General features: G+C 37.9%; 1 protein-coding gene and 2 long non-coding RNA genes across 6 annotated transcripts; all 3 read right to left on the bottom strand.

Annotated features, from left to right (window-relative positions):
* Positions 1–15321: 15321 nt before the first annotated feature.
* On the bottom strand, positions 15322–91057 carry LOC113842357 (uncharacterized). Its single transcript, XR_011804119.1, has 4 exons — positions 90879–91057; positions 89486–89565; positions 20880–21073; positions 15322–18408 (listed from the first exon to the last, which is right to left on the bottom strand). It is a non-coding gene; the product is annotated as an uncharacterized lncRNA (long non-coding RNA).
* Positions 91058–95167: 4110 nt separating this feature from the next.
* On the bottom strand, positions 95168–125855 carry LOC106016461 (uncharacterized). 4 transcript variants are annotated; one of them, XR_002401166.4, is made up of 7 exons: positions 125759–125855; positions 120185–120901; positions 111542–111663; positions 110277–110364; positions 104700–104816; positions 98992–99191; positions 95168–95801 (listed from the first exon to the last, which is right to left on the bottom strand). It is a non-coding gene; the product is annotated as an uncharacterized lncRNA (long non-coding RNA). The 4 variants fall into 4 exon arrangements; XR_001189192.5 differs by lacking the exon at positions 95168–95801 and having other exon boundaries at positions 97320–99191; XR_002401167.4 differs by lacking the exon at positions 95168–95801 and having other exon boundaries at positions 97320–99191; positions 120770–120901.
* A 3874-nt stretch (positions 125856–129729) lies between these two features.
* LOC140001444 (inositol 1,4,5-trisphosphate receptor-interacting protein-like 1) lies at positions 129730–131366 on the bottom strand. Its single transcript, XM_072033058.1, has one exon. The coding sequence runs from the start codon at positions 131274–131276 to the stop codon at positions 130245–130247; it is 1032 nt and encodes a 343-aa protein (XP_071889159.1). The 5' UTR covers positions 131277–131366; the 3' UTR covers positions 129730–130244.
* Positions 131367–135814: the final 4448 nt, after the last annotated feature.

The raw sequence follows: 135814 nt of genomic DNA, 5'->3' as shown, positions 1-135814 counted from the left end.
CACCCAAACTCTTGGAGAGAGTCCGTTCCGTCAGGGAGCTTCATCCTATATATTGACACCAATAAACAGCCTATGTGAACAAATGCTCTGACCGTGTCTGCGCAGCACTTTGGGGGGGAACGTGGGCACAGGGTGCTGAGTGCACCGCTGTCACAGAACTGCAAATTGTTTTCCTGAAGTGACTGGCTGAGGTTGGAAGGGACCTCTGGAGGTCACTTGTTCCATCCCCCCCGTTTCAAGTAGGGCCTCATAAAGCAGGCTGCCTAGGACCACGTGCAGATGGCCTCTGACCATTTTCAAGGACACCACACCCCCTCTGGAAAACCCGTGCCATTGCTCAATAACCCTCACAGTAATATACCGGGTTCCTTACACTGAGATACAGTATCTCAGTGTTTCTGTTTGTATCCATTGCTTCTTGTCCTGTCACTGCACACACTGAAAATAGGTTGGCTCTGTTGTCTTCGTACCTTCTCTTCGGGTTCTTTTCTGCAAAAGTGCTTTCCAGCTGGTCAGCCCCCAACCCATACTGGTGCCTGGGTTGTTCCTCCGGAGATGCAGGACTTTGCATTTTCCCTTCTTGAACTTCCTGAGTTTCACTGTATTGTCCGGATGGTCACATGGAAAGAGTTGCAATTAATCGCTCAATGTACAGTTGGAGGTCAGTAATGAGTGATGCTCCTCACGAGGGACAACATTGGGACCAGCACTGTTTAACATCTGTGTCAATGCTAGGGACAGTTAAATTGAGTGCACCCTCAGCAAGTTTACCGATGACACCAAGCTGTATGGTGAGGTTGACACACAGGAGGGAAGGGATGCCATCCAGAGGGACCTGGACAGGCCTGAGAGGAGGGCCTGTGCAAACCTCATGAGGTTCAGTAAGGCCAAGCGCAAGATCCTGCACCTGGGTTGGGGCAATCCCAAGCCCAGATACGATCTGGGCAGAGAACAGCTTGAGAGCAGCCCTGCAGAAAGGATCTAGGGCTGTTTGTTGATGAGAAGCTCAACATGAGCCAGCACTGTGTGTTTGCAACCCAGAAAGCCAGCTGTTTCCTGTGCTGCATCAAAAGAAGCATGGCCAGTAGGTCAATGCAGGTGATTCTCCCTCTCTGCTCTGCTCTTGTGAGACCCCACCTGCCGTTCAGCTCTGGAGCCCCAGCACAAGAAGGACGTGGACCTGTTGGAGCAGGTTCAAAGGAGGGCCACAAGGATGATTAGAGGGCTAGAGCACCTCTCCTATGGGGAGAGGCTGAGGGAGTTGGGGTTGTTCGGCCTGGTGAAGAGAAGGCTCCAGGTAGACCTTATAGCAGCTTTCCAGTACCTAAAGGGGGCCTATAGAAAAGCTGGGGAGGGAGTCTTTGTCAGGGAGGGTAGCGACAGGATAAGGAGTAATGGCTGTGAACTACAGGAAAGGAGGTTTAGATTAGATATAAGGAAGAAATTCTTCACTCAGAGGGTGGTGAGGCACTGGCACAGGTTGCCCAGAGAAGCTGTGGATGCCCCATCCCTGGAGATGTTCATGGCCAGGCTGGACTGGGTCTCAGGCAACTTGGTCTGGTGGGAGGTGTCCCTGCCCATGGCAGGGGATTAGAACTGAACGATGCTTAAGGTCACTTCCAACCCAAAACATTCAGTGATTCTATGATTCTGTGATTCTGTTTTCAGCAAACTGTAGATATTAGGAATATTCATGTAATCTTAGTGATTTCTCTATCTTTGGGAACAAGTAATATGAACAGAGCTAGAATGCCACAGAATGTGAGAAAACGGAAAACTACTTTGGTGTGGTAGATGTACCTGCAAAACAAACCCCACCAGTGCACAAACCACCATCTAAATGCTATGAACCATGTATTACAGCTCTTCTGTTGATGTTCTGAAAGTAATTATGATCGTGAGCTGTCAGAAAGATTCACTGCACCAATTACATTCATCACCAACTGACAACCTACCTAGGCAAACCCTTTTAAAATCTGAGCCTCCTACAACACTAATGAGCATTAAAGAATAAAATATATAGCTCCCATGAGTTGGAGGCACAGCATCATAGCTTAACACTGCTATAAACAGTAAATCTTTATATATGCCTATTGGCGGTGATATGCCACAAATGTCAGCACAGACCCTTGTTTTCTGACATCATCAGTAATGCTCCTCTTTGTTACACTTATAACGGGCAACTGAAAATCAACAGTACCACCATAAAGAAAAATGTTTTTTTAATGCAGAAACTGAAATTTCCTCTTAGCGTTGGATCAAGCAGGGTGGCACAGAAAGACCTGCATATGACTTTCAAAAATTGAGAGCTCCCCTGAAGATTTCTAGGTCTCTCCCTAAAGACTTTGCTGTTAGCTTCCAGCAAAAGATTTTATTTTTATTTCTTAATGCAGTGCTGGCCATGGAACGGTGCCACTGTCTCTGTCATATTCTATGCGGCAATGTAGCCATTTGTCACAATGTCATATGCGCTACAGGATCTCATTGAGGTGTCATGCCCTCAAAACCCATTCCTGCTGCTAAGAATGAGACACAATAAAACAGGAGTGTGTGCTACTAAAGAAAGAAATTGTTTTGTTTGTCAGGAATGTTGAGAGCAGTAACTTCACTCAGAGGACTACTCTCAGATTATTTTAGCACAGCTGTCACACGCACAGATAAACCCAGAGAAATACACTTTTCAGGATCATTATTTGTACAGCATTTCAAAACAATTTATCTTGACCTAATGCTTTCACAAATACATGATACTTGGAACTCCTGGGTGCGTCAACAGGCCGCTACAAATACGAAGCCTAGATAAATGTAGCAATCAGCTGTGTACTGCTACATGTGGAATACCATTTCATTAAAATAAGGCAAAGCAACAACCAGAGCATCGCTAAGTAGAGATCTCTAAAAACATGCTAGAAGAAGAATAGGAAAACTGTTTCAAAGGTGAAAATCATTTCAGACCACCTTTACCAAAAGGAAGCTGATCTACAGTAAAAAGGTGCACAAATACCTGTGTGAAAGAGTCATAAGCAGTGTACTCAGAAGCAGATGTTGTTGCAGCCTCCCTGCCCATGCTCTCTGGGACAGTTCCAGAGGGGTCTGCACTGCCCAAAGGGAGATGCAGCAAGCAGAGCCATCTTCACTTGCATTGTTAAGGTAGAAAACCTTTAGGTGGTGGGAAAGCCTTCTAGCGTTTATGGGAGAACACCCTCATATACATGTATGCACCCTGAATCTATAAATACATATCCCATAGCTATCTGCATAGTCTGTCCCATATCCACTACCCTCATATAAAGTTCATATGCTCTTGGATCATCTGCACAAAGCACTGAAATAGGAGTCAAAGCACAAATATGAATAATGTGTAGGACATATACTGGAGAAGTACTTCTGCCTCTGGAATGTGATGTTTGGAAAGGTTCTTGGCAGGAACTTCATTACAAAATAACACCTTTGATTGCTGAGTAGGGAAGAGAGGTAGGAGAAAGAAAAATCAGTACCTACCAAGAGTAGAGGAGGAGAATTTGGGCTTCCAGTTCAAGAGTCTCATATGAAGAGCCAGGCAATGAAACATCCAGCTTGTCCACACAACTGCAGGCTTCCCATCACCACAGATGCATCATCTTCACAAAAGGGAGTGAAATAGATAAGAATACAGAACTAGTCTCGTAAGCAGTAAGGTAACAACCTGCAGGACACAACTATAGCCCTTTGTGGCTGGCAACCCTTGGTAGCTGAGAGGTGAGGTCTATTAGTCCTTCTGATAGCCCATGTGGCAGACAGGTCTTCTCTGCCTGGCTCAGGCAGAACTAGAGAAATGGACCTTGCTCATCTTGCTGCTCCTGTTGCAATGTCTTTTACGACTTGCTTCAACTTATAATCCCTTCGAGGAAGGAAGGTAGGCAGAGGGTAGTCAGTACCTGTGTGGAGAAACACCAAAACAAAGGCCACAGGACTCACCTTAGAAGCACTGGCTATGCAAGAAACACCTGAACTTAACTGGAGATTGGCATGAATCAAAACCTCATCTAAGTGTCATGCCCCTTGTGCTAGTAGATAGAGCATGCTGCTGTAGTAAGATATGGCACTGGGTGCCCATCTTCAGGAACTGAAGCACAGAAACAAAGCAAATCTACACGGTTACTGTATGAGAGCAGAGGAGCGCACAGCATGCTAAATTGGACAAGCATGACCAGCTCTGCAATGAATGACAGTTTTCCCCATTTTCTGCACAAAGAGAGGGAACCAGGATACTTTGTTTCTTGCTATTCCTTTGTTATAGGTACAGGCAACAGAAGACCTGATGCGTTCAGCATGTATAGAAATGCTTAACTCCATAGGGATAATCTAGGAAGATGTAACATAAACCACAAAAAAAAAAAAAAGTCACAGCAACGAAAAAAAAAAACAACAAACAGAACAGGAGCATGCCAGGCAAGGTTTGCACTAAGAAAAATTCTGGTCTTGTTCAAGTACTTCTGCCCTCTAAAGGCTGCCCCAAACTTGCTTGCATCAGCAAGGACAGCAGCAGCACCACAGGACGCTAATTATGATCAGCCCTTTGCAGGCTATAAATGCCACCACAATTCCCCAAGCACAGAGTAGGCTTCCCAGTGGTGGTTGTGCAGACACTCTTCAACACCACCACAGGGTGATCAGAAGAAACAGCAAAGTGTAGTGTCACAAACCACCACAACAATGGCTGGAATGAACTTGCCAGTTCTCAATTTCTTTTACCAATCTGCAGATGGCAAGATAATCTTCCAGTGAGGAGTTTGCAAGCACTTGAGAAGTTACTGAAGTTAGCACATACTGCAAAGTAGATAACATGTATCTTTTGATTAGCTTTGTGCCATAGCTTAGTTATACACCTATATACAAAACGCATTCAAGAAGTGATGAAAACAAGTTACATGGAGCCTAGAAAAAGTATTTCTTTTCAAAGGTTCAACATTTTCTGAGCTTTAATTTAATTAAATGCCTTCCTGCACTTCTCCTGTTAAAAAAACTCACATTTTCTGCTGTTGACTCCATTCATTCATGTGTATCAGAAGAATAAAAAGTCCATATTCATCAGGCAGGTTGAAGTCCAAATACAGCTCTTTATTCACCTTGCACAAAAAATGCAAGTTATGTATCTCTATTCAATAAATACTGGATAACATTTTTCATAAGTCTTTAGACCATTGTAATTATACAGTCCACCTCCTGCATAACCTAGCTTTTCACAGATGTACTACTGAAGTGATGCTTGTAATAAGTTTTACCTACCATTCGCCCTGCTGAAATCTCTTAATTAAGACTTTCAGACACACACAATAATCCTACCTTTACTGTTCCTGTAGGACTATGCATATGCATGAATGATCTTTGCAGCTGGAATGTTAACGCTGCTGAGGGTAATATTCCATATATGAAACAGTAGCCATATGCCCACACATCATACCCTGCCCTTTTTACATAAATATAATCCAAATCTACATTCTGGGATATGCAGTGTTTCAGGAAAGATAGCCTGAGAAAGGAAGGTTCACTGGGCAAAAGTATGTCTTTAAGCCTGGGGGGGGGGGGGGGGGGGAGGAAAAAAGTAGAAATAATAGTTCGGATGCTAGCTTCTAAAAATAAAATACAGTTATCAGAGCTTCCTGGCTATTTGACACCTTCTTTTCTCTGCAGTAATAAATACATGGAAGAAGGCTTCTATTTTGATAGCCCCTGTGAAAAACCCTCCACCTCCTTCAATACAAGATAATTTTTTTTTTAAGTACCTTTTAAGATCATTGCAGTTATTCAATCTTCCTTTCTGCATAACACAGGAAAACGTATTTTCTGGCTGAGAAGCATGAGACCTTTTAGAAAGCTATCCAACCCTAGTAATATTGTAGGATATAGGCTCCTTCTGCAGTCCATCAGACAAAACAGACACCTCAGATATGAGGCACCTATGCACACGCTGACAGGGACCAAGATTTGTCTTGACATCTTACCTAGTACAGCCTTCACTGAACAAGTGAAAGGTCTCCGTTTGATGCCCTGACTGCCCTAGGGGTAGGCAGCTCTCACTCACATCCTAGCAATGTCCTTTAAGCAGCTGCTATTCCCAAGGTGCAGAGATGCTCCCAGTCTCCTCTGGGTTTGCTTCCATATGGACAACACGGGTGTTCAGTCAGAAAGAGAAAAGTCAACAGCGGTGATTACTACTGCCTTCCATTTCCTCTCTGCTAACCACAAACTGGGACCTAGTTCTCTCCCCTTCCAACACAACACTTTGAGGACCTCCTGAATTGCTGACCTGGAGTTTAAATCTCATCCTTGTTACCTGTCTTGAGAGAGAAACTGCCCACAATGGTGCAACATCACTGCAGAGCTCAAATAACGCTCCCTAACAGGGATGGGATTTGTGCCCTTCCATGCTTGCTATTTACCATAATTCTTGTACACCGAAATGTAATTACATTAATGGCAGTGTAGCAGCAGTAAATCATGAACTTAATTAGAAATGGAAATTGCAAGGTAATATTTGACAGAAACTTTCCATTGATGGTGGACTTGGCTGGCCTAAGGTACCATTTGCAACATGACCAAAGGAGCTGCATTTTGTCGTGTGACTTCTAGTTGTAAACAGCAAGCGTGTAAACACTTCCCAAATTATGGGTCCTGGAAATGCTGTGACCTGTTCGCTACCCTATCCTGACTACATCAGGATTCTTACTCACACGAGAGGTATAACTGGTATTTCTGAGGGAGGGAGGATGGTGGTTTGTTTGTTTGTTTATTTTGTTTCCCTCAAGTGTATCAAGTTCAGCAACTAATTTGTGTTAGAAGGTGAAGCATACAAGGCAACTGTCTTGTGGCTGTCACAGGTCTTTATGGCAGCTCAAATAAACTAAAGCATTTTAACGTAAAAGCAAAAAATTCAGGTTTATCATTGTACTTTTTTGATAATAAGTATCAAATCTACTCACAAAAGAGTTACTATGGAAAAAAGGTACCTCAAACCCCAGACTTTGAAAATTGTTAATTTTCTGCTAAACATTCGGACAGAACATTTTCGAGCAACTGTAATAACCTTTCAGTAAACATCGTTATACAGAAGCAATAAAAATCTTTGTGTTATCCCAGATTTAGATCATGATAACTGAAAATAGCATTTGGCCAGAATCTGTCCAAAAGACAAAGTAAACTGTGCTCAAATTCTACTCCTTGTTGTAGAGATTCTATGAGATCTTTCTTCAAAAGAAAAGGGGTACTGACAACAACAAAATGAGTTAAACTGGTTGGTATATTTAAAATCCCTCAGTTGTGATGCTTAACAGAAAAGGAAAAAGACCAATATATCCCTCAATTGTAACAAACAAAAAAAAACGCTTTCAAATTATTCACATAGGTATTTCACAAGCTAAGCACACTGCAAATTGATGCTAATAAACAGAATAAGAATTATTTTTAAGGAATAGATCTTACTATGCTTTCTACCTTCCTTGTGTTTCTAATACGTGTAGGTATGTCAGAAACAGATTCAGGAACCCCAGGCGTGTATACATGAAGATGACAAATTCTTCATTCTGGTATTGAAATCAACTCAATATGCGAGAGCTGATATACCGAGAAAGTATTTGCGGACATAAACCAGCTTAATATCTGAAGCCATGCATCTCTGGCAAATACTGACAGAAGTTTCTTGTCAGAATATGCCACCTGTTAAAACAGAGTAGCTCCCCACCTCAAGTGCTTTTAAAAGGCTGCTTAATCACCTCAACCATTTGTATTTCAAATTAGTACTTTCATGTAATGGTTATGGTAGCTAATTGATTGAACATTAGTTCCATTTTACGTTACGTCTGATGAGTTATTGATTGCCCTTTGCTTGCATGACACTTAGGACTTTCCTGGTGAAGCACATAAAAGAATAAATACCCCAACCCTGCTGCATCAGTAACACATCCTAGCAGGGCTGTTGTAGGCTTCCATATAAAAGAACCCTAACATTGCAGTGCATTGATCTAACAGTGTGTGCTGCATTTCAATGTTGTAAACAGTTCCTGTATTTTCTTTTTCTTCCTCTCACAGCTCCGGTCTTTGAAAGAAGAAAGCCCAAAACTCAAAGAATTGACCCCTTCTCCTTTTGGGGCATTTAGAGCTAGAAACTTGCTGCCATTCTAGCTATGGTTACTGATCTCAGGGAAGTACACAGATCGAATCGGAGTTTTTCAAAAGCATAAGAATTTTCCATAAGACTACATGGTAGCCTCTAAATCCTCTTACCGAGCTATTGTGCTTCAGCTCAATGGATAGTTTAAAGGCTTTATAAAGTACCTTTTCTTTTCAATAATTTATTTTCCTAGCTGTCATTTCAGTTTTGCCAAATGAAGGTCAGCACGCATTGCGGGGACCACTAAAAAACACTAGATTAAGATGTTTGTATTGGTTAAACAAGTGGAAGAAGACTCTCTGAAACGGTCTGTTCTGAGGATTCTTAATCAAGCAGAACAGATGTTTATTATATAATTAGGGAACGCTTTGCCATCAGTATGAACAAATCATGAAATCAAATTGCTCCATAATACTTTCCATTATTTCACAGACACTTGCTGTGAAGAATTGGGGGTAAGCAAAAAAGCCAGATACTCTGTTATTCTCCAGCCCAAGGCGCTATTTGATTACCCAGCAGGGAAAACCACACTGCCTGTTAGCATAAAGACAGAAGAGCTAGTGCCTGCTTCATCTGCCAGTCTAGTACAGAGGACTTGTGGAGAAGTGAGGGATGTGAAAGGTGTGGCACAGTCCTGCTACATCACGCCCATCTCTTAGGAATACAAGGTGAGAAGGTAACTTACCACTCAGAGCTTTTCGAGCAGGTTTGAGCTGATGACCTCTCTGGTCTAGTACCACCAACGAATTCCAGATAAATTTTGATACAGATATTCATACAGAGGCATGATATCCTACTGTAGGCATCAAGAAACGTTCATCCACGCAGAGTTTTAACAGTCAGGCCTGTCCCCTGAGCACCTCTAAGCAGGAAAGCTGATCTATGTCAGTAAGCAGAATGCTGCTAGGGCAGGGACCTCTACCCCAGCAAATACCCATCCATGCTATTAAGTTACTGGTACCTGGTGGCCCAGTGCAGCAAAGCTTCTTCCCAGCAGAGCTCAGGCATGGTTCAGATGTTAGCACACAGAAGTGGCTATTCCCTCTAGGCAGCTCGGAAGTGGCCCCTCTGTTTGAGGAAGAGAGCATTTATCTTTTTGGACATAACAGCAGTTGTGCCACTCTGCGTTTTATCAGTAGTTTTGATGCATACATTTCTGCTTCCCAAATTCTGAAATAGGTATTCCAACTCGGAAAATCTTTAGAGAGAAAAGACACTGCAATATGAAAAAATTAAGGCAAAGAGAAGACAGTTGATCTCCAGCTGATCTCTGGCTTGTAGCTACCAATGGTAATTTGGGGCTGGAATAGCTTTGTACATTGCAAAATCCACACTGTTTATGTCTGTGATTCACACTGTATTCCTGCTAAACCTCATAGATATGACACGATAACATGACCAGTCTGTTCCTCTTCTTATTTTCGTACTCAGCAGAGTTTGCTTACACATGACAACAGCTACAATCAAAGCACTACAATAGTGAACAAACAACTAAAAATCTATGCAAATAATGTTTTACATTTAATTAGGCTAACCCCAGCAACTAATATCTTTAGTATTATTCAGCATTTTCAATATGTAATATCCAAATAAGGATTCTCAGCATGTTAGCTTCTGCCAAAAATTCCTAATACAAGGTCAAATCATATGGTGACTATGAACTGTCACAACTGGAGACTGATCAACGTATCAGTAAAATCAATATTATATTCATTTTCAGTTCACCATATGGTTATTGTTTTCCTGCAACACAATACTGCCTTCACTGAATGTGAATCACAGTCCAATGGCCTTACAGCCACAAACCCTGGCATGGAGAAGGAATGAACAATAAAGGGTAAGAAACCTAATATAATTCGAGCTTTGGTGTAGTCAGACTTGGGGTCTTTGAAAATATTTATTCTTCTACTTGGCACTTGAGTGAATTTCTCTGATATCCTTTTACACTCCCATGAAATTATACTTCCCCCTCTCCAAATCTAGTCTCTGTGTAACCTACAGTAGCACATACATCTTTCTGATATTATTTATTTCTTTAACTTCATTTTTTGTTTATACTCAGGCTGGTCCAGTTTATTTCTCTGGGAGAAATGGAGAGACTCCCCTAGGTACTACAGCATAGCCTGTCCATAAAGAAAGGGAAGGAAAAAATACTTTTATTGCAGGCGGCAGAACAAATGTTGAGAACTAAGGCTGAGAAGGGAATGACCAGGGCCGTTAATTTTTGGGGGAATCTGAGGCAGATATATGCTGCTTTGACAAACACTGGTGCTGTGGAAAAGGAACTGATACTGGATAGCCGAGAAAGGGATTTAGAGAATTGCACCACAGTTCCATGCCGTGTGAGGAGGGTCAAGAAGGAATGTTAATCAACAAAGAGCTCCCTCACTTGCAAGTTCTCAGGTCTGCAACCGAACCTCCTGGCAGCCATCAGAAGTGCCATTTCTTGCTCAGGTTCCTTGAGGGAGCTCTGAGGAGAAAGGCTGTAAAAGCAACAAACAAAACCCTTTGTAGCAGTAAGTGTAAACCACTTTCTACCTACTTTGCCTTCCATTCAGCGAGCCTCTTAACAAGGAGGTTCCTAGCTCTGTGCTCAACTCCTGTGCTGCAGACTTTCCCTGTTTCCCAGCCCTCCCACTATACAAAATTCTTTTGAACACAGATCAATCTTGACTGTACTCAGTGTATTCAGTTAAATGCCAGATGGTAAGGCAGGGTATCTGGCCTTATAAATAAATCATTTCCATTGGATCTCTGAGATTATGGCCACAGTCCCTTTCTGCAATTGCTGCCTTTGGAAATTGGGATGCAGAATGCAAGTCAATAAGGTCACATTCATCACACAGCATTTGGAACGCAGCTATATGATGTTAGGTATCTCTCAACAGCTACTTTGACCAGGACATTATTAAACAAAGTATTCTGAAACGTTTTTCCCTGCCCCCAACCCTACTACATAAAAGCTTCTGTTTATAGAAATACCTCAAAAATACCTCATTGCTCTTCCTCTAAAATCCTCTCACCTTGGTCAAAGCTGTTAAACTTAGCAACAGCATTTCTTTGCCTTGGAGATATGCATCTGTCCCAGAGCTCTGCCACCCAACCTCTACTATCTTTGCATTTCTTTTGATAACAAGCCTTCCAAAAAAACCTCACAGTTCAATAGCCAAAGCTGAAGGCAGCCTAATAGTCACCAAGACTGCACAGCAGCCAAGTGTCAGCATGCTGGGTTCTGCCCTCCAGATCAGGAATGCTGCCTGTGAAGCCAGAGGTCTGCAGGTACAGAAAAAGGAAGCAGGGAAACCTGCACCCACTGACTGCGCTGCCACTAACTACATGAATGCAGGTCTAATACTGAGGAAGAAAACATCCCGATTCTGAAGTGAACAGTCATTGCCATTTCCTGAGCTGAAATAAACAACTGGTTTTACAGACTCTTTTCAAGTTAACACCTTCCCATTGAAATATTTTATTTGAGGACTGTATCTCACCATTCTTACCTGCAAGGTGGTGAACAAGCATCTCCAGAGGACTGCTACCGCCACTGTGATGGATGACACACACCAAAAAGCAAAAAAGACAGAGAGCCTGCAGACTTTTTCAAGATAAAACAGACATGAAGTCGTATACCCCATGGATAGGTGGCATATGACTGGTCAACTCAGGAACAGAATTCAGGTCACTTGAACCCCTGGCGCTGAAAAAAGCTTCTGCCTTCAGCTTTTAATTGCCTTTCTGAAAATGTGCAATGATAAATTGTATTTTAGAAAAACAAAGCAGCCTCTTGGACTGGGGAAAAACAACAACAAAAAAGCCATGCCCCATTTACTTTTGAAGAAAAAGGGTGGTGAGGATTTTTGGTTTCATCTGAGTTGATATTACAGCAAGCATAAAAGCTCAGCAGTAATTGCACAGTTTTTTGTATTCTCTGTGTGCACTGTGCATGGATTCTTTTTTATTTTATTTCATATATAATTTATAACCTGCTGCATAGAATCTACTGAGTTAATGCATATGTTTAACACAAATAAAAGGGGAAGTTTTAGTTAAAAGAAAAGCTATTTCCCCCTCAGTTGCATAGGTGCTATCCAGTGCACGGCTGGTCACTTTTTCCAGCAAGCTAGCATTTGCTTTCCTACCACAAATCTCATCCACAGGGGGGGAAAACAGAGTATACCATTATACATTATATATATACATATCCTTTCTTTTCTTTATTTTGTGATTCAAAATCTACCCTACTGGGACTCTGAAGATATATTAGAAATAGAATTCATTTTGTTTCACTGTACTGCTAGCATCCCTTGTAATAAATAAATACATTACCACAAACTGAAAAAAGAATTAAAATTAAAGACTTATGCATAGGTCACCTTTCCCAGTACATGCTGGATTTGATTGCCATTACAGCTTTTCATAAAGCCACTCCTGTAGCTGGTGCAATGACTTGCAGCAAAGAAATTAATTTAGGGACATATTCTTTCAAGCCATTTATACGACCTACAGGGAGGTACCACAGCACCTTTGAGTTACTAACAGATTTTCCTCCACCCAGCTGCGGGTGGCTGAGCTCCTGCCACGTAGCTGCCAGATGGCTGAGGATCAGCAGACCGCCGATCTTGCCCATGGAGACGCAGGAGCTAGGAAGCTGCCGAGTAGGCCCCCAAACACTGCCCCTCTGCATACAAATTGGGGACTTTTCACACTCCAGAGCGTGAAACAGCCAGACTAGACTTTGTGGGTAACTTGACAGGTTGCAACACGTAGGTGACCTTCAGATTTGGTTCCAGCTGGGGCATATTTAAGGCACCAGCAAGGGAAGTCCAAGAGGTAGACTGTGAGAAAAAACATTGGGATTTGATCAGAGAACACTGCAGTAAGAAAGCATATGCATAGATAATGATAATATCTTACCTAAGAGGCATTCTTCCATGCAAGAACAAACATGCTAAGAAGTTGGAGACACTAGAATATGGTGAGTTTTCCATCTGTGGGACTGGTCAAATCATTTTTCCAAGGTTTCACAGGAAGAAGGTAGCAAAATTAAGAACGTAGGCCAAGTTGCTCTACCCTCCTGGCTAGAAAGCCATCTTTTCTTTCCTAAGTGCCAGCTGATTTACTCACAGAGTAACACTTTACTTTATGGGTAAGTCCTTCTGAAGTTCAAGTGAGTACAGACATTAGACTCTGGCTCTTAAATAGTGTCTGTAATATATTTAGTCCACAGCGCGTCTCATCTTCCAAGATACCATCACAACATTATTATTACAGTGTTTCACATAATTCCCTTTTTTGTATGCATTATCCCTCTGGGAAACCTTATTTTGCCAGCCCACTGATAGCAGCCAGAAGTCTTTAACAAAGCTCCATTTTCAAAAACGTCAGTGATAATGAAAAAATAAAATGAGGAGTGACCAGTCATTCCTTTGGGGTTATTACACACATTATTCCATTTCTTCTAGCTCCAGTTCCTTGTCTAGGCAAGAAAGGATATGTAACATCCACCACGGATTTACTCATCTCTGCTATGTCATCATTACTTTGACAACAACACGTTATCACTATCACTCTGAGCCACAGGATAGCACAGCGCTAAACAGCTTAAGGACTTGGGAGGAAATAAAGTCAGGGTGTAAGCTTTGCTAAGGAGAGAAAAAAAAACAGGAGAAGCAACAACTTACTGATTCTGAAATTTCTTGGCTTGGGACAAAACTGTCATTAAAAAGAACAAAAATTGCTAGACCACATCCTAATGTGACTCCAACAATACCCTGCTTTTTACTACCTGAAATTCCAGCCAACCTTAGATTCCACAATACATAGTATCAAAGCTAGCAGCAAATGGCAAAGGATGAGCCTTTAACATGCAAGGACCATTCCCACAACCTGACACCAGAACACCAAACACAAGCATTACGGTGACCTTGTCCAACACTTCTGTTCAAGTGATTCCTGCATTATGTCTCCTTTAACAGGTGAGAAGGGGATAACCTGGATTCATATGCAGAAACTGAACTGTATTACACCTTTGAATCCATTCTATTCTTTTATACATTTCTGTGCTGTATTTCTGTGGAGGTATTTCTAAGGGTTGTTTACCTTGTTTCAGGTTTTGCCCCCAGGCTCTGGTGCAATCTCCAGCAGACACAGGCATATAAACCTTACCTCAAACAGGAGCATATCCTCAGCTGGGGAAGCTGGATCGAGGAGCTGCAGTGTGTGAATGTGACCATGGCAGTCTGGAACCTGCGGCCTGTGTTACTCCTGCTGGAAAGAGACACCCCACTAGACCTCAGAGAGGTTGGGAAACAGAAAGGAAACACTTCCTGAGGATTCAGAGAGCACTGCATGGACTTCAGTGGCATTCATAATTACCTTACCATTATTCCCAGACTGAGCAGAAACCTTACGAAGAGTATCTGCTGCCAGGACGCAGTGGGTAGGGGAAGAAAATGTATTAATAAGCCTGTTTACTTCTGTTCCATCTCACCTTCCATCCTCTCTTTGGAAAGTTCTGCCTTTATAATTTTAGTTTAGTTTATCGACTCAGTAAGATTTTAGTTTATTATTGACTCAATATTTTCCCTGTCTCAGGGACCCATCACCCACCTTCAGATGGATTCCTTTAAACAGTAGACAGAAACAGTACCAACACTGACAGGAAGAAAAAGAAAAAAAAAGAGTCCTAGTAAGTGTAACGGTGTAGTTCAGAATTGCTTCAAAGGTAAACTACGATTAAAAAAAATGGTAAACATTTCACAGGTCCAAAACTCAGAGCAAATACACATTGCAGGCCTGGTCTCACACTAAGGGACATGCTGAAACACACTAAAAACTCTTCATACTTATCCTTTCACTGGAAAATTGGGTTTGAGGGATGATCAGGGAACACTGGGATGAGACCTTAGGCACCAGGAGGTACCCAAGATACACAATAGATCCAGGTGCACTCACAATCCTGGGAGTCCCTGTTTAACTCCAGATAGAGTTAATGCTGTTACAGACAACAATCATCTTATCAGAGAGCACAGATTATCACGTCTACAGAGAAGCAGTGAGTATAAAATTTCCTCCTAGCGCTATTATCAAAGCATCCAAAATCTTTGTAGATCTCTAAGAAAGTAAAAATTTCACACTATCGAGGTGAGGACATGTACACTTTATTTAAAAGAATAATAATAAAAACCACAAACACTAACAAAAACAGCTATCTTTGGTTCCACAGGAACTTATCAGCATCCATTACCACGTATCTCAACTGGGTAAGCTCTATCTACTGGACTATGTAAGCATGAATTCAACAGAAAAAAAAAGAACGGCTTAGCGCTTAGGTAATAAAATGCTTTCCACGTCTGTATTTTTCATGTGAAAATACAGGCATCTGAAAATATAAACAGCTGTACACAAAAAAAAACACACAAAGAGCTTGTTGAATGTAGTTTAAGAACCACACACTCTCAATGAATAACACAGAGATTGGGCCCAGGGGGAACAAGGACGTAAGAAAATGGTTGTTACCCTGATTCCCTGGTACCTGGCTTGGCTAGCTGGACTTGCATTATAAGTTCTTTCATTAGCAGAAGTACTTACATGGAGATTTGGTTAAAAAATAATTTTTTCTGCTTCATGAAAATTTTGTCATGATGTGAAATTCTCAAATATCACAATATTGCAAATTTTAGAAGTTGGAGTCTAAACAATATTTTGATTAATGCATTCTGAAATATTTATTATGAGTTTAAATTGTTCATACTAAGAATACAGTTATTAAACAAAAAAACATATTGCTATGTGAAAATTAAAGACTTTTATAAATAAACTATTGAAACAGACTAATTTATTAGTCAAGCTGGTTTTAGTTCCATTGCTTTTCTGACATTAACTGAAACCATTTTCCAATCTGTCTTCTACAAAGGTTCTCTTTTGGTATTTTCTCCTGGTTGTTACTACTGCACAACTGCATGGGTAGCTGTAGGAAACTGCCCAACTTTGCACCACAAAAACAGGGGGAGACTGCTTTTATTCAAGGAAGAATAATTAGCTGGACATATAATAAGCAGGACTTGGTTACTCTCTACCACCACTGGTATGGTATTAATGTAGACAGATGGTACTATATTGATACACTCGGCATGCAAAAAAACTTCTGGTAACTGGCAATACTGGGAAATTTACACAGTGCTTGCCTACACCCAGATATTCCATCTCAGGCTAAAGAAAACAAAAACAAAAACAAAAACAAAACAACCCTATTTCCCAATCTGTCTGCCTTTGTCATACAACCCCGTGCCACCACTGCTTCTGTTGCCCTGATTGCAAGAGAGACTGTGAGCACCCTAAACTAGGGCTCATTCCTCATGGCAAAGTGACATCCCCTTACATGCCCTGAATAGTTTCCTGCAGCTCTGCTGATCCTTTTCTAGACAGGCATCCAGTTCTTAGTAGAGCATCACAAAACCCTGTGTCTTCATGAATCTTTACCTTTCCGAAAGAAGTGCACCAGTACAAATTAATCTCCAAACACCTTATTTCAACAACAGTATGAGTAGAAGAAATTTGAAGGAAAAAATCTTTAGCAGAAAAGCATTCCCATGGTTATATGCCAAATAAGTGATACATAAATTGGAAAGAGGAAAATGTCAGAAATACAACTAAAATAGAACACAAATTAGAGAAGCTACAAAGTCGAAGAATATACAGTATTTACATACTTCACAAAGGGAACAGTAATCGCCATTCTGTGACAAAGAATAGAGAAAATAATGTGAGCTGTAAGGACTTAGAACATAAAAGGAAAATACCTTGAAATCACCTGTGTTCTCTTTCCTTCTCTATCATATAAAAATTATGTTGCCTTTTCTGTCCCCCTCCCATCTGAAGAGTTATTTTAAAATAAGATTTTTAAATTTTATTATCAATATCATTCTATAAAAAGAAAGAGCGAGAGAAATCCCACTTTTTCAGGTTTGTCTCTTCAATTGCAGTGTGGAATAGAATTGCTGAAACTACCAAGCTTCCCATTACTTCTAATCACAGTACCAACAACGCTACTACTACCCTGAAACCTCAAATCACCAAGCTTTTTCCATTCAATTTTTGTGCTTTGGAAGTTCTGGGAAGCATCAAGAATTACAATCAAAGCATTCAGTGTAAATAATTATCAGACATACTTAATTTTCTTGTTTTTAACTTCCTGAAAGAAACTTCTAGAATACTCTCGCAGATTTTCCTTTCAAATACTATTCACAAGGCAACCTCAATCCAGTAGAAAATCTCCACCAAACAACTCTTTAAATGTCAAACAACAGTTTTAATGTTGTATGACTAAAACATTTTAATTTTCTTAATGTCAGAGTTCTTCCATGGAAGAGATTTAGATCCAGCTATCTGATATCTACCTTGGATGCTCAGGAAACTCTCTCGAGTAAGCAAGAGAAGTTGCCAGTAGATCAGGTAATCAAGGGAAGAATCTACTAGAACCCACACAAATCAGTTCCCAGTGCTTGGTTTCTGCCTAATATGATAGAAGGAAGAGGAAGAACCACTTGAGTGAAGAGCTAGGAAAGGTTACTCGGCCAAGATTGAAATGCTGCCCCTTCAAACTGTGTGTGCTCTATGTGGTAGCAGGGTGAAAAACCCTTAGGTATTTATTTTTTTTTCCCCTATATTAAGTTTATATTAATTCACAGTACTCATTGAATTGGAAGATAATAAAGACCAACCATATGAACAAGTAAGACAAAGACACTTGAAAAACAATGGATACACTTTATATAACAACTATCTGGTACCACATTTGAGTGAATGAATTACCTTTTGACATCTCTTCACTGTAATCAAATAACGATAAAATATATGTAAAATACAGAGGACATCTTACATGGATATAAGAAAATAAGGTTTACACAGATAGTTAAGTCACACAATAATAGCTTGAACTTCAGAATATATCTTGTAGAAGCACACTTACTTCTCGTAGAAGCACACACTTACTTTACTTTTAAATGAAAAAAAGAAAAAAAAAATATTTCACCTGTTTGTTGTAGTAAGGGACACATTCTCTCCCACTATAACCAAGAAAAATTCTGAAGTCAATTCTTCTAAAGTGACTGAAAGTCTATCTTAACAGACACCACTGCATCACTGAAGCGCTTCCTGTATGACCACAGAATCACTCCAAACCAGCCATCAGCAGGTTTCCCGGACACGGTAAATGCTGGAAGTAACACTGTTTCTGTTTGACCTGAAATAATGACATTCTGCAAATAAAGGAAAACGTCAGGTTAGGTTTGAGTACCAAGGGTGAAATGCTACTTCCATTACAGTTGTCTTTGCTGTTATATACCGGTCAGACAGTACTGTGTGAATTTACGGGATATACAAAAATGCTTTCTGTGTTTGATATTCATAACAACTCCTGTCATGATATTGTCTTCCACTGCTGATATGCTTTAAATTGCATTACCAAACAGAGTATCTTGAATGTTTTCTTTTCTTCTTTTCCTCCTCACTTTTTGGGTCTCAGGTATGCTTGTACTAACACCTACCCCACAGTCACAAGACATAATGGCTTGAATTGTCCTTCTTGTAAAGCTATAAACTCACACAGCAGCTAGTTTTCGGCACTTACATTTATTCATTTTTTAGAATAACCGTTTGTGAGAGAATTAGGCAGACATTTTGCTGTGTGCAGTTACAAAGCTCTGTGCAGTCTGATTCAAATTCTTTCTGCTCTCCACTGTATCTGCTTAGTACTAGGTTTTGTCCTCAAGTTTCCTGTGATACAACGCAGACATAAACAATACATAACATAACATAAACAATGACACTAAATTCCACTACTTTCCCAGATAGCAACTGCTTAACTAACTACTCTTTGGGTCAGTTTTACTCCTCTGTTAGGTGATCTTAGGAATAATAGGGAGACAAGGCATGAGTTACCGAAACACATATTACCAGCAGAGCAGCACCAACTGAACAACTCAAAAAAATAAATCTGGTCCTAAAAAGACTCATAACACACTTGAAATCAAACTTTATCCTGAGTTGCCAAGGACACAGCTTCCAGTGTGCCCACAGAAGAACTTTTGGGGAAAGCCTCAGTGCTGAGCTGGATATAACATCCTTAATCTGATGGGTAACCACTTTTGTTTCTGTATTTACATTTAACACAACATCCTGTAATTCTGTATTTCATGTAAACAGATTACATACTCTCTACATTGGTAGGAACTTTTAATTAGACACTTGGCATATACTGTAAATATATACAGAAAGTATATACATATTCTTATTACCTGCTAGGACACAATGACTACTTTTTAAACCACTTAGAGTATGCCCACTGTTCCCACATGGGAATTATTCCTATCCACAATTCTTTAAAGAAATGACACAAAAAGTTCTCTGAAGTAAAAAGCACTATTTCTCTTATACTTAAAAAATGGGGACATACACTAAATGCATTTCTCAAGTGTAATGCAATTACGATTGCAAAGTCTCCTTAAAATCAACATAATTCATGACTTTATCACCAGGTTCAAGTCAATAAACTGAACATTTGGCAACTGCACCAGGCAATACAGAGGACACTAGTAAGAGTGAAAGTATTAGAAGCACTAGGGCCAAAGGAAGCTTGCTACACTGCACAAGTTTTGAAGTTACTGCAGCACCTATGTAGTTGGAGTTTCTGTCACCAGCCCAGAGCAAAGCATAATTACTTTGTCTGCTTAACATAAATGAGTTACAGGACAACCACAGCAACTTATTTTGACTTCATGTGTCAGCCTAAACTCCCTTTTTACTGGAAATTTGGACCTTCCTTGTGGCTTGTCTGGGAAAATAAAATCTTCAACTGTCTTTTTGTATTATGTACACATTATTAGGTTTGCCCATACTCATGTGTGAACTGAAAATTTTATTTGCTTAGCACCACAAGGTTAAATCTCCATTGTTTTCTTGGGAATGCATAAGCCCTCCTGGAAAGCATAAATTGCCTCTGTTCTGCAATACGACCAGTTGATGGACTGACAACAAGGCAAGCATGAACCTCAGGCTCTGAGGCAGTTAGTAACTAGTGGAGTACAATGAAGAACAGCTTGTTAAACCATCTCTCAGCTTGTTAAACCATCTCTCAGCTGTAACTGGGAATATTTACCTTCTGCCAGTGCTGAAAGTGACTTACATTTCATTTCACACTGAGACGCACTAGGGTTACTGATCAGCAGTTACATCAGTGAGGTACTAGGAAGCTGCCTCTTCACAGCCTTTCATCTGCTAGCTGCTGCCTCCTAGCCAAGATGCTGTTATTGGCCTTGTGAAAGCCCCCTTGAGAGCGTGGTATTTCACAGATTAGTTTTGGTAAACCTCAGTGAAGTTTAACTTTCCACTGGAATGGAGAGCAGAGCACCCACCCACTCACAAAGTCTCATCTGACAGACTGATATGATCAAACGTTTTGATATCAAGCAGTACCTCAAGAAGAGTAAGTTCTTTTATAGACACACTAACTGAAGCATGCTTTATGCTAGAGGAAAGGCTTAGGAGCAGAACTGCCATGGGCTCTGTGGACGTGCACACAGCTCACCTCACACCAACACTCAGGCAACCAACTGCTGACTCCTGGATGCTCACAGTACACGGTTTTTCACTTGTTGCCATTCTGCCAGTAATCAGTCTCTCTCTGCTTAGCACAACCTTGCTGAGAGTACTCTTCAGCTTTAATACGTACCATAAAGCTCAGAGAACCAGCTGAGCATGGCGAAAATGTGTGCAAACACTCAACCAGGTAACTGAGATAGGTGTTCTCCTTTCCGGCACAAGGAAACATTGAGAGCACAGAGAGCAGTAACAGCTACCTTCCCTAGCTGTAGCTCTTCACATAAACTGAGCAGTATGTCTTCTGTGGTAGCTCATTTCTTGCCTCTGCAAAACAATGTCCACTGGTCAGCAAAAATTCCTTACTGAACTCACCCGCCCCATGAGTTTCACAGCTGAGGTGCCTGAGAACAAGACTGAACCCTACAGTAGGGAACCTTTTTAGCCCTCCCACGATTTTCTCTGCTTGGGCGAGTTCCAGGTCTGTGCCATCTGCCTCACATTTCTTCCACAAGGCTGCTGATGACTGTGAAGCATGAGGAGGAGGCAAACAAACAAAGAGAACATACCCACCACCAACAAATCCTCTGCAGCATGAGTCCTGTCAGTCACAGGCAATTCTTTATTACCTTTCTGAGAGGCTACCTGGCCTAATTCAAACCAAGTTACCTCACCCACAGATACCCTGACAGCAGTCACTGCAGCCTGTTAGGTCTGGTGTTTTAATACCTGCCTATCTCTAGCTAATAATGCTTGCTGGCAAGTTTTAATTTCATTAGAGATATCACTGTAGTACATGCTAAATGAACACCACCAAAAAGTAGCAAGAGAGTGCAAGAAGTCATTAAATTATTACTCCCAAAGTCTCATGATGATTATTGTTAATAGGGCAATCAAATCCTGCTGTATTGTTCCCTAACTACATGCCTGCTTAGTGGGTGGCATACATTTCCATTAAATAAAGACTTATGGTTAGAAGAAGAATGTAATCAACATTAATGACCTGAAGAGTAATTGAAAATACAGTCCCAGTCACCACCCCACCCAGCTATTAAAAAGGACAATCATTAAAAAAACTTCTAAACTAATTCCATTTTGTCTCTCTGCATGTTTGTAGAATATCATTCACATTTTCCCCGCGCTGTTATCTCTTCTTCCATTCAAATTAATTTAATGTCATTATAATAAAATACATTGTACATGAAAATAAAATGTTGGCTTTGACTACTTCTGATAACAAGTACTGCAAGGAAGAACATTACACTTGCAACATACATTCATTACAAGTCACCATTTGTGCTAACTCAATCACTTTGGGTGAAACATTTAACCACGGTGCACAATTCACACCCTGCATACACCAGTTTCACCAATTCTGTTAATTAGGCAAAAAATGCAGTTTATGTTTAAACAAAAAATCTGAGGCAAACAACCACAGTTGTTTCTCTCAAACTCACAAATTACAACATTCCCTTCTGCGATTACACATTTTTGTTTCTTCTTTTTGCTGCTTCTTTTACAAGAGCTCTGTATAAGTGAGTTGTTTCTATGCAATCATAAAACACACATACATACAAAACAAAACGGAAAAAAGCTGAACACAATTGAGGGGTCATTTTAATTTCCCCATGAGACAAATGACTAGAGCCTCATGTGTTCCCTCAGTTCAGTCTATCAGCGGTTTGAAAGATCAACAATTCTGAAATACTTCAAGGCTGGGGACCAACACAGCAAGTATTTAAAACACCCAGTAATTTCTCCACATAATGACATCTGAGAAATAGTGTCAATCCACTAATCAACTACTCCTTCTGCATTTCTTTTTCACTATGGGAAAACATTGTTTTTTCAGGGAAGAGCTTCAGCACAGTTGCCTTCTTCTGCTGACTCTTATCTGTAAGCAGGCAGATGTTCCTGAATTAATGTGAGTCATTGACCATTTATTCTTTAGTACCGAATTAAATACATTTTGTAGCATTAAGCAAAAGTATTAAGTGGAACATATAAAACAGTTTAATGATTTTTGTGAAACTGGAAAATAAAAAGATTTCCATAATTATGCATTTTTCAAATTGACTTTGTTTGTTTTAATGTAGATGGCATTAGTATCAATTCTTCAAAAACTTCTCCTTTACGTAAGTCTACTAGCACTTCAAGGGAGTATTGGAGTTAAGAATGAAACATACATAATATAGTCAAACCTCATTCACTTGATTTAAGAAATATACATACCGACCTACCCAATAATCCTAATGATGATCCAGAACAACTTGAACTCAAAACATTAACCTTGCAAAAAAAGGACCTAGTCTCGTTCCAATTAAATCAATGCCTTTTTTTTTTTTTTTCTCCAGTGGTTAAGGATAAAGAATTAAAGTGAAGCGGTACTTGAGGATAAATAGATGTGAAGGAAAAGACACCTGGAAAATACTATTTTATTCTGAACTTACCAACTTTGCTCCACTTTTGGAAGAATGTGCTGCGTTGTTTTTTTTTTGTTTGTTTGTTTGTCTTTTCCCTTTAACCTATCTTAACTTAAAATATGCAAATTTAGAAGTGGCATTCATGCAGTGAAAAATGTGAAAATTGCTCTTAGTTATACAGTATACCTGTCCTGTATCAAATATGTTGGTATGTTATTCCATGCATTTTTTAAAAGAGGAAACGATTGCCAAAGCCACTGAAAGATGCTGATGGCACAATACAGCCTACATTCAAGATTACGAAAAGTATAAACACAATGATGGTAAGGTAATTTTGTAAAAGTTACATATTGAATAAAAATCCTTTTTGCTATCTTGACTGCACTCAAGAATGGCACTGCTGTGAAATATTCCTACATCGTTCAGAAATCTGGCATCGCATCTAACCCTTCATCAGCCTTTCTCTGCAGTTGTACTTTTCTGCTGTTCTTTGTGGCTAATGGGACTGAGTATTTGCTCTTTTTTATTATAATCCAGGCAATTCTGAGCAGTGGATTCATTGTTCAGGCTCCTGTCCAGGGCTAGGCTATTTACAGAAGAATAAAAAAAAGAAAAAAGAAAAAAAAAAGAGTTCCCACACAGCTCCCCTGCTGTGATCCCTAAAGGAAACTGTCACAGGATAAGTGATGAATATATCAGTATCTCTTCTTTGCTATGTGAGTGAGTGTTATCAATGGAATTTGCTTTCCAGCATCTGGAAGCACAAGGAACAGGTTAGTGTATGTGTATATCTAGAGAAGGGTACCATGAGTGGCATCAAAGCAAGAAGAGATACAGATTTATAGAATCTACTCGATTTCAAAGGAGTCATCCATATGTGCACTCGTATATGTACAACAGCAAAAATTGTGTTTATGAAAGTGGAAAAGTCAGTCAAACAACTACCATGGCCTAGCTAATGCTAAGTCAACTCAGACACTGGCTTACCTTACAATAAGATGTGTGCATAGCTGTAGCCTTAAAACATCTCTCTATCCATTACATCCACTGGCTGGGCATCACAGCAGCAGGATTGGACTGAAAGCTGGTGTTGGCTGCCTGCTTCATACCAGAAGTGCCACCCTACCCACATAAAGCCCAACGCTGCTGTCTACCACTAACACAGACCTGGCAAAACCACGCAAATTGAGATCCAACACCTGCCCCACACACCATGACACACAACAAAGAAGTTGTCTTAGCTGCTGTGAAGGGACAGATCGAGCCTTGAGTACAATTAGCAGGTTTCCTCTAGAAGTCACTGAAGTCCTCTGCGCACGGAATCCAACAAAGACATTTTAATAGCACACTTTGAAGTGTGAGTGCACTTCACAGGCCTGTTTTATTTGATCATACACTTGCTTTTATGATTCGGATCAAGCATATACAGCAGGCTTAATATTTGCCATGCTGTCTCTGGGGAGCCCATCACATAAGCACATAACAGAGTTTTTTAGTCTTCAGTCATCAGCAGCAGAACTTGCAATTGCTAGAGATGGTAAGAATATATCACTGAAAACCTGAGAGTTTTTCAAAAAAGTAAATTATTTCTGAACACTTACTGCTTTTCAAAAGTACTCAGTGGAAATATGACAAGAAGATATATATACCTATAGCTTGCTTATTTTTTCTCTAAAAATAATCCTCAATACCTGCGTCTTTCATTTTTCTCACCCCAACTTCTGGCTGGTCAGCTGTGCCATGCACACCATGGATCCCTGCACCCCACCCTGGTTAAAAGCCTTCTGTTTTAAAAGCTCCAATTTGAAATAAAATATTTGAAAACATTACTATCATTATTAAACAATGAAAAGTGATGCATCATTTCCCCCTGTGCTTGTCAGGGAATGATGAAGTTGAAAAGATACTTGTAGGAACCTAATGAAAGTTTAAATTAGCACTTCTTTGTTGTTGTTACTAATATGATCTGACCTGCTGTACCAAAGGCCCATACAAAATATATATGATACCTATACAACATATAACTATTTCTGAGATAGCCAAGGGTACTCAGATTCTGTGGTAAGCCATTTTTCCTCATCTAATATTACATACTGAATAAAAATAATAGAAAGTCTGACAGAATTTTCTTTCCAAACGTCTAACTGGATTTCAGACATAGTAATCATAATTATGTACTTATATCAACAGAAGAAATGCATACACAACCCTTAACTGCCACATATTCTATTTTATTATATCCTCTGTACATGCTCATCAAAAATATCCATTTCTTTCCCTTCTCACTATTATAGTTCATCTTATTATTTCTCTTTTAATTCTCTTGCATGTGTCAATTTATGAGACCAATCATGAGTGCTGACAGTATGTAAATTAGATCCAGAAGAATATAAGAAGAGATTTCTCATTTCTCTGTGAGATTTAACAGGGATAAGGAAGAGAGTGAAAAGATCCTTCTGGGTATCTGCAGAACTCAGATAACTTTTATTACGGTTAAAACAGTTTAACCTCTTAATACCAGATGTGTTTTATTGCTCACACAGCTGTTCCAACAGATTGTTTTCCTGAACCAAAGAGGAAAGTAGGTAAGATTCAGATATTTTAAGTGAAATTCCATTTTAATTATTTCTTAATTAAGAGGACATTGTTCAATTAAACAAAATTACACTGTGAAAAAAATGGGATCAACTGGCTAAAGAGATCAAGACACGACACTAAAATGGATTTTAGAAGGATATGCCAATAAATAGAGTGCATTGAAAGAGCTGTAAAGAGGACAAGACAGAAGACACTTTTTCTCAGGTAGAAAAGTAGTCATTTTGGTTTACTGCTGTTCTGATATTAACTCTAAATGGCAGTTCTGCTGTTAGCCAAGTAATGTACTTTCACTGAGTTGGAGCACACTGCCCGTTATCCAACTCGTCCGTCACAATTTTGCTTTGCAAGATGATGACAACACAAAAAAGGAACAACAGAAAACACACAAAAACCTTCGTCTATGATTCCAGATCAGTCAAATCAGTTTTTGTGAGCTTACTGAATTTTTACCTTTTTTAAATTTTATTTTCTCATTAAAACTATGTGCAAGCTTATGAAAATAGCACAAGAATGTTGATTATTGTTTTTTATTTAGTCAAGTGAGAAATACTTGAATTTTGCAATGAAGTCCATGGTTCTGACTGATTTTCACACACAAAAAAAGTTATGCAAAGTTTCTTAGAACCTTACACTGGAAAGCAAACTTCTTTGAACCAAAGCTCTTAATTACTCCTGCATCTCTGGGAAGACAAATAAACAGTGAAGTGAAATCACCCAGCATTTGGGAAAGCGATCGAAGTGCCATTGATCTCATTGAGATTTAGCATTGTCTCAGTCCACCTTATGGAGATCTACTGAGGGAATCAGTTGCTTCTGAGGACTTAATATCCTGACTAGATATATATATATATATTTACCTCAAATTAGCTCTAGTCTTGTCTTGTTGACTGAACGCCCGCTAGTGGCCAGTGAATGCTCTTGGAGTACACCATCCAATTTATTTTCATCCGACAAATGTGGTCTGCCTACTCCAATAACATGGGGAAATCATTTTGAGAGGTTCACTGCTAACACACATTTCTGATCTGAACTAACGTGCCAAAGAAGACATTTTCTGCGTATCTTAGTTGGTACTTAAAAAAGAACGTTAACTATGCTTTGTTGATCCTACTCATAAAATGTAATGGCTTACATTCCAGGCTGTATATATGGATGCAAATATGGGCCACGGATACTTGCTCACAATCAAACATACACAAAAAAAAAAAAAAAAAAAAAAAAAAAAACACCACGAAACTGAACGATTCGGCAGAAAAGACAGCTGGTCCCATGAGGAAGGAGACTCAAATTACTGAGTACATTGAAATAATCAAAATTAAGTCATGGAGTTAAATAAGAGGCTTGTGCCTCTGAGGGGAGCAGGAGAGGTTAGCTGTTAATTGTGAAAAGGGAAAACCATTTGGCAGTTGCTTTTGAAAATGAAGTTCAGTGAATTTTACTGTACAGGGACTGGTTCATTGCTAGTTACCCCCTGTGGACAGAACCATGGGATTCAATTCATGAGACTTCTCACCAAGTGTTCCTGCAGCTACAGTCACCATACTGTGAAACCCAATGTAGAAAATGCAACTATTCTGATAAAAAATGCAAAGACTGGTCCAGAAAGTTAATTATTTTGCCACTGTATTCATGCAATTAAATTAAGGACACATATTGTTTAATGCGCAGGAAGGACTCGGAAAGGGAATTAGTGCAGTATAGTGAATAAATAGAATTGTGAAATGATTTCTACAGCTCTAACAACAAAGCCTCAGTGGAAAGATAGGATTGCAGAGCCCCTTCCATAACAAATGAGCATTTCAAAACCTGGCTCTAATCCTGCGTTGTGGGTGGTGTCCAGTACAGTGATATTCTGCTCAGTGGAAAGCAGAAAGGAAAAAAAAAAAAAAATATTTTTCTGCAGCTTTAATTCTTCCTCCTCCATCCCTTCTTTTCACAGTGCATTGCAAATGTTAACTACAACTTTACACAGATTACTGCAGGCAGGTCATTTCAAACCTGTTGTGCCTGGACCACAAGCCCACAGGGCTCCTTTTTGCTCGCAAACATGAGGTTGCCAGTGTTGGGGGACAGTGGGATGGGTGTGCAACCTGCTCACAGCAGCGGGCGAGTGCAAAGGAATAGAGAATAAGGCAGGGAGAGGCCTAAAACACTGCCAGAGTTACTGGGACAACACCAGTTAAACACAGTGCTCCCTCCGCCTGGTACTCCAAGGGAAGGGTGTTAGTTCTTTATTGCACTGCGCAAACCAACACCACTCAAACACCTATTTCTGTCTCATGTGTAGGAGAAATGTATTCTGTATCCTATGGTATACTCTCCCTTCATTCTACATCGTTGGTGACAACAAAACAAAAGCGAATCTCCTACATGTTTCAATTCTAATGTCTCGCTTTTTACTGTTTTTAGATTGCTTGCATGCACCTACTGTCCTTACGTACAGGGGCTCAGAGACTTAAAAAGAAAATGCTGCACGTGAAAATCATCTAAGAACATTTTCTTTAGACTATAACTCTTCCTAAGTCTTCGAAGGACCCTTCAATTCAAGCTTCAGGGAATGTATTTCAGGATAAGTGGATACCAAGGAGTGGAAAGAAGCGTACACTGGGGTTTGCACGAGGTCTTGAGCATCCTATGTGAAATTAACCACATTATACAGCTACACATTTTGCTGAGGTGGTCTATGCACTCAAGGCGAGAAATATTTATGTATTTACGTACCGTAGATGCCAACGTTGGTGTCCCAGTGAGCGTTCAAGGTGCAGGGACCCGGGCGGTGGCCGGGGTCTGGGGGCCGCTGCATGCGGCGTGCTGGGGCTGCCCCATGCCGGCCCCACCGCAGGGCACGGCCGGGCCCCGCAGCCTCGCCTCGGGGGCAGCCTGGGGAAGGGAGGGCAAACACCGCACGACAGGGGGCGGTGAGGGGAGCGCTGCGAGGAACAGCCCTGCACGGACAGCCAGGGGAGAGGAGGAGGAGGAAGGGCAGGAGCTGCTCCAGGCAGCGGAGCAGAGGTTGCTCTGCAGCCCCTGGAGTGGCCACGGCGGAGGAGGGGGAAAGAGCAGGAAAAAGGAGCGGCGGGGAGGAGCCGCCATCCCCCGTGTGGGCTGAAGGGGCTCTCAGCAGCCGTCTCTGAGGAGACAGCAGCTCTCCCTGCCCTTTTTGAGAAGGTTTTTATGTGCTTACCCAGCGAAGGTAGAAGCTGGGCAGGGCCTCTGAGCCTGATGTGCAGCCGTGCAAAAACGAGCACATCATGTACACAACAATTAGGAAACAAAATAAAAGGTAGCTGGACGTGCATTTGAACGCATCGCAAAGCAACAAGCAGCAAACAAACGAGGTTCCTAAAATACATGCCAAAAGGCCTTTCCAAAAGCAGAGGTAACTAGTTGGCAGAACACATTATGCATTGCATCACATTATCAGTGTGTTATGAAGTCTAAAAATTGCAGTTAATTAATATGGCATTCAAAAAATAAAATAAAAATAAAAAAGCTTCCTGGTTTTATTTCCTTCTTCTTAAAAGATAAAGTTCACACGTGAAAGACGTACATTAACTTTAAATATAGGCAAACCATTTATGGCAGAGATAACAGCTTTAAAAGGCCAGTATGGACTAAATTGCTTTTCAGTGAGAAGAAGCTGTACAGTGAACTGGAAAATCCATGAGCTTTTAACACAAGTTTTTACCATTTGATTTGAGAAAATTTCATCTATTTATGGCACCCTGGGCCTCTACGTGACGGAGCAGAATGCAGCTGCTTCAGCTTTTCCCGCTACTATTATCAGAGTACTGACACAAGGAATTTTGACCTTTTATCCTCCTTCCAGGTAGGGTAAATAACATGCCTAAATAATGTTTTCATTTCAGGCGGAATAGTACATCATTACTCATGTGGATATATATTTTGCAGAACCTGGTGAATAAGATAGCACCATGAAAACACCGTTATGCTGCCTTGTTTCTCTGCCAGAATTAGTGCTTCTTGATGTGTCTGGGAATGTTTACAAAACCAAAGCATCATATTCTAAAGGCTTGCAATAAATCAACGGACCATAATAGTTTTCAACCAGAACATTTAATTATTTAGGCATAGGCGATTCATTCAGTGGGTTTTAAACGATGTTCTAGTGGGTAGAGAACAGATTATGATTGTGAGTGCAGTTAAATGATGCCAGTCTGTCACAAGTTCCTGTGTTACTGCAGACAAGTCATTTAGGATTATATTTTCAAAAGTTCTTTGGCACCCAAAGATGCAGTTAAGCACACAGGAGATTTTTTCTGCAACTATTGGAACAGTAACAATGAAGTCCCATGGATTTTAACAGATGCTGCAGAAAACTCTATTGGCAACCTTTTTGTCAATAAAAGTTCAAGTGTCTTAGAAAATAAAGCTCTTCAACTATGAACATGTAGAATCTATTTTTTTCAGTGATTTTGCAGCACAATCGCACAGCATAATGGTCAGTCAGTGTGTCAGAGCCCCACAATGAAGTTTCTGAGTGGTTTTACTTTGAAGTTAGAAAAAAAAAAGTAACTGTTTTCTCATCCAACCTACATTTTATTTTATATTGATTAATTACTAGGTCACAAAAGTCTCCACATTCTATAAACAATATAATATTATACCTCAGAAACAATATAGAAAAAAAAAAAGTTATAGTAAAGCAATACCCTCTAGCTCTTGTCTAATTTCATAATTATATAAAGTTGCAAGAGTCATCTGTCCTGTGGGGCCACGCACAGTGGGAGCAACTATTTCTACAGCTGGTAGCTTGTCTGAATTCTCCTGAAAACAATAATTAATTTAGGAAAGAGGAAAGAAAGAACAGATTTTGATTTTAGTATCCCTCTCTTCTTTACTTTACACATTTTTCACAGCAGCCCCACCATTCAGACCAAGACTGTTTTGATCTTCCTGTGGAGTGGAGGAATGGAAAAAAAGAGACTGACAGTGATCATTTGGTCAAGACTCAAGTTTCAGCAAATGCGGCATTTCCCAAAGCCCGATCCTCGCATTCTCCAGAGCAGCCCACATGTTCTCTGCTTTCCTCTTGGGGTCTACAGAACATGGATGGGTAGACCGATGCTTTGCTCTTCACTCCCACATCTATGACAGTAGCTGCTACCTTTTTTGACAATCCTATTGCCTTTTGGAGGGCTAAAAGTTAAACTCACACTCCTTAGGATTTTGAATAAAATAATTGCTTTGCCCAGCAGCAGTTAGGGCCTGCCACCACCCAGCTCCATACACAGTAGAACCACAAGAAGGGCTTGGTGCATAGCTAATAAGATCTCTCCCTGTGTCTTCTGAAGCTTTCCTTACACTAATGGAAATTTGGCTACTTAATTTAAGAAAACTTTTTGAGGTTTTTGTCTTTCAGCTGGGACAAATTGTGAACTCGGATCTGATTACTGAAGTGTAACTGCTATTTTTGACTGACGGAGAAACAGCTAAATTATCATTTTAGGAGTTTATCTCAGCTGCAGCATTATAAATTTGAAAATGTTATGGCTTTTCTTTTAGCTTAGTATGATAAAAATGTGAATATCTCCACGTATTAAATGTTATCTTCTACAGAGCGTTATTGCTTAATATTTCATCATACTTCATAAATTAAAGCAGAAATGTTAAAGTTAACTTCTTTTTTCCTGAAACAAAGCTACCAGTGGACTTTATTAATATACAGTTTCTGTACTCTGCTGGGGCTATGTTTTCCTTTTATCAGAGTAATATGTTCTGCTTATGCTTTTGCAGCCACATAGATTTATACATTTTGTATTTTAAGATAATATATGGAACTTAATATTGTTATGCAAAATGTGTGCTTAAAGTAAAGCATAGCACTCTTATTCCAGACTCCAAGAGTAAAATGCACTGAATTTGCATAACATTTAGCAAAGTTAAATTTAGGAGTATCTCTGCATAGCATAGGTGTATGTAGGGAAAAAAAAAAAAAAAAAAACCACAAACATTCATCTCCAAGCCTCATTTTAAGTTTAAGTAGGTCAGAAACCAGGAAATAAAATTATCCACCAAGTTACTCTGCACAGGTCTAATAGTAAGCTGTGCCCGGGTATTCATGCTGCTGGAACAGAAGTCTTAAAGTGATTTGGCAGAAAATGCATGTAAAAATGTGTGCTGCATAAAGAACATTAAAAAATGTTAGCATCTCACATGGCAAGTGTTTTCCTTTCCATGCCGGCAACAGATACCACGTTTGCTGGGCTACTTACAGAGACCCCAGCACACTCTGGGCACTGTACAGAGTTTTTGCTACATTGTAGATTTGCATTTGTAGCAAAGACTATGGTGAATGTACACAGGAAAAAAAAAGTAAGTAGCAAGCCCCAAAAACATAGAGTGAGTCTCTGTAAATACACTATGAGCTTTTTTCTTTTGTGCTCATCTTCCCTCATGTAGCTTTGCATAATTCTGGCCCTATTAAGTAGATGCACTTCTCTCTGCAAATTGTCTTGCTACATTGCCAGCAGTGCCATCCAAGTTGAGGCCCGTTCATCTGTTTCCATTATTTCTTTTCCATCACTTCTGTAATTATTATCTATGAAAGAACAGGCCAGACATAAACATCAGTGATATTATCAGTAAGGATCTTGTGAATATCTTTGCAGAAGGAGTGAGAAGTGAAAAGATTGATAGCTACTAACTTGTCTTTATCCTGGAGCTGCCCAAAAATTTATACCCATGTATCTTTCCCTATGAAAAACAATGAAATTCATTTTTTCTTTATCTTAATTTTTAGAAACGTGTCAAAAAAATTGTTTGCTTAAATACATAAAAGTCCCCGATACTTACTGTAAAGAAAAAAATTCCCAATTGCTTGAAATACCTAAAGACTTTTAATCTCTTGTCCAATCTCTTTAAGTCAGCAAGTGCCTTTGTAAATTAGTATAATCAGATATGCAGGCTACACTGCTGAAACAAGCTTCAGGCCAAAAAGAAAACATAAAAACTGAGAAGTAGAGAATACACTGGACACAAGTGAAATTCCTGTAAATTCAGCAAGTATTTCAAGCACTTTTGGGAGGGGAGGGCAAAACAAGAAGAACAAATTAAGTAACTAACAGATACAAGGAAGAGTAAGGAAAGTGTGAATGACAAAAACCAAAAACTTCCACTAGGTTCCATTCAGCAGTCATTTACTGCTACAGGTTTACAGCCTAACACCTTCACGGATCAGGTTTTGTCAAGCTCAAAGCAACATGCAGATACTATTCAGCCACCACATCATCACGCAGGAGAATCTGTGCTTTGTTTCACTGAAACAGTTTCCTTGGTTGTGGATGGAATATGTATGCCTTTAGACATCCATACCATTAGGAATTCTTTATGGCATCATACAGTCAGGCTGTCCTAGTGCAGGCTTTCCAGGTTCATATTAAAGTAGGAAACCATATTGTATCTGTATTGGAATCCCCTGGGACTAAGGGGGATAACATGATAGGTGCGATACTATGTTCAAATTTTTGATGTTATCCATCATCCTTTGTTTTCAGCTCACTTACAGCAGCAAAGCTACCGAGTACTGTGTTTTGTGAATAAATATGTATGTTACTGTTTCAGTCTGACAAGGCAGGTTTTGTCAGTACCTTTCAGGACTGTAGAAATGTGTGAATTAAGGTTTTTGTATCACTGTAACAAAGCCAATGTGTATACCTGTACATCAGAGTTCCAGTGAACATTTATGAGCATCTTCAAATTCAAATCTTATAGAATTTTATTTACATATACCAGACAGATAGTTAACCTGCAATGAAAAACACAGTGGTAGTTGCAAAGAATATAATAAATTCAGGTGCCCTACTCCTACATTGCAGGTGGATTTTTTGGTGTTTTTGTTTGTATGTTTGTTTTTGTTGTTGTTTTGTTGTTGTTTTGTTTCCTGGAATTATATATTAAAACAATAAAAAAAAAAAAAATCAATGCATTGTTAAAACAAATGCACACAGCTGTACCTTCCTGATTATCATTAACATCAACAAAGTTCAAAAATTTACCACAACGTGTCCAGATAACACAATGAAACTGTGAGAACACATGCAAAATTGCATACCAAAATAAATTAAAAAGTAATTGATAGGCTACCTTGCCTGAATTTACAAATTCTTCTTCAGGTAATCAGGTCTTTGAGTTTGAGACATTGTCTTAACTGCAGTCTTTATCGTGATGGATCCTACTGCCTCTTTTATTGTTTTTCTTTCTCATTAATCATGGCTGAACCTAGATGTAATCCTTTCTTGGTAGTCTCTTTGACGTAATGGGTCAAATACGTGGTGTTAACTACATTCATCATTTGTTTCTTCAGAAATCACTTAGAAGTGCTAAAAGCCTCTTAAAAAAATCATTTTACTAAGGAAGCTAAAACAATCCACAGTTACAACCTTTTGCTGAGGATTTTATATAGCTTCAGTTACCTGTTACATCCTGTTTGATCTCTATTTCAGGATCACAGGTTTTTTGAGTGACATAATCAGCCTATTTTCACTGATGTAAATGATACTCGTCTCTGATTTGAAGTCAGAGGAGTGTTTTTCAGATCTGTTTCAAATCTGAGCCATATCAAGTTTCTCAATGTTACACTGACTTCATAAAAACTTATTAAAATTATTCTGCCTATAACTTGTCTCAGGAGGATAAAAGTAGTTTCAAGTAAGCAAACATTATTGAAGAAATACCAAAATCTAACAATGTTTTGTGGTCTTCTTGGAGGATGTAAACATGTAAAAAGCCCTAAACCTGTAGGTTTGGCTTGTTCTTTTCCCAGTAGTGAAAATTTCCCACAAAACAAAAGAAAACAAAAACAACACAGACATTCAAAGAAAGCCAGCTATATTCTAGCTCACTATTCCCCTTTCCATAGACAGGTTCTGGCAGAATAGAGTTTATGCTCTTATGAGATCTTCATAATTACTTGACCACTCTGAGATACATGGATACTGATGGCTGGCTGAATCTGCTGCTCTCTCTTCACAATAAGAGTCAACGACAACCATCATGCCCTACTTTTTACTGTCACTCAGCTGCTTATTTCCAGCTCCAGCTGGCTGGATAAATGCCACTTGACCATGGGATAAGTGCTCCCAGGAGAATTCATGTTTACCAATAGAGCAGAAGGAGCACCTATTTTTACTGCTCCACCCACCCTTTTCTTCTACTGTTCAACTCATAGTAGCAGCTAGTATACAACAAAAAGTCAGATTTAGCTACTTTGAACTCATGCCTTTCCAGCAGAAGCCTGGGCTGCTAGTTTGTATTACAATGAGCACCTCCACCAGCCTGTACTACTCATCCAAGAGTAGAGGAGAGTAAGGTATGCTGCTCTGAACTTGAGCCTCTGTTGTTTCCTCCTTTACTGTCAATCCCAATGCTTGCACAGGGGAAACAATGATTCTAAGGAGAAAGGTGTAAGGAAGAGCCACTTCTACAGAAAGTGCACACGACATGCCAAACCTCGTCATCTCTTGGTCAAGCCAAGTAGTCAGCACACATTGGTCCAGCAAGCTGTAAGGAACGAGTGTGCCCTTGAGCGCGCTTGCTTGGCAAAAATCCCTGGTCAGGCTCAGTCAGAATGGGGAGTCAATTGCCATTGCATCTCAGGAGTGATACTTCCTCTGGAGGAAAACCAAAACACACCAAAATAAAACACAAACAAACAAAAAAACTTTAAGTTGAAGACCTTGAAAATGTGTATTTCAGACAATGATATGAAAAGCTTTGGGCAGTTTTTGTTTTGCCTGATCAGCTTCACCTCATTCTAATGAAAACGTGGAACATTGTTGTGGGTTTAATTATAAGGGAAAGCTAGAAAATGAATGATTCAGTTTTAGATACAGTTTTTTTTTTTTTTTTTTTTTTTTTTTTTACATCCAGCTAGTATTTTCAAAATAAATAAATAAAAATTAAAAAATCACAAAATCTTGTATGTAGTTCATGATGCATATTCATGGTTGTAAAATACTCAATATTTGAGCCCCTAAGTACTCATTAGTGCTTATTAAGCCAGTCTGCTTTCGCAAAGGCCCAAAATGTAAACTTTCATTCCCTAACTTATTATTTTCAATTTACAGTGCCATTAGTTATGCAATTTGGCATGTCTTCATTTATTATTTGATGGGTTAGCACCTGCCTGTATTTGTTTTTTTAAGCCAACATTAGCAAAGTGACATAGAGAATAAACACTATGGGAACAGTCGTGGTTTACCAGCACAATGTAGAAGTAAAAACTGTGTTTTGTTTTGTTTTTAACTTTTTTTTTTTTTTTCAGTAAAATTAAATTTAGTCTGTTCAGTGCAAAATATTGTTCTTTAACATTTTTTTCTAAAGTTTTACTGCAATCTGGTTTTGTTTATTTAACTGGATTTTAGCCAAAGATTCTATTAGAGGATTTATTCTTCCTGTCTCAAATACAGATGTACCTTCTGAATTGTGACTATACCTCACCTTTCTGCATGGTTGCTGCTATGGAAAAGATTCTCAAGAGATGGCATAATACTAGTGCAGACTGCTCGGTTAGAGAAAAACAGTCCTATGTTATCACAAACTTGTAAAAATATTCCTCACAGATGAGCAGATTGCTTATGTAAGGACAGTCTGTATTATTAGCCTTGAAAGTACTTTGAAGCCTAGCTAATCTTAGCTAAAAACAAAGATTTTGCAGTAGGTAAAATTACTAATGCAATGCATATCATAAAAGCTTGAATGACAGACAGAGGATGGATTATTTTCACAGTTTTGTCTATTTTTATCTAAATGAGTGAAGTAAAAAGAAAAGATTGATCAAGTCAGGGAAAAAAAAAGGGAAAACATGAAATTATATAACAATAAATAATTACTTTTAAACCTTGGCACACTGGAAAGGACACTTTATTATTTCAAAGCTAAACTTTCTTTGTTTGCAATGTATCATTTTAGGAATACTTTGCTACACAGAAAGAGAAAAAACAAAGCTCACTTATTCCCCCCCCCCCCCTTCCTCTCTAATTTGATACTTAAATACAGTGGTACAAATTTAAAGGAATAACTTGAATTGTTAGACTGCAGGACACTTTACTGTAATTTTGAACTCAATGCGGTGGTATAATTTGAGTCCAGTTTTGATAAGGTCTGTCAGGAGAAAGGAGACAAGTGGGAGACAGAATTGGAAATATGAAAGCTTTCAAATAGCGAGCTTTTTAACTAGGCTGTTTCTACTGTTTGTTTCAGTAAATGTTACTGTTTAGGGATTTGCAACCACCTCCTGTTATCTTCCATTTTAAAAAGGATGAAAGGTAAGTGTGGTCCCAGGCATGGACGACAGCACCTCCAAGGTGACCTCCATTTGTATCTACCACAAGCACTCTCGTGTGCTCCCTATGCCCAACACTCATCTGGTTTGAACTGCAGTGTTATGGTACCATATGCTAATATGGTAACTTTGTGTTGAAAACAGCATAATGGAAAAATGAACTTGCTAAATTCATGCTTGATTACTGCACAGTTTAGACTGTGATTGGGAGGCATTGCAATTTTAATTCTACTACACTACAGATGAGCATTAATAATATACTTATGTAATTGGATGTGTTCCCTTAATCAGAGCCAGGAAAATGGATAGTTCAGTAAATCAGTTTTGGTGTTAGATCTTTTAGAATTGAATATTTCTACATGTTATTATAGAACTACCCTGACTTAAGAGGCATTAAAATACAAATGAAAACACCAGCCACTTAAAATTTCACTCACTAGGAACCAGATTCTGGCTCCAGATTCAGGTTCAGTGAATTTTGAACAATCAATTCCTGTCCCATGAGTAAAACCATTAAAAAATAAATATCTCTGCTGTATCCATTGCCCTGGGTAAAAGCTAAGGCAGTCACCAAAACAGTCCCTGTGTCACTGCAACTCAGATCCCATGCACGAATAGGGCACCTCAATGACCTGGCAAAACCTAAGCTATTAGAGGGTGAATAGTCCAGAGTCCCAAGGTTACCCTGATAAAGCTGTTTGCTTGGATGCTGGCAGGAAGAATAAACAGAGGAACAAACTGCTTCTCTCCATCCACTGACACCCGGTACAGTTGTCCAGACGTGGTATGAGACAGTGTGTTCATGCGGCAGCTAGAATTGAGCTGTTATGAAGAGGTTTCCTTAGCCACACAGTAATGCTTGCTCTGTAACTTTTTTTTTCCCCCACTGCTGAGTCCTTTTCTCAAATAGAATAAAATTGGGCTGCATCATAAAGCTTTTCCAGCTACTTTTGTGATCCACAGCACAGTACTTTCCTAGGATGACACTGTATCTTTTTTTAATATTTTTTTTAACCAAGCATTATCAAACAGGTAGTACCTCCTTAAGCCTAGACAATGTAGGCAAAGCTTAATATCTACTTACAAATGCTCTATAGGTAAAACTGATTCATTTTCAAAATAATATTTAAATACACTTTTAATTCAAATGTGTATGAAATTTCTTGTGTGTGCCAGCTAGATTTCAACTGACCATTAAGAACATAATTATTGTGAATTACTCATAGCATGCAAAGGTGTGTTTTTAATAATCTTTCACATTTCACTATAAATAAGTTTTTAAACAAAAGAAAACACACACACACAGTATTTAATGAGGACAGAGTATTTTTCTATTTAGCCTGCATTTTAAATGTGCAAAAGAGATATTCTTGCCCCCTCTCCCCCCCAGCTACAACTGAAATAATGACAAGACAAAAAAATGTAAGTGATATAACATTACCTTTGTCGTTCACAATGCCTATCCTGCTTTTCAGTCACAGAGTTTTGACACCCAGTGAAAATGTTATTGTGCACTGAAGCACTTTGCAGTGGTTACACTTAAAATACATTTTAAAAGTGAACGCGCTTCACCTGGAGACTAGACTCGCTATCGATTCCCTCAGTGGCTTTCTAACCAAAGCTTGGAAATGAAGTAATTATCTACTGTGTGTGGAAATGAACTGCAAACCACCATGGTTCACCAGCTACCCAAATTACTATAGCTCCCTATATCTCCAGCAACAGAACTTCCATCCAGCGTATTTTGTTTTATTTCAGTGTTCATTTTAACAAGATTAAGGTTGGTTGCCGTAACACCTATCTCAGGTGTTATTGATTGCGAATCTGACTTCCCTCCTCTGGAATTGAGGATTACTGTAGGCATTGCTGAGCTTGAACGTGCCTCTGCCTTACCCCAAGCCACAAGCATTCATTGTGCCAACTGGAACGAAACAAAGTGCCCCATCTGCTCAGCAATGTGGCTTGCTGCGAACACGCTGTCCCCGTGCTCGGATCCCTGCAATCGCTACCCACTGGCAGCAGAGTTCAAGTCATGGTCTCTGCTTTGCTGCTGCAGGCTCTAAAGGGAGCTGGGTGGGATTGCTCTGCTAAAAGGTAGCATATGCATATACTCACTAAAGCTGTATTCTTAAAGGGAAAAACTTCAGGCATTCATGGCGGACCAACGTTTTTTTGGTGCTTTTCTGTTCATTCTCCAATTTCTTTCCCAGCCTGAAATCACTAATGCAGAATAGAGCAGCAGAGTTCAGACACTAATATACGAGACAAATTTCTGTTAAATTTCTGCTCAGAGCTTTAAAGTGATGATGGCTAGTGGAAACTGCCTAGTGGAGTGCCCTGAAGTCTTCTGCCGATCTTCTAAACATGCTGGGTCTTTTCTTCTTAGAAATACCAGTTTTGCAGACAACTGATTTCTTAGGATCTCTGTTCATTTGCAATCATGATGCTGTTTTATTTAGTTTTCCAATAGGGGGAAAAAAAACAACCACTGCAAATCTTGTAATTTATACTAATGTCAGAAAAGAATGAGGTCCTCTGGATACGGGGAATTAAAAGCTCGGCTCCCATATGAGCTATTCCTGATTAGCACTGAATGCAGCCTGATTATGAAGAATTTTTGCATTGCCACTCCATACAAATTTGTAACTACTGCTTTTTGGAGGCACCTTTCCTTTTCTCTACACTGAAGTACAAAATAATTGCATTGGCAAAATCCAACAGGAAAAAAAATACTAGTTAGACTTTCTTATAGCTATAGCTATGTAAGAATACAGAAGTAACATAAATTGTATTAGGTAGGTAAAACTAGCATGATACACATGCACAATTATAATAAAAATAAATTATTTTCTATGAGACACTTTAATATTAAGGAAAAATATGATGTGGCATTAAAATATTTATAGAAGAATATCGTAGTCACTTGTCTTCTAAACACTCTTAAAATATTAACATTTTTGCTGTGTTGGACTCCTAACAATGCGAAATGCCTAAGAACTTCTTAATTATTAGCATAAATCTATGGCTGGATTGGGATTTAGTCTTACTAAGTTAAAGCATTATTATTGCTGAAATGTTAATAGTTTGAGTTAAGGAAAGACAGCCTCAGCTGCTTACATATGATTATGTGGTTTGCATAAGTAAAATATGATAATTATGCTTAATTATAAAAAAATCTAGAAGCTTATTTCTCTGTTAAGTTAGGATCCAGACCAAAGTTTAATTAATTCACAGACTGTCTTCTTCACAATTTCTAAGAGGCTTGTTGTAAGACTGCTAGGAATCATGAAATAAGACAAAACGTTATCCTCATTATTTTAATTTAAACTGTGAAGAAGTTCTTGAAAATATGACCAAATGGCCTTATGAACCAATGGGCTGTCTTTAGGGGGAGCATTTGCTCCTTTTATCTGAAAAGTAGGGCCTGCCACTGGGTCATGGGGCCTCTTTTTCCAGTACTCTGTCTTCCTATGGTGGGAGGAGAGTTCTTGCCCCTGACCAGCCCAGTGATGTGGCCTCACACCATGGTGAGGGCCAGGTTTCCTCTGCTGTAGCCCCAGCCATTTCTGGAGGGGTAATTGTTCTCTCTCTTTCCTAAGGGAGAAGCTTTTCACTATTTTCAACTCAACTTTGCAGAACTATACTTGCCTAAGCAATTAATAACAGCAACAATAGGCCAAAAAAAATAAAAAAAAAATCAATAAAAATGAAAGAAAATGAAAATATTATTGTAGAGGAAACAGGATGTTGAACACAGTGTTCAGACAAAGTTCAAGCAGCTCTCATTTTAAAAGTGCAGTGCTATTAAAGAGCTAGTGAGGCAAATCATCTTGTAAAAATCCTATAAAATTTAATACCCCAAACAGGGAAGGACCCCATTGAAAATCAGTGGATGAGCAATGCAAGAAAAAATAATGTGATTGTAAAGCATATCAGATTCAAAAGGGTTTAGTGAAAAAAAAAAAAAAGAAAAAGGAGCGAACTTCACAAAAGCTGAACTATGGTTACTTAAAGAAAATGTGTTGGCACCAGTGTATTCCCAAACCAGCTCAAATAATAACTGTTTTTGTGCGATAAAGTGAGAATACTTAAGAAGAAAATGTGTGCACACACACAAAATCCCACTCTGCGTCTCTGGGTAGCTCACAGTATTCCCCTAAGTTTCTGTTCTACGTATGTCCTGTGTAGATGTAGCCCTGATCCTTCACCTTTCTGCAGCAAAACAAATTCATTACTGTTTAGTATTGCTTTGAGCTGTTCAGCCACCTATTGAGTCGATTCCTGCTGTTCCAGCTATGCAAGAACAGATTGTCTTTAATATGCAGTTTTCAGAGGAGCTGACTGGCCATAAACCGAATGGGTACAATGACCACTAATGTCGGTACAAAGCTTCCCTCTCTCAATTCCCAAGAAAAGATGGACCACCAAAACAGCCAGAGCTGGCAAATTGATAATTAAAAAAAAAAAAAAAAGCATGAAGAATGTACTAGAAATTTGACAAGGAATATTTTGAATAATTTATCTGATGAGTACCATTTGACTGTCTACTGAGCTCTTCAGGTAATGAGGAAAGCCATTTCAGTCCCGTTACTGGAAACGTTCACAGATGTCATTGGCAAGTATAAGACACCCTGTTGTAAAGGGTTGCATTTTCAAATTTAGGTCAGACTTCTAAATTCACAGTTAGGTTCTTAAACCACAGCAGCCTTATTTCCAGATATCCTTAGCAGCTTTAGTGTCCACTGAAACTCTCAGTTGTGACTAAGTGTGCAGTGTCTGCAAGCTGAATGCAGCTCAGCTGATTTTCACTTTGGCAGTCTCATTTAACTTAGAAGTCCAAGGCACATAGTGCAGTTCCTGTGTCCCCTGAATCATTTATTCTTCTTCTATTTACCTGTGGCTTCCCACATCCAAACTGCCTTGCCATCCAGACTGCCCAGTCCCTGGCACGACTTCTGGCATCAGCTGAGCTTTCACAGACAGTGGGAGAGAAATCTGAGCCATGCCACCCAAACACTCCCCGCTGCTCCCCATGTCCCACCTTACAGAGAGCACAGCCAGGCACGCTGTGATCACTTGCGCTGCCATGCAGCTATCTCGCACTTCCCAGTGTTCAGAAGAGGCCTCAGCCCGTTCTCCTTCCAGGATGCCTTCACATCGCAAGCAGCAATGAACTTACAGGAGAAGTCGCTACCAGCATCTTAGAACTGGCATTGTTGACACAGGGTATGAACTGTTTCAGCTTGCTGGTGTCTCCAGATCCAACAATGTAGGCACAGCTAGATACATCCAGTTTTGCTCCTTTCATCAGCGTTAGTTTGTAAGCTTGCATATCCACATCCACACACACCCTGTAGCAATGCCTGCATCTCCCACCGAGCCGCTCTTCCTTGGCCATCATAATCCAGCGGGGGGAGCAATAAAAGAGGAGGCAGCAGTGATGAGTTTAACACAGCCCACATCTGATTCTTGAGACCGAAAGGCACAGCTGAAGGAAAATTTCTTCAGCCTTCCCACAGTTCAGCCAGATGTGAGAGATCCCTCTGAGGTGCAGAAATGTGTGACGGGACTGCTGAGGTGTGACAGTGACATGAGATGTGTCGCGTTTGCCACCTGGAGACCCTAGCAGGCTCAGCGGCATCTAATTAGCTCCCAGCTGGGAGCACCTTACCAAACACCCCTACTGCCGGCTGGGAATTAACCTCCTTCAGACCAGGCCATTTTCTGGATCAGCGGATCCTCCTTCTAGGTTTATTACTTATGTTGGGCTGGCAAAGTTTCGTATCTCCTGCAGAATGCAGTATAATACCTGTACATACTTTTCACCCTCAGAAAACAGAAGTATTTCACAAGGGTACTTGCAAGGTGCACCTGCTAAAAGTGATTCTTAACACATTTGCCACAGGACAACAGCATTAGATGCTTACAGGCTGAATGAGGAACAGAATTGCATGTTCTCTCTCTCAAACTCTAACTTTCAGGCTATAAAAAAGGGAAACCAAATTCAAATCCTGCTTGATTCATTATGTGTTGTAGTCTGATATTAATTACAAGCACAATGAGAAGAGCAGGCAACCATGAACTTGGCTGTAGTGGTAAAAGCTGGGTTAAAATACATGTTTAGCGACCAAAGGCTATAAATTGTCTCATTTGTTCACTAAATGGATGTGGCCACTCAGATGGTTGAATAATGAAAATAAAATTACACAACCATTAATCCAATCCCCAGCAAGCCTTGAGCTCAGCTCATCTGTTCCTTACCATGTGCTACTCCGTTATATGGTTAGCACGTGTGATGCTGGGTACTCATGGCAGATGTTGCTAACAGATAATGCTTCGAGTTAGATACTCATGGCTAAGATTGGCACAAGAACTTGTGGAAGTCAAGATAGATGCCAGAATCACAGAGCAGTAAGTCTAATGATGTTAATAACCATCTACAGGCAGTCATTTACAGCCTTTTTTTTGGTCTTTTTTTTTTTTTTTTTTTTTTTCAACCTCAAATGCAGTTGCTTGCTCCAAGCCTTTGCTAATATTTGCTGTAGGTTCACCACCTGGATGTCTCAGCAACCCTCCACTAGGACTATGAAGCAAGTAGGGAAGTAGGAGGCTGCAAAATTTTAATTCTTAGGCTCAGTGCACTGTGGCAGTCCAGGCCCCTGGTGCTTCCAGCACTCCTGAGCTGGAAACAGCAGCTTCGGCAGCTCTGCTCCCTCACAAAGAAGGTTCCAAAAGCATTTGTTTTTCCCTGCCAAGAGAAAACCGAATGACCTTCAAAGGAGCCAGAGCCTCTCCAGAGTGGAATATCTATGTCCACCAGCAGAGATGAGCTGCTCTGCTTCATCATGAATTAAGTACATTTTTTTTCAGTGCTTTGCAAAATGCCTTGCATTCACACAAAGTCTTACTGAGTTCAGTATAAAGATATCCAGAAAAAGCTGAAGATTATATTCATATTCTATTTCATGCCTACTTTGACTTACCTCAGCATGTTTAGTATGCAGAGTCAATTACTCTGTAGTCCAAACCTTTGTTCAAATCTAGTATTCCATTAACTAAAGCTGACAATAATAAACAGCCATATTTGCACAGTGAAGGCAGGTATTGCTGTTGTGAGTACTTTTGGGGGGCGTGTGGGTCACGTAGGAAACGTTTCCCCCTGAGTTACAATGACAACATCAATTGAAATAAAAATAATAACGAACCAAAAAGCTTTTAAACTAAAATAGTAAATTCTGTTAGAAACGCAAGGTATATGTCTGCTTAATAGCATGGAATAAGAGGACCCACTAAAGAGAATATATACTACTGTCAAAGAAAGTTTATTTCTCAAGCCCACGTTGCAAATAATGGACATCAGCAGCTTGGAGAATACTCAATAGTGTCCTTTAAAACCTTCAAGAAGAAGAAATGGTGGAAGTCAAGCTTGAAGCCCAGCCTGGCAAACAAGTTTTGACTTACCTCATTGCATGACATTAATTAATTGAATCTCATGCCACTGAGAAACATCTAAAATAGATGAGCTAAAGTGAAGAAAAAAGCCTACAGCTTTTATTGAAATTGTAATCTTCATGACTCTGTACACATTAGAAATTAGACTTTCAATGAAGCATTATACATAGGCAGGCTAGATATCAGCTGGGTGTAAATACCCTAAAGGACTTGAAAATTTCTTCCTTTCTCTCCCTTAAAAACAATAACTCTATGTTTGCTGGAAATGAAGGCCGTACCTCTCAATTCTTTCTCTCTGCTTGAAGCAGTGAGAGGCATCTGTGTAGTATTTCTGTATTTTCCTGCAGGAGCTCAGACACTACAAAGTAGAAATAACCACATTCTCTAGACCCAGCTCATTCCCTTCATCTTGTTACCCACTCTCACCCTGACACATCCTTTACATTGTGAGAGGTCCTAAAGAAGATACCTTCACAGTCAAAAAAAGCGACATGCTCTAAGGCTGTTCTCTGGAAGAAGTCTGTGACCCCATTAATGCCTATTTGCACAGGATACATGGCGTAAAGGAGTGTTAATGTACTTCAGAATTTGCCTCCTTCAGTTTTTGTCTGTATGACGACTATTTTGTTCTTAAGACTTAACTTAGAAATAACTTAGAAAGTTATTTCTCTTTGTAGCAAGTTTGAACAATTATAACTTTTTTATTATTTCTGAAAGATTTTTTTTTTCCCTGAGTTTTAAATGAAATGCACAGATAACAGAACTCTACCAGAGTGCTAAGGGAGTTTGCTGGACAGCAACCAGTTTCCTGAGGATTTAGCTGAACAGCTCCTGAGAAGACAGATCAACTGTTCCTGAGACTTTAGTATTTCATGGCCCTGGGGAAAACCATCAGGTGGACTGCTCCTGAACTAGTGACAGAGGGCTCCCAAAGTCCACATTTCCATTTTCTTTTACATAGAATTAAAAAGTTAGATTTTTTTATACCAAATGAAGAAATCAAAACCATAAATGTTGAAATTATCTGCAAAATTAAATTATCTTTTTTTTTTTTTTTTAGTCCCCTACTTTCAGTTCTAGTCTGTTCCCTTTTCATTTATTATCTACATAGTGGAAATGAAAGTATTTTTTTCAAGAAAAATAAATAAATTCTTAAGGTACTTCATAGCTCTTTAACAGTCATTTTTATTTCTATCCTCAGAGAATGATTGTCAGGAAAAAAATATGGGAATAGAATAATAGGATTCTTTACAGATACTTCTGTATGCAAATAAACAGAGTAACACCAGCCATTTCTCTAAATGGATTCTGCCATCAGCATTCACCTGCAGATAGACACTCCCCTGGGATTTCGGTAATGCAATGTACAACATGGATGACTGGGTTTGTCGACAGTAGTCATTTCTCTCTGAAGCTTATCATCATGCAGTGCAGTATCTTGAAAGGCAGAAACCAAGGTGAGCAGAGAAGCTCCCTACAGATATATGGTGGGGAGTTTTTACACAGTAAATCACTAAGAGGGAGGTAAACAGAAGATATATGATTATTGGAAATTACATCCTAGGAAGTGACATCCTATCAATTTCTCGGTCAGGGTGTTACAGTAGTCTGGAGCCACATATTCCACCTCACATATGTTGTAGCTTGAATCTTTTGTGAGTTATTATGAGAAGTGGAAATAGCAAGGTGCAAGCAGGAGCCTCCAAGCTTCCCCCTCCCATCTAACATTTGGAAATGCAGTGAGCCCTAACCATGGCATGAGAGAAGCAGAGGAAGGGCTCTGCAAATCCCATATGCCATCAGCATTGCAACAGAAAAGGGTGATCAGTTTAGAGTCAGGTGATATGAGTTCTGGCCATTGCTTTCCCTTGACACATTGCGTGACTCAGCATAATAAACCCCCTTTCCTTGATTTTTCTTTTGGTACCATGGAGACATTAACCATTCTATTTCTTCTTTGAAAAGCAGAAGTGGGAGCAGGAACTGCCTAGAAAGTATGCAAGTGCAAAGTAATACAGTTGATTATTTCTATAAGGGCACTACCTGTAACTTCTAAGTCCTATCATGCTGTATTATGAAGAAATATAAAGAAAATAAAACAGATCTCACAAAGCTCTTTTGAAACAAAATCCCTATGCAAAGGACGCAAAAGTACCACAAAGTAGTTGGGACATTGCATCTTTCCAAACTAGCTAACCCTGGTGAATGCTGTTGGTGCACCCTGAATACCATCAGATGTCCTTCTCCTACTTCATGAAACCAGCTGAGTATCAGCAATACATGGCAGAAATCAGTGCATGAATTGAAAAGAGCTGACTCATGAATGTAGTAGAAGAGCAGAAAACAGAGATTTCCCTGGAAATTGAATTAACTTCTGTGAATTTAGAAGAATTTCTAGCCAGCCTGCGGACTCTGATCATGGGGGCAGGTTGGGTGGCAGATGATCACCTTGCTGTCCCCTTGCAAAAAAGAAAAAAAAAAATTAAAATGTGGGATGAATGAGAAAAAAATAGCACCTGCAAAATGCAAGAGGAAAAAATTGTGTTTTTCTATCACCTTTACTTTTCTAGTAGACCTTTTCCTGTCCTAACAAATGATTGTGACTTGATGTTATTGATGCTACTCAGTTTCATCATCTCTACCAGAAAGACATAGCAATGTATGTAGCCATGAAGTATTAGTCTTAATCTCTTAAAAGTTCCAGTTTACTTCAGGACTTCTCTTCAGCAACAAAAATGTTTTTCTTATGACTTCCCATATAATTTTGCATCTACTTCAAATATATGAGCCTATGTCATATGATATGAGTCACGCATTTAAGGCATGAACTGGGCTAAAAATACCTAAACTAAATACAATACAGTATCTAAAATTCTACTAGGAATTTATTCAGTGATAATTCTCCTTAATGACAAGACTCATCAGCAGCAGCATCAGGTGCTTGAGTAGAGGTAAGCTTATACTGCTCAGCGGGTCTACTTTTAAGCTCTCTTCAGATGCATCTAAAATAGTTGCTTACACTTGACTTCCTTCAGCTGGCTTCCAGTAGCAATCCAACCTTACTCTAGGAGCAATATAAAACTTCCAGGTAAGCCCTGGAAGCTACCACTGTTTGTCTTCTAACCTACCCTCTTCTGAAGTGGGTTTATAACCAAGCTGCCCATGCTGCATATTTGGCAAAAATAATTCAGTCACCAACATCATCCAGAAATTCTTATATCTTTCTTTAAAATGCTGTGTTTTTTTTTTGTTTGTTTGTTTGTTTTTTTTTTTTTTACAATGGATCCTTTAAGAAAGGAGCAATTTCTATGACTTCCTGGAGGACTTTAGCTTACTGAGACTTTTCAAAGGGACACAAAATTAAGGACAGGCAAAACAGATGCCATCTGTCACAACTGATTTTGGCACATTGTGGTCTTATATTTTCTTTCTTCAAAAGATCACTCTTAATTAGTTGAGTTCAATTATCCAGTTTCCTGCTCAGCCCACCACAGAACAGATTTGGTGCAGCTGATGACGTAGGTGGGAGGACAAATTGAACTATCAGCACAGAAGAAATGACCAGAGAAAGAATATAGGAACTACTGCTACCAATTTTTTTTGGTTAAAGTCAAGGAGACTTTAACCAGGGAGAATGTGTCACTCAGAACAATAAACCTACTTGCTGGGGATCATTGGAAAAAACTTCTAAGGCACTTATTTGACACTTTTCTGACTTATAGCACAGAGTGACCTGCAGGACAACTCATGCTAATTCTATAATTACTCATGGAAGGGCTGCATGGGCCTCATTTAGGCCACATCTACCTGCTCCACCAGGGCCTCCTCCATGGGCTGCAGTATGGAGATCTGCTCCATGTGGGACCCATGGGCTGCAGGGGGACAGCCTGCTCCACCAGGGGCTTCACCGCAGGCTGTAGGGCAACTGCTGCTGCCTGCCTGGAGCACCTCCTGCAGTGACCTTGGGGACTGCAGGGCTGGTCCTCTGTCCCAGCTGCTGTTATGCAGCAGATTTTTCCCTCCTTAAATCTGCTCTCCCAGAGGCCCAACCAGCGTCACTCCCTGGCTCAACTCTGGCCAGTAGCAGGTCCCTTTTGGAGCTGGCTGGAGCTGGCTCTGATCTGACATGGGGCAGCTGCTGGGCTCTGCTCACAGAGGCCTCCCCTGCAGTCTCTCCATTACCAAAACCTTGCCATGTAAACCCAATACACAGACTTTTTGGACCTAGTTAAGAGGCAAAACCTAAAGGCATATTGGTTTCAATTAGAAGTTGTAGGGATACTGCTAGTTTTGCCTTGTTAGACTGATAGGTTCTGAGTAGGTTACTGGACTAGCTGGTCTTTTTATGGGGTCAATGTCAGGATTTGATCTTTTCTAAGTTATTGGATCACTTTCATCATCCCACTCTGATCTGAGAACAAACTCTGTGAAGTTAGTAGAACAGAGCTTTAGGCTTCCACAGATAACAAGGGTTTATTGGAGCAGCATCTTTAGCTTGCTGGACTTATTTTAGATCGAAGATCTGTTGAGCTCATGTAGAAAGGTGCTGTGCTCTGTAGCAGCTTTATCTTGATTGCCTGCTGCCATGTCAAAGCCCTCATGACATCACTGATGCAGCCCCTCTGTCACACTGAGCCACAGTGTTGTGATGGGCTTTGGAAGGTCCTGGCTCAACTCCTCTTGATCTCATCGAGCTCAGAGTGATGTCCTTACTACAAAGCACTAAGGAAAATGAAGTGTTGGCTGAATACCAAGCAAAGAGGACATCTCTACTTTGATAAATGCCTTTCCATTCAGAGGGTAAACAGTAGGAGCAATGCTCTTTGAATAGTACATCTACAGAAAATAAGACATAGTGCATCTACAGAAAATAAGACAAGATGGAAGGAGGCTTTAGTGATACTTCAAGCATTTGCTGCCTTACTACCAATAAAAATCAGCAGTAGAACTGCCTGGTTTTCAGACAGATTTTGAACATGGAGGATGATTATATGACTAATAACACTGAAATGGAGCTAATAATAGTGGATGTGAACCAAATAAATAGAGTCTTAAATTTCTGGGTCAGGTCAGGCATGCAAACTTGAAAGACTGAAAACAAAAGTTGATATTTTTGTCTGCCAACGTGACAATGGATGATGTTACAAGAAAAGGTGGTTTTATTCATTCTTTAGAAGAAGCAAATAACTTCCTTTCACACAGCATTAAGAAGTCAGTGGTTAAACTGATTTCACCAAATGGGAAATGTGTCCCACTCACAGGCAGCATAATGTGCATTATTATGGCTTTTTCAGTTCTCCTGAATAGCAGCAGGTAGCTATTTTAATTCTCATTCCATAATGTTCAGGGCTTTTCAAAATTTCCAATACATATAATAAGCATCCCAAAGAGGATTGCACTATTACTCTGGTTTCTCAGACATTATTCTAGGCATCTCTTCTTTTGGCCATGTTTTGAGGTGAAATATCTACCATTACATCTGCTTGACTCTTGATAAAAAATTTCATTTTCAAATGTTGTGAAGCTGTTCTACTGCATTTCCTTATTTTCACTAGTTATTTCCCTTCTAGCTAATGGGGTGAAGAGACACCAGGCTCACCTTATAAAAAGCTTCTGCTACTTATGCAGCTCTTCTGTTTTTAGTTAAGTGTTTTCTCCCTCCCTGCATCTGCATGTGGAGATCTGAAAAAAACAGGAGACTAGAGAAACCCTAAGCCTCTAACTTATCCATTTGATAAGGCCCTATGCTATCTCAAAGGAGCAAGCATTAGTACTACAGCTTCTCGATTCTGCTTTCTTTTCCACGTTCCTTACATTTAGTACACCAGAAGTGATTATGATACATGGGAAGAAAACAGATTTGACAACAGCCTTCAGAATAAATAGCTGTTTGTTTATTGTTGTTGTTTTTTCCCAGAGGAAAAAATCAAAATGTTGAGGTACATTTTCCAGTTTAAAATTTCTAAGCATGACTAACATCCCAGTTACTAACTTCCTTCCTTGCTAAGCTGCAAAGAAAAATGTATACTGGCATTTTATCTATAGTCTGTATGCAAGCTGGAGAAAATTCCTGTTTCAATCACTGAAAAAAAAAAAATGACCAGAAGAAAAAGCATTGCACATTCCAGAAATTTGACCTGTTTTTTCATCCACATACACTGCTAACAGAAGGAAAAATACTTTCAAATACCTATATAACTTTCAAGACATTTTAAGTGTATGTGAAAGAACAGCACATAAAAAGTAGAAGCTTACCAAAACGTAAAATGAATTAGGATATTATTATTCTATGATTCTTTCAACTTCTCTCTAGTTCATGAATGAGGAAGGGTTTGGTTTTCTCTCCCATGGCTTGGTTAGACCTCTCATGGCTCTAACTTTAACTAGAAAAGAAAAGAAATGTTTAGAGGACAGATTGCTGACAAAAAGAGAGATGTTGAATTACAGGAGCATCAAAACCAAAGTCAAAACCTTGAAAAGATCACTTGATCATCATTTCTTGCTAGTGCAGTTGATGCCAAGCCTAAAGTGTTTAAAATTACTGACTTGGCACTCCATGCTTACAGCCTGATTCCAAGTCAAAAACATTCATAAGGACAAACTCATCATCTTTATTTTCCAGGGTCTATATCAAACACTTCAATGAGGTCATTGGATGATTATATCTCCTATTTGCAGGACCAAAGCTGTGAACAGGTTAGCATCCTAAGCTGAAAGGGTGATGTCAAAGAAAAAACATAAATAAATAATTTTCTAAGCAGTCAGCACATCAAGCCTGCTTGGCTATTGCCACAGCAAAGGCTCTGTTACACAAATATATACCTAGAGCATACCTAGCTTGCTGAATTTATGCCCAGGTACAGGCATGCATAAGGTTATCGAATTAATATTTTAAGCTTTCTGAGTTGATGCCAACTCTCACCCACCCACCTGAAGAAAAGACTTAATTTCTGTTAACTTTGTTGCCCTGAGTAATAAAGAAGAAAGAAAACCTTGCTGAACAGTTAAATAACTTCATGTTCCTTTAGTCTTTAAAAGGCTTGATCATTCCAGTCCAACGTGAATGAGGTAGCACTTATATGGTCTGACCACACTTCACAGAGTAGAATGGGAGAAACAAACAAAGACTGTCTGTGCTGTTAAAAATAATAATCATGTATTTATAAGGCCTCAGAGAAAGAAGGATATTCAGGTCATTAGCTCTGTAATCTGAATGCTTCACATTGCTTTGCAGAAATAGTGTGAGAGAATCAAATGGGAGTTCCACTAGCCAGCCATGTCCTTGCTGCAGACACCTATAATATCCCTGCACCGAGCACCTTCTTCCAGCACACGCTGTGTTTATGGAAGAGAAAAGCAAGCATACCTCCCCCAGGAACTCTGAAAGATGTGCATGTAGGAGAGATGAAGTAGAAAACAACTCAGAACAAAAAATAATAGCTAATGTTGTCCTTGGGAGTCCTAACCACCATACCTAAATTTATGACCCCCAGATCCTCAGGCACAAACACAATGGAAAAGTGACCCTACAGAGACAGGCTGGATGCGTAGAAGTCCTTCAAGATGCTCTAGTATACACACACATCAACACCAACTGGGTAGTAGATTACGTCCAACTCAGCAGAATCTTGGGTCTCACACGACCACATCATTTGCTTAAAAATAAAATGTACTCCTGCACCAAAGCCTGAGGCCTTTTCTCTGTTCATTCAGTAATCCCTCCTTGAATACTTAGGTGTCCCTCACAGGAACCAGTGTTATCTCAGGTAGGCTTGTCTCAAATTCAGATGTTTGTCATCAGGATCTCCTGGGTTCCCCCACAACTGAGGATTCTGCGCATCATCCTCTCCTTATTCTGCAACAGGGATGTGCATTTCCCTTTTGGGCAGCTACTGCTACCAGCCACTTCATGCTTCAGCAGTTGCTGTAAAACCAATATTTTCTCTACCAGCTGACACCCCTGGCAGAGAGTCTAAGCCCAAAGGATCATTCTCTGCTGATGACAGAGGGACAGATCCAGAAGCCAAAATTCTTGAATCAGTTCCTTGCAGCTGCACTTCTAAACTTCTGTGCTGCTGACTTTAATTGATCAGAGTTACCAAGAAAGGTAGGAGATAAAAAAAAAAAATCCTATTAATCTATATAGGAACACACAGTTGTCAGTAAGCAATGCCAGAAACAATCTGACCTTGATTATCTCCAGGCAACCTACCTTACAATTTTGTAGCTAAGTAAACAAGAGAAAATGTTTGAATCATTTTTGAGTGTTTTCATGAATAAAAGCAGTTATTTCAGTTACTAAAATTCAATTTTATATTTTATTACTAGTTGTGGAAAACATTACATATATACATGAAAGCATCTACAAAATCCTGCTTGGACTGCATATTTGGCAGAACAGTTTTTTGAACTCTCATCATGGCCTCACCACAGGGGGGGCTGTCCCACGCTACCTGAACAAGAAGGGCAGAGCAAGTCCGGGACAGCAGCCGGGCTCAGCCATGAGTCCAGATCTCCAGGCAAACCCACAGTGATGAGGTAGATCAAGCCAGGATGTCAGTCTGCTCAGTCAGTCAGGATCCGGATCAAAAGAGTCAACATGCAGCTGCAACGTCACTCGGGCAGAGACCAGGGCCCAGAGCCTCAGGTTAAACACAGCTCCTGAGCGATGGGGCTGAAGGCCACCAACGTGTCTCAAGGCTGCTCTGGTGAAGCCGTCCCGAGCAGAGGCAGCAGACCCCTGTGGGAGGAGGTGCACTCATAGCCCTGATGGGAGGAAGGCAGCTCCTCACATCAGTTAGCTACCTGCTGCTTAGCAGTCTTCTGCTGAGTGCTTTACCCAGGGCATGGCACTAGCAGGAGGATGTGGGGCAATGAAGCTGGCCAGAGAGCTGCATGGGCAAGAGGTGATGTGTCAACGGGTGCTAAAGTCTTATCTGCTTCATGTGCCAGTGTCCTCTGCATGTCCTCCTGGCCCTCACTGCTAGTATTCAGGGTTGCGAACAATGTCTGAATGGATCATACTGCCCTTTACAAACAAGAAAACTTTTTTTTTTTCTAACCCAAAAGCAGATGGACTTTCAGATGTGCTGAAATGTTCTGTATCTTCACTGCATCCCTCCCACTGAGAGAGACTCCTGCGTGTGGATGGGGATGCATAGGACAAATAGCCCCACAGGAGGAAGGAGGGAGCCTGGCCAGAGGACAGGTCCAAGGGAGCAGGGGTATTATCACCTCAGGCAGGATCTCTCAGGACCATGACATCAAATGGCTGTGGCCTGCAAACAAATTCATGAAGTCTCACAGTAGCAGGGCAGTGCTGAAGTCAGTGTAATATTAACCAACCTCTGCAATTATTTCCTGGGAAATTAACGATGAGGTTTCAGTCGTCACTGCCTTCTATTTACAGCCTCTATTTGAGAAGGATTTGCTGCATTTACAGAGGTGGTGGCAAGATGATAAAGTCTAATAGGCTTTTTCCATCTCTCAGACTTCTTTGATCCTTAAGCACACACAAGATACAAACTTGAGTCAGATCCCCCAAGTATTTAGTGTCGCATTTCTTTTTCTTCCAAATGGACATAAGAGGCTGCTCAGAGAGCTATAAGGATTTAAATTGATTTCGTATTCTCCTTTCCATGTCTCTTGGGGATGCAATGATAAACAAAGAAGAGACACTGTGAATTCTTGTGTTTGCAGTAGGGTAAATAATTAAAACTGTTCAGTGTATAAGGGGAGTTCTCAAGGTTGCTGCTGATAACAATAGAAGCTGGTAATTAGTAGTATTACTTTGTTTTGTGGCACAACTGAATATGACTTACTTGTGGCTTTTTAAGTATTTAATATTCTTTCAGACTTGTTAGAATGTTTTTGTTTTGGTTTTGTCTATGTTTTTTATATAGGAAGTTACAGAAGATACATGAAAGAGGCTTGGAAGGAAAAGAAGAGAAGCTGCAGTGATTAAGGAAGCAGCGTATAGAGAGCAAACCAAAAATATAAAAACCTCAGAAGCCCACAATGGAGTAAGAGACAAGGGGAAGGAAGGAAGGAAGGAAGGAAGGAAGGAAGGAAGGAAGGAAGGAAGGAAGGAAGGAAGGAAGGAAGGAAGGAAGGAAGGAAGGAAGGAAGGAAGGAAGGAAGGAAAGAAAGAAAAAAAAAGAATGAATCCTGAGATAAGTAAGCTATATCAAAGCTCAAAAAGCCACACTGTGAGAACAAAAAGATGCTTGTATGAAAAGGTATATATATATAGCAAATAGCTGTTTCCCTAGCTGTGTCATCTCGCTGCCCAGGTTCCTTTCCTACACACCTCAGGTTACTGTGAGTAACCCTGTTACTGTAGCAGAACAAGTGACGCATAGGTAAAACAAACAAACAAAAAACTAGAAATAGGAGCTAATGAGAACAATTACACAAACCATGAAGGCTACGTGACCAGTTACATCTCCCACGAAAGAACTGGGACTGTGTGGCTAGCAACTGTCACACAGATTCATAATTTGGCTAGTGAAGCCTCACTGTGGGAAGCCTGTCTGTACAATACATGGAAGCCCTAGAAATCTTTCCTCTTCCATTTTGTAGGCAAAAGGTGACAACATGTAGTCTACAGTATGCAGACCTTTTGCTTTAGAAGTGCTTCATGCAGGTAGTGAAGCAAATAAGCAATGGCATAATATGTGCGGTTGAGTTTCTTAGCTAAGAGGTTTGAAATTTAAAAATTTAAAAATTTCCCTTCTCTGGAAACCATAAGCTACAACTTCTTTAGAATTTCTTACATTTTGTATTCATATTCAAAATTGGAGGTTAATAACTAAGTCACTCTTTATTTCCCACAAAACTAGGTTCAGGCCTCTGTAAAGGTAATTTTCTTCCACTTGGCTTTATGTTTCTGGTGGATTACACGGGAGATTTTTTGGAGAGACCACACAAGTGGTGACATGCAACAATACAGATCTAACAAGTGGTAGTGGGTGGAAATATGCTTTCTGCTTTAGGGAACTTTGAAGTGATCACTGAAGTTGCATTGAATTTGGTTCACAGCATGTTAACCACAATGAAAGAGCACACTTGTACACAATACACTGCAAGGTCGAAGGAGCGTATCTCCACCTCAGTCTGAGAGGCCAGGTTCAAAAAGCTGACATCCACCTTTCTCACCCTCTCTCATGGAGAGCAGTTGACCTAGAGCACCATTGAAAACTAGACTGTTGCAAACCACTTAGCAGAAAAAAAAAAACACAACAGTGGGAGTGAATAGGGACTCCTGAGACACTGGAGTATAAAAGCATCTTTACCTAATTGGGGAGGAAGTTATTCTCTGGTTGTATTGCCACTGCCGCCATATTTTTCTTCATATTAAGCCTGCTTCCATGTCTGAAATGTCATTCTGGGAACAGCTGCCAGATGTTGTTTGGATGAAGGTGACAGAAAGTGTTATAATGCTAGATGAGGCTGGCATATGTGCATCACCTATAATGAAGTTCTACCTGCAAGAGATATGATAATTTACAGAGAGTGATGAGCTTTCGCTGAAGAGGAGAAGCTATGGCCAGCACTGGATAAATGGCATGAAATTCTGTATCCCACTGAGGGCTCACTGTGAGCATGTCTGTAAGAGCAAATTCACAAGTAATGATATAAACATATGCTAAAAATATTAAGAAGTGATCACCTTGTGAAAATTTAATTGTGTTTGGTCCAGAGCATAGAAACTATTTAACTCTGGTCATAAAAAAAAAGACTGAATGGATGCTTCATAGTCTTTCCAATGACATATATTTCAAAAGAGAATCATTTTAAGTTTAGTTGGCTTTTTTTTTCCACAACTCGTCATATCAATAATTTCTTTTTTTTTTTTCTGCATTCCTTTCCCTGCCCTTCTTTTTTTTTTTTTTGTTTGTTTTTTTTTTTTTGTTTGTTTTCCCCTCTGTTCTTCCCTTTATTTTGCTTTTAAATTTGTTATATAAAAGAAAAACAGAAAATCATGCATTGTATACTTCAGAAACAAAAAAATATTTGTTGGCACTATTCGCGATAGGAATCACCATTACGCCTCTCAGTTTTACTGTTATCTGTACACCACTACGTATTTTACTACATACATATAACTACATATAAAAATACATGGCAAGTGTATGTTCACATACCTACACTTAGAGGTGCACACACACATAGATTTGTAGTGAGAGCACATATCACATCATTGTGCACTATACCTGAGGTGTAAAGAGTCCCAGAAGACATTTAAATTACAAATACTCCTATTTTAAGTCCCCAGAGTAATTTCACTTTAAGTGAGATTAAGATCCAGTGTAAGTATTATGAATGGGACTATTATTCAAGTTACATGACAGTTCCCATTACAAAGCCCTGGTTTTGGTGGCTTATCATTTTCTGAACTTTAATCTTTCAGGCTGATGCGTTCCCCACCGACAGGATGGGGCTGGAGGCTATATGGTTCAGAAGGATGGTCCTGCTGCCAGAAATACCACCTGCCTCCCAAAATAACACTTCATGGTACCTCTCCACAGCATGTTCTTGCTCCCTGCCACCACCTTCAGCAGCTACTCCAGCAGCCCTGGGCTCAGTCTCTCCTTGCTGCCAGGACATGAAAGGGCGAGTGTGGTGAGGAGGCTGGAAGGAGGGTTGTCCCCACTCCAGGTGACAACACTGCTGCCAGCCTCTTTATTTGCTCCCTCCTCCCACATTTCCAGTCCCAGTGGGAGGCCAGAGGAGGAGCAGTCCTGAACTTCCTTGCTGCTCCTCGGTTAGTTAAGAGGATGCGCACACATGTCTATTCCGGCCAATTCCAAGCAGGTCACTAGTGAGAAATACGATGCAATGTGATGCAACTCACGCTAAACCAATTTGTATTTCTCATTTTCTGGATGCCAGCTCTGGGACCTGAGGATCTCATTTGCAGAATTGCTGAGTATTCACAGTGTCAGCTGCCATCAAGGGAACCCGCACAGGTAACTAAATACTGACTGGCCAAAAAAAGCCTGAAAAGACAAGTCAGTCTTGTCTCTGCAAGAAACCAAAACTGAGAGATACTTTTCACCAACACAAACCCACAAAACTAAATGGTACAGGCTTCCAGATGAACAACACAGCAAGATAAATGAAGGTATTGGCAGTTCTACCTGCAATTTACAGTAAATAAACATGGCCACATACAGAACAAATAAATGGAAAAAAAAAAAATACTAATCACTTGGTCAATAAAAGCATCATCCATTCTGTACGCTGCATGGGATAGGAACATTCCAGACAAAAATACAGTGGATCACATAATTAGAGGCTTCTGACTAACAGATATGAATGGGCAACTTGAGTAATGTCTTCCTTAATTTCTCCATACTTGACTTGTATTATACCAGCCTTGGTATAACACAAATAACTTGTGTCTCTGTAGTTTCCAAAGGGAAAATCAAGCAATTGAACCAATGCAGACCAAACCAACAATAATTCTGCATTGTACACAGGGGCAGACAAGACCAAGATATTTCTATCTGTGCTTGAGTTAATGAGAAATTATAGACCTGTCTTTTTCAACACTACACTGAACAAGAAATGCCTTTTTTTTTTTTTCTTCCACACTACACATCCCTAAATCAGCACTTAGATTACACTTTTGAAGTTTTGCTGCTTGACGTTAAACATGTTCATTCACAGGAAGCACAGAAACAAAATAAATAAGAGCTGCAGATCATCAGTTCCTCAGTATCCCTGTTAACATCACAGTACCTTGGGACATGTAAAAGGTACTGCAGGCTAAACATTAAGAGGTGCCAGGAGTTTGGGGTAACCATGTTGGTGGCACGTATTCATAAAACAAGATTTCTTGAGAAACTTTACTCTTCAGTGAAACAGAGAGGAAAGTATTCCACATACATCTGCTTACTCAGCAGAGTAGTGGACATGTTGCATGTTGTGAGCCTAATACAACTTCTTCAATTACAAAGCCCCATAATATCTGAGGAGTGAGCTTGGCATGCTACACTACTGATTTGAATGCAGATATGCAGGCTTTAGAAACTACAGCTAGCAGAAAATAGAATCCACAAAATGGGAAAAGACAAAAAGAATTAGAATATCCTACATTTTTGAGTAATGTACATGTCATTTTTTTTTTCCACCAACTATGGTACCATCATATAAGAACAGTTCACATGTACGAAAATGTGATATTACTGACTCCTCGCTAGTCGTACAAAACTCTTTGAGTGTTGTTACCTACTTGCTGCTTTTCTGACATTTCTTTGTGCAAGTGTCGAAGTTTCTTTCCCAGTTTATTACGTTTTTCCCCCGTTCTTTGAAATAACTAGGGAAGTAACCATTGGTATTAGCTCATCTTTATTCTAAGCTATGCAAACTTTTCCATGCATTAAACAAAGCAAAGAATAGTATCTTAAGCTCAAAATCTCTGGCAGCGATGTGCTACTAGCTGTGTTAGGGCAGGAGTCCCTAAATAGGACACCAGTCCATGTCATCCTTTGCACTCACATATAACAAAATAGGACCATGAACATCTACCCTACTTAAGTAGCTCCCTTTCCCTCTCTCCTACCATGGTTCTTAAGCAATTTAGGGCCAGCCATCCCTTCCAATGTCTCCATGAAATGCTCAGCTTCTCAAACCGAGGTTCTTTCCTCTCACTTACCCCAGACACAGCCCAATGCCCCTGGACAAGGAGATTTTTGCTCGCTTAATCCCATTCTGGGTGCAGGTTTCAAACTGGCTGGGTTCCTGCTGTGCTCAAAGCAGTTCCCCTCTGTTGTAGCAGCTCCCCAGATCTGCCTGAGAGCTGGGTCTTAGAGCAACTGGAAGTTCACCAGCAAGGTATCAGCAGTGATGACTGGCAATTCTTAGCTCCAAGGCAAATACAGGTCTCTTGCCTGGGTGTAAACATCTAAAACCATTTAAGATAACACGTTTTGCCCCTAGTAGGTGTCCATGGGACTAGCATACAGTAGACTGAAGTGGAAGGCAGGAGGCATCCCAGGGCATCTAAACTGGTATTGTATTAGCAGCCTGCATGTAGCTGACTAAATAGTGTAGTCTTAACCAAGTTTCCAGCATTGACTGGAGATTTCTGTTCACCAATATTTGGATCTCCCATTTTGAGACACACTTGGATGATGGCTATCAGAGGACAACTTGCCAGAAATAAATATAAAGAAAATTTCTTGTCAGAAATAAATACCTGATGCTAAAATTCTGTAGAAGACATTGATTATTTATTTATCTATGTTCAGGAAGCCTTAGGTATTGTTTGGAACTAATATTGTACTTCATATGATCAGTTCTGAAATTAGCACAGTCACCTACATCTGGACTACATTCAACAACACACAAACACATACATATATATGCATGTATGTGAATATATAATAGACATATGTATATAAATACATATAAGTTTATATATAAATATACACACACACACATATATATATATATAAAGTAAAAAACAAACCACCTCTCTCTATACATATATAAATAAAATCAGCCATAAGGAAGAGCTTCAACAGTTCAGAGAAGAGAGAAAGCTTCTAAACTATTTTGGGCTAACCAGTAAGTGAAACAGATAAATGTGTTAACTACTTCCCTAGATGGAGTCTCAGGGGATGTTGAGAGGAAACATATGCCAATAATTGTAAAGAGGGACTGCTGCTCACTTTTAATTGCAAAACATATCAGTAGTTGTTGTTGGTGGTGTTTGTTTGTTTTTAATACTGTTTCAAAAGTAATGCTTTAAGAATATAAAATGCAAATAACTGAGCACTGCAATAAGAATAACTATTGTAAATATAAATAGGCTATACCTTTGAGCGTTGACATAAAATTTATTTTAGAAAGTTCAGAAACCATAGTTTGGATAACTGTATCATTATTTCACAATTCATCAGCCACTGCCTGTAATTACATGTCAGTTTAAGAGTTAATTATCTGCTGATCCTCTTCTTTCCTCTACTCTCTGTCCTTCATACTTTCTATATTAAATTCCCTAATGAGAGACTAAAATAAATATATTTTTTCCCTGTGGTAATTTCTAGGCAAATTCTTGCTGTTCTAACTTTTAACTCTTGATTGCTGGGCATGGCTAATATTATTTAAAAACAAACAAACAAACAAACAAACATGTTTTTAACCATTTAATTCACTACAGACCATATGAATGTGAAAATATTTATAATCACATTTGTAAAAGAATTTCATAGCCAAAAGTCACACAACTCCCTGGTCTGATTAGTCATAACATTTTTTGTCTTTTTTTTTTTTTTTTTTTTTTTTATCAATGTACTTCATAGGTTATCTTGTGGAGAAAAATTAACTTATCTTTCTTCTTTCATGTTTGGTGTCCATAATGTAAACAAATGTTCCATCCTATTTTATGTAGTCATCTTCTTACCATAAGTACTGAAAGATTTTTCCCTTTTCATTGCACTGTGTATATGTATATCATATCCTTAAATAATACAGACATGTTTTCAGAAAATAATGTAGAAGTTCTCTCAAGAGTCCTCAAATGCAACGATTACATGGATATTTACCTTGCATCACCTTGCATCTATTTCTTTCTATATTAAATATGTTCCAATATGCCCCTTTTGGATGACAGGATATGTTCATTTTCTGTGGTTATCCTAGTAGCATCCAATATTGTTACACTGCTTCCTATGATTATGTCTGTTCTGCTTTATTAAATTTTGCATAACTGTTGGAAAATTACAAGCACATTTGAAAGTAAATTAGGAGTATGAAAAAAAAAAAAGTCTTAAAAATGGGTAAACACTGCATCAGTTTCATCACTGAAACAGCCTGCAATATCAGCTCAACCATTATGAGACTCTTCAGTGTGTCTATAGGATACTAACATTTTAAAATCCTTAGGTACATGAAAAGGTTAGATCCCAAAGACACCATCTATGAGACACAATGGACAGAAATAAGACTTTATTAATTTTACTCTTCATAGGACAAGAACTTTTTCTCACTCACTTGCATTAGGATTCAGGTTACTGTTTTAAAATTAGGTAAATTCAAGACAAATTCATTTAGTTGAAAACTCCCTCGGCAGCAACTTTTGATCATCCATGCATCAGAAGCACTTGTGATCAAATTTAGCTTCCACAACATTACTGCTATATATCAAACCACAAACACCTGAGATGTTTTTAGCTTACTATAAGAATGATGTAATATAGATCAGAACAAATAAGGGATTTTTTTTTCTTTTAAGGTTTCTACATTACTTTGAAAATCTGTACTTATTTTCTCCCTTTGTGTTCTCCAGCGTAGGTGGAGTTGGAAGTAAATATGCCTGTAATTCGCACCATATTCCAGGATTCCAGAATACAGTACAGAATTGAAGAACTCTGGCACATAACAGCAAAAGTTTTTACAAAACAAGTGTTTTGCACAATCATTTATGCCTAATTCTGCATACTTTCAGTATCAAGAAGACCATGACTTTTGAGAATTTCTGTTGTTCTTCCATAGGTCATCCCACAAAACATTTTGTTGGATCTAAAATGCTGATTTAGTTTTATTTGCTTTTGGGATTATGAGTCTATTGGTTAAGCTTCAATTATTTAATTCAGCTTTTCTTCATAATCAGGGGAGCTAAAAAGCTTCTAACAGAAGATACCCAATCTAACCATGTTCCTCCAACAGCTGAAGAAAAATGCCAATTTAAAGTGCCAGCTATCAGAAGATTGATAGTACCATAGCAATGGTCCCATGTAAACCACTGCAAGAAACATATCACATCTGTAGTATAATTAAATACCATGAGCTCATCAGCTATATGAGTAATTATAAGAATCTCTCAGCATCCAGATTGATTTATCTAGATCTCATATTTCCAGATGCTGTTCATGAACAGCCTATCTGAAGACTGAAGATATCATTACCTGCTATTTTGCTAAAATGAAGCTCTTACATACTGTGCATCTGCCAACAGACCTTGTCTCTGGGTTACCTGGGGTTTGAGTGTGGTCTGGAACAAAATGCTCACTGTTTCCAACAATCTCCATGTAATTGGCTAGCTCCCCTCTGAGACTATAGCTCTGGCTTCTACTGAAATATTTATAAGGTAGCACAACAGAAGTGGAATGCGGTCTATACTTTCCTTGAACTTCAAAGATTTTATTTTTGTCTCGTTATTATTATAAACAGTTAGGCTTGTGGAGTACCAATTAGGTATGTGTCTGCTCTAGAATATATTGTGCCATGAAAACGAATCCACAGGGAATTCAGTTTTTATTAATGAAACCAACTGGATAAACTTTTTTTTTTTCTTCCTCTTAGTAAGTCCCTTGACCAAAAATTGAATTCTTTAATAAGACACATTTTTCTCTTTCAACTTTAATCACTGGTCTTCAGCATTGTTTCTACACTTATATTGGGCTTGTCCTCAAACCTCACATGAACTGAGAAGTCATCCATGTTCTTCCATTTTCTACAAACCTATCAAAGTCTTGCTTGTTACTTGATTGTGCAACAATTTACTAGAGTTTGAATTCCAAATACACCATTATCCTGTTATGTTACCATGGAAAAATTTGTTCATACCTCTACTACACCCATTTTCCTGCCAATCCTTGCTGCTTAGGCAGTAGACTCTCTGTGCCAAAGGGCAGTGCGTTACTGACCATAGATTGTACAACATACAATATCAAACCTAAGTAGAGATCAGAGCACTATTCTCACAAAAACAAGTGCTGGAAACTGCAAAAGCCTGCATATGAAATGCAGTATTGCTCTTCATTCCAAGTGCATTTGCTGTGCTAAACTACGTGCCTGCACATTTTCAGCTATGGTTTAGGAACCAATTTTGATCTAGTTTCATTCTAGCTTCATTCACTGCCTGGCACTCTGTCAAGAATTTCTATATTTGGGCCCACTTTAAAATCATAATAGGAAATCCGAGTCTTTAAAAGGGCTATTTCCAAGACAGTAGTAAAGAAGATTGTTGGCAAAGGCCCATTAATGACAGAAGTATTTAACATTCTCCTTTCTTTTGGTCTTTTAAGGGACTGGGAATTTCCCTGAAATCAGTCTCAGATTTAACACGCACCTTGCAAGAGATCAATCAGCTCAAGCATGTTTTTCGATGTTCCCTTCTGATGCAGGTTCCAAGTGGTGGACTTGTACATTCCTTGACTAGACCATGCCACTTTTTGCTGCAGCATACACAGTCCTAAGGTTAGAGTTTCAGTCTTCTGCTGCTTTTTTTTTCATATACAGTTAACAAGAAGCGAGCAGTAAAAAGGAGAAAATAAAGAACAAGATGAATTTGAATAGCCATCTGTAGTAGGTTAAATTAATAAAAATAAATAAATGAAACTGCATGTTAAAACACTTCCTGGGAAAATCTCAAACCAAGATAGAATACAGCAAAGTGCAGATTTTTCACTTCAGTGCAAAACAGAGGAAAGATGGAGAACCTGCGTAAGAAAACATGTAACAAAATGTATATGATGATAACAGCAATAGCAATGACATAATAGAAGAAATTAGGAAAGTAACTGGAAGAAGAGTGGGATTTGTTTTACTTTTTCTGAAAAATTATAATTTTTATTCAACTCATAGCATTCTGGAATTATTTCAGATTCATACTATTTGAACAATGTAGGTCAATTTTTAAGGAAAAAAAAATACCATTTTAAATCAAAAAGTCAAAGTTTCATTTTACAAATGTCAAAATGAAATGGTTTGGCATTTCTGAAATGGAACATTTCATTTTTGAAAGGTCAAAATGATATGTTTTGACATTTTTTAAATTCTTCCCCTCTTTGTTCTTACCAGAACTATTAACCAAATTCAACCTTGATTAGTTTCATGCTCATTGAAGCTCAGATTTCTATCAGAAATGCTAGGCATAAAATAAATTTTGCCCAGCACTTTTACAACAAAGAAAACAATACAATCTCTAAAGCTATGTGTAACTGCTTCCACGATGATACCCTCTTCTCCCTCCTGCTCAGACTTGGCCTCCAGCATCCAAGTATCTACCCACATACTTTCACAGCTGTGAGGCTTGGCTTTTCCCTACTGCATGCCTTAAATTAGAAACAGTAACACAGTCAAAGACAGAATGTCTCAATTAAACCAGAAGCTGGACAGAGAATTAACTGCCCTAACGGACAGTCCTCAACATTTTTTATAGTGCATGTACATTGCCCAGGTGTTACAATTACAGTCACTATAAAAATGCTTATAGATGAATAAATGCACCCTCTGAATCTAATGCAGAGTAATCTGCCCATTGCCCTTAGCAATAACATGTCAGCACTTCTCTTCCATGTCTCATGGGCAGCCCAAGCCAAACACAGTAGTGTTAGTTTAGTATCTTATGAATAAATAAATCATATTAAGCACTGCAACCAGGATTGAGGTCGAAACAGAGAATAAGAATAACTAAGAGAAGTTATAATGTCTGCTTGTTGGCTTGCTAGAAGGTATGTGTAACAGATTTATAGATCACCTGAGCACCACTCTGCCAGAGCAACAAGGGGCAGGTGGAGGACAAGAGCAATGCTGCTGTGGTGAGTGCGAATGAACAGCACTGGAATTACAGCAACATCCTACTGAAAGATCTGTCCATGTGATCAGCGGTTCTTCCATTAATGTCCCCAGAAAGAACGAGAGGGAATAATTCCTTTCACATGCGTTAAGGACAAATCCAAGGAGATCAGGAAGAAGAGAAGTAAAAGGAAGCTGTGACTATTATTTTTCAACCAGACTGGGTAAACCACCTGAGGAATGGTGCAATTTATATCTTTCTATCTGGGCTCTGTCTGAATGAATATTTTTCCTCAAGGCACTTCCTGAAATTCCTCTCTTACAAGTAGGTGCTCACCATCCCAAACAGCCTGAGTAGAAAATCAGCAACATAAGCTCTAGGCATCTAGGCATCCTCAGGAGTTTCTTTTTTTTTTTTTTTCCCTTTAAAAAAAAAAAAAAAAAAAAAAAAAGAAAAAAAGAATTTAAGAGCTTTTGGCAGAAAGTTTTCTCCAGAACACCTCAGCAAATAAACAGGCTGCAAACAAAAGGCCCAACCCAAATATATTTCATAATTCCACTCTTACTGGATCTTCTTGAATGTACATGTGTCTGTACAGAAATTTTCTCTTTTGGTGCAACCCCTGCCTGGCCTATCCTTACACTCCTGATAAGAGTATCCAGCTGTTCTTCACATACTCAAAAAACCCTCAGTGTTTGTGTCCTCCTCATGCCCTCAAAACTGGCTGCTCATCAGTGTGTGCACTGAGTTAGCTCTCCTGCACACTGTCTCCAGGATCCTTCTTAGACTGATGACTTTGAAGCTCTTAAGATGAGGTATGCAATTTGTTGTGTGTAATGTTATCTGCTGACAAAATCAAATAGAATGTTATTAAAGTTTGAAAGGCTTTATCTATTTTTCATAAGCATTTTAATAGGCACTGAATTCACTTCTGCCTCCCATATGCTCCATAGACAAACTGATCTCAAACTGGACGTTGTATACATGGACTTGTATTACAGCATTTATCTCAGAGCTGGTAGAATGTAGAAAAAAGTGTCTAGCGCTAGTGCAACAGTTAGGCTTCAGAGGTTACTAAAGGACTGCAGTCTGAAGCAATTTTATTTTTCTTTCAGAATTGTGGTTTGGTTTGGTTTTGGTACTGTAATGCTGGATTTTGAACCATAACTGCACTTGTTCTTGCTATTCACATAGCCACTTTCAAGTTTTTCCATCTCTCCATTTTCTGTCTGAGAACATCACTCTCAACAGAAACGTGAATAAACAAGTTCCAGCATTAGCATTGATGGGCCATGGAGCCTGTGTTGATGTCCAGTGTCCTCTTTCCCAGCTTCATATTACATTCATATATACAAAAACATGTCATAATGTATCACATTGAAAAATACTACAGTTGGTGATTTGCAAAATTACAATAAACCTTTACCTACTGAAACATTCCTTTGACCTTCTCCTGGCAAAACCAAAACACTTTAGACTTGGTAGCTCAGTCAATTTTATATATAAAATATAAGTTGTATCCTCATAATTTATCTATGTATGTATGGAAATATATTAGAATTTAAGAAAAATGATTGTTTTCATTCAAATACAAGTTTTTAACCAGTCATTCTCACTAATAGTATATAAAGCTGGATCTTAGTAAACAAAGAGTATCCTGATTGTCAATTGTTTTAGACAATGTTGGGCTCTTTGTACTTCTAGATAAAATGATTCCAGGGACAGATCCAAGGACAAGCAATCTGTAGCAACCTATACCTTATATTCACAAAGAACAGAGACTGCATCTTTAGGTACCTATTGGCCACATCTATACTGTATAATACTGTATATAATTTGGCTTTGGATCTACAGTGGTGATGTGCCAAGAATGCAACAATTGGTTTGGTTTCCATTCAAGTCTGAAATAACACGAGGCATGCTAGATTCACCAGTATAGCATTTTTATGACATGAAGATATAAGCAAAGATGTTCCTAAGGGCCAGGATCTATGCATACTCCTAGAGGACTATGTGAAAGGAAGGGAGACAAACCTGATGCAGTCTCACTAGTACTGTTTTGGGGATGGGGAGCAATCCTTGTGAACAGTTCCCAGAAGTACACCTGGGCTTTCTTTTACAATGGCTTATTGGGACACTCAAAAAAAGAGGCAGGGAGCTGGCTGACCATGATGATGAAAATCAGTGGTGATGACCAAAAAAAAAAAAAAAAAATAGTGAACATCCTCGACAGCCTTCATTTTATTTAGCAGTGTAGCTGTACCTGTAGACATCAGCCCTGTTGCCCTGTTGTGTGTGCAACATATACATTTCACACAAGTTGGACTGCACTAATTTCATGTATCACAAAAACGAAAGGACACTGGGAAAAAAAGGAAAAAGGAAAAATACACAGCAATCAAAATGATGACGTAGTAAGGCAGAAAGTTTCCTCTCAGAACTAGAGCCATCATTGCTTTCCTTAAGTATATACTCTTACTCCTAAATCCTCAGTGTAAGGTAACACATCTGGTTTAGCGGCTCATCGTAGTAATTTTTGGCAACAACTTGTGTTCCTTCCACCACCATTTCTTTCCCTTCAAAGGACTCAAGTTCACTTTTTTTTTTGTCCCACATCTTTAAGTAAAGATCTACTACATATTATGTAAATGAACGACAGAAAAAAATGCATACGTCTTTCTTTGGATAGTACTTTTCATGCTACAATATTTACTGTAAACTAAACAAAAATGAAACAATAATAAAAAAGTTTTAAGAAAAGCACAAACCATTCACAGTTGTAATGTTTCCACTTCAGATTGCCAACTTCACCTAAATTTATTTGTATTGCCTAGGTTCTTAAGCATAAAAAAAATAAATAAATTACTATTTCAGACAGGTATCTGTTGTAAAAGAACAAAACAGGTACAAATCTGAAGCAACTGCCTTTACGTAAAGGAATAGAAGTCTTTGTCCATTCCTCTCATGAAAAAGAAGGCACAATGTGCATGCATGGTACATTTACTAAATGCAGACTGCAAGGACCCTGCAGGAGCAAGGCATTGCAACCTTGCAGGAGTGAGGCAGCGCAGTCACAGGGCTGCCACCCTGGGAATCCCACCCATTCACATGGGAATCCCACCATGCAAGACAGAGCAACCAAGACAGAGCACCTCCCATTCCTTGGGACAGTGTCAGAATTTGCAGTGCACATATCACTGTCCTCCAGTTTTGTTGGCACTGCCACAGAAGAGAAGCCCTGGACCACATGGGATATTCTTCTGTCATTTTTTTTTTTTTTCCCCAATTAATTGGTCCTGTCTTTCCAGGTCTGGTAGAGCTTTCTTTGCTTATGCCTGGGACCCTATTTGTACTGACAAAGAGCAGGCAAGAAAATCCATGCTTTCTTCTCCGTGTATGTTTGAGGCGCCCTGTGATTTCATCAGAATTCCTGCAAAATTATATGTCTATAAAGCTCACACAGTTGAGTTATGTGAAGATGATAAACTTTCTTTTCTTTATTTATGAAAAAAATCAAAGTTGACTTCAGTGGAAACTGTGAAATATCAAAACAAGCACAGCTTCCTCCTACTCAATGGGTGGTTAGGAAGGATTACACTACCAAACAGAAGATAACAGTAGAAAATGGACCTGAAAGAAATCACAAACACTACAGCCCTGTTTCAATTGAAATTTAAGATTGTGAATAAGTTTTCTGTTTGATAAAGACATTAAACACCGCTAAAAATGAAATATTTTGTTTTCCTGAAATGTAAAGTATTCAAACCTCATACTGAAAATCATCTCTACTTTTTGGGAAGCATTTAAAAAGCAGGTTTCACCCAGAACTTATAGGACCACTTTTTATATGTGGAACAAGAGAAGTATGCTCATGCTGACACTTTCATTAGATATATAAGTTAATTGCTCTGAGATTCAGTACCAGACATAATCCTGAGTTATAACAGCACATCATAAGCTCTTCAATTCCTCAACTAACTTGAGCAGATCAGCACAGGTAAGAAAAAAGGTATTATGATGTTCACATCAAGAAGTCTTCAATTGCCAGTGAAAGAAAAGACAAATCCTAAGCAAGAAAATCGTAACTGAATTTCAGCTTGGTCTTGATTGAAAACATTAGCATGCCAGTTATATCAACATTTAACTTATTTGGAAGCCAAAATAATTTAAAGATATAAAAATTTATAGATATTATGGGTCAGAGAAACAACTAAAATATTAGTATAAGTATTTAAGCTTACCAAAGAAAAAGTAGAAAAGAATACAGGAAAATAAGCACTTGCTTCTCTTAAAATTTGTATCATCCAATAGCAACTTTTACAGGATGAAAAAGATAAGGTATTAATGGCATGATAACGTCAATCAGTGACAGAAAGTAAATGTAAGTCACAGAGGAGTTTCATTAGAAGATAGGTCTTCATTTTCTTGCTCCTACTCACCTGCTGGAAATAAAAAATTCAACAGGCCACATGAAGGGGCTCTGCATTTGGTACCCCTGGAGAGGATTGTACCAGTAACTAGTGATGGGCTCTAATTAGTCAGGAGACACTGGTGAAATGGAGTCTGAGTCATTATAAGATAGCAACAAGGTTGAATTTTTATAAGGAGACAAAAAAGACTTTATTATTATTATTTTTTTTTAATCTAGCTGTTAGAAATCCCAGTTTGCTATCTAAGGGTAAAATTAATAGCCTGAAACATCTTGGGAAAATTTCTATCAAGAATAATAAACGTATGGAAAGGATATATATCTGTCCATATACGCGCTGAATGTATAATTGCTCTAAATAAATGAAGTTTAGGTTTAATCTTATGATTTTAATTCATTGATAATACAATTTTTCAAACAGTGTTTACCTACATGGGTGCATTTATCAGATATGCACACATATGCACAAAGCACGCAATTTCATTACATACAATACGAAATAAGAACCAGTGTGGGAAGCTCAGTGCTGGCTTTGTTGCATGCTGAGCACTTTAGTGCAGATGTGTGTAGGACAAATTCCACTGGAGAGAGTCTTTTATCATTAGCTGATCCCTGGGTCTCCTGGAGATTGTACTTCATTGACCGGTAGTGTCTTGCCTTGTTCCACTGAGAAGTACAATCTGGTGTTTTTTCCTTTTTTTTTTTTTTTTTTTTTTTCCCCTCTCTCCAGACAGAAGTCAACTATGTGAGTTAATAACTGGTTTTAAAGGCCTCAAAGGACATGTGTGTGTGAAAAGTTGGTCATGGAGGAGCAGGAAGAAAAGAATGAATCAGCACTGCAAAGAATAGCTTTCTGAAGTTGTACCCCATAGGCCTGCATACTTGGGAGTAAAATTTTGGTCCCACTGATGTCAAGTATAATTTCATCACTGATTTTACTCTTGTATAATTAAGAAGATTGTAAGGGGGATGATTAAAATTAAAAAAAAAAAGTAAAATAAAACAAAGAATTTTTAAAAACAAGGAGAAAAAAGAAAAAGAGGACAAGTCAGTCAGCTAAAGTCACAAAAGTGAGGAAGGGCACATCATGGGGTTAACATTACAAACTGTTTAGCAATTCAGAAGAACGCATGTAGATTCTGATTAAATAATTCAGTCTCAGCATCACCTCCTCTTCAAGCTAGCTAATTCTTTTTCAACAGGAAAAAAAAAAAAAGTTACAGACTGAGATGTCTGGCCTGTTCTTGCTCATATACCATACTTGATTTTCACAACTCATTTATAACAGAAAATTAAGACTAACATCTGGGAGAACAAGAACATTCTTCAGATTTTTTTTTTCCCCTATATGATTTCAGCTTCTTTACTGCAGCTCTCCTTAAGGGGCTATTTGCTTTGTTTGTTTTAAGATTTACTAAAAGCTAGTTTGCAACTTTAATTATGCAAGAGGCTCATTAAAGACAAGACCACAGTTTCTTCTCTCCCTGGAAACACTTGGATCATAGCATGAAGGAATAAACCACCCTGAATTTCCCCTTCTTCCCAGATCATTCATGGAGGGGAGGTAAGGAACACCAAAGGATCTGTCTCCTTCTTAAGCACTGCAGCTTCCACAACGGTCTGGTTTCTGGATGTTAGAATATGAAACATCTGAAGCACACCACCAGCCAGGAAGAAATACAAAAGCAGCTGTGCTTCAGGGAATATGTGTCAAATGCCATCACCCAGATATGCGCCCAAAAGGCTGCAATTTAGGCGCAGGCATGGCACCGGGTCTACAGCAGGTCTGGCAGGCATAAGAGCCCATTTTCCCTTAGCCCTTGAGGGAGGAATGCTTCCTAGTTTGTGCCACCTCTGCACATCTTACACCTAGATTAGGAGCAAATGGGTGCCCTTGAACCCTAACACAGCATATTGCTACAGAGTAAGCAGTTTGTGTGTGAATGAGGGCTGTATTCAGCATCAGAATGCTGCAGTGCTGGTTTTCCTGCTATGGAGAAGCTTCTTAAAGGCAATTTTTATCTGTTTATTTTTGTATCAGATAGTAAAATTAATTAGCTTTATTAAAGAGCAAGCAATCTGATACTCAAGAAAACACAGCAGAGTAGCAGGATTCCAAAAATACGCCTGCCACCTGGTATTGCCGGTTACATGTGCTTCCTTACAAAACATAGCTGCAGCTGTAAATGTAATTTGTGTCTATAGGCAGAATTGATGCAACACTTTTCTCTGTTTATCTAAAGTATTTGCAGTTCTTGACTCATTAATTAACACATTGATTGGAATATATGCAAACGGGGCTAAGACTTGGTTTATTTGAACCTTTTTGATTTGAGATAGCTTTCCTCATCTGCTACCTATCCAGATGTCTACCGTGCTTCCACAAGAAGCGATTTTATTATCTGCTTTCTAGAGAAGAACCTCCTGTGCACTTTCATATTTGCTGAATACTGTAGACCAAGTACCAAGTCTAGGTTTAGAATGGATAAAACCTCAACATTAAACAACTGGTTTGGACAAAGAGCATCACAAATGTGATTGCCCAGACAAACAGTCTAGCAATAGAATGAGAAGACTATTTCTGGACTATTATGATGGACTATTATTGGATGCATGACTGGGTTGGTGATTAAAAATGTATAGTATACTATATCTGACCACTCCTCTCCTTTTATACGATTTTTTGTCAATCACAACCACAAAGAAACAGCTCTAACATTCTGACCAGTTCACTCTCAGGTCATGTTTACCAGGTGTGCTCTGAATGTTTCAACTCATTACTAATTAATATTCAGTTAACTGGATGATAAGTTCTCCTCAAACTGCTCAAGATGTTCATGTTTCCTGTTCTAGACATGAAAGACAACAATTGGTCACATTAAAATGTGCACATCTATTACTCATTATTGCAAAACATGTCTCAAAATCCAAGCATAGCTGTATCTTTCAATTTTTTACATATATATATATATATATATACACACACACACAAAATCTGCTAAGCATGATTAGGAAAGAAGGAATAAGTGTTGAAGTAAGGACCTCATGTTCATTTGTGCAAATGTAGCTCTATCACAGGGCATCGCACTCCAGCCCATTCACACTATTTGCTTATTCATTATTATTCCAATGGTGAGGAAAACACAAAGGCAAGACATTTCAGCAAACTGCAGCCCTGTATATCCACATAGGGAACCTAGCTAACAAGCAACAGCTGAAGGCCTTCCACTGGAGGAAAAAAAAAAAAAAAAAAAGAAAAAGGTAAGGTGAGCTGGTAGCAGTGCCAAACCACAAGCTCATATTAATTCAGTCCTTCACCTCTCTGATGCCAATAGCCTTGAGCTAACTTTGATGTGGCCTCTGCCTAGGCTGTGTGAGAGAGAAGCATGCTTTGGATTATGACTCAAACAAAACTGGTATACATTCAAACAGGACTCAAATACCACTGCAAAACTGTTTGTTGAACATTCGAAGTTGTCTTCTGCACCTTTTTTAATAGGAAATTATGCTAGAAAAGTATCCTTTTACCTCATTTAGGCAGAAACACGTAACAGGTAACACCACCTTTGATTGTAATAAGACTAGTTAGATACAGTCAAACACGCTCTGAAACAAACTAGTCTATGATCCCAAAATAATAATAGTAGTTTTGAGTTTCAAATTAGTCTGTATTTGCCTGAAACAAGAACTCTATTAGTTGGATAATAACGCTGAAGTATATTGTTATATAACTCATAGCACTACTCCAGTCTTTTACCTCTTTTCTCCATCTGTTTTATCACTCTTTTTGAAAGTTACTTATATATCAGGGATGTGTTCTACTCCGTCACCTTGGCAACAAGAGTTATTCCCTTATGGAACATATTGTATTTTCGTATTTTGTATAATAATAACAATGCTTAGCTGTTATTATCTGAAAGCAGCAAGTGAAGTGGAGCTTTTGTGCCAGAATGTTTCAGGTCATTATCAAAACCAGATGATAATCTCAAAGACTAGTACCTCTCTTATAAAAAATAAATAAATAAAGTTTATTCTTAATTTTGTTTTCTTTGGAAAGATATTTAAACTATTTAAATATAAACTTGGAATCAAATCCAAAACAGGAAATAAATGCCTAGCACCAGACTTAAATGGCACTTAGGTGCTGAAATCCAAAACTGTAATCTCACATCCCACTCATCCCTCCTCAGCTAGAAGTTATTAAAGGCTACAAAGTGCTTAATTTCTTAAGTTTGAAGTTGGTCCCAGTATGCAATTTTTTTATTATTTTTTTTTAATGCTGAGCCAGATCAGAAGCCAGCTGCTCATGTGTGCAGCTCTCACCAGCTGGCTGGGCTGCCTGCCCCTGTTCAGCCACCAGTGGGGCTGCCCTTGTGGCCTCCTGGTCCTCGCTCAGGCCAGCGTGCTGCCTTAAAGCTCGCCCCCCGCCGAGCACCCTTCCCTCCTGCCTGACCCTTTCCAGAGGAGAGAGCTTGGCTCTCTGTAATTGCTGGGTGCATGAAAGGGCAGATGAGCAGTCACAGCAGACCAGGAACGAAGCTGGAATGCAGCCCAACGCTTGGCTGTGCGGTAGCTTCTGGAGCGGCCGTCTTCCAGCTGCTCGTTGCCATCTCACCCTTCAGCTATTAGTTACTGCTCTGCAGTGGAGACCTGTGAGCCGACTGTGGGGGCACTCACAGTTCACTGCACAGTCAGAGAGGTCATTTTAAATTACTCCTGATGTTATGGTTTCCCAAAACCCTGTCTGCCAAGGCTTTCCTGCTGAGCCGGTTGCCTTCTGGCTGCGTGTGTAGCACCAGGGCTACGCAGGATCCTGCTCTGAGATTCCTGCCAGGATGCACACAGTGTGCATGCAGCAGGATTTTGGAACTCCAGAAATGAGCTGCCTGAAGTTAGCTATCACAGTGCTCAGTATCACTGTGTTTAAAATTACTGAGTATTTATCCAACTTTGAGATGGAAAAATAACATTTTAAGAGTGCCCAGGAATATGTCACCATTGCTGAGACAAAAAAAAAAAAAAAAAACAAACAAAAAAACCTTAAAATTTAAGTAAAGATTAAGATTTATTTAAAATATGGGGAATCTAAACCTAATTTGGAAAAAAAAAGTTCAAAACATTACCTAGGCAGACCACAGAGCTAAGGACTCTTGCTGTTAAGTGGAAAAGAAAAGAAGCAAGAGACTTGTAGACACCTAGACCCTTAGTTCTTTGCCTCATTGAAGAGGAGATTTTGCCATTAGCAAAAGAATTAGGCTCCTATCTTTTGTGACAAGATTTACAGCTATTCTACCAGTTATGCTGGTAACCGGCTCCTGTTCTTCAGGCTGATTTTGAAGGAGGTCAGGGAGTCCCACCTCCTGCTTGACATCCTGAGAGTGCTGCATCTAATAAGACTGTAACAGGCATGCAACGGTAGAGAAGATAGAAAGAAAGAAAAACGCGAACATCAAAATAAAGGGAAAAATAAAAAAAGGGAAAGACTGTAAAAACTTCCTATTCCCCTAATGCCCATCCTTTCTCTCATGTCTTTTACCAAATCATTTTATTGCATGAAGAATTAATAATTGATTAAATAAATATTTTTTTTTAACAAAAATAAGCTCCTGTGCTTGAAACAAGTTACCAAACTAATGCTAAATGCACTTAAAATAGAGTTAACACTCAATGTAACAAGATCATAGAGATTATAAAGCTGCTTCATTTTATTCATATTACAAAACTGCCACATATAATTTGGTAATTTTAGCTGTCTTTGATCATCAGAGGATGAAGATTTATCTATCATAAAGGCTAATTACTGTTATCGTCTTCCATAGACAGTGGTCTCTATAGGCCTTGCTTGTACTTTTTGATGGAAAGAAGAGGGCCAGCCTTTGATGATTTCAGACCTGTCTCATCAAAGAGCCAGTGGGGCACTACCCTTAATGTATTCACTTCTGAAGAGACGGTAGGAGCACCGCCATCTGCTTTGCACCACAAAAATCCACCAAGAAAGCTTTGTTATGATGAAGACATCTTATCCTTCACGGGAGATATTGACGCAGACTCACAAGCATTTCAGAAAAAAAAAATAATAGAAAGGAGCAAGAAAAGGAAGTTATGAATATTGCAATTACCCCATCTTATCAGAACCTGTCTCTCACTGACTTCATGACCTCTGTGCAAGTAATTAGCATGCTCTGTGACTCTGCCATTAGCAACATTCTCAGCTTGGGAGCCTAATGCTATTAGCGTGCTGCTTAAAGGAGAAAAAAAGGGGCGGGGGGAGGGTGGAGGGAAGGAAAAAATATGGAAAGTACAGAGCATTTAACTGCAAAAATAAAACAAGCAGTTTCTCTCATTAAATATAGCCAGAATTCAGGACATCATTGATTGATTTTAAACCTTGCAGATGAAAAGAAATGAGTGAACAAACAAGCTGAACTAAGCTGTTATAAACAAAACATTCAAATACTCTGAAAAAAAGTAGTTTCTCAAACCTAAATTACCTCTAATTCCTAAAGAAATTAAGTAACTCATTTCATCTTGTTTGGGTTATTTAATTATCTGATAGAAATAAAAAAGCAGGGAGCAAGGCTGAATCAAAGAAAAGAAAGATTGGCTTTTTGTCTCACAGTGAGACATACAGCTAAGTTGTTAACAATAAAATGCTATAAGCCATATGTTTCATGTGGTTTTCTTTTAAGCTTGAAATTAGAATGTGCTAATTAGAGTGTGGGCCACATATAAAAATACAGCACTCCATTGCAATTGTGCCTGTATGAGGACTACATTGTTGATGAGTAGAAGACTGGTGCTATAATTATCTTACAATCCAAGGAGTAATTCACCTTAGTAATTTTTGAATATGTCAAGAGCCTGGTTCACAAATCACTTAATTGCTTTTTATGCACTCTTTGTGCTGCAATTTACTGTATATGAGAAAAGTGACTTGTGTACCAATATCATATAATTTGCCTCATATTCTCCAACCTTCCAAATCATAGCATGGTAACTAACAACACATGATTTCAGCTTCATTTCCCAGGACTCTAAAGACCCAAGGAGATATGAAGTTGACAATGTCTCCAGCTGGGAGTAAATAGCATGTTTACAAAAAAGGGACCCACAAAAAACTTCTCAGAAATCCAGTAGGTAAAATAGTCTTGTCACTTCGAAGATTATTCCCCCAAACTGCATTTTACTTCATTCATTATAAGAGCAGAACCTCTGTCTACCCTTCAGAAAAAAAAAAGTAAAAAAAATGCAGGGAAGCTGAGATGTGAAGTGAACAAGGAAGAGAAAATTCAATAAATACAAAGTACTTTCTAATGTGCTTATTTGCTTGCTCCCTGAAACAAGAAGATGATGCTCATTATAGCATATGTATCACAGTCTCTTCTAGTCAGACAGATGCCATCACATGAGACATACTGGCCAACTGATCTAACTGGGAACTTTGCACCAGAATATTGATGAAAAAATGAGGTTTGTGTGAAGGAGGGTACATTTTAGGAAAAAAAAAGGCAATTTTTAGGAATTGGCATTGTTCCAAATCGAGTAGATCTTAGATTATTTTTCTTTATGAATCCTAAGGTAAACGTTTCCTAGTTCTGCTTGATGTGTAACCTATAAGCTACAAAAGATGCTGTAGTGCTTTGTGGGCATTGATGCAAAGAGAACAAAATTGTTAGCAAATACCACATCTGCGGCAGAGGTTTGCAGTCATTTTGCATTGATAACACTGTAATCTTCAGGCTAATATAAAATCCAGCCTCTGACCCAGGTCATTTCTCAGCTTTTTATTTTTTTTTCATAACATCAAATACAAGATCTTGTCTTCATTAACAAAATTTACTTTGAACAGAACTTCCTCAAATATAATTTCTAATGCAGAATTTACAATTTTATTCTAGACTATATTTGGCTTCATATTCATACACTTGTCTTCTTTTTCACAGCTGTTCCCCACACTGTAGAAAAAAATCCTAGCACTATATCTTTCTCTCCCTTCAAATTCTGTATGTGTTCTGGAACCTACAATTAGACCAAAAAATAAAAAATCTTGTCCATCTGTTTATTCATTAATCTACATGGACTAACAGAACATATTTTGTAGATGTTCTCTATTAATATTTTAGCAATTTAATACTGTCAATGATGGAACGATCCACTAAAATGTAAATAGAGCACAAATCTATATTTGATACAAAATCTGTTCCAATCAATTCATTTTTGGAGAAAGCCTGAGTTTACAGAAGCTTTCTGTCTGCAGACACTAACTACCTGGGCTTAAATGGAATGAGTACCATTTTCAAGAAGATTCATCTCCAACTGTGAGATGAAGAAGTTCATGCCATGACAGGTGATGAACTGGCTGAACAGTAGGGCTCAAAGACTCATGGTTAATGTAGCTACACCTGGCTGGCAACCTGTCACTAGTAGTGCTCACCAGGGTTCAATTTTACGGCCAGTCTTCTTCAACGTTTTTATTAACAATCTGGTTGCAAGAGTTGAATGCATCCTTGGGAAGTTTGCTAATGATATTACACTGGGTGAGGTGCTGTTGACTCCCTGGAGGGACAAGAGGCCTTGTGGAGTGATCTAGATACAGTGGACAATCACCAATGGCGTTAAGTTCAACAAGAGCAAATTTATTTACCATGAGGGTGGTCAAACACTGAAACAGGCTTTCTAGAGAGGTGGTTCATGTCCCATGCCTGTCAGTGTTCAAGAGACATTTGGATAATGCCCATAACTAAATGCTTTAACCTCTTCTTAGTCCTGAAGTGTCAAACAGCGGTACTCAATTATTATTATTATTATTATTATTATTATTATTATTTTTAGGTCCAATGTTATTTTTCTCAACAATTCTATAAATATGTAGGCATCCCCAACCTAGGGAAACAACACTAACAAATACACTAAGATTCAAGATGGGCAAATAATCCTTATTGGCCATCCTTTGGATATCCTTTGATGTCCTCTTGTTGCTAATGCTTAGTAGAGTAGGGTTAGCACCATGTTATTATGCCCTCAACAGTTATTTGCTATATGGGGCCTTCACTACATGGGAACTCCATATATTGGAAGAGTTTTTTTCAGTCCCATTAAACAGATACAGTATATTAAAACTGCACTGTAAGCTTGCTATTGAAACTTCATCTGATCAATGCAGTCCATTAACCATAATTTGTAAGTCAACTAGCAAGCATATATATTTCACCTGTACACAATGGCAAATCTATCTTTTTAACATATTACAGGATATCTTCTAGTTATTTTTTCTGCTCATTTCTTCATACCCAGTCTCATCCTTGCCAGTATATCTAACTACTGTTTTTGTTGCTTAATGATACACCTACCTTCCAAATTAAGAACAAACTATAGGATGCTGTTTGGTGACACTCAAATATCCTTGTTTGTGGGACTCCTATCAATTTGACTATTTTTTCTTTGATTTTCCTGTTTTGCAGATAAAATGGATTTAATTGGAGAAGGATTATAATTATTTTTTTAAATCAGTTACTAGAAGTCTGTCCAGACTTCCTTGATCCTGTCTGTCTTCTATTTACCTTACACATCATACTTATATTTTCTTAAACAAAAACACAAATATCATCAGCCACACAGATATTCTTTCAACTTTTTGGGGGGAACACCAACACATTATTTCAATGAGATGTGATTATACTCTTTAAGATTACATACTTACATACAATACTGCTTCTGGTTGTACATTTCTCCCAACACTTCTTTTATTCATTCCGTGTTAAATTACTCATCATATACCTATGCTTTATTTTCATAGCTTTGCTTTTCCTACTGAGCAAAAGTTTCTTCTTTCTAGCCCTGTTTCTCTTCAGTGAGGTAGGATTTAAATACTTTTTGTACAAATATATTATTCAGAATCCACAGATGGACATGTTGCAAGAAGTGACGTGTCCATACACGTCAAACAGCAACAGAGAAAATGTGTGTGTGTGGGGGGGTACTGTGGAGAAGAATGCCACTAAAAGGACAATGACTGAATAAGGGGTCTCCTTTTGTTTAAGGAGACAAGGTGACATCAGCTAGATAGCTGAGAAGACAACCTGTCTACAAGGAGGATAATCCTTAGATCACTTAATACTGCAGAAAATATAGTTAGCATTTTCTTTTGCAGAACATCACAAAGACAACTGGCTTTGACAGCTACAGTTCAGGTATGACTCAATACCTGGCAAGATTAGCAGCTACAATTATGCTTGGTATCTCTAGTACAAGCCTTCAAGGTCTTTTTTGGTTGTGCCTTAAAAATAATTAATTTTCTCACTTTAGATCCATTATATCCTATAAGCAGTGTTCCTATACTGATATTACCTTCACATATACTTTTCATCCACTCAGAAGAATGGTCACTCATTCTTTACAAGCATTATCTGTAAACTTGCAGGACTATTACACGTTAGAACAAGTGCAGATTTTGTATTTTGCTACGGGATAATATACATCATTACATAATATACATCAGTCACCATTACCCTTCTTGGTTTGAACAGTCAAATAATAAAATTCATCTTCTCTGGAGGAAAAGAGCTGATAGAATTACGGATTTCTTTAATTCAGTGTCATTCAAGAATAAAAATGCATTGAAGGGCCTAATTCCATTAATTAATAAGGTTCAGAGTGCAGGAAATGTTTTATCTGCTCACAGTTCTGAATATCTTTTCAATGGCTTTCTTAGTTTCTGCCCTCCCCTTCCTCCCCCCCTCCAGCTGCACTCTGACAGTACTTTGCTTTAGCTGTTTGCTTGGTTTTCTGGGTTTGCTTACTCAAAAGCAGAGAAAAAAAAAAAAAAAAAGGAAATAATAAAAAAGGAAATCACTCCCTCTCTTCTACACCCACTTAGGTGCAACTCTTAATCAAATGAAATCCAATTCATGCACACAATGCTGAAATATGATCCTACAAAACACTTTGGGCTGTATCCCTCAGCCACACTTGGCCAAGGTGTCATCAGTCCCTGGTAGTTACTGTAACAGACCAAACAGATCAGTTGCCAGCTCTCTACAGTTGTGATCCTGATTCTGAAGGCAGACATTAAATGGAACAACTTGACTGAGATGATACGCTTACAAAGCTCCTACTTCATCTCTAAGTACCATATTATGACTAATAGTCCTGCGCCTCATCATCTTAGCAAAGAATAGGAAGCAGGGCAATGAAACATTAAGCAACGCATATTCAGTATCAGTGCCATACAAGGGCCAAAACTATGTTATTTCAACACAGTTCTGCAGATGACAGTGTGAAGTGCTAACCTTTTGTATATGCAGCTTAATATTTTCATCTCCAGCATGTTTTGTTTTTTTGTTTTTTTTTGGTGAGAGGAAAGGTGAATTTTGTCACTCTGTGTTTAATATTGATCTTTATGGTTTTTTTGTGTGTGTTTTTTTTTCCCCCCCCCTCAAGAAAATTCCACTGTTTATTTAGTGCTGGTTAGCACATAACCTTATTCTTTGAAATGCTAATTGTTAAGACAAAGTTTACTGAGCCTGCTGAATAATGAGATATCATTATCTTCAGGTCTTTCTTTGAATGAGCCACAACTGCAGTCATTTATAAACATAATTTTGTAATAGGGTTCCTGACACTATTCTTGATGCATGTAAATGAATTGGATTAGATTCTCTGCTTTGGTGGAATCCATCTTTTGCTTTGACTGTGAGCTGTCTCATGTAACCTTACTAGAAGGTGTGAGCAACAAATATGGCTCAAGCCTACTTTACAGCATTTGTGGCACTAGAAGGAAAAGGAAGACACAGTATCTATCCTTCCATTGCAGAGTTGATGGATGATGTTGGCCTTCTTATCTGAACATTCACATTTCCTCAGGAACGTTCAAGGACCACACAGGCTGACTATAACAAAGGATTTTGTCAGAACGTTAAAAATTATCTAACCATCTCTATTTTGCTTCTTAGATATTTTCTGCCATTCTCAAACAGTAAAGATCATGTCAATAGCTCTATGCCACAATCACAATTTCACTGTGTTTCCAGGAATGTGGTGTCTATTAAGTTGTACAGCAGACAGCTGAGAAGAGCTCCTGTCAATATTTTGCAGGCAACTGTCAGCTGAGGGAAATCTTTATAATTATGATGCTCACTTTTTTTTTTCCTTTTTTTTTTTTTTTTTTGTTTAGACCATTTTGCTTGTAAAAATGGAAAAAAATTGAATTTTGTGTGTTGTACTTTGCAGATAGTCACTTTAAGGTAGTAAGGCTATATTGTCCCATCATTGTTTCACATCTGTCTAAGAAAGTATTTAAGTTATTCTGCTAGCAGGGTATTATTCAATTCCCCCTCCCTCCCCCTTCCCTTTTGCAAATAGAAGCTATAAAAAATGTTATTTCTAATAAGGTGCAATTCTACAGGGGTCAGGGCGTTTCATATCACAAGATTTGTATGTGAAGTCAGCTAAGGCTACACTATGCTAATAGCTAATGCTATCCATCAGTGAGGGATACTTCTTTCCTAAGGTACTCATTTCTTTTAACTACATGCATTACTATCAGCCTTGTACATAAGATAATCATAAATACTTTACAGAAAAATTGGTTTTGCAAGCCCAAATGAGCTATTGAATTAGAAGTACATCCCCATAAGAATTATACATGAATTCAAAGTGGGTTAGAACTTGGTTTGGTATCAACTCCACACAAAAAAATTGCTTCTGACCTACAGATCATGAGCCAGTCAATTTTTCTTTTTTTAACTACTATTTTTAGTTGTGAAATTATTTAAATGAGTGTATGATGAAAGCTGTGAAAATTCAGATAAACGACACATTTTATTTTTTTATGCCTTAACCTGGTTGTGTGCCAGAAACAGCTATTTTGGTCCAATATACCCAAAATGTTTTCGAACAACGTATCAGAAACAAATAGCAACATCTTTCAACGCAGTGCTTATTTCACCCTGAACAGCGCAATAGGAATTTCAGGTTGGTTGTCATAGCTGCTGCTCCCTGTAATAAAGTAGCTGTAACTGCTGAGAAACTGCTAAGCTTCTTTCTGAAACTCCAGTAGCATGGCAACCCTCAACTCTGTTTTGAGCAACTCTAATAGAAAGATTCCTTGCACATACCTAGGAGAGTGGCAGGCATGAGACAGTGATGCAAAATGCAAAAATAATGATCAGGGAAACAAGAATGAAAAACACCGAAAAGAAAAAGCCAACTAGAAAGATCTATTAAGAGAGCTGGATCTTGTGATTCTCCTGGGTTCAGAGTAACTAGTCTCGTCTGTTCCTTCTTTGAGTGTTAACACCTGAAATAAAACACTTTTTATGAAAGAAACATGATTCTAACATAACTTTTGAATAACTTTCTTAGTGAAACAATTTGGATCTCTGTTCTCGAATTCATATTATTTCTTACAACTATTTCATCTGTCTGTGTTAAGCCTGGAACTGCTTCTTCATCCAAAGATATACATCCTAACAGGCAGACACAGTTACTGATTGTGTGTACCACCAGCACAACCCAACCACAAAAGAGGGCGGCCTTAGCAGGTCTTCATCCACATTTGTTTCAGATCAAACAAAATGGTGTTTTGAATGCAACTGAATGCAAGTTTAATTCTAGTAAAGTGTGCTGCAAAGCTGCAGGAGCAACTCAGGCAGTGCCAAAGCCCTCAAAGCTCTACAGCTCCCCTGCTTTCAGGAGGTACCTGGCAGCTATCCCCAGAACAACTCTTGCAGGTGCTGGTAGGTCAAAGTGCTCAATACATGAGGCACTACTACTCAGTTGCACACGTGACATTCTGTGTTCAAACTCCTGATACACCTGCTCTGTAATAAGGACTTGAATCTTCCCATAAAAAAGCCCTGATGATTAGCTTGCTTTGGAATGACTGAGTCTCACTTGTTGAAACAATACATGTAAGTAAACTGAAATTAACAGTGGTGTTAAGGTACCTAATATCTATCAGTACTATCAATTTTAGTTAAATAGAATCATAGAATATCCTGAGTTGGAAGGGACCCTTAAGGATCATCAAGTCCAACTCTTGACACCGCACAGGTCTACCCAAAAGTTCAGACCATGTGACTAAGCACACAGTCCAATCTCTTCTTAAATTCAGTCAGGCTCGGTGCAATGACCACTTCCCTGGGGAGCCTGTTCCAGTGTGCAACCACTCTCTCTGTGAAGAACCCCCTCCTGATGTCAAGCCTAAACTTCCCCTGCCTCAGCTTAACCCCGTTCCCGCGGGTCCTGTCGCTGGTGTTAATGGAGAAAAGGTCTCCTGCCTCTCGACACCCCCTTACAAGGAAGTTGTAGACTGCGATGAGGTCTCCCCTCAGCCTCTTCTTCTCCAGGCTGAACAGGCCCAGTGCCCTCAGCCGTTCCTCGTACGTCTTCCCCTCCAGGCCTTTCACCATCTTCGTAGCCCTCCTCTGGACACTCTCCAACAGTTTCATGTCCTTTTTATACTGTGGTGCCCAGAAATAGCCCCTACTCTGTCTCATCTTATAGATCTGTCTACAATTAATGAACTACGCTTTTATGTTTCCTTACACGCTTTTGAATGTTTGCTATGTCAAGATCAACTTTGTTTAAATGATCTCTGACCAATATTTGTCCAATCTTAAAATCTTCTAATAATGTAGATTCAATTACCTGCTGAGGTAACATGCAATACTTCCAGCTTTCTTACGTTTAATCAAAAATTCCATTGTTGCCTGTTTCTTCCCCATAATCACTAGCAACAATAAGAAGAGTTTATTCTTTTATTTTTGTAATCTTCTGCAGAAATTGTGAGCTGAGACTAGAGACTGCAGTAATCCCTCCAGCTTCTTAAAATAACCCCAGTTCTTCCACTCTTTGCTAATAGGTCATGTTTTCTAAATGCCTGATCATTTCCGTTGCTGATCACTCAGAGGAAAGAATAATTGGCATAGAAAACACAACGGTAGTCAAGAAGTTATAAACAGAATGGCATTAATAGCGGGTATGCACTGAAAGATACAAGTCAGGTGTTAAGCTAAATAAAAGTAATGGTATAGAAGCAGAGAGAAAGTGTGTACTGGCTCAGTGTTAACTGGTTATGTCAAAGACATAATGGAAATAAAGTTTATATTACTTCAAATGGTCTAAATATCTATGAAATGGCCTTTAGATGCATCCAAAGCAAAAGTTTGTTATAGAAATTAACTGTAGAGATCTGATTTTCTCCTCATGAATGTGTGGTTACCTACAAATAGCCTACAAAGAGGTCTGAAGCAAAGCAAAATTAACAGAGAGCAACAAAGAAGAACTTGTCTTTAAGATGATGGGCATACACTATAGTGTGAGAAAAACAGACAGCTCCAGTAATTATTCTCTTGATGATTACTTATGAAAAAGAAAACATGGAAAAAAAATCAAATCATGCAGTTTATGTGAAAAATTGAATTACTACTACAGAAAAACATATCCTAGGATTATCCTGCATTGCTTCATCACGAATCAAATATCTTTTTGAAACCTATCACTAAAAATTTTCTGTATATATTAAAACACAATGGCTCTACCTTTTCAGAATGAAAACCTAAACCAGGGAACCGCTTTTCAAGTTCCTTGCAGAAATGCTAGAAAACTGTAATTGTTTTGTGTGATTACTCTGAAATAGTAAAATCTTCCTAGAATACAATAAAGAATCATAACTTCCCATATTAACCAGGAAGCACATATCATGGAGGTACAATATAAAAAGTTCACCATGGATACTATTTTATTTCTATTTTAAAAAGTTAAAATCCTGCTATGTCACCAGCACACCTAGTATACAGAAACAAACAACAAACACTTGAAATACTAAAATGAACTAGGTAGTTTTAGCAGAATGTAATAAATCAAATAGCAGGATAATATATCAAATGGATTAGTCCTCCATGCCATTACATATTTGGACTTTAAACACATAACAAGAGGAGTAACCAGCCAGTCCCTGAGGTAGCTTCCTGTTTGGTATACAAAATGGCTGCATAGGTACATCTGTTTCTACAGTCACTCATATCAAACATACTTACTATTCGTGACAGAAATTTACTATTTTGAATCCTTCTGAAAAAAACACGTTGGCAATGATCTTAACCAGTTGCCATGAAATGCCATATTTCTTTTCAACAGAGAAAACATTAGCCATCCCCGCTGCCAGTTATCAGCATTCAAAATATTGACAACAACACTGCTGTGAATTGGAAGTAAAAATACAAGGTGATACACAAGATAAGAAGAACAGTAACAGCAATACACACACAGTGCTGAACAACTGAGTGGTTTGTGGTGTGGCATAGGCACCGAGTGACACTGTAGTCTTGCATTCAGCAACAAAGAAAGAAAAAGAAGAAAAGAGACTTGGTTTCCCAGGTAACCCCCCACATCACCCCAGATCTCTTATCTCAGATGCATGCAGTAGAGAGGCAGAGTTGAACACTAAGACCTGGAAAACCCAGGACAAGCACTAAAGCAAAATGGCTGACAGAAAGCTGCACCACCGTTCTCTGACTCTACACGTCAAGCCCTACATCAGTTCTCATCAGACAGTTGCACTTAAGTCCAAGCAGACAAATTTTAATTCTATGCAAGCATCAAAAGCAACAAGCAGCATTTGTTAACAAAGAGAAATAACAATTGGTACTTCTGGAAACAAGCTTCCACTGTCCAGGCCCTGAGTGTGGGGGAGTTTCTCAAAGCAAATCCACCCATCACTGCAAAAACTGTCAAGAGGCCTCTATTTTTGCAGACACCCTCTGACACCCACATAGATTAAAAAGCTAAGTTAATACACTTCTTACAAAAAAGAAAATAAATATTTTTTAAATTATTTTTTAAACAGCAAGACTAAATAAACTTTCAGCTATCTATCTCTAGCAGTAGTCACTCCACCAGTTTGAGATCTGCTTTTAAAATTTCTGAATATTTTGTCTTGTCTGGGGTCATTCTTACCAAAACTTGAAATAGTTAGATCTTATTAGATTTTTTAAAAAAAGCTTATTTTCTCTTTAAGAAGAACGTGTAGGCTTTCATTTTAATATACTGACAGGCTAGGAATGATAGCTACTTCAGAGAGCAGGTAAATATTTCAAAAATTTTGGTTAATTTCACTTGAAAAAATAACGAGTTTTACAATTCCCTTCAAAAATATGTCTCCTCATTTCAGCTGGTGCTAAGACAGCCTGTACGATGATTTCCTTGAGAACTATGGACACTTTGATCCCAGGCAACTGAGTACAGCATGTCTGAAAGCTGGGACTCCTGAGGCCTTCTGCTTCCTGTCAGCCCATCAGGATGCCAGCTGGCAGCAAGGCAGAATGCTTTTGCATGATGCCCAGTTTCCTTGTGGAAATTTACCCTAAGTAACACATTCCTGTGGAATCTGGGGGCTGACAGTTCCTGACTGTTTGAGCAGTGGGGTTTGGGGACTGCTTGTCAAATGAAGGAGAAATTCTAATAGCTTTTGAGATGCTGATTACCAGTTTATTAAAAAGAGCCTGTAACATGTCTGCTTGTAGAGGATTAGTTCCTTCCAGGAATGCTTTCTGACCCTACTGTCTGCGTAGGCTGGGTTTCATACTGCATCCTTCGCAGTCACTGGAGCCTGCTTGAACAGGCACAGTGCATCAGAAGTCACACACTCATGATACATTCAGAGAGACCTAGCCTGAGAGGGCCATGCTGAGAATGGAAATGAACATGTGGGAAACTTAAACTGCTTTTTGCCTGAGACAGCAGTGCTTGGGTATCCCGATAATTTCATCCTAACTGGGGGCAAAACAATTTATGAAATTTAGAGTTCCATTTCAGGCAGCTTTGCAATAGAGAATGGATTTCACTCATACTTTGTGTAAGAGACACATCCCCTAGCATTATTTCTCTCACAAATTAGGAAACTGAAGTATATAGCCATATCTAAATTTGATTCTTTATCATCTAAGTGCACCATTCAGGGTAAACAATAGTCTACTAATCAGAAAAATACCTACCCTGCTAGTCCTGTCAAACAGCAATATACCAAAAGAACAGCACTGTTGGGGTTAAAGTACTGTCCCCATTCAATCAGCTGGAGTTTTAATATCAGGTTAAAAAGTGTCAGAATTTTGCTTTACATATACTGAGCCATATTTCTTTCTGTACTGGTATCTTCGCAATATTTCTTGTGTTAAAGAAGTTTTATTGAAACAAACAAACAGATAAAAAAGCCAGTAAATTTACCTGACTGTTAGGTACATGGATTATAATGCACCAAATTTTGTATGAAAGAGAACTTCACTAAATGCAAAGTACCAATTGAAGTCCCACATCACATATGTAGCTAGTTGAACATAGCTTATTTGAGTATGCAGTGATGCAGAGATAAAATAAATACACTTATGCATAAAATGCATTTGAATCTCACACTGAATCTTAAGCATATTTAATTTGAATATGTAATTAATCATGAAGCATTGAAATATTTCTGGTCTTGCTGTCTCTAATTTGTAACAATCAATAGCATTGCAACCTGACAACAGTTTTTGTACCCCAGATCATCAAATTCAATGATATTTTCCACACTAACAATATTTCTGCCACGTTATAAACATACAGAAGCACAAAGCTAAACAGCAAGTACAGTTCTGTAATAAAATAGTACATATGTGAAGGGGATTGATTTAACTTCTTCGTGGCACATTTCTCAACTTTAAAAACTCTTATACATATTAATGTAGGTCTTTTTTTTCCTTTTTGCATTGAATTGTAAAGTAGTTTATAATGAGAAAATGACTCAGTTATCCCCACTTGTGCTACATTATCTGCTGTGGGATGGAGAAGGAGTTGATAATGAATATATATATATATGTATGTAACGTGGAGGATTTGACATGGGATTTAGATAGAGCACAGGCCTAGCATTGATCACCTGCCTAAGGCTGAATTTCACCCATAGCACAGATGGCAGTATTAAGTATGTGAAAACAGCAATTCCTTTGAATAATTGATGGATTCTTTGAGTTATTTTTTTATTGAATCTATTTATTGGTAGGTAAGAAGGATCTATATTTTTATTCCCTCACTACAGATGACTTCAGACAGGTGCTTTGGAAAGACACCTTAATCTCTCTGCAGATAAAAAACTATGATGTTAGCCAGCTGCAAGAGGACAGGCTTTCCTGGGAAACTTCTTTTTTCCACACAGACACACACGAACTCCAAAAAGAGCAATCACACTCAAAGATAACCACTAAAACAATTTGCTTAGCTACAAAGAATTATTTAAAAAGATAAAAAGAAGCAAAGAAAATATTTCCTGTGAACATTTTAAAATACAGTAAAATAACTGTTTCATATAAAATAGTTTATTTTAGTTATAACTAAATATGCTTTTGGAGTTCAGAGTTCCTTGCTTCCTCCCTCCCCCAAGAAAAAACATTTTCTTCTTCCCTGAACCCTTTATCTTTCACAGTAAATGGGAAGATAAAATTACTTCCCGATTGATCCAAAACATTTTTCCTACTTTTTGTTGTTGAAATATTACAGGAACAAACACAAAAATGAGTTTTTCCTCACAGCTTCATTTTTTAATGCTTAGTTATTCCAATCTGATAATGTAATTTTCTGTTGATGTAAAATATTCTGCTTTTGTGGCATCACCTCTCTAGTGAAGTATAAGCTTGATTTTCATGAGATGGGACTGTCTACAGGTCTTACAGAAGCAGCTCCCCATAATCTCTGCCTGTTTTTCTCTATGGTTTCTTGTACCATGCATTTGCAGCCAACCTAGCTTGTTAACAAGCTTTACCAACATCAACACTGGAAACTCACCAAGTCATTGGTTAAACATACAGAAGAAATGACCAGTTATGTTTACTGGCTTGAAATGGGCTTTCTACATTTACTGTTTTTTTTCTTTTCAAAGCTAAAGCCTTCAGAAACAAACAAAACATCTGCCTTCTGAACATTTTTCTGGCTTTTGCCACTTACTCTTCAACTCTTTCATCAGTCATACCTTGCATCTGGAGAGACTCTCAGCAACTGCAGCCAAAAGGAAAAGCTGTTGCTCTTCTAAGTGGACTCTTCAAAGAGTACCTGGAAAAGATGAAGAACGAATGGGAGAGATCTGTCACCCACATATTTTCACAATAAAACTAAACAGCATGGTGGAGATTACAGGAAACATAGGTAATGTCATCCAAATAGACTGCTCTGCAGTTTTCTGAGCAGAGAGAGAATCAAAACAGACTCGTTCAGAGGGATCAAAAAGGCCTCCAGACAATATAAGAAGAACACAAACTGGGTATCTTGCTCAACAATCAACAGGTTACCCAACCTTATAGAAATAATCAGTTGGGTAAGGGTCAGACAGAAGTATTAAGTAACTAAGAAAGCATCTCATGAATAACACATGACCTTTAAAGGAACTCCTCCACTGGAATGCATGTAGATCTAAACTCTTCATGTAAAATACTTTATACATAATGTAAGTCAAAACTTAAGAAGTGGGAGGTGTTATGCTCCAGGGTGCAAAAGGAGCAGCAGAGCCATGATAATCAATATCTTCTTGCTGGAGGTTCAACAGAGGTAAGGTTACCTCATGAACAACTACTAACTTTTTTGAGTCTCTGACCAGAGTACATCCAGAAGTGGTATTTTAGGACAGACTGGTGCAGACACAGAAATAATATGCAAGTTTCAGTGTTCCCTTGTCAATGTGTGTGATTTGCCTACAAGCAGTGTTACTGCAGGGTGGGAATCTATTTTCTTTGTTCTGGCACCAGTGTTCCAGTCAACAGGACATCCCACTCACTTCAGTGGGACACTCACACAGGTGCAAACACTAAGAGAGTGAACCACAGGCAAGAAGCTCTAGCACCCCTGCTTAATAGTAAAGTCTTCTGAAGACTGATATTATTCAGTCTTGAAGACAATGATCAGACCTCATTATCAGTTTTGTCTTACTTTCTCTGATTAATAGCTGAGATACTGTTTACAACTACATATATATCTTATCTAACATCACCAAAGATGTGATGATTTCTATATTTTGATAGCTAATGTTCACAAATATACTTAATGTAACAGTTCCGAACAAAGCTGACTTACAGTCCCTACCAGAACATCATAACTGTTATAAACCAACACAATTATCAAATATCAAGGCCAGACCAAACTAACAAAGATGAACAAAACCCACAACCTCAAACCAACAAAAAACAGAATTTTGCTGGTTTTAATACCATAGGAATGTGACCAGACATCCCACTTGCAACTGGCAGAATTTCCTACCTATTGTCACGAAGTACCAGCTGTTAATTAGGAAAAGAAATAATCCAAATGAACTATAATAAGACAGAACAGCCAGCATTTTTGGACATGGAAACACCAAGCCATATAATACATACATAAACATTTCCAGAACTGCTTACTAACAAGATCCATAAAATGGGGCATTTCTCCTCCAAGTTCTAATCTTCAAAACTCATTTATCCAACAGTAAATTTCATATCATATTAATCATTAAACAATACTTTAAATATTGTAAATTATATAGGAGACCAGACATTTTCTTTCTGAGGGTTTCAGAAGCAGTTACCACTTAATAAGGCTGAGCAGCTCGCCAGCTTTCTCACATTTCAGCCCTGATGATATGCATTAACAAGACACACCTTTGACTTGTTTCCTGTCTGCTATACAGTCTGGATATAGGCTGTTTCAGTCCATGTTTTTATAAGCATTTCAGTATTTTACCCAGTGACTGCTTAATGTAGAACAAACAGAATTCTCAGACTATTGTTAAAATACAGAATTTCCTCTTTAAGCTGGACTATAGAAACACTACGCTGTAGGCTTAATCACCAGTTTCTTTTGTCTCTCTGGAATATTACAGAAAGTAAACAGCTTCCAACATACCTGCAGATTACTGCAGTGTAAAAGCTGTCCGTTGCCTAATAGGCAGGGCAACCCTCCAGGCTGAGAGAGGTAGAAGTTTTGAGCTTGTGCAGATGGACAAGTGAACTCAGACCTTTGACATTCCCGATGACTGCTCTCACCACTGCTGCATCAGTGGAGGTGGGAGGGGATGAAGGAGATCCTCTGTAAGCTCCCTGTCCTCCTGTGATGGGAATAAAAATAATTAAGTAAAAATAAATAAAAATAGGAGCAGCTGTTTCCTTTTTGAAGGCCCTGCTTGCAAGAGAGATTTCAGGATAGAGAATTCCCCAGATAGAAAGTCGCTAGCTGGTACAGGCAAAGTGGTACCGAAGCCTCTGAAAGAACAGTGTGATTTAAACCCCAGTGTGTCCTCAGTGAATTATTTTGGTTATCTCAGGGAAATCCCTGTTCTGACATACCTCACGTCTCTTAGGTCAGAGGTTGGATCGATGATCTTGAGGTCTCTTCCAACCTAGAAATTCTGTGTGATTCTGTGATTCTTCAGTACCCCCAGAGGGGAACACACCTCTCAGATTCAGCTCACATGTCAATGCCATTTTGGTTTCAAAACCCCATTTTGTAGGTTCAGAGTAAAACCTAAATGACTTCACAATACAAATTGATTCTAATGCAGACTATGCTCCTAAATGAAGGAAGCAAAACACCCACAAAAGATATATAGAAAATTCTCTCACATCCCAGACTGCCAACATGCTCCAGAGACATTTAAAAATCCATTCCTAATTTGGAGATCTTAATAGATGATATGTTTTTCAGAAGTGCTGATTACCAGTGACTTAATACAAAAATGCTTTGCTGCTTAGATAGAACGTGTTGGAAATCTTTCAAAAGGGAAACTTCAACCTTATTCAAGTAATTTCCATGAATGTACAGAAACTTGTTTTGCATTCACAGATTTTATGTTATTTTGGGGTGGGATTAGACTCCATAAAAGCAATTTCTTGTGAAGCAGAGACATAAAGTGACAAATAACAGCTCACGTAAGAGTTATTTTCTTGTGGAAAACATAAAATACCCATTCTCGCATACACAAATAAATGACATGAGTGTTTGAAAAGCTTATGAAAAATAGGTACTGTATTGACGACAATTATTTTCATGTAATACAAACACTTTTTTTTTTTTTTTATTTAATCTCACTTGCTCTTTTAAAGTGATCCAGTTTTAAGTGTTTATTGTATATTTTACACTTTTTTTTTTTTTTTTTAAATTCTCTCACTTGTATTATCTGGTCCGTATCAAAAGAATTAATCTAAATCAAATGTAGAAATCAGCAGTTAGTTTGACAAGTGTCAGTTTTATTTCCATTTTCTTATCTCTTATCCCAGTTTCAATGCATCTTTAAACATATAAGCAAATCCTTTATTCTTAACACACAATAGCTTGAATTTTTATTACTACCGGGTATTTCCATCAAAACTCTTCAAAATCACTATTCTTGGAATGTTATATTTTTAAATACCATTTTAATCAGCATTTAATGCATAATATATATTTTGAAATTTACATTACACAATTAAGCATATTCAGTTTTATGAAGTTTCAAAATAGCTACTTTCTATTCACACAAAACATATTTACACTACATTCCACCAGATGCAATAAATCTGAAAAGTGGGGCATTTTTATGAAGAGATATATATCACTGTATGCCAATTCAGTGTACATACGGGGCTGCTTCCAAAGTAAATTTTTGTGAATTGCCATTGCATTGGCAGATACCTCCTAAGCCCAAAATTTGTATTTTTGCCCAAGATTTTTGCCTCAGTACTGAAGTCTATGGAGTTATGGGCTAAGAAATGACTGCAGAATCACTATTACCAGCCTGTTGATAGACATTTTACTGTGCCATGAAGACTAACATAACATTAAAGAATTACAGACACATCACAGTCTACCTTTCAGGTTTGTTTCAATTTCTCTCTCTTTTTTATCTAAGTATGCCCTGTGTGACCATCTGTTCATTCCATGGAAATGCTTAGTGACTGAGTGATGTAATATAACTAAGGAGGCCACTGTTATTTAGGAAAAAGTTAAGTAAATTCAATTGGGGAAAGTTTTCTTAGGGTGTAGGGTGATGGGAGGTGCATGAGTGAAAAAACAGCTTGTGATCTTATACTGGAGATAGAAGAATTTCTTATACAGTCATAATAACATGGCAAATTTATTTGCTAATTTTTGATTTTCAAAGGTGTACTTTGGTCTTGGAAATACTATTCACTAGAATGTGATTCTGTCACCTTCTCATTTTCTTTTTTCTTTCCACGTGAATGATTAGCTTAAAGAGATCCACTATCAATTTGGTCTTCTGCTTGGTGAGGACTTCTTAAGTCCTTATCATGAGGCTGCAGGTGATATGACATACAGTCATGCCATATACGTGAGTATTTTGAACAGAATTATGTCCACAAATGAAGCACCACTGACCCATTTTGTTGTGTATCAGAATTCCAAAATAGGTTAGCTTTTCTAGGCAAAGCAATCTGTCCCTAAGAAGTTTTCCCTTCCATTAAATTACTTATTTGAGGGAAAGAAGAAAAGAGTTTTCTATGGGGTTATTTTTCTGTGCTCGTCTTCCAAAAGCAAGATTTAAATGAAAAGCAAAGTCAATATTGGATTAGTTTGATGTTTGCTTAAGCAGAATCTCCAATGTTCAAAAAAAGCTGAGTAATTTAGGAACTTAAATCCTGTCACTTTCCAGTGGGATTTAATTTTTTTAAGAGGAGGAAGATGTTTGGGAGATTATGACTGTGCAGAAAAAAATGATGGGACTATTTTCAAAAGAAGAAAATAATAAACCTTGTTTTATAAAAGTCTATGGGAAAAAGCTTAATGACTTTAGCTCTTCCTTTATCTTTCTGCTACTAAAGAAAACAGATTTCTCTCCTTCCTGAGAGCACATACTTCTGTTCTTCTGTTCTGAGGGAGGATCACTGAACAAAAGGTCTATTATTTAACCTTTACATGCCAACTTGTAAACACAGCAATAAAAGAGAACTACATTCCACAAAAGTTGTTGTCTATGGGCACAACCTGTGGATATGTAGGGAAGATATTTTCCTTTGCCTTGGTATACTATACTCCTCTACTAAGATTGCAGTAGTTCAGCTCTGTACCTCCTCCCACTGTTTACTCTGGTAAAATGAAATAACAGAGTCCAGAATAAATCAGTAGTTTGTTTTTTTTTTTTTTCTTTCTTTTTTTTTTTCTTTTTATTAAGCAAAGAGAAATTAAATAACTTTGCCTTTATATATGGAAGGACATAGGAAACAACATGAAATCTAGATAGCAGAATGCCCAGGAACACTTGCTGATTTCTTCTAATCTGGATACAAAAATCCCTCATAAAAATCCCTTATCAGTTTTAGTCTGTGATGTTAGAAACAGAAGTAATTGTCTCAATGCTGACAAGTTGCCTTCTTGTTTACCTTGCTGTACTTTCAGGGGGAAAGGGTGATAAGCAGATTCTATCTTGCTCTTTTCAGACTACCCTAGAAAAAGGCTTGGATTAAGACCCTTGGAGAGAAAACCTATTAGAAATTCACTGTGTGGTTTACTTTAGATAATGCAGGAGTTTGGAATGTTCCTCTCATTTCTCCCTGAATCTTTCATAACCAGGAGGTAACATAATACCAACTCAATCAAAAGTTTAAAAATACGTGTCATAATGAAAAATGTGAGTCTTGTCATTAGGGCTCATCAGAAATATTTATTTATTTAAACCTGACAAGTTTTTTTTTTTTTTTTTTTTTTTTTTTTTTTTTTTTTTTTTATGAGAAATGGAGAACAATTTTCCTCAGTGTTTAAGCAGAGTATATTTTTAGGATGAGAAGTATGGCAAAAATGCTAAAATGCTTCCTCTTCAAATTTTAATTTGGATTTATCATCTGGTTGGAGACAGAGTAGACTCAAATAATAAGATATTATTCAGACTGGCCTGGCTGAATAATGTGACCTATGTTAAAATTTGTTTGCAATCATTTCCATGCTAACATTTGCTACTGCATGTCCTATCATTTTTTAAAGTTCGGTATCAGCCTCCATAGTTCCATTATCACTCAAACTTCACAACAACCTAAGTCATTGATTGCCCTTGTGTCTATCCTCAGTCAGCAGCCAATAATGACCTACATTCATTAATCCCAGTTATGGTGTTATATTAAGTAAGTCTGTTAATTTACAGTTGATCTAAATTTTCAAGTTTGGGGAGTGAGAAGGCTTCATGCATCAGTTTATACATTTTTCTTCTCAAGTGGAGGTAAAGCTTTCACTTCCCACGTCTACCCATTGGATAAAGTCGAATGAAATATTTTCTATCACCACCTGGAAGCCACGGAATAGAATCTGACAAAAATATCTGCATCCCCTGAGAGCTGAAAGGAAATAGAAGAATCTTTTTAGGAAGTTAATCTGGAATGAAGTCCCAGGACAGCCTGGAAATAAACTCATTATGAAATTAGGAATGATAGACAAGACTTGCTAGTGTGACATGAGCTATAAGGTAAGTAATTGAACTTAGTCTCTGACTGTAGGACTACAGGTTATGTTGACATGGTGAGGACAGGCCTTTTGGAGCTGAGGATACTTTCCTCTCAGTCTTGAAAATTTTGCATGTATTTCTTACCCTCAAACTGGCCTTTACCTCACACTGGTTCTAATTAAGGTTGATCTCCAGACAGCTGATTCCCATCCATACATTTGACAATTATATTATTAATATTGTTGTTGTTTGTACAACACATGGGGTGGGGGGGGGGTAGGGAGGGGCTGGGCTGTTTCTGGGGCACTGAGCATGCCACTGCAACCCATGATCCTTGGAGTGAAAATTGCTGTTGTGGCCCAGGGCACTTTTCTGTACTCCCTTGTCCAGGAGTTTCCTGGCTGCCCTCACAGCTGATGGTGGGCTGACAGAAGCTGCCGCTGCGAAGAAGGGCAGGAGAAGCCTCAGCAAGGATCTCCCCTCTCTGCCTGGGGAGATGCTCTGCCCTGAGGCTCTCACTGGTTCTACCTGAGCTTTGGATGCGGCCCTGCCCCTGCCCTGGGCCCTGCCAACCCGGTCCTACTTGGGGGCTGTCTTTCCAACCAGGCTCAGGGCCTGCGGCAGCACCTGGGGATGTTGGCGGTGGCTGACCCTGCTCATTGTGCCTGGCCTGGCCCAGCTCTCCTTGCTGGGGTTGCAGGGCAGGCTGGTCAGAGAGGGAGACCCCACACCACCCAGCCCACTGCCAGGTCTCCTAATGCTGGTACTTCACCTCAGGGCCCTCCACTCATCAGCTCTTTGGCAGCACAGGGTCACAGCATGGTGAGCTGGGGCCCTGGGCAGGTGCTGCAGCAAGCCCAGCTCCAGGGCTAAAGGCAGCTATGGGTGCTTTGCTGGGAGAGCCACACTTCAGGCACCATGGCAAGCACCCTTTGTAGAGAGTGCTTCATAGATGGTTCTGGTGCAAACAGAAGATTCCTGTGCAGATGTTTCTGAAATATACCTCCCATGTTCTGGGCTGATTTTGGCTCCCCCCTCCCTTTTTTCTTGTCTGTTCTGGACAAGAGACAGTGGTTATGGTCTGTCCTCCCCCTCTGTGACAGACCACGCTAAAACACAGGGTTCCTACAAGTCAGCCCTGCTGTCTGCTTGTGTTATGGCTGGTCTGACAGCAGTGTGGAGGCCTCAGCAGAGATGGGGGTGCTCCATCAGCCATGCCAGCCCAAGACACCACAGCGTTTGTCTTCCTTCTGCCTCTCCTTAGGTGATACAAGGTTGTCATCTTCCTGGAGGCAGATGCCTAACAACAGTCCTGCACTGAGAAGTTATTCCCCAGGGTTCCGTGGCTCAGGTCCTCAGAGAAAAGCTAGGAGAAGCTATAGAGACTGTGCACAACCTACAGGGGTGGTGGAGGTCCCCAGTCCACACAGGCAGTGTGGCAGGTGTCTGTCAGAAGGAGGACAGATCCCACAGATGGCAGAAGTATGATCTCAGCCAGAAATCAAAAGTCTTTCTGCCTTCTTTCATCTATCTACTATACAGCCTACATAGATTCTTATTCAAATATCATTAAAGCTCAAATATTGAATTATTCAGTGTAAGCAGCTTTGTGAAACACAAACTTCATGGCTGATTACATATTGACTACCCCTGACTTACGGAAAGAATTTAACTCCATGTGTTCATATACCAAACTACACATGAAACTGAGTTTCATATACCACATTGTAAAAACAGTGTTAAAATGTTTTTTTTCTCCACTTTCCACACACAGTAAAGTGAGAAAATAAACAAATGCTTAGTACTATATAGCAAAGTTTTAAATAATATTGGGGGGGACAAACACAAAAACATTTAGAAGCATTCCTATGACAGCAGTGAAAAACATGTAGTGACTATCTGGTAGGAAAAAAATAACCAAAGAATATAAACGGTGCCTTTAGGGAAGTAAAATGCGTCCTTTCTTACAAGGAAAAGCACTATAGAGTTTTCTGAATTTCCAAACAATGTAGTCATACATGTATATAGAAAAAAGTCCTTCCCTAATAAAAATCTATGATGTGGTATAAGAAAAAAAAAAAAAAAAAAAGGAAACATCATATATTTCTGTAGAAGCTTTGGAAAATGTCTAAAAATATTCAAATTAAATCAACTGTAACAACTCCTATATTAATACAGCATGCAAAACTAAAGCCTTGCATACGTGGCCATGCTACAGCTGTGTTTTTAACTTGATTACAATGGATGAAATATTTATGTGGGGCAGTCATTTATTTTTTTTTTCTTTTACATTGAGTTCAGAGGATATTTATATGAACCAGAGCTTAACAGAGTTACAGAGTTGTAAGCTGAGCATATGCAAACACAACACTTCATCTAGGTTATACAGTCTTCTATGAACCTACATAGCAAAAGCAAACCTTCGTTTTATTTCACTTGGATTTCTACTGCCACCCAAAAATTGTCAGGCAGTATCTGTTAGGTCCCATATGTTATATGTGAAAGCAGGAAATACTCCATTTTATTGTGCAGGCCTATCCTAGAGTTATTTTTTATTTCTACAGCTGTTTCTTAGTAGGTTGAAATACCACAGATGTAAGTCTTTCTTGAAGCAGTAACAGAATGATTAAAGTATTTCTCCTCAGGTGAATTCACTATTATAAAGCAATACCTTGTTCTGGAGCATGATCTGGACTTAAGTCTGTTATTTTAATGTGTAGGTCTTTATCATAAATTATAATGAAACATGTACACACATTTTCTCATAATATATGACAACTATGTGTATTAAAATGTGGCTCTAACGACCAACAGTAAACAAGAAATATCCTCTTTCATAAAGGCAGGTATTTTCTGTATATGAATATTACTATCCTGTCTCTCCAGTGCTGCTTAAAAATGGTCCTCTAAATAGATATTATTTTACTGGGAAATAACTTGTCTGCTGAGTAAGAGAAAGAATTACCAGTATTCACTGTCCTGCAGTTAAGAAGTGTTAGCATTACTCCAACAACATTAATCCTTCTTTTGTTATCTAACTGGAAAAAAATGACAATGACAGAAGAACATGGTTTGTAACTTACTATAACTTTGAAATGGTGCCAACTCCAAAAAGGTGCCATTCAATATGAAGAAGTTTGAATGCTTCTGAGTATCTTCTCCCCAAGTCCTCTGACACGCAAATCAGTCTTAGAGCTTCACATAAGAACCTGGTGGCTACCCAAAAACCCGAGTCCCGTTGTGCAAGATATCGACCACGTGGTATGAGGCTACATGTGTCAGTCTACAAAACAGTTTATATCACAGAGTGTTAAAAACACAACTCAGCAGGCACCTTTAGACCAACACCATGGAATGAACAGGACTTTACTACAGACTGACAACAGACAGTGCTTTGTCAACTTAGTTTACATCATTCAGAAAAATAAGACACCAGCCCTTTTGGTAAAAACTGCCATTGACCCTGCTTATTTTTGCCTATGAGAAACCTTTGTGAACAATGCACATTTTATCTTGGAAATCTCAGTGATGTTCCATGCAGGGCATGGCTTTCTTAATCTGTGATTGAGTAAAGTTATATCATTTTCTCCTTCTAGATTTTATAGATATATTATTCCATATGCATTTATTAATTCAGATTGATTAATTTGCTTTCTGATCATAGTGTTGAAACTGATTTATCCCACAGTAATACAGATGCTGCTCTTGTGCAAGGAAAGTGGCTATGACTAAGACTATGTTTGCTTTATATCTTGCTTGCAACATAATCTTTCAACATTTTAGGTTAGGTTTTAACATTTTAGGAGGCTCTGTGGACACATATTAAAAAGGACCTTGAGGAAAACAGACAGAAGGTGTCAGTGACTGGAATAATACATTATTTGTTATTTCTGCCATAAAACAACAGCAACAAAAAACACCACCACAACAAAACAACCTGTAGAATTTCTCATTCTTTATCTGTATATAGCATTTGCCATGGAAGGAATGACAGTGTTGGCCTAATCACGAGTGGGATCAGTCCTAAGATACATATAACCTAAAACTTTGCTGGCTAGTGAGAATGAGAAAGGCAAAGAACTTAGTACTGTTATTCATAAACTCAGTATCTGCTTGAACCCAGGTAGAATTTCACTCAAGTCAATTGTGAACTTAAGAGTTAGAAAAATGTAACAGTGATACTTAAATTTAAAAAAAAAAAAAAAAGTCTTGATACATTCTGGGTAAAGTTGAAGGCACAGGAATAAGTTTAAAATTTTCTGAGAAATAACCTATTTGTAGGGAAGAAATAGTATGAGAATACTGCTTAGAATTAACAAAGAGATTTGCAAATCAACCTGTTTACTTTAACAAAGTTATATTTTTCCAATGTCTTAAGTGTTGAGGGATGACATGGATTGTAGTTCCCTGTCTTACATAGACATAGAACTTTTCTGAGGGTTAAGAACTTACATCAGACATGGATGTGGAAGTGTAAGTATTAAAATTTCAGTTAAAAAAAAATATATATATATATATATTAATATATACACTTAACACAATTAAATTGTGGCAATTTCAGACTCAGCAAAGTAAAGGGAAGCTTTTCTGTTGATTATAATGTGACAATTTCTTGACATGTTTTCGACAGTAATTTATAGCAAATTTTATTTGAAAAGCTCTCTGCTTTTGCAGGACAGAACATAGTGCTTTCCACTAACTGGACTTCACAAAAGTAACCAGAAGGTTGTCAGGAAACATTTCATACAGATAAACACTGTCCCTTTATGTGGATGAAGCTTCTTCTTGATGTATGACTTTTTCAAGGTCAGAGTGGATGACTCTTCACTTTGGTGAATATGGAAATTAACCTGGACAATTGCAGAAATTTTTCAGACCTATTCACCTGTGCATTTTATAATCACTGTTTATTTTCTGAGTTAATGTTTTCGTACATTAGAGCAAATACAGAAGGCTAAATTTAATAATACTGTTGGATAGATCTCGATAAAGTAATATGCTCTTTAAGAAGCAATCCTGAAAAAAATAAATGTTTTAAAGTCAGAAAGGATAAAGAAATTTTTCTAGTATACTCGTCTCACAAAGCAACTGAATGCTGAGAGAATTAATTTTAGTTCTTTCAATGAATTTGGCCATTTTGAGGATTTATTTTTAGTATTATTTTGATAGCATATGTTTGTTGTTGCTGTTTTTAATTGATTATTTCTCTGTATTGCTGGCTGGTACAAGAAGTTATTACCAAGAAACAGTACCACTATAAAGAAGTTATAAAACTTAATATGTTGACAAGATTGATTTGTAGCTCTAGAATAACTGATGTATATTGTAACATAAAGAAGTTTTGATCTAGGTGCTAAGTGTAATGTAGTGAAATGAAATTGATAGTAGACATTGACTAATATGCCCAGTTATCCAATAGGTCAGAGTATGAAATTTCTGATATCTAAGGTCATTAGAGACCTTAAGAGTTAAAAAGAAATGATGATACTGCATCAGTAATGCAAAATCACATTCAAGAATGAAGAAATCTCTGTATACATTTTTCTTGTCTGCTTCTTTTTGTTTGGATATTATACATTTTTGTAAAGTACTTTCTGTACTTTCTGTATTTTTTATACTTAAAAGCTTTTAAAACCTGAAGTTCAGATTTCATCAATATTCCTCATTGCAATATCTCAACAGATTCCACATGGTCATGCAAATAAGCAACCTGGATTCAAGACTTGAGTGCAATATACACAGAATTCCTTTTACTCACTAAGAAATTGGAGATGCACTTATGCTGACATACATGGTAGTACTTAAGGGGTGAAGTACAATAGATACATGTATGTTCTAGAACTCCATTAAGATTCCCTACTGTAGTACTAACTCTAGCTTGATCGGACCTTTTTGAGTATGCTCATGGTAGGAGCATCCATTGTATCAGTTTGATTTATTATAAACTAATTGACTATCGACATGTTTGCCATTGCTTTAAAAGAAAGGAAAAAGATCTCTACTTAACTAAAACAAAACAATAACAACACAAAGCTAAGAAGTGAAATTGGATCATATTTTCAAACAAGTTTCATACAACCTCTTGAACTTCATACAACTTCTTGAACCAACCCATTTGTTTGTCATATCTGAATGGTGTATACATTAACTTTAAATACAGGGACAAGAAGGAACATAACAATAAGGGAAGTAAGTAGAAAGGGAAAGTGAGAAGCAACAATGAGATATGGAAAAATGACAACCAGATGTAAATGATTAACATAATGAGAGAAACAAAGCTTTTTTTATATGTTACTACATCTAGTTAATAACATACATAAATCTCAATACTGAAAGAAATCCAATCTATCCTGAGGCTCATCATCTCTATTAGAAATTACAAATTATCAAATAAAAGATTACTTTAAATTATATTTAGATAAATTCCTTCTAATTTAAAAATTCAAGTAAACCCATATTGATTATGAGAAAATATAGAAGGATTCCTTCTAGCATATAAAAAGTTTTGTTTCAGGGACAATAAATTTATAATGTCAAATTATACTTGCACTGATAACTTTAAGTTTAAATAGCTTAGCTTCTCACTTTTTTTTTTTTTTTTTTTTTCATTTGAATATCAGAGGCATAATGAATAAAATAACTTAGAAATTATGAAAAATATCCCTGGAGAATTCAGGGTCTTCCACATTTTTCTGTCAGGAAGAATTTTAAACAATATGCTCTTGCCAGTCCAGGATGTTTAACTGAATAAGAAGACAAACAAGCTCAATTATCTCATCAAAATATGTTACCATTTAGACTTTAGGAGAACTATTTAGTAGCAAGCATATTTAAGCAACCAGGTTGTAGATTATTAATTCAGTAGGAGGGTCAATTATCTTAATAAGGACCGGAGGTGACATAGCGGTTTGTGATTTTAATCTGCAATAGGTTATTGTGAAATTGCCTGAGGGTGAACATAATCAATTTGGAGCATCTAAGCAACATTTACTTTGTACTAAAACTGACAAACAACCGCAGGAAATTCACCAGTGCTGTCAAACAGAACACTAACACACAGAACAATAAAGGTATTATTCTTCAGAGGTGGGTGAAAGAATGACACTAGGTATAAGATATCTACAGAAGTTTTTGCATGTATTATCATAAACTATCCTATTCTGCATTCAGTTCCTGGAAGAGAAGAAATTGGATTTGCCACCTCCCAACCCACAAATAAGCGCCCAAATTTTTATGGAAAGATGGAAAAATAATATTTCCCAAATTTAGAACTCAATATAAAAAAATCAGCCTGTGCATTCAGAGCAGATATGACAATATACTATAAAAGTATTCAGACATATTATTTATTAAACTCCTATGCTGAATGTCTCCAAGTCCTTATTCTTACAGATAAATTATTTATTACTGAGCACCACTTAAAGAAGCTGCTGAGGGGTCACTCCTCTGAATTTCTTATGTCTGACAGAAAGAAATTCACATCATTAAAATGCAAGAAAGTATGCACAGCACAAAGCTGCCTCTTTTCTCATTTGGTATAGATGGATAATTGACAAAGTATCTTGATTGTATTTGAATGCTCTGACTTTTCAAACAGGGAGGAAAATATATTTTAATATATTGGGCCTACCTAGAAAGAATTAATATTGTAACTTGACCTTTATGTCTACATTGTTCAAATATATTCTAAATTGTTCTGAATATTGACTTACAGAAACCTAAGATCTCAGATTGTGTAATTAGCTTGGCTTATAGCCATCAAACCATATTGGAGTTTCTTGTCATTAAATGTGCCAGTGAAGAAAGGCATGTCATGAATCTAGTAAGAGGGGGAAAAGAAGATTTTTTCATGTTATTCTTTGATTTTCATCATGAAAAACAGATAGATTGGCTTTTTTTCCCTTTTCTGCAGAGAATCAATAAGTTGAGCAAAGTTGTGAACATTGGCAGAATGACTAATATCAGCGGATCTCCTGTGGTGACCCAAGCCAGCCTCATTCCCTAAAATGCATCTCTGTGGTTATTTTATAGCTATTAGTACAGCATGTCTTTAATGAGAAATATTTCATAAACTCTGACTACATCACAGAGAGATGGCACATTGTTTATCCCAATAATGAAACAATTAGAAAGCTTAGCAGGTATAAGAAGGATATGCTCTAAATATCTTCCAAATCTATCATTCTCTGTTGGATTCCTGCAGACTTTCCAATCTGCAGTGCACAATTACAAAAATCTTTTTCTTTGGTTTATTTTCTCTAAAATAAAACGTTTAATTTCTTGATCTAGGATGTAATGTCACAGTGCCATACTCTTTAGAACAATTAAATAAAATGGAGGTTAAAGGACGACTGTGTCACTCTGACTATCAGACAGTAGGAGAAAGGTGAAAAACAAGGCTCTAGTGTTTGAAGAAGTCTATTTCTATAATAAATTGAAACTAATTTCAAAAATTAGGGAATGGATTCAAGCCAGGAAAACATCAGCATAATAAGCTTAAATGAAAGACCTCTCAGGTAGGACTGATGAGATGGGAGTCTTCAAAGAAAAGAAAAGAAATAAATACAATTACATCATTGCCACTAAAATAAATAAAATGTTAGCTTGAAATATTTGAGCAATAAATGTAATTGACTGAATGACTACAAGAATTTATACAACACTATAAATATGATGGACATGGGATTGGGAATGAAAATGGTAACAGTGTTGCTACAATAACACCAGAGTCATCAATACAGCACACCCAACCTTAAACTTTTATAACATTCATCAACAAACCTGTACCTACATTACCACATCGTTGCTGTTCCTGTGTGAGTTGTGTAATTTCTGCCTCCAGAACTCCTGTATAGATAGCCCTGTCCATCACAGAAGAACACATCCACTGCCTTTTCCCCCCAGGTGCCTGTGCAGAGAGGATGTTAGAAAGATAAAAGAATAATCATGTCTGCACATTGAGTGCATTAAATGGAATCTTTTAACTCCTTTCCTCTCCCCTTCCTTCCCCATTTGTACAAAGAAACATAGAATCAAAACATATCAGATACATAAATATAGCATGTGTGCAGACCACATATATATGTCAAAAATCACGAGCTGGAGTACAAAGTTAGATTACAGTGTAGACATTCCTTAAGAAGATCTGTAAATATGAATCATTAGAGCATAAAACAGTAGGTAAGTAGCATAAAGCACTAAAGAGAAATAGAAATGAAGAAAATGGTACCTGAAAAATCTAACTGAAAAATGAAACTTTATGGACACAAAGATGTAGAACAAATGGGAATCATGTGAGTACCCAATACATGAGAACAGTAGCAGTAATCTGAGAACAAGTGAACAGAAAGACTGCATTATGCAAAGCATCCTGCAAGGATTTTGAAGCAGATAAGCTAAAAGTGAAACTGAGCATACGCTTTTCAAAAAAATCATCTCAACAGTGTAAAAACAGATGTGAATTTGCAGTGCGTATAAAATACTGAATCATAAACCAAACAGCTTTTTGTTATAAAAACTGTAGAATCTAAAATCTGATGTCTCACTTGTACCACAACAGATAAAGGAAATAAAATGAATGGGAATGTGGCAAGGTAGACAAAATTAGCAATCATTGTCATTGTAGGCTGGGAAGAAGAGAAGAGAATGAAGGTCCTATTTTGAGTACACAGGGAAGAAAAAATTGGGAACTACTTTTGTAAGGAAAGAACTGAGAATAAACCTGCAAGTCAGACCTTCTTGAATGTTATAATACAATTGGGTTCAGGATTTTCAGATTCTTTTTCTCTCTTTTAAGTCTGTGCAATTTATCTTCTGCTTTGTGACCTTTCACTATCTCCTTCCTCTTTTATTTCTGAACAAGTTTCCAGATGGTCTCCCATCCAAGAAATTCCTTTATTACTCAAAGTAGGTAGGATCCTATTTTTACCAAAATACATTGGACAAGGTTCTTGTGCTTTCTGCAGTTGTAAGAAATGAAGTGAAGCTTAATTAAGGCCCACATCATAAATACTTAAGCAGTTTATATTCATATCATCCAATCGTTCTTTAACAACATACAATTAAAACAACCTAACAACAATTCTAGTATGGAGAAAACACTGAGACTAAACAAAGCTAGTCTATTTTATTTTATAGAGGATCCATTTTGACAGTTTATAGTTTGCAGCTAATTGTGTAATTTTCATTGGGTTAAGATTTATGCAATGTTGAAGAGAGACTGCCAATTAAAATCATTTCTGACTGAAAACAGTTTACCTGCAATTTTTGCAAAGAGCAAGTGAAACTACACTAACTATAGGAGATTAAACAAGAATTCGTATCTGTTTTTCAGTTTGTTTGACATTTTTGCATTTGGCAGCACACTGTGTATTGACAAAGTAACTGTTTCCAATATACACTCAGTTTGTTAGTCAATTCATGTGTTGCTGGCATTGCTCTTCCACACAGCAGCAGAGAAGCAAAATTTGAAAACCCCCAGAAATGTGTGACAGCAAGCCCATTAAAATTGGCAGAATTATGAAGGAGATCTAGTATATGAAATAACTTTGATTTTGTAGGCAAATAGAATTCAGATTGCTTTATATTGTTTTGTTTCATCTTTGCTTTTCCTTACAAAATACTTTTAAAAGATTTCCATCCAAAGCTTTAGATAATATTAAATATAAACCTGTTTGGCTGTTTTCCAAATAAAAGAAGATTTTTACTGGAAAATGCTAAATTATGAAAGTTATGGAAACAGATTCAACAATCTTGTGAGAACCGGCAAACAGTGTTTCCAGCAGCCTACTCTCATCATACCACATGAGTGGAGAATGAAGAACTCAGCTCAGTGGTGCCAATGAGGTTGCTCTAACAACTACTGGGCTTCCAAGCTCTCTTTATCTGGAATGACGTTGTCCCAGAGCCTGAACTTTCAAGGTATCTCTAAGCACTGTTCTCTGAAGAACAGTTCCATACTGTGGACTGTCCTAGAATTAGAGATCTCAAAGTTTCTTGTCACAAGACCTAAAAACTTGGAGCTGAAAGCTCATGAGAATCCCAGCTGCAGTAAAAGCTCCCTAGAATTGTTAAAGTAACTTTCAGCCTTCCTGAGGAAGAAGAGTCACCCGTGCTGCAGGGATGATAGATTATCCATATGTCCCTTTAAAGTTTTGCTCTTTCAGCTCCATAATGACTAGAGAAGTATCAGGAAACTAAAACCTGGAAATCCTGAGAAACTTCAAAGCTCTATTTCAATATATATATTTTTTTCAAAATATAATATTTAATGATTGTGAATACATTTATTTATACATGCTTTCTCCTGGGTATTGCTTTTATATAAAAACCCAGTTTTAAAAGCAAAAGGAATTTTCCAAGAAATAGATAATCTGACCTTTTCCCATATAAAGTTAGAATAATATCTCTCTTTATAGTATAAAATATATGTTAAGAAATTTATGCTAGGGAACAGATGGTAAACAAATCAAAAAGCAAAAACTAGAGCACTACAGAAATATATATTTTTCATCTTTTTCACTGTGGCAGAATGCAGATGTAAATGTTCTGACCGTGGAGAGTCTTTCACATGAGGTTAGCTTTTCTGAGTTGTCCTGTTGACAGCTGTGAAACTGGCACATATACAGCTACGGGGACAGAATCATGGAATAGTCTGAAAAGTACCTCGAAAAGTGTAGTCTGGCATCTTGCCTCAGACAAGGTCAATTTTATCTTTGTCATTCCTGGCTGATGTTTATCTAACCTATTAATGAAGGTGTCCCATGATGGCAGCTACAGTTTTCCCTCAACAATTTATTCTGTTGCTTTCAATATCTTTATCATCACAATGTTCTTCACAATATCTAATCTAGGTTCTTTCTTGCTGCAATCTAGTCTAATTAACTTCTTTTTTTTATTCACCATGGACACGGTGAAAAAGTTAGATTTTTTTCCTTTTTGCAAAGGATTTTTGTATACTAGAAGGTTTGCAAATATGTGTAAAGGACAGGGAACAAAGTTAAATTTCTTTAGCAGTCATCAGCTGGAGCAGGGAGAATAAACTAGGTTTAGACAAAAATTTGAAAATTTAGCACAACAGTAGCTATAGGAAAAATATAGGAAGAAATGCTGACATATTTGTGGCACATGATTATTGATGGGATTTGGTAGGTCAGCTTGATTGTTGGACTTTGTGGTCTTGGAGGTCCTTTCCAACCTAGATGACTTTATGATTCTATGATTCTGTAAGAGAGGACTAAGAACTTACTGCTCTGCATGATGCTATACAAGAAGAATGGGAAAAAAAATTGTTTGTTTTTTGGACACTGAACTTTTTATTGAAACAGAAAGCTCAGGCCCCAGAACATTTAGTAAAATTTATTTTCTTTCGGAAGTTATGTTCAACAGATCATTTTTGACCAGCCATATTAACAAGATTCAGAAGAGAATCCACCAGTCTCTGAAATTTTTTTAGAACTTCCTCCAGCAACATAACAATGGACTTTAACATTAGATGGGAATTTCACCATGTATTTTAAGTACCTGCCCCAGTACTCACTAAAATCTTAGCAATTTGAGCTAGCTTTGAAAGTGTCTTGGAAAATTCGTTTTGTGCCTCTGCTTACAGTTGTCTGCTTAGCTGGTTTTTTCATGAAGGGAGTCAAAGCCTCATGTGCTAGGTGGTCTACAGTGATCTATATTTCATGCAGGGATACACTGAAAGCACATGTGTCTGAACAGAGAACAACTTGACTTAAGAAAATCCAACCCAAAAGTGCAGATAAGGATTCAAATAAGATTGAATAAGCAAATTCAGAACTAACCAAAGCAAAACAATGCAAATGAACAACCAACCACCATCACCAGAAAAAAAAACTCTCAGATGAACATTTTGTCCTTTTCTTAATACAGTCTGCTCATTTGTTGTGGCTTTATATGAAACTATCATAAAATAAAAAATATGCAATCTCAAAATTGTTAATAAAGATAAAAATAGACAGTTTTGCTAAATTCTACATATAGAGCTTGTGCTAAACATATTCTTAAGAATCATGATGTTGGTAAGCCTTAAAATAACAGTGAATTGAAAATACGAAATGTATTATTAATAATAAAAATTAAAGCAGCTTAATCCATAGCTATTTTAGGTGCTTGTATTATAAATCTAAAGTGTCAAGCTGTCTTGGATCCAGTAGCTGTCTTGGATCCAGTGCCTGCAGAATTTCATCTAGAGGACATTCAGAACACCTAGGTTAGTATGGCACAAATGTACTCTGTAGTTTTCATTTTCCCTGTGCTGTAACATCTGTAATGAGCTAGAGATGCTTGCTTCCTAGCATCCTTGCTGACCCTGTACATTCTTGGTAACATCTACAGTGATTAGCACAGCACATGCAGAAGATGCACACATCAGGTTGACAGCAGTGCGTAGAAGTGTCCCTCATGCCTTACTTACTATCATTTTGTAATTTAAACAGTCTGATTCTCAAACTATAGAAATCCAAGGACTGCTTTATTGCAAATTAACTTTCATTAGGTACAAAGGCCAAAGAGTTCTATTACAAATAGAACTCTTACCAGACATTGTCCTTTTTGCTACAGAAAGGAGAGAAGAGAGCTTGGCTTTACATCACTAAAAAAAGCCAGGAAGCCCAAATCCCCAGAGTCCAACACTACTACAGTCAGTTTAACCACCTCAGGAACACCTTAAGCAAGCATTACATCAGAACTGAGTTTGTTGGCCAAAGGGAGAATGTCTGCCCAGAAAAATGGAGGCGGTGTTTTTATTGTCAGTATTAATCTTTGAACATATTAAACCACAAACGTTCTCCTGAATCATCATATGGAATATCTGTATTTTTAATGACTGCCACTATTGATAAATCAGTCTTATAAGCACTGAACAAGCTTCTTTTACAAGTGTGAGCTCTTCTTAACACTCTTTATAAACATTAGAGAAAAGTTTTAAATGTCGTATTTGATTTGTGTTTTATTTGAAATGGAAATAAGCAGCCCACACAGGCTTAATAATTTATTTAGTGTTTGGTTTGATACATTAGGGCACACCATTTAGATGGCAAAACATCCTCTTTGGAACTAAGAAGTCCAGCAAGTCTTAAAAATCAGCTATTCCAATAGTCATTCTAAGGCAAATTTCTTTTTCTCCTGGGCATTGCTTGATATGTGAGAATTCCATATTTTACCTTGTGGCTGGACTCCCTAGATTATTTTTGGTGCAGTCTTTGCACAAGTCTAAAATAAAAGATGTGAAAAAGTGAATTTTCTCTTCCAGTCACTGCATTATGTCCTAATGAAAGACTGTGGCATTTTTTATTAACACTGAATATTGCTTTAAACAGCTAAATGAATACAATAGTCTCCAACTTACCTTCCCAAAACACACAAACAGTTTGCTAGATAGATGATAACCACAGCTGAATTCAGTCCTAATCGGATTCCACTGTCAAATACAGAACCTGTAGAAAGGGGGAGAATTAGTCTAATTGCTTCTAGTAATTAGAAAAGAACACAAGTAACTAGGAGAAAATTGCTAGGGAGGGAAACAATTTAACAAAGAGAAGAAAGTGTCAGAAAGCAGTCAGAAAAGAGCAAAAACAAAACAGCCCTAAAGCAATGGGGCATGCTGTCTTCCCAGACACCGTAGTCAGAAGGTTGAGCTGGGGGCACATCTCCCACGTGAGAGTGCGATGGAAGCTTTCGAGACAGCACAAAGGTGACTTTGTAGTCTGTGGGAGATGTATCACAGCATACTTGGTTGCAGCACTCACAGCAGAACCTGCTGTAAGCTTTGCCATAGTTCAGCAGAAGAGTCGGTCTGGAGGAGCCTTTTGCCCTGCTATCCTATCATGAGAACAAGGGTTTAGTGCTAAACACTATGAGCAGCAGAAGCATGTCCAGATGCCAGGGGAATTCAAGTGATCGTGGGGAAAGCTGAAAACCATGGTCTATAAATCGCACTACAAAGGTTATAAAAATAATTCAGATCGTTCTTTCTTTAATCCCAAACCCAGTCATCAAGTAATAAAATACAGCAACTGTTTCCTAAAAACAAATTCTGTCATTTGTTTTTGTGTTTTCCTTTTTTTTTTTTTTTTTTGACATCATTACCTACTTAGTGGATAAAAGGAATTCAATATATATAGAGTCTAGAAAAGTGCTTGACTGATACCTCACAGCAAATTATTTCCCAATGACTTGCAGAAGATCATTGTCACATGGCTTGAGAGCTGACTGTAAAATAAAGGCTTAAAGTATTAAATTTGGAGTGTGTGTGTATTGGGGGGGCGGGGGGAGGGTGTTATTTAACAGCATTCTGTGGAGATTCATTCAGTTTAATGTCTTTATTAATAATGTGGATGTGGGAGTAAAAATACGTTAATGAAATATGCAGGTGAGAATAAATTAGAACTTGAGGTGAACACCAGAGAGCACAAAGGAATAACACAAAGGGGACCAAGTAAGATTAAGGAATCAGACAGAAAATTACAAAATGAGATTCAAATAGGAAAAATACAAACTAATATGTGAGGAAAATAATGTAAAATATAGATATTGAAATAGAAGCTGGGATGAAGTATAATGCTGGAAGAAGACCTCAGAGTAATAGTTATTGAAAATTGAGTAAAAGCTTACAGCACAGCATGGGTCAGATCATTTTAGTTCTTTTCTAGAATTCAGTTTCTTCAGACAGTGAAGAAACTATAGCAGCTCTGGCACTGCAACCAACAGTTTCATTGGAATCAGCCACATTGGACCTATTTAAACAAAAAAACAAAGAAAAAGGTTGTCAGTGCTCAGTTCCCATAACTGCAAAGATAGTGACAAATGAGTGTATGATTTGTCTTGGAAATGACATAACTAAAACCATTATGAAAAAAATAAAAATAAACCAACACTACATATTAGGTTGATCCAAGGACCCAGACCTGAGAAATGGAAAGGAGAAGATCCGCCACAAGCAAGCCATGGTTTAATTGATTTGTGTAGCCAGACTTTTTTTTCCCCTTTGGTCGGAGAAGTGATGGTGCGATTTTAGATTATACTGTGATTATACCACAGTGGTTGTATCAATGTTATTGCGTAGTGTGGTTTCAAATTATATTGAATATTACAGAGTATTTGATTTAGATCTCATCTGAGCCTGTTCCCTGACATGCCAGAGATTTGGGACTCTACATGTATTTCTTTGAAGACCATAAAGAAGAGCTGCTTCTGGGAATTTATTGAAAGGTGTCAGAATGTGTGACTAAGACAATGTTGTGCAGGACATGCTAGAAAAGCTGCCTTTCTTGCTAGAAAACATGCATAGAAGTCAAAATATCTCATCTCTTGAAAATCTAGCAAACATTTGCGTCACTGAGGTATTTGAACAGTAGTTGCTTTATTTAGCAAGTTCCACTTCTGCTCCCCCTCTTAAATTGGTGTCAATTCCTATCATCCCTCCTGCACCTATATTAATAATTCTGAATCGGAAGCAGATATTTTCTCAGGTATGATCATTAGCACTTGTTAAAGGCCTTGTTGAGATTATTAAATGAATCTTTCACTTACTCACCTTCTGGTTATTTTTCAATTTGTTTGAAGATGGCTGCAATTAAATCTCTTCCTAGGAAGAGGAATTCCCCTAACAAGGTGCAGCTTGCAGCTCAGCACTCCCAGCTTGCTCCCCATGATCCCAGAGTGGCTGCATCACACCAGCTGTGGAGAGGGGAGCTGCCAAACTCCTGCTGTGCTCTTGTCCCATGGCTCAGCAGCTCCATTTGCCTCCATGAATTTTTCTGTTTCTTTTCACATTCCTATGGCTCTGGATGCTGTCCGAGAGTTGTCATGTATAAACATATTTAGTTTGGTTGCTCACTGAAAGCAAGACTATGAGATAAAGGGGACAGAATTGCTTTATGTATGGCCAGCCTTACCAATCCTCTCATCCTCTGCAATCAAAAGGCATTGGGAAAGCTGTCCTGAAGCCAACTAGTTCAGGCTTATGGCATGCTCTCTAGCGAGGTGACAGCCAAAATCATGGCATGCTAGTTGAGAAAGTATTAAATTGATGGAGATGCATCACTGACAATGAAAAACAACTGAGATAAAATTTGTGCACAGGGTCTTTTTTGTTTGCCTTTTTTTTTCCTTGTTTGCTTGCTTCTTTTTAAGCATACAACTGCATCACTTTTTTTTTCTTTTTTTTTTTTTTAACCACCTTTTGTTTCCGTTCGACACAAATAATTTTTCAATTGTAAAATTAAGACTATGCAGTAGTTTTGGACAACTTAGGAAGTGTTGATAGCAGGGTCTGGCTTTTGACATAGTGGGGTTTTAAGAAAAAAATTTTCATGGCTTTTGACTTACAGTTTGTAACATGAAGGAGTTTAGATGCAGGTGATTTATGTGGTATCTTTGGAAGCTTGAAAACAGATTGTTACTTTGCATAATCAAGTTATTGATATCCAGTAATGAGTTACTCTATGTGAATCCCAGGCAAACATTTCTAAAATAAACCTGTAAACATGCTGAATTGTTATTGCATGGTTTATTGGCACAAATGACTTTGATTTCCTCTTAAACTCTGTCTTCATCTCACAAATGCAACAAATAAATCATGTAATCAGTAACGTGATCATCCTAGGCAGATGTCTTGATACCACCTCAGTAAGGTCAGCTGAGAGTCAAGGCTGTAAGTAGAAACTTACTGTACACTGGTCCTGTGGCTAATATTAAAGTGATTGAAGCTTTAAAACACTGTTTAAATGATAAATGGTTATTCTACCTTGAGCTACCTAGGTTGTATACCACATTTTCTGAGAACCAGTGTTTGTCTTGTTGCTCAGCTCGTTTGTCTCTATTAATAAAATTCTCAGAGTGCACATGCACTGTAGGCAGTATGGAAAATTTGCCTAAATCCACCAATTCTATAATTAACACTCAAATTTTTCATTACTTTTCCCAAGATTATCAGCTCTTATTACCATAGTAAATTCTGAATGTTCTAATGTAGTTCTCTGCTTCCATACATTCCCCAAAACAGAAAAAAAATGGGGTGCTAGTATTCACCAAACCAAACAAGCACAAACAACGACAACAAAAACAAAACTCTGCCTTAAATTTCCAAACATAGAAAAATAGAACTAGTTTTTCTGTGTTGCATACATTAAATAGAATTGAGGCATATAAAGAAAAACAAGTATATGCTTAAGCCCAGCCATGAGCCATGTGATACTAAAATCATAAGGCTTTTTTTTTTTCTGGGGGGGAGGGTGGTGGTGGTGTATGAAATATTAAGATGATTGAACTAATTTGTATTAGCCTGTTATCTTAGTTTATCTTTAATTGTTATTATTTTTATTATGTCATTCCTTTCCTACTATTCATCTGCATTGTTGCAAAGATATTGGAAATATCTCTTCTCCCAAATACATTTTTCACAAACTTGACTCAGAAGATATGGATTTTGGGGAAGATCATTCAAACTATTGGTCCAGAATAATTAAAATACCAGAATAAGTTATGCACAGTGAATTTTGATTAAATATATACTTCATCCCATCATTTTAACTCTTTTCTAGAGCCTGAAATATGACACAGGACAAGATCTTTTTACGGATCTTGTAAAAGAGTATTTATTTTTGCTGGATCATCTAAATATCTTTTAAATAAAAATAACAATATTTTGACTCACAAAATTACAATTGACTCATGCATTAACATTTACAAACACACATATATATGTATTTTTTTCCCCACTTAGATACATATACATTTTGAACACTTCAATCAAAACTAGCCATTTCTTCCTGATCAGCGTAATACACGATTCTTTCTTTGTATATAGATAATTTTTCAACTTGTATTTTAGAAATGGATATTTTTTCAGTATCATCACTATGGTAATGTATTTCAGATTAATCAACGCACAAATAATAGATATTGGGTAAAACACTCATTGATTAATCAAAATTCCCCAAATGGAACTTCAGTTGCTTTCCGTATTTTCATAAAGAAATGCATTGGTGTTATTTAGATAGGCCTTACTCAAAACATTTTATATTTTTTAAGTGACCTGCCACCTACATATTTGTGTTCCTAATGTTGTTCATTTCTTTTGAGACTGGCACTGCTACCATACAAGATAATGATGATGAGACAGTCTAAGGATAAAACATGTTTGGAAGGCACTTGTCATATATTATTAAATGAATGGGAAATGATCGGTTAAAGAAGCAGATGATTAGGAAGGAAGGCACATTTTACTTGCAAATAGAGCACAAGTTGGCAACTAAACTTGAGCAGGTTTTAGTACTATTGAAATGTTATGTTACTACTTTTTGAACGTTTGCAGGATGAGTCCATGAACCAAAACACTTCTGCTATAAGGAGCGCTGGGTGGTTATTTCTGTGACTGTGAAACAGAAGTACTACTCTAACAAGGGAGATACTATGAATTTGCCAGAAATATTGTTAAATTAGTGGACATAAGCTTCTTAGTGGCTAGGTATCTTGTGATGCAAATACATTTAAAGGAAAAAATAGCAATGTCAGAGTAGTGTGTAATGAAGACTTAGTGGAAATTCACATTAAAATCAACGTTTATGCTACTTTGTTAAATATTTGATGTCATAAATTGCCTGATGACTTCAAATCAATGCAATAAAGATAAGAAAATGTATAGTAACAATAAACTGGAAAACATATTGACATACTTAATAGTCCATGTCAAATAGATTATAGCTTTTTGTTTGTTTGTTTGTTTTAAGTCACAAGGCATGTTTGACATTGATGGAGGCTGCAAAACACAGTCTTCTAATAATTAAAAATTATGAAATTATGTTTGTAGTCTTTGGGCTTACAAATGATTAAAAAAAGAGATGCTTTGACTGATGTGATTCTGTCTTATGAAGTTCTTCAGACTGGACAGAATACTACATTAGGCTGTGAATTCTCCCTTTACTCTAATGAGATTATAGACCCAGACTTGAAGAAAACAGTAACCCGTTGTACTTCTTCCAAACACCCCAAATTACAAGAGGAATTGAATAACAAGAGGATTCACTGTAAAACTGAAATTCCCTCTTCTACCCAGTACCAAACCACAAGAATTATGTTATTCAACAATGCTAGGGGATTTTCTTTCCCTCACTCCTGTGTTAGCACATGTACCATACATCCTGTTAGTGATCTAACATCTTGCCATCTAAAATTTAGAAGACATAACTTATTTAAGTCGGGTACTGATTATACCAAAATCTAAAATACAGACTACCTTTGACTACACTAAGGAGAACAATTTTTCATTTATGAACACTGTTAGTCATAACACTTTCCTTTTATGCTGTGATATTTTTCATGGTATCTCTTCATCAAATTAATATGTCATAACATTTATTTTGCGATGAATATCAAGACACACGATGGGTTGTGCAACATATTTCTTACAGGATAAGTCACCTTCTGGAAGATAACAAAGAAAGCATTCCATATGAGAGGGGCTGCTAAGTATTTTTACCTGAGCAGAGTTATTCTCCCTATCTATAAAATATACGATACCAGTATCACACAAATGCTATGTTATTGTCCCAGGCTACTTCACATAAACCCTCTCCTTTTTCACTACTCCACTCACTATTCAAATGTCACATAAAAGCATTAGTGTCATAGGCATTGTTACTGCTATTCCTCTGTCAAAGGCAACAGTTTGGCAAGATAGAAATTGTGCTGCTTTTCTGTCAGCTCCCCTACATCACTACTAGAATACTGAATTTTCTGTTACATACAAATTTACCAATGTAAATTGTTTGAGATGAAAACGTTACACATGAGAGATAATTGAAAAAATAAATCTCAAGGGGTGATGTTTTCTTTTTATTGTTATTGTTGTTTGAAGAGCAGGGAAAGACCTGATCTACAGTAATAGGTAATAATTTCTTTGAAACCATCTGGTGTCCTCGATCTTTGGATTAGAGAAGATGAGCCAAATGCAGAAGAGATGTCATTGTATGGATCCATGAAGATGGACAGACAGAGGGAAGAAAACTAAAGGGTTTTGCCAGAATGAAATCCTAGAAGGTGGTAGTTTTATTTCATTGTACCAAAATAAGTTCACTTTAGACTTTCTTTTTAACATAGCAAATACATTCAAAGTCCTAATCAATTAAAATATTTATTCCTTACACTTTATGTTCAAAATAAGAAGCATAACTAAGGCTGATGTGATCTGATATTATATTCCCAATATGTTTGGTTTTCCTCCTTCAGAAGGATATTGTTTTTTCCAACAGCTGCTTGTCATTTGCCATGATTTAATATTTTTGAATGGTGAAAAATAAATACATGAAAGAAATGTAAAAAAGAAAAATACAGAACCAGAGTTTGATGTTAATAGTAAGACAGTGATTTTGGAAGATATTTACTATATGAATTTTCATCATATAGTAGTGATATTTTAGTGTTTTTGATTGTTCAATAGAGGAAGCAAAGAAAATGCAAATATTACCTGTAGTTCTTGATTTCAATACTGAACCTCAGGTTACATAGAATTAATATTGATAAGAGTACTTTCTCAACACAAAGATCAGAGGGAGAATATTCACACATTTTAAATGAAACCCATCTTGATATGGAAGATTAAGTATGAGGTAGTCTCGCATCTCCAGTACACTCATCTCTCCTAAGAATTATTTCTGGATATGCATTGTTATTTCTTAATCAGCATTATTTTGTTCATGGTTTCTAAAGAAATTGGCACAGCTTTTCAGAATGCAGAATATTCACCTAGTTTCTAAGCTTGGGACCAATGTTTATTTTTGCTGTCTCAATTTGATTTGATGATACTGGGGGAACTGTTACCATCTGCTTCCATCTTATGAGATTGGTCTCACCATATGAAAAATAATGGATGTGACCAGAATGTGCTGGTTGGTGAAAAAAATCACATGTACACACTGCTTTGATTTTAATGAAAAAGGAACAGATTATATGATATTATAAAGAGCACTCACAAACATTTTCCTTTATTGAAAACTGAAACTAATAGAAGTGTTTTTCAAACAAAGATATTTCTGACAAAAACATTTTTAGAACTTAGAGCAGAAATTTGGGATTGCCAGAAAACAATCTTTCTGACTTCTAAAGGCTTACTTGGGAGGTATATTTTGTATAAGTTTGGTGTGGTTTATTTGTTTATTCACTCAGTTCACAGCAATATTTTATTGAGTAAGGAGAAAATTTGTTTGAAAACTTGCTATGATCCATAGATGTTTTCATATAAGATAGAATTCTGAAGACCAAGTTTTAAAAGCAACCTATACTGATACACTGAATACTAGGACTAAAAAGAGCTAAAAATGATTAAATCCTGTTTTGCAACAGAAGATTAAACTCCTAAACTGCCTTCTGTTTTTCACTTCCTAGACCCCTGGAGCCACATTTATGAATATGGACCCTCAAAGCTGTTGCTTGAAAATAGTAAGGTAGAATCTTGTTTTCCATTTTTGCAGTCGTTTGTTTTGGCTACTGCTAGGTGGGGATTGCATCTGGCCATTGCAATGGCATAGAGAGGAACTTACCCTCTCCAGTTTCTATATCAGAAAGAGAAATGTTTCTGCATTCTTCTGCCTTTTCACTCATCATCTGATGCAGTGAATGAAGATATAAAATAGCTGAAATGGCTGCTGCATCATCTGGGCACAGTGCTCTGAACCAGACCTCTGAGGTGGCACTCACAGCAATCATCTGAGCTACAGGTCATCTAAATGGGACAGCTTAGGGAACTCTTCTGCTTGGGACCCCCGCAAAGCAACAGCTGCCTTTTTCAGTTTCTTGTGAACCCATTATGAGTCTTCCTCAATTTAATGAGTTTGTCTAATTTTAATATTTTGTTTTTAAATATAATTCATTAGTCTTTAAGGTAAAAGAGGGGTCTCAAATCATGTCATTTAATTATTGATGGTGGGAAAGAGGTAGTCTTTCCAGATTTTTACTAGAGCTAAAATCTAAGGCATTTTAACAGGTCTGGTGAATGAAGAAAGTAAAACAAAACTTTGAAGGGGAATAATTACATAACTCATCTGTTTTGCAGTGTTCTTTGAATGCTATTGAAAGTAAAAATATGGAACAATCAGGTATTCACTTGCCACCACCTTTCCTTATCTCCCTTATCAATGATTTATCATGTCCTTAGATATGCCAGAAAGTAGACTGGATAACAGACATCTGGTTTACTTTGGATGTAGTCTGTTAATTTATATCCTCTGTGGTCTATTCAGGAAAACTCATGGAACTCTACTCAGGAAAACATCTTTCCTCATCTTTTCTATCTATTGGAAGATGGAAAATAGCACATAGTCCGGCTTCTTCCTTAGCTGCTATTCCCTTACTATTTAAGGAAACAAAAACACTTTTACAGGAGGAAACATCTCTGCTCATAGTACAAATAAGTAGGAGATTAATCTCATGCTAAACTTGGTTGTGTTGTCTTCTGAGCCAGTTTCAAATTCTAGTCCAGTCTGGGAGAAGTACTAATGTACATCCTACAGTGTTCATTATATTTCTCCTGTAGGTAAAATTAAAGGAAATCTGTGATCTGGTTTGGCATTGGGGGGTGTGTGGGAGAAATCTCACATAATCCTTTTGTCCTTTCCTTCAGAGAAATGCTCATGGAAAAAAAAACAAAAAAACATACAAATCTTCCAGAATGCTGTTGTCCATTATCTTTGTCTGCAACTGCTTTCTTGCATTCTCAAGGCCAATCCTATGTTTTCTCTTGTTTTTTAAAAAATAGATTTTTTGTTTTAAACAGAGTGCCTCATTATAATGAAATTAATCAATCTAAGGTTTTTGTCCCCTCCATAAATTCTCTTCTTGGTTGGAAGAGAATGTTTTGCTGGCAGATCTCTACTTCTAATTTGTTGCCATCTTTTTTTTTTTCCTTTACATTAATACTCCGCTTATAATAGTTAATCATAACTCTGTCTAGCCAAAGGTTGAGGTCTGAAAAAATTGTTGTCCATCTCATATTTCTAAAAGTACAAATCACAATGAATGATGTAACTTCAGCTCCAATGTGGAAGTATTATTTCAAAGTGAATGGCAATAATGATCTTTAAATTATATGGCCCAATTTTCTTCTGACTTTTATGTTTTCCTGTAAATCAGGAGTACATTTCTCAGGGCTATAAAGTTGCACCGACCTTTAATTAAGCAGGTAACCACAGAATCAGCTTGTTTTTAATACTTGCAGACAGCATAAAGACACAGATTCACAATGATTATAATTTAGCTCACCTTGATAGCTGGGGGAAGACAAAGCAGGAGACCAGACACGTTTTGAGGCAATTCCGTGAGCTTCCATGAGTTAACCACAATACTCACTTCCTTGACCCCTTGGGCAGCAAGCAACTAACATTTCTTCACCATGTAAAAGCAGCATCCCAGCCTGCCCTCCTTCCCTGGGGAGGTAACTACCACCAGCTGGGGCTCTTGGTGATCAGAAGGCATGGGGACAGTGCCTTCCTCTTTTCTCAGGGGAAGCTTTCAGATTTTGAAGGAATATGTTATCATACAGAGCTTGTGTAGGCATGCTGTTTTATTGCAAATGTTGGATTCATTGCATCTAAAATATCTCCATGATTCTCTTCTCAAGCAATATAAAAAAGTTTTGTTTTGTTTTAAGAAAGCCAAGTACTGAATTTAAGAAATACTCCTGTAGCCTTCAAGAACTTCAGGCTTTCAGCTGGGAGTCTGACAGTCTGACATTATTTTTAACCTCTCATTTACTGTCTCTTTGGATGGTTGGTTTTCCTCATGTACATTTTTATTTCTTAGGTATTATTCATGCTATTCCAGCAGTCATGTGAATTGGTTACTCACTGTGGGTGGAATGTTCTGAGAATTTAGTAATGAACATCTCCAGCGATTTAGATGAAACTGGATACTTAGTTGCTTGCAGAACCAGGTGAAAGTAAAATTTCTAGCTCTGAGGAAATTTCATTCATTCACTCGCTAAAAGAAAAAAAATAAATAATGTCATAAGAATGCAATGATACCAATTTTCCTCTTAAATTTGAATTCTTTTCACACAAGTTACCCGATCCATGCAAAGGGTATTTGTGCCTTGTTTTTCCTTATTAGCTTTTTATTGTTTTTGTTTTTATCAATGCTCCATCCTGAAACACCAAAGATCTGTTTTGTCATCAACATATGTTGTACCATCGCTGGACAGTGTCTAGATAAAATGAAAACAGACCAAAATCTCCTAGCATGATCTTTTGTTAAAATCAATATATTGACATCAATAAAGGATAAAAGATTATGATAGTTGTGCTTTCTGTGCCAGAAAAACTACAAGGCAGAAGACAAGCTGCAATATGCATTTGGGTCAGGGCTTGTGTCAATGGAAGCATGATGAACTTTCAAAAGAAACAGCAGGCAGTTTAGGTTAGGCTCAAAAGAAGTAAGGAACAAAAAGAGGTCTAGTTTTCTTGGCCTTATAACATAGGGACAAAAAGCCTCCAGTGAAGTGCAAGGAAATTCCTCAGGGGATCTATCCTAGCTTCAAAGAAGGACGTTTCAAAATGTAATAGTTTTAAAAAGAATTTAAAAGGAACTTATAACTACAAACTTGAAGCCAGGCTTCTTTGAGATTACATGTCAACAGATATTTACAGTATGTTGTGGTCAAGTTCACAGTAATAAAAATTCAGATTGGTGATATGAAGGTATCATCTAACAATATACTTAGATTTTTTTCCCTAAAACATTTTGTAGTGTTTAAACTGTATTTAATCAGAGAGGACATTTCCTGTGATATTTAAAGAAATTGAAGGCAATGGTAAGTTAAAAGAACCTCAGTTTGAGTTGGCAAAAAGCAATTTAGATATTTTTGTAGCGCTGATGTATTGCCAAGGTCACAAACAAGACTGATTTATATAGGAAATATGAGTTAGAAAGGCTATTTAAGGGAGCCATAAATACTTCGCTTTGATGTGCTTAGATAGATTTATTTCTTCCATCAGCTGCACAGAAAAATTATGATTTACCAGTAATCTTCTAGCACAATTCAGTGATACAGTATCTGATAACTTTTCTTGAAAAGAAATAATTCCCCCCATATTCTACGTATTAAACTGATATTCAGAGTAGAATTAGGAATTAAGAAAGACATCCTGAAAATCTGCAACAGCCTCATCTGCTAAGGAGCTCTTAACATAACAGAATCATAATCAGAAAGAGTTAAAGAAAACTTTTACACTGCTGGGTGCCACATCCCCCAAGCCCCAAAGAAACAAGGCAGAAACACGCATCTTAAGAAAGATAAACCATTACACCCAGTAGGGTTTTCCACCAACAACACTCTTCCAAGCACAGTTTCTCAGGATTACCTCTTCACTGTTGAGAAGGGTGTTTTGCTTACTGAGTCTAGCCAAATACTACCTGTAAAATAGCCTGTTTGTGCTTTTATTCCAAGGATTCAGCCAGAATGTTCATTTAAGGCAGAAAATTCTCAACATTTGTCTCAGAAACATTGGTATGAAAAGATTTCTGGAGTGGGTTCACCCCTCTCATCTTAGCAGTTTTCTTGAAGATAAAACTGCGCTTCCAGTGTTGATTTCAGCTGCACAATGGCAGATGGGTTGCATGGCTGATCTCAACAGAGAAAGGAAACAAAGCAACAAAGACCACAACAGCAGCTTGAATGGTTGACTCTGTTTCAAGTATGATATACTTATTATTCAAAGCTTCTCCCAAGCCTGGGGCAGGGGATGAGGTGGGGTGAAGTGCTAAGAGGTTTTGGCTCAGAAAAAAAAAAATAAAAAAATCTGAAAACAGCCACCTCTTCTCCTTCCCAGGTTTTCCAAAATGCCCTGGAGGTAGGAAGGTCAGCCTTAAGGAAAATTGTCTAGAAGAGGACAAGAAAGAGAAAGGCACAACTCTTTATCAAAGTGTTTAAAAGTTATTCACCCCTGGGGGCTTCAGAAATAAGGTAAGCAATGATGAATTGCATGCACACAACTACAAGGGAGTAGAGAAGTCAGACAAATGAACAGGGCAGGAATTGTGATCTGTCCATAGCAAGTAGCTTTCACAATGAATAATGCAAAACTAAGCATTTTGAGGTGGAGGTAGGTTAGTAATAAAGTTCAGTTTTATAAGTTTCCTGAGGGGAAAATATTTATATATATATATATATATATATTTATATATATATATATATATATATATATAAATATATATATATATTAAAAAAAACAGTTCTTATGTCCATTAAAAAAAAAAAAAAAAAGTGCTTTCAAGCAAGAAATCTAATCAGCACATTGCTCACAAGCTCAGTTACAGGAGGTTTGGACTTGGACTTTCTACATTTAACCCCAAACCTTTGTTTTAGCTTTTCTTAAAATCACTACATACTTGGCTCTAACCCCAAGTAATTTAGTACCTGTTTGGCCTAACTGTAGTGTTAACTGGAGGTTTACTTGAAATCACAATATCTGTATCAGAGGAAACTCAGTAGGAAATAGTTTATAGCTTCTCTAAAATTCAAAAAATTAAGTGGTTGAAAGCAAAAACAACTCTACAGGGTAATAAAGTTTAGTGTTTTTTCATTATGCACACTTATTATGGATACATGAAACTGTCACTGTAAGATTATTCTAAAGCACCTATTAACCAGTATTCAAAATAAGAGGCTTAAATTCATATTCCTGTTTTGCACGTTGCAAGAAAGTATTATTCTACATAAGCCACCAATGAGACAGTTACTCATTGACTAATTGCTAACCACAGTCACTATTCTGCCCAGTTTTTCATTTGTTAAGTCTCACATCTGACATATGGACACAAAGTGTCCAAGAAACCCTGTCTCTATGAGCTCAGGGTTAAAAATAGATTAAAATAAGTAGTAAGTTCTGTTGTTGGCTCCAAAAGTGCTATATTTTCCAAAGCTGCTCCTCCTCCCTTGTTTGTTCAGGAACACGAATCAAGCACAACTAAGCTTGTGAAGTGCAAAGAATTTTGAAGTATACCAATTGTAAAGAAAACTCATGCTTCAGACTGTTTGTATGAGTTTTCCTCACTAGCTAAGAGCATCGCATACACTAACACAGCTTTTAGAAAAATGTAAGACACTAGCCAAGAGAACAAAAAGGACTGAAAAACCTGTGCTGGAAGAAAAACAAATCAGTTAATAGGAGTGTTTTGCATCAAATTGTGTGCTATTCTAAAAAAAAATTCTGCAAAGAGAGAGCTGTGACATTTCTGTATTAGGGAGTATTCTTTCTTAGAAGAAAATGTTTTTAAGGGAAAATAGGGGAAAAAAAAAAACAAACAAAAAACAAGAGCAATGACAATAAAAAACTAGAATTAACCTTCTATTTTTTTCTTTTTTTCCTTTCCCATAACTTCTCTCCTCGTGTTCCATTTTTTCAGTACCCAGGTTCCCAGTCCCATGTATTCTCTTACTGTCACTGATCTTTCTTTTCCTCAGACATTAATCTCCAATCCACAGACAGTGTTTTCACCTCTGAAAACCACTTACACATAGTACAGAAATTCCTGCAGTACCTTTGGATTCTTGGGATGGACAACAATGGGTATTCAGTATGCAGTACTGGAGGTGACCATAATACAGCAGGAAAGAAAAAACAGAAGTTTCAAAACTTTTCTACCAAAGGAAGAAAAATTGAAGTCACCAGTCTAATTGAGACTTGTGATCTTTTGGGGAAAAAAAAAAAAAAAAGATTAAAACTCATTCAGCATACACATAAAGTCTATTTCCTCTCCATAAAATTGCTTTTCTATTTCTTCAGGATTTACAGAATTATTCCAAGGCCATAGATCTGTGGGAGGTGGAAGGAGACAGGCAATTTTAATTCCTATGTAAGTAAATATAAAAAGGGAAAAGCAAAGAAACACTTTGTTTTCTTAAAGTAAAATTAGCAGGACACCAGTAGAACTGGAAAAATAAAAGAATGAAACAATCATTTGAAAGCCAATAAGTAAGGCTTAAAATGCAGGAGTCTTATATATCAGGCACTGGTACTATGACAAGTCTACTTGCCATTATTTTTATTTAATGAGAATGAGTTTTCTGCTCTTAGTAATGGCCCTTTCTGAGACCATCCTATTCCATTTTATAAACTGCAGATATTTCTCAGGGCTCTGCCTATGCAATACTGAAGGAGCATGCTAAAGGGCACCACAGAAAATTCCCAGGGTAATTAAAAAAAAAAAATCCCTCAAGCAGATTAAAAAAAAAAAAAAAAGTAATATTTACCAGAACTACAGGCATTTTGTTTAGTGTCAGAATCGTATCATTCTGAGCTTTTCTTAGCATAGACTTGAACAAATTGGATAGCAAGATGCAGTAGTAACACACTTCTGATATAACAAATTGCTCTTTATTTAAAGTTACTTCTAAAATATGAATAAGATTTTAAAGCCTGTCAAAGATGGCATGAAAAGATAAAAATAAAGAAGTGTCAGGAACAAAAATGTTCTTTTTTCCTTCCTCTGAATTAATTTGCATGTCAGTCAAAAAATCTGTCAATGCATATGCAATATAAGCAGCATGACTTACACTACTAAAAGCGTAGGAAAAAGGAACAAGAAGAACCAAAGAAGAGGAAAACGACAGCTGTGATGAGCAAGGATTCTTCCCAAACTATAGTACGTATTCATCTATAACAATACACTCAAAGATGGTGAAGAAATGATGACAGAACTGTCAATTACAGCTGAGCAGAATGTAAAAAGAGCTACAAAATCTACAGAGCAGAACCAACACCAGGTGGTTGGTCAGGCTTCTCTAACCACCCACCCTACTGGCCAGAGCCCAAGCCCTGTGAAGTAGCGAGGTCCTACCTCCTCCTGGCAGCCCCCACAGTCTGTTGGTACTCCCAGGCTACCAAGATGGTGCAAACAGCTCTCAGGAGCTACAGGGCTGAAATAAATACAGGCCTGATGGGAAGCTGTAGCTGTAGTCACAAAAGGTGTTGGCTGAGATGTAAATTGGATTATTGATTGCTGCTGTTCAAATCCATATGAAGTCTAGGAAAGGAATGAGTTGGGACTTTAATTTGAGGTCTTGTTTATCCAGCTGAAGAAGATGTAGGGATTAAGCATGCTTAGAGGTTTTTGCAGCTTCTGTAGAGGTATCTTTCAAGTAAATTTTTAATTTGAAACTTTTCTTCATTAAAAAATCATTTTGTTTTTCAGCATTCAATGTGAAGAGCATGGGGAGGTAAACAAACTCTGTGCACAAATGCCATTAATAAAGCTAAAGATGTCTTTTAATCAAATCCTGCAAGTTTCTCTATTCGGAATCTGAAGCAAGACTAACTTCAGGTTTTGCATGTATGAAAGGACCCTATGGAAAAGAATCAGCTTCCCTTCAGTTCCTGTTAGGTTCACCTTGAACATGACCAGCAGTGCTGCACAGTACATAAGTTGAGACAGAATTCAGCTTTGGCGTTGTCCTAGGATAAAGAAGCAGCAAGGAAAAACAAAAAAAAAAATGCCACAAAATCCCTTAACATCACTTTTGTCTCAAGAATAAGCAGCTGCAACTGAATGCATGCAGACAGAAGATCTGCTGAATAATGAGTTCCCATTTCTTTTGTGTACTCACATATTGAGAAGAATTGTACTCTAACTATGGATTTCAAGGTTTGAGTCCAGGCTGTCAGTATTGCCAGCACACTGGGCTGGCATTTTAAGTTATAGGTAACACTGTGAAAAGTGGAACACGTTAAGTGTTGTTTCTCTCAAGCATTAAGATTTCATCATTCTGAGTCTGTTGTTCAGAGAAAGGCAGCCAAGCCTTTCTTCCACAGCCTAGCAAAGGACTGTGTTATCAGTCAAAATCTGTCTACATAAATAATGTTTCCTTAGGTATCCTTCTTAATTTGCTTTTTCATAACATGCAGTCTTTATACGCGAGATCTGATTTAAGTTCTCTGCCTCGATTGAGGCATATCAACCCCCTGTTTCCAACCTGCAAATGCCTTACCCTGTCTGCTGTTCCAGGCTTTGTAGAAAAGACACAGATTCTCTTGCTGTCATTTTTTCCAGAATGGATAGAGTGCACTTGGGGTCAGAAAGCTATGGGTAAGGATATCAAGAAGTTCTCCAAGGTTTAATTCTCTGCTCCAGTGCCTTTTGAAGATTTTGTACTAAGTAACCTATGAATAAAATACAAATACTATTACTGGATCTCAGGGGAACTAGAAAGCACCACCATTCCAGATGAGTTCACACATATTTACTTTTTTCTTCCTTCTCTTAGTGTGCTAATTTTGTCAACAAAAATAAAAATTTAAACATAGTACATGGTTATCAAAGCAGAATATTGAATGCAAGACAAGGAAGCTCATTTTGTTAACATTGGAGTTACTGCTCTAATTGATCCGTTATTTATTAAAAAAATAGTAAAGGAAATACAACTACTGTTTTTGCAGTTCTGCTCTATGAGCAAAGAGATGCTTAAAGTGCATGTTCTCATGGGATTTAGGCATTAGTAGCTCAGAATGAAGTTACTCAGCCTTTACGGGACTCAGACCTCTGTGCCAAGCAGAAGTGGACTACTTTGCAGTGTCTAATAAGAGGCACCCACGCATTTTAAATGCTCTAGGGCCTGAAGGAAGTGACTGATGAGGACCCCACCTTTAGCCTTCAACATTTCACAAGCCATTAGAATAGCAGTGGTGTAGCAACAACATAGCAAAGCTCCATATGCAACTCTCTGGAAGTGAAAGCAATTTTATTTCAAAAGAAAACTGTTTTTACTCAGTCTCTCTTACACCAGTGGGCATGTGTCTGAGTGGTCCTAGCAGCTAGGTTTCAAAGGAAGGATGGTGGCTATTGATTTTTTTTCCTTGATTGTTCTGAGGTTGGTGACCGGGTGCTAGCTTTGAATGTCTTTCTTGCTCTTTCAGAGTTGACAGTGAAAAAGTAGGAAAAGTCTAATCTTTCTAATTTCCCCACTGTTGACATAAGTACAGACATGAGGCTTGGTAAAGGAGCACAACTGGGTATCCAAATGCTGCTACAAATGGTAGTGCAAATATAACATGAGACTGCACTACTGGTGTGGATGGCAGTAGGTGCAATGAAGGCAGAATCACTGAAATCAAAAATAAATAAATAAATACTCCGAGTGCATAAAACATTGAAATTATTTCTTGGATGTTTCCCTTTCTGTCTCCTAATATTCAGCATGCGTGTCTTCTTAGGATCTCTCACAGCCAACTTAAAAAGTCACTAAAAGTTTACTTTCAACCCTTTCAGCTCTCTCTTTTTCTTTTTTTTTTTTTTTTTTTTTCTTTTTTTCCCAGAACATCATTTTTTCTCTATGAAGTGGTGCCTTGCCCAACTGAAGTGTTCAGAAAAATGTGCTGATTTCAAAAGGAAAAAAAAAAGCATTTCAATCATGCTGAATTTTTTCCTCATTTTTAGAAAGTAGCTTGTTGATTTATTACTTAAAAGTTTTACAAATTTATGAAAAACATTTTTTTTTATTATTATTTTTTTTTTTTATTTAAGCCGTGAAGAGCTGTAAAGTGAGATGAAATTTTAAAATCTTTGTTGTGGTTTATTTTAAGGTACTATCACATTTTTGTCTTCAGGAAATTTCCAATAAAATTGAAAAAAAGATCTCCTTCTCAGCTCTACTTATTCACTGTTGTGTTACCAATTTTGATCCAAACTGACATGTAGGCATAACAGGCTGAGCTTTGTGAATTTATATGTTAAGTCAGGACATACGGATGTGGTCTTCTGGTGTCTTTTCAAGGAGCTTATATACAAAATTTGGATTCCTATGGAACCAATAAAGCAACAGCTACCCAGGTAAGTAACTATAATGCAATTAATTTTTTATTTTCATTTTATTTTATTTTATTTTTTTCAGAAAGACAAAGGAATTACTTGTGTGAATAATAACATCAGTGCAATATCATGAACTTTGTTAGGGATTTGAATGCACACAAGTCAAAAGTTAAGAATTATGATTACTGCTATAACAGGAAGTCAAACGTGTCACATATAAATGTATTTTAATTGTAGAGCAGAGTGAACTTTGGATGGTTTTCCTTGATGGCATAATCTCAACATAATAAATTCACCAAAGCTTTTTGTGTCTCTTCTTTGCCTGCTTTATGGGCCAAATCTTTAAAGCTATGGAAATTTCTGCCAATTTCAAACATATCAGAATTTGCTTACTGTAAACACATGCATACTAAACTTTTACTTGCATAGCCCCTATTTGCATGCCACAGAACAAGAACATTTCATGTTCTCCCTTGATATTTCTTCAAAAAAAAAACCATATGAATACACAAAATAAAAATAGCTTCTAGTGATCACTCCACACTAAGACCTGAATTATATGAAGTTGTTTCATGCAAAGCTTATGCTGCTACAACTGAAGAACCTGAACTTTGAGATCTATGCATATAGAAACCACTCAGATTTATCAGCGTTAATTACATTAATACATACCTTGCAAGGAAGCAAAATCTATACATGTACATTGCTGGAAACAAAACCAAAACCAAAACCAACCAACCAACCAAAAAACAACACAAAAAAAAAAAAAAAAAAAAAAAAAAAAAAAAAAAAAAAAACCAGAGCATTTTTTTATAAGTTAGATTAGATATTTAATGAGTTAAATCTAGTCCCAAATACACATAAACATCATCAGGTTTAAGCATGATATATTAAAATCAGTAGCACTACTCGGCACACAGTTAGTTAATGCAAGTAGTTAGGTATGAGAACCTTGCCTTTTGGGGAGTGAAGCTGCAACTCAGAGCAAAAAAAGTACAAACTGCCTCTTTATTTTAAGTTTATTTTTATTTTTAATTTTAGTTTAGGGTATATATAAAAAAAGTCTGAAACCCATGATATTTTGTTAAAGAATAAAACAGCACAAAGATCAAACGTTTTAAACGTTTTGTTTACATGCTTGTACTATGCTGCCTGAAGATGAATGTGGTTATATCAGCTTGCAGTGTACACATGTCATGACAAGATACTGTGATTTCAGTATTGATCTTTAAAGAAAATATCAGCGAGTCTGTGTTAAAAGTCCAAGTTGGTCAACCAAGATTTCTAAGATTTCTAATTTTACACTTTTTTTCCAGGGCTGTGGCTGTCAGGTGGTGAATCACAGCCGTCCTCAGGGCGTGGGGGGAAAAGCCTTTGCTCACCAGCATACGGGCGCGGGGCTGCAGATGGTTGAGGTGGAAGCTGTGGGGTCGGGCATGCCTGGCCATGTGCCCAACAGACTGCATCTGTGCCACAGCGCAGCTCTTTGGCGGCGCCGTGCTGCTGGTGAAGCTGGCCGCGGCTACTCCAGGCTCAGGAAGGAGTCCGAGTCGCCTAGCCGCACCCCAAGCGTGATCTCAATGGAGAGGGTGCTCTGGGAGGCGTTGGCCAGCCTGATCTTGCAGGAGCGGCGGGAGGGCAGCACCGTCAGGCGGCAGTGGCGCGACTGCGGCAGAAGCTCCCAGGCTGCTTTCACCAAGGCCTGGAACCAGCGAGTGGTTTCCTCCACATCCAGGTAGGAGCCGGTACAGAGGGTGCGCAGCAGGCTGGGCTCCTGTCTGCTCCTCAGCTCGTCCTCGGGGTGGTGGAGGAAGCACAGCATGTCCCCCACCAGCCGCTCCCTCGCGCAGGCGCACTCCAGCTCCACGCGCAGGCCGGGCTTCCTCGCTGGCGTCTCCCCCTCGGCGCCCAGCTCCGGGTGGAAGGCGTGCCCGGGGGGAGGCCTCAGGGGCACGAGCAGGCGGTAGAGGACGTTGTCCTGCCGGGTACTCCCGTCTTCGGAGAAGCAGCCCACACCGATGGCCGGCTGCAGCCGTGGCTTGAAGAGAGCTTCCCCGGAGAGTCTTTGGCAGGCACCAAGAAGCTTGTCCACCAGCTCCTCCACCACCTTGCACTTGTCGGCCATGTGCGGCGCTGGCCACTGGGTGCGATTGGCCCAAACCCTGCCCAGATCCCGGGTGTCATCGGTGTTGGTGTTGTCTTTGTCCTTCTTCTCCTTCTTCCTTGGGTAGCTGCCCTGCTTGCTTCTGCTGCGGAGCCCAAGTCTCCATTTCCTGAGCCACCGGCAGAGCCCGAAGAGCAGGACAAGGAGGTCAATAAAGGTCCAGAGCTGCCACTGCTGCAAGGCAGTGAAGAGCAGGGCTCCCAAGGCCACCCCGCTCTGCTCCTGGCTCGTTTCCTCCATCTCATGCAGCAGCCGAGCCATGCCTTCAATCAGCTGCTCTGCATGCTGCTGCATTCGCTCATTTGCATCCGCATCCACATGATCATCCATGAACCACGGCTTCTGGGCAATGCCCAGCACAGCCAGGGCGAGGAAGATCAGCCGAGCCATGGCTTGCAGGAGGTGCAAACTGCACACACCGACGGCCAAGGCCAAAGTGTGGAGGCGCTTCTGCTGCTGGCCCTGATGACAGCTCCCCCGCTGTGACTCATCCTCTGTGCTGTCACAGGCACCACAGCCGCATCACACCAATCCCCCTCCTCTCCCCTCCTCACCTCTTTGCCTCTCCTCTCCCCGGATCATTTATAAAAACTTTGAAGGTAATAGGCCCTAATTTGGAGCCTTGTAGAACCACACTAGTGACTTTTCTCCATCCTGTTTTAAGTCCACTTGAGCCTGGCCTATCTGTCAATTGCTCACCCTGTTATCCCATAATGTTTCTTTCAACAAGTTAGCCATTTAAACACAGAGGCATTGTGTGTATATATATATATATATAAATTTTATTATTATTATTATTTATATTATATGTTGTAATATCTAATATCTATAATATATGTATTATATTATATATTTTATATTAATAATAATAATAATAATAATTTATTATTATTATTATTATTATTATTATTATTATTATTATTATTATTTCCTGGCATTTTCAGTAAAGATATCTGCTTTTTTTTCAGGTAAGGTAGTAGTCAAGATGTTTTTGTTTCCAGCATCTTAAACAGCATCTCTTGGTTCTAGAAGAAACTAGAGCCCTTATTTTAATAGGAATGCTCAAAATAACTTGGTACTGGGAGTATGTCCTGTGAAGTAGGTGCTCCTCATCCAGGGTTGGTATTATTGGTATTATAGAGACGGAAGTGATGGGATTGTGTGTGCCTTTCCTCAGGTTATATAAAAGAAAAAAGCAACTCATGTTGTATACTGCATGATTCATTAAGTGTGTCTTGAGAATACCTTTGACAGGAAGGAGATGAGATGAAACTTTGTTTTGATCATTGGGAAATCTCAACATTAAAAATGCATCATGAAGTATAGCCAAATGTATAGTTAGCACTTTGAAAAACTCAGCATTGGACATATGTACATGAATCTGGATAGCATCATGAACTTGGTGATCAAACCTCTTGTTGGATATAGCTCATAATACTACAACTAATACTGTTAACTAAAATAAATAAATAAATAAAACACAGAAATAATAAAATATTCTGTTTTTGAGAGAAAAATTAACCTGTGGAAAACTATATGACAACATGGTCAGTCATAAGGCACACCGGCAGTACACTTTAGACCCTGTTTGTAGACATAGTCAAAACCAGGCATCCAGTCACTCTGTGTAATCCTCTGCTTTAGGTATGGACTCTAGCAGCATACAGAAGTGATAAATTTTACAGAGGAATTTGAATTAAAAGGAAGTATGTTTTTCACATAAGTTTTAAGTGTATCGGTTGGTCTGTAAACTGGAATATTCTATTATGTTTTGGTTTTACGGAAACATTTTTAAGGGCTTTACCACTGCTGTTCTTACCTTTCTAAATCCTGAGTGTGTTCCTGGCTCCCAAATTCACATACTATTCCTCAAAGACCATATTTTTAAGTATACTGGCACAAGCCATATTTTAAAGCTTCTCATGAAGAAATTAATTTCTCTACACTCTCTACTATTCCGTATTGAAGGGCATCATTATGTTAGTTTCACATGCAGTGAGCTTTAAAAAATTATCACAATGATATGCTAGATCAGTCTGGCACCTCTGAAAGATGTTGCCTAGTGTCAGTAGAGGAGGAACCATAGGCAGCTGGAGGGCTTGTTCCGGCACAGACATTGAGATGCAGTGCATGAAGGATGGAGTTTAGCTGTTGAAGAGAAACCGTCAGAGCAAGTAAAATGATGACGTGGCATCAGAGCTGAAGCAGCTGCAGATGGGATAATCCAAGAAGACAATACATATGCTGAGGCAAGAGCAGTTGTCAATAGGGACAGCTTGTCTGGTTATTTGGGTGCCAATTCTATAGCATGTATTTGCTTGTGTACTGCATCAATGAAGGCAGTCACTTGACAGTCAGGCAGCTTATTTGGGAAGTTCAGTGTTACCTGTCTTAATCATTTGTTAGGAGAAAGAGATAAAATGCTGCAGGCAATGTGAACTGAAGAAAAAAAAAAACAAACAACAACACAAAACAAAACAAAACAACAAAACAAACATAAATGCACAAGAAACAATGTCAAACTAATCATATTTTCAGATTTCTTTTGAAATTTGGGTTGCCAAAGACAGGTCTTGTTAAAATAAATCCAGACAGCTAGATATGACTCCCTGTCCCCTAACAATGGTATGTTCATAAACAGTCACATTTTTCAGATTCCTATTGAAAGAAAAGAAAAAAAAAAAAAAAGACAAATAACATCTGTAAAAAAGCTGATGAACTATAGACATCTTTCAGAACTGATAGAAAAAAACAAGCTAAGTATGATTGCGAGGAGAGGAACAAAGGAAAGCTTATTGGTGTTTATCCGTGAGTGAGTTACTTTTCTAAATCAATAGACAGTGTAGAAGTCTAAATAGAAAAGAACCCTGTTTAATACTTGCATCATCTTTACCTCTCTGTATGGCCTTTCTCTGTCAGCCCCCTACTCTTTCTGCTCTCCCAAGATGTATTTTCACAATAGCTCTTTCTTTTTTTTTGTCTTTTCTTTTAAAATTCTCCTTTTTTTTGGATCATGGGTCCTCTTTGTCTGTCTAATCTAAGTTACCTCATGTAAGCTTAATATTCACCATGAATCTGCTCTTTGGAAATAATTGTATTGCCATATACTTGTAAAGTGTAGATTTTTCTTAATACTCTTCTGTCATGAATGGGTTTGTTGACCCCGTTTTCCTGCACAGTAGGAATGAAGGATTTGCTTTCCAGAACGATATGAAGAGCAAGCACCTTTATGGATATCTGCATTTTTTTGCCCTACATATGTTGTGGTTTTTGTTCTCTGTCTGTGGAAACAGTATATAGCAATATCACTCACTTCATTTTACAAATCCCATCACTGTGGATATGAAGGATAGAACTGCTGCCACAGAAAAAGTTATGAGTTCCAAAAATTAAACCTCTATGTTAAAACATATACAGCAGGAAGGTAGGGGAGGTGATATCATTCCTCATTTTTAAAATAATACAAAAGAACTCTAATCAAGGACTGAATGGCAAAAGGTGAGGAGCAATCACAGGCAAAAATTGCGAAAAAGGCATTTGGCTACTAGCTTCCTCATGAGCACTCACAAAGACCAACTACACTCCAATCTGAAAAATTCTTTCTTGGAGCATCTGAGGGTACTGTTTAGGAAGAAAGAGAATGTTTCATAATGTTGATTTGTGGACTTAGATTAAAAAACAGGTAACAATCCTCTGGTTGCTCAAAAAACACACAAGAAGACTTTCACCTAGCTTTTCCTGAAGTGACCATGCATGTATTATTAACTGAAATGGAGTATAAAATATAAAACATTAGTCCAAAGCAAGTTTCTTTAAATAACTTCTTCACAAATGCCAGTTAGGAGGTATAATGGTAGCTGAGTAACAACCTTTGCTATGACATTCAGCGACAGAAACAAAATTCAGTAAACTGTGGCACCTCCAGCATGGCAATATTGCAGTTATTCAGAGTTACATATTTTGTTTTTCTAGTACAAGCTGTTTCTCTGTAACTAGTCAAAGAGCAAACAAATATCTGCACACTCTATGTCACTCATTTAATTTGTTATGAATGTAGAATACCTCATCAGGAATGTGAATACTTAACTAATGAAAACATTAGCTATCATTGAGGGATTTCAAACACACAGCTTGTAGAAATGTTCCATCTGATTGTTTAGAGGCAAATGTGAAAAAGGTAAAGATGCTGTAAAAGTTGTGAAAAAAATAAACTAGTGAGAATATGAGAAGCAAAAAAGGAAATATTGACAAGACCTATAAATAGATAACAAAGAACAAAGACATTTATAATTTCATTTGTATACGTGTATAGGAGTTAGACTGAGGCATTCTTTTATTGTAGAATGAAGACCTAAGATTCATAGGACCATGCACTGGCAGTAAATAACAGTAATTCAAAGAATAAAATAAATTTGTCATTCTGTAGTGCACTATTAAATGTTACTGCATCTACTCCACTTTACATTACCTCTAAAAAACATGCAGGGAGGAACTATGATAGCTAAGACACTAAAAAAAAGGCCCCAAATTTCCAGGTGTCATACAAGAGTAGGAACCTAACAGCCACTGTAGGGAAAATAGCATTTAATATTGTGGTCAAACAAGTCACTCTCCTCCACAATGAAGACAATATTTCTGGTCTCTTTACACAACTACTGGCAAGAACTAAAAGTAAACAAATGAGCTTGTGATTTAACACAATGACTTGTCTCCATCTGAGAAGAATTTAGAAAGCAAAGCAATAGACAAGTTATTATTTATTTTTTTATTTTTTTATTTTTTTCCCCCATACCAATAATCCTGTTGGATTTGATCATTAAATGTTTTCATGTAAAACCATAGAGTTGGTGGTAGCAGTTTCACTTGGTTTTGGAAGAAGGTTTTCTGACAGCTCAGCATCAGAACTGCACATAGGATTGAGAATTACA

Source organism: Anas platyrhynchos, chromosome 1 (assembly GCF_047663525.1).
Source record: "Anas platyrhynchos isolate ZD024472 breed Pekin duck chromosome 1, IASCAAS_PekinDuck_T2T, whole genome shotgun sequence".
Classification (NCBI taxonomy): Eukaryota; Metazoa; Chordata; class Aves; order Anseriformes; family Anatidae; genus Anas; species Anas platyrhynchos.
The sequence above is the reverse complement of the archived record's forward strand: the minus strand, read 5'-3'. Positions and strand labels throughout refer to the sequence as shown.

Excerpts from the sequence above, each read along its gene's own strand:
- LOC140001444 (XM_072033058.1), bottom strand. The coding sequence starts at position 131,276 with ATGGCTCGGCTGATCTTCCTCGCCCTGGCTGTGCTGGGCATTGCCCAG.